The 123,304-nt window shown below is 42.5% G+C and overlaps 1 protein-coding gene and 2 long non-coding RNA genes across 3 annotated transcripts; 1 reads left to right on the top strand and 2 right to left on the bottom strand.

The window, feature by feature from the left end:
• The first annotated feature begins 1,628 nt into the window (after positions 1 to 1,628).
• Positions 1,629 to 86,109, top strand: CMYA5 (cardiomyopathy associated 5). Its single transcript, XM_070571540.1, has 13 exons — positions 1,629 to 1,904; positions 33,663 to 44,874; positions 48,283 to 48,378; positions 49,743 to 49,976; positions 51,583 to 51,605; positions 56,210 to 56,328; positions 61,393 to 61,542; positions 63,917 to 64,063; positions 65,189 to 65,336; positions 77,436 to 77,569; positions 78,435 to 78,534; positions 80,620 to 80,793; positions 85,241 to 86,109. Exons 1-13 carry the CDS (start codon positions 1,744 to 1,746, stop codon positions 85,485 to 85,487), a joined length of 12,945 nt encoding a protein of 4,314 aa, XP_070427641.1. The 5' UTR covers positions 1,629 to 1,743; the 3' UTR covers positions 85,488 to 86,109.
• LOC139075356 (uncharacterized) lies at positions 84,612 to 119,327 on the bottom strand. The gene is made up of 5 exons (XR_011525705.1): positions 118,940 to 119,327; positions 110,505 to 110,610; positions 93,770 to 93,930; positions 91,854 to 91,936; positions 84,612 to 88,606 (listed from the first exon to the last, which is right to left on the bottom strand). It is a non-coding gene; the product is annotated as an uncharacterized lncRNA (long non-coding RNA).
• Positions 119,328 to 121,788: 2,461 nt separating this feature from the next.
• LOC139075357 (uncharacterized) lies at positions 121,789 to 123,262 on the bottom strand. The gene is made up of 2 exons (XR_011525706.1): positions 123,079 to 123,262; positions 121,789 to 122,282 (listed from the first exon to the last, which is right to left on the bottom strand). It is a non-coding gene; the product is annotated as an uncharacterized lncRNA (long non-coding RNA).
• Positions 123,263 to 123,304: the final 42 nt, after the last annotated feature.

Genomic DNA, 123,304 nt, shown 5'->3' with positions numbered 1-123,304 from the left:
ATTAAAAAAAGAAAAAATGTGGGGGCCGGCCCTGTGGCCGAGTGGTTAAGTTGTCTCGCTCTGCTTCGGCGGCCCAGGATTTCCCAGTTCGAATCCTGGCTGCGGACATGACACCGCTCATCAGGCTACGCTGAGGCTGCATCCCACATGCCACAACTAGAAGGACCCACAACTAAAAATACACAACTATGTACTGGGGTGCTTTGGGAGAAAAAGGAAAAATAAAATCTTAAAAAAAAAAATGTGGCTGTTCTAGCCATAAAATCATATTCATGAAAAGAATGTCTTTATGTATTGTAAAGATTCCTCTACCTGTTTGCATACTCAGCAGGTTTGGTCCCGTTCTCTTCAGGGAACATTCATTAAGCACCTACTATGTGCTAAGTATTTCGCTAGTTTCTGGGTTGTAAGAGATGGGGATGGTGGGACAAGGATGAGTAACAACCTTACAAAGTGTAATGAGGGAAGGAGACACAGAAATAATTTGAATATAGGATAATGTGGGAACCTGGAAGAGCGGTATTGCACTTAACCTGGAGATTTCAGAGAAAGGTGTGGTCTTGAATGATGAGTAACCAGGTAAATAAAGGGGGAAAAACCTTTCAGGCAGAGGGAACTGCGTGAATAAATGCACAGTGGTGTGACTTGATGGATGTTGGGTACTCCTGATGTCTAAAGGAGAGCCCAGGTGTACATTATTAAATATCAGTCTACTGACCGCATCATGTACACCTGAAATGTCCACAATGTTATAAGCCAATATGATCAATAAAATAATTTAAAAATAAAGAAGAGACTAGACAGGTAAGACGTGGGCTGTTGTGCAGGGTTTATCTTCCCAAGGAGCTTGGGCTCTAGTGTTCGAGCAGGGGGAAGCCATTGAGGGGTTTTAAGCATAGGCAATGATGTGACCCAACCAAAAGTCTAGGGCCTTTGAGTTGAATTTCAGACAAAACAGCCTTTGGCCAATGCGGGGGAAATGATTCCTCTTCAAGGTTTAAGATTAGTGGAGATAAAAATTTCCTGGCTGAACAATACAGGGGTCACTGAGGAAGAGGAATACACAGTTTATCGATTGGCACACATAAAGGGAGCCAGTACTGAACAATGGTTCACAAGTGGGCTTTTGAAACGGGTAGATCTAGCTTTGTTTCCAGCGGGGTCACTTTGCTATCCGGACACCTTGAGCAAGCTAGCTACCCAAGCTCTTCTGAGCCTCAGGTTTCTCATCTCTGAAGCCAGCTTTGCACTTAAGCCCACCACAGCAGAGTTGTGGGGGTGATGAAAGCGAGCCCCGTTGCCGAGTGCCTGACCTAGCAGGCGCTCTGCTCATTGAGGAGTAGGTACTACTAGGCTGGGATAAAGGGCCCAACAGGTAACTCGGCTGGAATCATCAACCTACCAGACCCACTCTGGAGGGAAGAGAGGCGGGCCGGCGCCTGCCCCGGCTCGCCTCGGCTGCGGCCAGCCTGCGCCCCTGGGAGGGTGCTCCGGGGCCCGCGGGCCTGGGCCGGGGAGGGCTCGGCAAGTTGGCAGACGCGCGGGGAGGAGGAGAAGCTGAGCCCGGGCCCCAGAGGCGCGGTGGCGAAACTTTTGACGCCTTCTATTTAAAGTCGCGGGCTCGCCCGCCCCCGGGCCGGGAACCCGAGCCGCCCTCCGGGGCCGCGCGGGCCGGCGGCGCAGTCCGAGGGAGAACAGCAGGCGCGGCGGCGGCTCCGGCTCCGGCTCCGGCCCCGAGGCGCGATGGCGAGCAGCGACAGCACCCACGCCGGGGAGAGCGCCTTCGGCTCCGACGCCGACGAGGAGGCCCCCCGAGCGCTGGAGACCGAGGAGGAGTCGGAGGGCGAGGAGGGCGAGGAGGGCGAGGACACGGCCGCGGAGTCGGAGGAGGAGCCGGACGCCAGGTAGGTGGTCTCCCGCGGGCGCGGCGAGCGCAGGCGGCCGGGGGGCCGCGCCCGGCCCGGGCCCGTCTTTTTCAGCTGGAGTTCGTTTCCCTGCATCTCAGCGCTTTCTCTCTGGGGGCGCCGTCTTGGTAAAGAACTGGAAGGTGAAGGTGCTGGCTGTCAGCTGGAGTGACAGGCCCGCCTGCCGCGGCGAACTTCCCCCCCCTCCTCCCCCGGCCCGCCCCCCAGCCCGGCTCCTTGTGACCGGCGCTGTTGCTCATTCCTGCGGATTTGCTTAGGGTCCCGCCGAACTGCAGGAATGTGCAGAAACGCTTGCATTTGGCCCAAGGCACAGGCACAATCTTGAAAGACGGAGCTAGAGAGAAGGGGGTATGAGGTAGGCGTGGAGGCAGACAGAGGCAGGGAAGGCTGCTCTGGAACCTTCAAATGCCTGGAGGTCTCTTGGATGCCTAGCACGGGGCCAGGCTGCTATAAGGGGACTTTATTTTGGTGCAAAGGCCCGTAAATTATTTGAAGAAAAGAAGCATGAGTTTCAATAACCCCTGTTCTTAAAATCCTGCTTCTTTTTCTCATGGTCCCAAATATCAACGTCTCAATAAATGTGAACCTGGTTGGGTAATACGAGATGAACACATAGGTCTCCCTCCACTTGCAGCTCCTTCCCTCCCAACCTTCGTGAAGGCCCTGAAATGAGAGCAGTGGGACTCATCTCCTCTCTGTACGGATTTGTTTCTACTTTCACTTATTCTCTTTGAGTATGGGTTGTGTTTTTGTTTTGTCAGTCAGCGATGGCCCTTCCTGAATCTAAAACTATCAGTAGAAAGGCTCTCTGGGTGACAGATGGATGTGCAGCGTTTCAGAATGCCCATCTTACCCAAAGTGAAAAGTGTTGCCCGACCAAAGCCAGCAGAGCTGATGTTGAAATGCTCAGAAAGTGTCATTGATTAGGGTGAATAGTCAGTCAGATAAGAAGTCTGAAATACCGGCCACATATTTACCAAGCAACTACCAAGGGGGGAGTGGGCACAGTGCCTGCCCTCAAGGACTTTACGGAAGAAGTTAGAGAGCAATACGGGGAGCATGAGACTATGTGCTGAAAAAATGAGAGGGATGGGGAGGACCAACCTCGGGTTCTGTGGAAGGTCAGAAGAGAGTGTAATGGCCTTGAGAAGAAGGGGCACGACCTGGGCCTTAGAGAACGGGCAGGAGACGCAGAAGAGAAGGCACCTGTGGGAAATGGAACGGGGAGTAGGGACCTGTGAGTCTTGGGCAGTGTTGAAAAGGGGAAATCTGTCAATCCCAGCCTTTATAATCTTTCCCTTAGTGGTGTCCGGGATCCTCATATCCTTGTCCAACCAACATTTACCCACAGGGAATCTAAAAACTCATTTACCCTAAAATGTGAGCAGCTGACAATGATGCAAAGCTCCACTCTGAGATTGCATTGTGCTCTGACCAAGGTCAAGATCTTCAGGTAAAGATTCATCTGCAGTAAAGTTCAGCTTGCTCTGACTACAGATGTAAGGTGGACACCAGGGCAGGGGGCAGAATGAGCAGAGTGGAGGGAAACATAAGGGAAGAGGTGTGGGGAGGGGGACCCTTGAAAACCATCACATTTTTTTGTTTTGGATTTGATGATGCGGGTAACAAGAAATCAGTAAACTTCCGAACAGGATTTAGGAGAACAGATTGGTGTTATTGAAAAATTAGCCTGATGGGCAGATTAGAAAGTTGGGTTTGGGGAGGGCTCAGCTCAGACGGGCAGCGGCAGAGGGAAAGCAAGGAGACGTCTAGGGACTGAACCACAGTGGGGGCGAGGGCAAAGGAGGTGGTAGCTGTAAGTAGAGGTAGAGAGGTGTCAGTGGGGAGCACCTCCTAAGGGAGCTGGGAATCCCTGAGTTTCTCCTACTTCAAAGCTTTGTCAGAAATCAAACTGTCTTGTTGTGTGTGTTTGCAAACATAGCCTAAGCTCTTTTTCCTTCTGACACTAGAGGTGAGAACTAGGAATGTTCTCTAAAGGCTGGGAGGTAAGAATGATGTTCCCTCATTCTTCACCCCGTCCTTCGTGTCTTCCACCAAAGTTTTACAATTAAGGGAGGGCCCAGCCCACTCTCTCTGTGCCGGTCTCGGTGCTAAGTGTTAACATGTGTTTTTCATTTTAAACCCCCCCAGCAACACTGTGAGGTGACTGTCCTGCTGCAGATGAGGAAAGTGAGGCTCTTTATCATTTGCTGGGTTTAAGGCAGGTAGACGTAAGAACTGAGATGTGAGTTTGGGTCTGTTTACTCCAAGCCACCGCCAGGCTTTCGCCACCTCCCTGCCTTTGCAAGAGGGAGCCTTCCTTACTGTTGGTGAAACTCGAATGGCTCCAACTAGCTTCCACGACGAAAGGGCAGAAGAGCAAAAGGAAAGACCTCATCCCTTTGAATAATAGTGGGAGTTTTCCCCCTTCTTGAATGGAAAAGTTGCCTCTGCATTTTCTCAGAGGTTCATAAATGTTGTGGAAACCTTAAGGATGAAAAAGGTTGATAGTGGTTGTCTCCGAGTGATGGGGTAATGGCTAAAATGTTTTCTTTATATTTATCTGTATTTTTCAGTTTTTCTATAATGAACATATAGTGCATTTTATCATCAGAAAAAATAAACTTTACTTTCAAAAGTTCAAAAGGCACAAAGTGTAATCTACTTGTAAATCTTTTCTTTATCCTTTCAGGGACCATATATAGAATTATCTACATCCACCTTTCTGAATCAAGGGAAAAAACCCCTTTAATTATAAAAATGCTTTTCCAGTGCAGGAAAGCTCACCATTCCACATGCTAATACTTATATTGGATCAAAGAACTACCCTTCCAATGTATCACTCAGTGATATGAATATGCCATATGGCATGAAGAGGCCCGCGTGTGGATCCTATTAGCCATTCTATCATGGGAAAATTCCGTATGCTCCCTGAGCCCCAGTTTTCTCATCTATAAAATGGGAGTAATAATTCCTAATTCATAAGGTTGTCATAGGATTAAATAAACTATGGGAATGTGTGTAGGAGTGCTCAGCCTTTAGGAGGTTCCAGTAAGTTTAGTTTCTTACACCCCTTCAGATGAATCGGTATTGGCAGCAAAGCTTTCCCTTCTGCCCACCATTCCTCAAAGAGGGGAGAGCGATGGTCTCAGTTTTCAATGTGAGTAATGATCCTGTTTCACTTTGGCTTCCCTGTGTTCATTCATTCACGAAATCTTCATGGAATGCCAGCTGACGTGGACCATGCAAGGTGCTGGGGATACAAAAATTCCTAGAATCCATTTCTGTCCTCAAGGTGTTCACATTCTAGGTGGAGAAAATAGAAGAGATTTCAGGAAGAAAAGGTCTGTATGAAGCTCCTCAGTGGGGAGAAAGTCCTGGGCCATCCAGCCTAGAAGGACTGGGGAAGGCTTCACCTGGGGCCTTTTGATCAGGGTCCTCGCTTGTCTTGAAGTGCCCAGAGGGCCTGTCGTTTGTGGATGGCAAAAAGAGATTTTCGGGTTGCTTAAATGTCATACAAAAGTTGTATGTGAAAAGCAGATAAACCACAGGATGTAGAGCTGCGAGAGGCTTAGAAACATCTTTCCCCAACCAATCCTGTTATGGATGCAGAAACGGTGTCAGGAGACATGGGTTCAAAGTCCACAACTTTTTTATAGTACAAGTGGGATTAGATCCAGGTGTCTGGACTCCAACTGAATGTTAGTTTATTCCTCCAACAGATGTGTATTGAACTGCTACTATGTGCCAGGCACTTTCTAGGCACACAGGGTACAGACTGAACGAGATGAACAGAGTTCCTGCCCTCCCAGGAGTGACTTTCCAGTTTGGGGAGACAAATAAACAAATGCATAATGTGTCGGGTAGCAGTAAGTGACCTGAGCACAAATACAGCAGGATCAGGGTTATACCGTTTTGGATGAGTTGGTGAAGAAAGCCTCTCTGATGAGTTGACATTTGAGCAGAGATTGAAGGAATGAATGTTCTCAAGAAAGGGAAGAGCTGGTGCAAGGGCACTGAGGCAGGAATGTGTGGCTTGTTGGAGGAACACTAGGAGGTCAGGTCGCTGCAGCAGACTAAGGAAGGGGGAGAGTGGTGGGAGATGAGTGTGAGAGGTAGTTGGGTTACAGATCATGTAGGGCTTTGTAGGCCGTAGTAGGGCCTTCAAACTGTATCCTGAGTAAAATAGGAAGCTGTGTACTGTCTAGCATATCACTCAAGGTGAAAAAAACCCAAGATAAACGTGGCAATTGCAGTATTCCATTAAATAGTAACCCCCCAAATGTTCATATATTCATTCAACTGATATTTCTCGAACACCTACTATAAGCCAAGCACTGTGCTGAATGTTTCAAATCCTGGTCTCCCTTATGGAGGGAGATATGTAAACAGACACTCATTATTTTTATGTTTTTCTCACTGTAGACCCATGAAGCCCGACTCTTTTAGTCTTTCTCACAGATCACTTAGAAATTTTTCAGTATTTTTGTTTTGGATCATTTTCTGTTGGTCAATTTTAAATTCTCCATTTAAATACAGAGGATTTTTTGCCACAGCAGTATCAAAAACTTAAAAATCACCTTTAATTGCAGCTTTGCCCATGCAGGTATAAAATAGATCTCTCTAAGCTGGTAGAATTAAAACTGTTAGTGACATTTCCATTTAACTAATCATTGTAGGAAGCAAACCTCTTGGAAGGTGAAGGGGTTTGTAAATGGTTTTTGTTATCGGTACGGAGCGCTCTGTTTCCATGTATCTATTTATATGGTGTCTCCCACTGCTGTGCTTACCTAGGTGTTTTGACAAGTGTGTTATCTGAGCTGGCCCTCTTTTGAGGTCAGTGGAAGGAGCTGAGATAGGAGGGGTGACTGCTCAGGATGCCAGAGACTGAGGGCGGAGAGAGGATAAAACCCAGGCGCTTGGAGCCATAAACTGAAGAGCTATTTAAGTGTTGGCTGCATGGGTATCACATGCCCTTGGTAAGACTTTGACTCAATGTAGGAGAATACAGCAAGAGTTGGAATTGCTTTTTCTTTAAAACAGCAAACCTACTAAAGTGTAAGAAATATTGACTGATAGAATTTTGCAAAAAAAAAAAAAAAAAAAGAAGTGTCTCCTTTTTCCTGGATATTCTGAACCTAGGCATAATGAAAGCCTTGACAGAATTCAGACAATATAACCAAATTCCCCTTCCTACCCAGAAAACTTAGAGAATCATGTGCAAGAGGTTAGCACCTAAAATAGTAATCTTTGGTTTAGCCCGCCATTATCCAAGAGAAATATAACGTGAGCCACATATGTAGTTTTAAATTTTCTAATAGCCGCATTACACAAAAAATTAAAAAGAAATGGGTGAAATTAATTTTAATAATATATTTTACTTAACCCAATATCCAAAGTAGTATCATTTCAATGTGTAATCAATATAAAAATTATTAATGGCGTATTTTACATTTTTTTGGTGCTAAGTCTTTGAAATTTGAAGCGTGTTTTACATTTACAGCATGTCTCCATTCCCCCCACCTAGCTACATTTCAAGCGCTCAGTAGCCACATGTGGCGGTGGCTACCATATTGGACAATGCAGAAATCCATCAGCTTCCCTGGAATCCATAGAACTGCTCCACGGATAATGAGCTCTCCATGCTCGGCCCTGGGCTAGGCACCAGGGACATAAAGGTGATTGATAGCACACTTGCTTCTCTCAAGGAGCTCTCAGTCTGGTGAGGGGAAGCCCTTAATTCCAACATGATGTCATAGGTACTACGCTAAAGATATTAACAAAGGACTAGAGAAGAGACATATATTCTTCTTAAAATCAGATTTAGAAAGGTTTTGCAGAGGAGATACTGCAGCTGGGCAGAAAGATATTCCAGGCACAATATGGTTGGATAGTCCTCTAGTTCCTGGTCCTAGCTGTTGTGCTGCTAATTGCTGGTCTGTCTGAGCTTTCTTTTTCTCATCCAGAACCACTCAGGATTTCCAGGACTGAGAATATTTATTGAATGAATAAGTGAGTGACATGAATAACTGAACAAATGCATGAGCAAGTGAATGTCGGGTCATCCAGACTCCTGCAAGAAGCAGATATAGCTGGGATATTGAATCTGTTAGATTAGGTAGAATTTCGTTGGTTGTTGACCATTCATTTACCAGGGATTGACAATGCCCAGTGACTGTGGAAACACAGTAGCTTGGAGGGGACAGTGATAAGCACTGAGGGATTGTTCAATTAGGATGTCTGGGTCATCATTCCCACCTTCTGTGACTTGTCAGAAACCTCCCCTAGACTGACCCTTGAGCCAAATCATGGATGGAAGGGTAAGAATAGGCTTTGTTTTTTGTCCAGAGGAAAGTCCTCTGTGAAGGCAACTGGAGTGCATCCAGTTCCAGAATTCCACATCCTAATCCGATCAAGTCCGAGATATGTGGGAGGATGAATTGATGCTACTGTTCGGTCTACCAAACTCTAAATGCTCAAAGCCCTCTCATGGAGCCGTTACTATGTTTGCTTGGTTGAGTATACTTCTCTTTAAAAAAAGTCCACATGCTAAATGGAAATTTACGTTCACCACAAATTTCCTCTTAGTGGCTGATTTAACTAAGGCACTTAAAATTGGTGATCTGTAAATACAATTAATTTCCTCCTGTTATGACTTGTTAAATTAACATTTATTGAGTGGAGCATAGGGTGAGGATAGTGTGCTGAAGTTCCATAAAAGCCCACAAGAGAAAGTGAAGTAGAGACGTTTATCACTCACAGGTCTTGGAGGAAGTACGTGGCGTATCTCAAGGGGATACATGGGGAGGCCAAGGCAGAGTGCAGGCAGAGAGGCAGGACCTGGGACACACACCTTTATTAGGGTGCCTGGGTGGAGTGCTTTGAGGTTCCCAGGCTGTCTGCATCCGTCAATTCCAACCAAAATGAGTGGGGTTTTGGTAAGCTCCAAGGAGGCCTTACCTGAGGGAGACACAAGGGGAAGGTGCTGGAACGTGGGGGAGAGTGTTGATCCCCAGGACTGTTGGGGAAGTCACATCAGGTTCTTCCATCTGCTTGTGACTCTGTGGGCTGTTATCTAGAGCGTGTGCTGGCAGGAGGGGCTAGTATCAGTTTAAGCCCCCTGGGGGCCACTTGGTTAAAAAAAATGGATGCCAGGGCAGCAATAGCATGGAGTAGCTTAGCTAAACTCATGACACCTCCGATCTCAGAAATGTGTCTACTATGAGAAAGGAGGCTCATTCATTCAACGAATATTTATTGAGGACGGACTGTGTGTGAAGCAACGCAAACATGGAGTGAGGCAACCAAACAGCTTCTAATCTTTAGAGTTTAGTCTCTGGAGAGGGCAGACGTGACACAAATCATCTCACAAGTAACTAGTTGAAGACAATGCCTTGGTAAAATGAGTCGGCCTCGGGAAGCTGAGGTAGGGGTCCACTAGGACCCTGGTCCTTCAAGTCCCAGTTTTTGAAGCCTCCTTGCTCATTCCCCTGGGAGATTTCTGTCAGTCTCCGGTCTGTCTTGCTAGCACTTCTCTATCAGCCTACAGCAAAAGGTCTCACGGTCCTGTAGTTCAAGTCTGGCAGGAAAGCCTGGCTGCTGCTGACCCTTATTCTAGAAGACACCTTAGCATCATTTCCCTGACCCGCTGATGTTTCTGATGAGTGAATAGAGACCCAGAGAAGGGAAGAGAAACCAGCACTGACTCAAGGAATAGCTGGACCGTTCCAAGCAGTGTCACTTGTGATTTTGAGTTATTTTCACAGTAGCTCTATGATACAGGCATTGTTTTCATTTCCACTTTATGGAAGAAAATGTATGCTTAGCAGCACTGAGTAATTTAACCCGTATAGGACAGCTGGTAAGTGTGCCAGGGATTCCAGCCCTGGTCTAATGGCAGAGCCAGAGCTAGAAAACTCATGGGTTCAGTGCTTATCTCAAGATTTTATATATATACACAATATGCACATGTCTGGTCTTTATTAACAAATTTCTTTCTCTTTTTTTTGAGTGTAAATTTAGTTTTTAAAAATAATTACTTCAGTTTACTTCTAATTTTAAAAGCAAAGCATAGAAGACTCAGAAAATCTACATAGAAGACCCAAGAAAATCTACATAGTAGCTAATCCTGACGAGCACCTTAGCTATATTAAGTTTCCTAATGTGTACTAGGGAGAGTAGATCTTATGTTTAAAAATAGACATTAGGCAATCCAGTGAGACTGAATCCTCATAAGGTCAAACAGAGCAACACCAAAATAACTTCTGTGCACGCTCTATGGGATCATATGGTAAGTGCTCAATAGGTATTTACCATAATACCAATAAAAGTGACATCCTCTGCTTAAAAAACAGAATTTTATTGGATTTACCATGATGCACTTTGAATTTTCATATCTAGTATTTTTTTTTTTCAAGAGAGAATGTGCAGAAAAGAGTGAGACAACAGTGTTTGTTTCTTCTTAGGGTTTTGGGATCTCCAGGAAGGACTTCAGTAAATCCCCTCTTTGTCCGGCACCTTTCTGGCATAAAGCAGGTTACAGCGCAGAAACACCTGGTAGGATTGACAAGACCTGGGTTATCATCCTGGCTCTGCCACTTACTAGCTGTGTGCTTTGGAGCAGGATGCTTGACGTCTCTGCGTCTTTACCAAGCCTGCAAGGCCCTACCTGAGCTGCTTACCTCTCTCAGCTCGTCTCATCCCTTTCTGCTATGTTCGCTGCGTTTCAGCCACGCGGTCTTCTTTCTGAAACTCCAACATATTAACCCTGTTCCTGCACCCAGGTCTTGACACTGCTGTTTTCTCTCCCTAGTACACTTATTCCCCAGATCCACTCTGCAGGTTTCAGTGCAAACGTCACTTTCTTAGAGAGGGTTTCTCAACTGCCCTGCCTCACGGCTCTCTTCCAGGCTTTCACTATCACATTATCACCATTTCACATTGCCCCTCATAGCACCTATCCCTATCTGAGATGCTATCTTTTTGTTTATTTATTGTTTCTTGCCACCACTAGAGTGGAAGCTCCATGAGGGCAGGGGCCCTGCTTCTCTGCTGCATCTCCAGCAGCTAGAACACAGTGTCCTGCACACAGTAGGTGCCTAAGAAATGGTTGTTGAATGAATAAGTGGTTGGATCTTACGACAAAACATTTTGTCCCAGGATCTCAGGTTTCCTTCTCTGAGATCAACACTGCTCATATCATCACACTCCTAACAAGTCATCTTGTTCTTAGGAGCCAAAACGGGGTCCGGAGAATGAGAACGGAGTGGTAGTCTTTGAATTTGGCAAAATGCAAGTCAATAGAGAGAGATTAATGACATAGAAATGCAAGCCCCTTGGAGAGGGTTAATAGTGTAAACCTGTCAGCATCTGCCTTAGATTGGATTCCCTTTTGAACAAATCCCTTCAAATACAGGATGTAAGATACTGTCCTGGGACAAGAGGGCACCCACTTGGGTGCTTAGGAGAGAAGGGAGAGGGTACCACAGGCAGACAGTGCGATAGATGTACCTCAGTCTCTCCTGCTTAGAGGAGGAGCTAAGGATGTTACCCAGGAAACTGCAGAAAATGACTCTCTCCCAACCCTCGGCTCAGATTGCTCTGGGAGAGAGGATATTCTCATTTTCCTGACTCCTTAGAGAATCCAGGATACACAAGGCGGGCTGGGGGTGGGAGAAAGCACACACAGTTAGCAGTGTTGATAGAGGAGCTAAAATTGCCTGATAACCAAATGTGTAGTTAAATCGGCTGATAGAATTAGGACGCCTACTTTATTCGCAGACTTGACCCTTTGAAGGAAAATCCCAGCGGAGTCCCTGGATCCCAGCCTAGGTTGGCAGGGAGCTGCAGGGTGACCCAGCTTCTATGGCTGCAGGGCCAAGGCAGAGAGAGGGCTGCTGGCCTCAGAACATCAGCACCTTATCATCTGAATAACTCACAAGAATCGGTGGCCTACTTTATCTTGGAGAAAAATGACAAGAAACGGCAACCATTTCTTAGAGTTTTCTTTCTATTTCTCTCTGCTCCAGTTCCTACTTGCTGCTCAGCCTGCCGCAGTTTCCACTTGTCAATCCCATAAGTTCCCTTAGATGAGTCTGCATAGTTTAAGAGTTTAGAATCATGAATTCAGAAACTCAGGGTTTAGTAACAACACCGCCACTGAACACGTTTCCATTTGCCGGTAAAGCCTGTGTAAGTGATTTTCTCTAGATGAGGGGTGCTGCGTGTTCCCAGGGTCTATGTCAGTTAGAGTTTTGAGCTGCAACAGAAGCTAACTGTGCCTGATTAAGCAGAAAATTGCTTTATTCAAAGGATATTGGTAGCTCATAGAATCCTGAGAAGTGTGGAAAAGTAGACTTAGGTAGCCAAGAACAACCCTTAAAACCATGCCTCAAAACTGATCTGATGAACTATACAGCTCAATTACAAAAAGACAAATAACCCAGTTTAAAAGTGGGCAAAGGATCTGAATAGACATTTCTGCAAAGAAGATATACAAATGTCCGATGAGCACATGAAAAGATGCTCAACATAATTAGCCGTCAGGGAAATGCAAATCAAAACCACAGTGAGATACCACTTCACACTTACTAGGGTGATTATAATCAAAAAGACAAAAATAACAAGTGTTGGTGAGGATGTGGAGAAATTAGAATCCTCATACACTGCTGGTGGGAATGTAAAATGGTGCAGCTCCGTTGGAAAACAGTCTGTCAGTTCCTCAAACAGATAAGCCTGGAGTTATCACATGACCCAGCAATTCCACTCCTATGCATATACGCAAGAGAAATGGGCATGTATGTCCACATAAAAACTTGTATACGTGTTCCTAGCAACATAATAGCCAAAAAGTGGAAACAACTGAAATGTCCATCAACTAATGAATGGATAAGGAAAATATGGCATATTCACACAATGAAATATCATTTGGCCATAAAAAAGAATGAAGTACTGATTCATGCTACAATACGGGTAAACCTTGAAAACAACACACTAAGTAAAAGCAGACAGACACAAAGGCCCACATAGTGTATATTTCCATTTATGTGAAATGTCCAGGATAGGCAAATCTAGAGAGACAGAAAGTAGATTAGTGGTTGCTTAGATCAGGGCAAGACTAGGGGGATGATGCTTAAGGAGTGTAGGGTTTGTTTTTGGGAAGATGAAAATGTTCTAAAATTAGTTGTGGTGATGGCCTCACAACTCTGAATATACTAAAAGCCAATGAATTGTACACTTTAAGTGGGCGAACTGTATGTGAATTATATCTCAATGAAGCTGTTTTTGAAAAGACGTTCTCTGGTGAGGAAATGGTTGCCATTATTACTGGGCACAAGATGTCACGATTTGTACTGTTGCCACTTCCATACCAGCAGCTCAATATTGCAACAGCTGTAACCTCTGCTACCACTGGAGAGAATGAAGAGCTCCACCATCTATTTCTTTCATCAGTAGCTCTTGAGTCAGTCTGGAATGGGTGTGAAGGTCAGCACTGGGAGAGCAGCTGGCATTGTCAGCACTACCTCCTCCAGGACCGCCAAGTGGGGAATTTACCAAATGGGAAGAGAGGTCAGATGTCCACTAGAAGAGCATGGGCCCTGGGCTAGGCTTTCTTCAGTTTGTTACCTGATCCTCAGAACATTTAATACATGATGCAGTAGATTTTGCCTTTTGTATGGATGTAAAAACACATTATTTAAACAGTGGAACAAATCAACTGGTTAATATTTCCATAAGGAATTTAATTGAAAATATAACACAGAGCAATGACCAAATAGAGCCATCTGAGGTTGAAGTACTTTTTCTCATTAAATATCAGCTAAATCTGACTATCACTGTTTGTTCTAGATTTGACTTTTCATTTTATGGTAAAAACAAACAAGTCTTTAATTTAGGTCTCAACATGACCTATCTTATACACTTGGGTATCTCTGCTTTAGGGTTTCAAAGCTCTATTGAAATTTCTTCACTATCTGTAATTAGAGAGTTCATTCCCTTCTAATCCTCCCCCCCCTTTTTTTTTTCGAGGAAGATTAACCGTGAGCTATTATCTGCTGCCAATCCTCCTATTTTTGCTGAGGAAGATTGGCCCTGAGCTAACATCTGTGGCCATCTTCCTCTATTTTTCAGGTGAGATGCCTGCCACAGCACGGCTTGATAAGCAGCAAGCCCCAGGCCACTGAAGCAGAGTGTGGGAACTTAACAGCTGTGTCTCTGGCCGGCCCTGCCTTCTAATCCTTTTATCTGTATACCTAGGTCAGTCCTCCTGTGAAGAATTGTGCTCCAACTCACAAGATGGCTACTATGTCCGTGGTCAAGGGGAGAAATGAGACTCAAGTAGTGTCAGATTCTCTTTTCTGAGATGTACAGTTGGACCAGCTCTCTCAGCATAACTTTGGGGATGGTTTTTCCCTGAATTCAGATTTAACATGATCACAGAAGTGGTGTTCTGGCACTAGAAAGATTTCATTTTACATTCCTATTCGTTTGGGGACTGTGTGTAATTTGTCTTTGGGACACATAGTACACACTCATAGATGTTTGAGTGACTGACAGAATAAGTAACGATTGGGTGACGCAGGGAAGAAGACTTAGAAAACTCATCAATTTTGCTTAGTTATGCTTTCCAGAGGTAATCATTGTTAAGGAGATGACTTCTGTCTTAATTAATTATGTCTTATTAGTAAATCAAAGTGGATTTATAGATCCACAAAGTTTGGACTTCACAAGGTTAATTCAACATTGGAAAGGAAAAGAAAGAGAACAAACATATGGAGCGTTTGTTATTTGCCAAGTATTGTATGAGGTATTTTACACATATCATTTCAACACAGCTGCCATATGAAGTACGTATTAGTCTCCTGTTAACTGATGTTGACCTTCAAGCTCAGGAAAGGAAGGGGAAGTAATTTACCCAAGTGCACACTGATAGTGAAGTCAGGATTTAAACCCAGGTCTCTCTGAAGTGAACATGTTATTTCCACCATTACCCCATGCTATCTCTATCCCATGGGCTCAGGTATGTGGTATATACTTAGATAATGAGCCTTGGTTTCTGTCTCAAGAATCTTACTGTCAAGTAGAGACACATGGACAACACCAATTGTGATAGTGTGAAGTAGCGTAAAAAAGCACTGTGGGAGAGTTATCAGAGGAGTACTCCGTGAGCAGAGAAGTCCCGTAAATCTCAAGTATTGTATTTCATATCAGAGAGTGAGCCAGCTCAGTCACACTCTGATGATCTAAAAACAACTCTCCAGACAGGGCTCGCAGGGCCCGCAGTGTTGATAAGAGGTGGGTAAGAATGGAAGGCTCTTGTACAGGCCCCTGATAGGAAGGCAAATTAATAAACCTTCTGGGGGGAAGATTGGCAAAGTGTAAAAAGCCTTAAAAAATAAATTTGTTTTTGACTTTTATAAAATTCTACTTCCTAAGGTGTAATTCTAAGAAAACAAATGTGCAGAAAGAGGTGACTATAAAGATGTTTGTCATAACTTTTTCTTAAGAAAGATTGGCCCTAAACTAACATCTGTTGCCAATTTCTTCTTTTTGCTTGAGGAAGATTGCCCCTGAGCTCACATCTGTGCCAGTCTTCCTCTATTTTGTATGTGGGATGCCACCACAGCATGGCTTGATGAGTGGTGTGCAGGTCTGTGCCCAGGATCCGAACCCATGAACCCTCGGCTGCTGAAACAGTGAGTGAACTGAACCACTGTGCCGTCAGGCCAGCCAACCCCCACCTTTTTTTTTAGATTCTTCATTGCAGCTAATCTTTAAAACACTACCACTTGTCAAGTTTTGGTGTGGTATAAAGAAAAATAGCTCCTCTCTTTTCCAACCACACATCTGTGGGAGGCTAGATTTTCTTCATGTACTTGTCCAAACAGAGCATATGTACACTTTAAAGGCAGAAGCGGAAATGAGAATTCAGCTGTCTTTTGTTAAGCTAAACATTAAAAGTATTTGCAAAAATCTAAAGTATTCCTACTTTTCTCACTAAATGTTTTTGTTTGTTTATTTTGGAAAATGGAATTAGTTTTTATAAAATATGTTATTGATGTTGACATGTAATAAGTTACTTTATTTTTATTTTATTTTATTGTTTTAAAGATTGGCACCTGAGCTAACAACTGTTGCCAATCTTCTTTTTTTTTTTTCCTGCTTTTTCTCCCCAAATCCCCCCCAGTACATAGTCGTATATTTTAGTTATGGGTCCTTCTAGTTGTGGCATATGGGATGCCACCTCAGCAAGGCCTGATGAGCAGTGCTGTGTCCGTGCCCAGGATCTGAACCGGTGAAACCCTGGGCCACTGAAGAAAAGCGCGTGAAATTAACCACTCAGCCATGGGGCTGGACCCCCTATTTTTAAATGAATTAATAAAAACTTTTAAAACTTCTGTTTTAATTGGTAGTACTATAAAAATCAATAGATACAACCCACATAGACAAAAGCTTTTTGAGGTCCTCAATCATTTTTAAGAGCACGATGTGGTTCTGAGACCAAAAAAATTGAGAATAGCTGCTGGAAAAGAATATTTAATAGCGTGGAAAAATGTTCAGAATATACTTTTAAATTAAAAACAGGTTATAAAACATACCATTTGTGTTTTTAAAAAAAAGGAGAAGAAAAGAGCACCTCTTCGGATAGAACAATGAAAGAAATACACCAGTATATTAAAAGTAGTCATTTTTGAGTGTTGGGATTGCTGATTATTTTAATGTTCTTTTTCTGTATGTGCTTTTCTACATATTCTACAGTGAAATTTACATTTGACAATTAGGAAAAAATCTTTATCTTTAAAGACAGTACCTAAAAATCTTGAATTTTCACCTAAATTCAACTGAGGAATGGGGAAAAAAGTATTAGCAAGGGTTGCTTATAATATGCTTTTTGAAACACTTTACTAGATCACATACATATGTGTATATGTATATATATATATATATTTTTTTTTTTTTTTACTGGGTTTTTCTGTCTTTTTTGTGGGGGACGAATAAGAGAATATTATGGGAAATTCACCTTATCTTTTAGAACTGCTTTAAAGTCTTGTAAAAATGATTTGGGGGATGCAGAGTTTTACATTAAGCCTATTTATCCCAACATAGTCTCCCATAAAGTGAATTAAACTATTGAGTCTATTTTACTGACTTCAAATTTCGAGATTTTATAGGCAGAAACAAAAAGACTAGAACAAGCTACTGGCAAGTTATTTCTTAGTGTATCAACAGGAATTTTGTTTAATCTCTGTTTCTTTTTCCTTCCAGAATTTGAGACTTCCTTTTATGACGTTGGTTTCACTGTCTGCATTATGTTGTGGGTAAAAGGTTTCTTGTTTTTTTCTAGCAGTGGGGACTGAGCCTGATGAGGGGACCATCAGCTGGGTCTTCTGGATGTTTCTCTCCTGGTAACTCTGGCTCTAGCCCAGAGCTGCTGCTGCTGTGCTTTCAACTTGGTGGGAACCAGGCACCCCTGCCACCAACCCAACATGACAGAATTTGACTAAAATGTCTTTAATTTTGTGTTTTTTTGAGGAAGATTAGCCCTGAGCTAACTACTGCCAGTCCTCCTCTTTTTTGCTGAGGAAGCCTGGCCCTGAGCTAACATCCATGCCCATCTTCCTCTACTTTATATGTGGGACGCCTGCCACAGCATGGCGTGCCAAGCAGTGCCATGTCTGCACCCGGGATTTGAGCCGGCGAACCCCGGGCCGCCAAGAAGCGGCATGTGCACACTTAACCACTGAGCCACCAGGCCAGCCCAGACTAAAATGTCTTAGCCACTAAAGGTGATGGAAAGGGTATAAGAATGCAAAATACCCAGACAATTGCTTGAAGAGTTAAAGAGGAGAGACGCAAAGTTTACTTATCAATGTTGTTTTTATTACCAGACTTTGAAAATTGTGTTCTTGAGAGATGAATCTTTCAGGTTGCAATTCTCCTCCAGTTTTAAGGCCACATTGGAGAGAGAAATAAACTGCATTCAGAAAAAGTTTCTGCACACAGCCTTTATAGATCATTGGTTTGAGAATAAAGAAAAAATGAAGATTGGGAAATTTTATAAACATTTTGTGTATGCACAAAAGAACACACTTTCTAATACTGCACCTGCAGAAACCACATAATTAACGGTGTTAATGAGTAATCATCGAGAGCTATCTAGCAGAAAATGTCTGAGGATTTGTCGGTAACTGTAACATCATGATTAATTTTCCTTGATGGATTATTGGCAGCATTAGTTTGGAGACTAGCTCAAAAGTCCAGGGAGAAGCATTTGGAAATTAAAGAGAAGGCGTGTGGTTGTTGCTTAATCAGAATTTCCCAGTCTGACTCCTCTCCCGCTTCCTTCCGTCTAGCGCTCCTTCCCAAAACGCAGCACAGAAGATTCCCCAGGATGTTCTCTCTCTGTAGCTGGAGGGCACCCGCAGTGTGCTCCAGTGGTATCTCTGTGGCGTTGCCCCAAACAGGCCCAGGAGAGCTAACCATTGTCCCCCAAGCCTCTCTCCTGGGACAGGCAGAAGGTCCTCCCTCTGGAAGCTCCAGGGCTGGGCGGTTTTCATCTGTCCCTGCTCATCTCAGCAGCATCTGCTGGAGAGAGGTCTTGGGGTGTTTTATTATTATCATTTCCTTTAAATAATGACAGAAAAAAGAAAAATGTCTCCATATACTAGGCATATGGTCAAACCCTCATTCCACCAAATAGAGGAGCTGGATTTTATTTTTAAATGTATTATTGTTATTTTTATGGCCACAGTTTAAGGGCTGTTTCTCTGGTGCAAACTTAAGAAAAATTGCTGGAGGGTCACTAAGGAAATGAAGAAACCTGATCAGGTTTCTCCTACTTTTTGGACTAATTAGCCCTCATCCTCCACGCTTTTATAGAATGATAATTGTAGTAAAAAAAAAAAAAGTCAGTGGAACAGCAGGGGAGAAGTCTACCCTGACTCACTGATTTATTTTAAGAAGATCCCAGCCTGACACATTCTATTAAGACGAAGTGTTCTGTCTCTTAGCAACCACCACTCAACCTTCACAGAAATTTGACAGCAGTGGCCGGTGGGGTATGGTTTCTGTTCTGCACTAATACTCAGTAGCTGTTGAAGAACTCCAGTGCTAAAGAGCTAAGCGTGTGTTTAACTCCTCAGCTGGGAATCCCAGAACACCAGTGTTCCTATCCTCCATAGTTTTCCACTTATATCCTCAGCCAGGATTAGTGTTGCCTGTGGTTGGTTGACTGTCTGGTTTTCTTCTCACTCTTGGGTCTACCTATACCAGTGGTTCTCAACTGTATAATTCTAAAGAGATTTTTGCTTGTGACAACTGAGGGTGGGGGGTGTGGGGGTACAATTGGCATCCAGTGGATAGAGGCCAGGGGTGATACTAAACATCCTCGGCTCACAGGACAGCCCCTCACAACAAAGAATTTATGGAACCCAAAATGTCAATAGTGCCATGGAGGAACTCTCACCATTGAGGAGCTCCCAAGACCACAAATAATTGACCCGCTCACGTTTTGGTCTGAAGTAGGCGCTAAGTTATGAACCAACCCTGTGACACTGTAGTTCATTTATTTTGGTTCTCTAGATCTGTCATCTTTTTTGCCCATAGTTTTCCATAATAGTGGAGAATTTAGTGCTTGAGTTTTTGTACTTCTTTGGGTGGATTCAGACATCTGTCTGCAGTTTATTTAATTGAGTCATAGCCCCCAGGTCATGGTCAGGCCCTAAATGGATAGATATTCCCTAAGGATTTATAGATTGATTGCCCATTTAAAAACCCAAATTATTCTTTTTAAATCTGAGCAGATAAACAGTTCCTGTAATTCCAGAGTTCTGATGGGTTGTGTGACACCTTTACCAGCTATTAGGCAGACGTTCTCTACTTGAAGTAAATGGAGAAGTTTGTGCACGTGGCCCACATGGAATACTTTGGTTGGGGAGGGATGAGAGTAGGAGAGAAGGAATCTAGTCACTATTTTGCACTGATTTTGTACTTTCAAATGGATCACTTCTTTGTCTAGTCCTGGTTGTATGGTCATGCATGTCTTAGTCACTCAATGACTCAAGCTATGTCAGCGGTTAATAACAAATATATGTGTAGCCCATCATTAACTAATTATCAGGACTGTTGAAAGCCCTGGGGTTTTCCAATCTGCTTGGAGGTTACAGTAGCATTTGGAAGCATCTGCATAATACTGACACATATGCCACTGGGTCTTTCGATCTTCAAGAAGATTAAAAACTTTTTCGAAGGTGCCCCAAAGCACACCCAGACATACCATATGGTTTCACACCTCACTCCTTTTGGACACGTTGCTCCTTTTACCTGAATTGCTGCCAACCACCCCCCAACCTGGCCCTCCTGAAAAATTCATTTTTATCTTGCAAAACCTTACCTCGGCCTTTTATTCTCTGTGATTATATTCCAGATTCTTCCTCTCACACGTGCATTTACACAGCCTGCACAAATCCACTCCACAGTTAAAAAATTTCCTTCTCTGTACATGCACGTCTGATGCCTTTTGCACATCCTGTTATCACATGGGTCACACTGTATTATAATGATCTGTTTGCAGCTATAGCTCTGTGCTGGCCTCTAAGTTCCTGGGAGGCAGGCACTGTGCTATTCCTCTTAGTGTTACCATTACTTTGCACATTATGAGTCCTTGTTGGAATTTAAGAACAGAATTTCTATTATTTATTGTGCCAGGCTCAGTTTTTGTCTTATTTTTTAATTTGCAAAATGTTATTGATTAACTGAGTTTTCTCTGGTTATGGGACTGGAATAGGGGTTGTGGTAGTTAAGGGAGATTTTGCTTATCAATGTTAGATTAATTTTTTACAACAAGAATGCTTTCATTTACTTGTGTAATCAAAATTAAAATTCTATGGCATATGTGTTAGTACTTTTTAGATGCTTCCAAAAGTGTGTATATATATATATATATATATATATATATATATATATATATATGTATGTATGTATATAACAACTATGTATAACAAAAAAAGTGTTTTCTCTGCCCAGGAGCACAGGTGTGTAATGTTGGATGAGACGTTTAATGATGACTGAGACGTGAGTTAGGGTTTGTATTAGGTGAGAAAACATGAGGCTGCTGCAACAAACCAAATCTCAGGGACTTAGGATAATCCAAGTTTCTCTCGAGCTCTCTTAAAAGTCCAATGCAGGCATTCCTGGTTGGGCAGCAATCCTCCAAGCAGTGACTCGGGGACAGAGGCACCTTACCTGTTGTGGCTCCACCCTCTTCAGTATGTGGCATTTACAGTTGCCGTGCTTCAAGCTGTGCATGGGAAAAAGTACAGAGAGGACCACGTTGGGGAGCTTGTAATGATCTACGCCTAGAGATGGACTACATTACTAGTGCTCACTTCCGTCTGCTAGAATGCCATCACTTGGCTGCCATCTGGCCACGCCTAACTCAAGGGAGGCTGGGAAAAGTGGATGACCTGTAAGCCCAGAAAGAAGAGAAATAAGCATGGTGTTAAGCTTGCCATCTCTAATAGCAAGCAAAGGAACGACTCTCTCTATACCAAAGAGAAAGTGGAATCTCTTAGAAGAACTTTAAAGAGCTCACACTCACAGAATGAACGGTAGATGGGAGAAGCAGGCAGGAACTGGGGGAGTGCTGTGTGGGGCCCAGGGACCGAGAAGGACTGATTATCTGGCCTGGAGGCCATGGGTTTTCAGCCTTCCAGTCACTCTGCTTAAGATCCAAATCCCTGATTGGGGTAGGGCAGAAGGGTACATGGGCTCCAACCAGCTTAGCCTGAGTAGCTGCCCATCTCTGAGCTACTAGAATATGGCAGGGAGGACAGTTTCGTGGATAACCATCTCTTTCAGGGTAAAATCCAAAGCCTTCCTCTGGCCTATAAGCCAAAGTGCACTGGCTCCCAGTGGCCCTTCTCACCTCATCTCCTATCTCTCTCTCTCCCTCGCTCTGCTCCGGTACATTCCCATATTTCTGTTTGTGTTTGCTAAGCAGTCTCATCGCAGCAACTTTAATACTGTTGTTTACTCTGCTCTTTCTCCTAATATTTGCAAGCTCACTCTCTCACTCCCTCAATGCCCAAATGTCTATTTAATTGAGAGGTCTTCCTGGGCCACCCTGTATAAGATAGCCTCCCAACTCATAACCATAGCCCTCCATCCCATATACCCTATTTGGTTTTCGTCATAGCACTTATCGCCACCTAATGTTTCTTCGTTTGCTTTGTTTCTTCTCTGTCTTTCCCTTACTACAATTTAAGCAACGTGAGCACAGGGACTTTGTTCTGTTTGCATACTGAAAACCAGACCGTGGGTCAGAGCAAGTGTCAGAGCAAGCGCTGGAATTCAGGTTTCCTCCCATCTGCTCGCAGAGGGTAGCAGAATCAGCCTTGGAGCTGGCATGGCCCTAGGCTAACATAACCTGAGGCCTTTAAGAATGCCAACTTTTATCTTTTTGCATAATCTGACTCAAATTGTCAACCCTTATTCTTTCCAGATCATGGACATTTTTTGCCATGGATATAATATTATTTATCACTAACCATGGGTAATGCACTTTTAAAATTGGTCTATGTTGCTTAGAAATCATCATGTCAACCATTGCAGTTCTGTATTCTGAAAGCTCGTGCAGACAAAGACGTGCTCACGCCTGTGTGCTTGTGAAGGAGACCCATGTGTGATCAGGGCATTGCTGAGTTCTGCCTGGTGAATTTCTCTTGGTCTGACTGGTCCACATACCAGTTTATGGTGGATACTCACAAGTGCGTGGGTTAGCTATTGTATCTGTTCTTGCTGTCAATTGATGTCCTTTAGGCTTTACCAACTGAGATGCATGTGGTCATTTACTTATATTGGGCTTTGGCAAGTAGAATTATTACATAACACCCTCTTTCCCCTCCCTAAGTTCTGGAACAAACAAATAGATAGATAAGCAAATGGATAGATAAATCAAAGGAATGGCAGATAGAGATCAAAACGTCAACTTTATTACTGATAAAGCTGATGATATCAGAGAATGTGGCTTGGGTATAGGACAACAATGTACTTCCTACTACCAAATCTCAGAAATAGACAGATTTATATACCCAGTCACAGGCTCTCTGAAGACCTACAAGCCTTTCCACATGAGGACCTGTTCTGTATACTTAGCACAAGGAACAGAGTAAAATGGGGAGGAATCATAGAGGGAAGCCAGCCCAGGAAGGAGTGTTACACTAATAGATGCCCCTCCACGTGGAAAGAAACACCTGGAATGAGAAATTGGTGTTCCAACTAATAATCTTAAATAAATTGCTATCATATATTTTAAGAGATTTTGCAGATAAAAAACTCCTTTAAAAAAGCTAAAAAGATATGAGTCTTTATATTGCATAATTTATTCATACACCCTTATATAGATAAAGCAGGAAAATATTCACACACAGCTGAGTGTTCTCAAGCCAGGCTGGGAGAATGTTGATTGTGTTGTGTCTAGTGATGATCTCGTACAAGCGAAGGTTTAGGCAAGCACCTAATTTGCTTCACTGTGATGCTGCCTCCAGTAGCAACATCCAATACATCCTAGATTTCAGAAGAATAAAATAAGGGGAAATTATATTTCTACCATGAATCGAGAACTCAGATCAAATTGCCTAACTTGAAGTGAACTGTAAATATCTTTTAGAAAGTTTGCACCAAATGATTATCTTGCTGTAAAAAAATCATGCCCAACATAGTGCCTACTACATAACTGGAGCTCAGGAAATACTTGTTGAAATGAATCTTGCCTTTTGCCTTCAATTTGAAATAAGTTGAAAGTTAATGATGATCAAAGTCTTATGGTTTCTAAATTCATCTGAAACAGAAATTTCATGGGTGTAAACGCTAATGAATGGAAACTAGAAATGTACAGGAAGAGTAATATAAATTCTTTTAACTACTTTCCACAAAACTTAATTGGCTAGAGTAATCAAAGCTCCCATTTTCTTTGTAAAACAGACCAATGCCCAAAGCAAGCTAGCCACTCCTTGTAGCAGGCTACTGTCGAATGATGCTCATCATTTTGAGTTGCATTTTTACTAAGGGTCTGCTGTGACTATTCCCAAACTTTTTTATACTACTTGCACTTGTTATTGTTATTATGTGATTTAATTAAATATTACTGAAGCTGAGGAAATATGAGCGTAAAAGTAAAAGAGTTGTTCCTCTGAAAACGAAGGTGAATGTTTTAGAAAGACTTCGTAAGAGCAGAGCCCTTAAAAGAACCACTAAAAGACATGATCCTGCTCACAGGGTAGTTTACAGCCTTGTAGAATAGCTATGATATATGTAAAAATAACCAATGTAGGGTGGCAAATGCCACAGGAAAAAATTACATTAAGATTCCAGAAGTTCAGAGGAAAAAAATTCCTTTTGGTTTACAGAATCAGTGATGGCTGCGTGGCGAAGTTGAGATAGGCGCTGGTCTCTGAAGGGTGTAAAGTTAGGATGTAAAGAGATGATTCACTCCAAGTGAGGAGAAGGATGCAAGCACAGGCATGAGAAGTAAGGCCAGTGTTTGGCTGGAGCACAGGGCTCATGGAGGGGAAGGATGGAAGGTAAAGCTAGAAGATAACTGGGTTTCAAATAGTAGAGTGCCCTAGTCTCCAGGCTTATAAAATGTCTGGTCGTTGTGAAAATAAGATGCTTGTTCTTCTCCTCCACAATGAACTTGAGTGGTCTTTAGATTCCTACAAAACGAACACTTTATATTAGGGCATGATAACGTTGTATAATCATTTTTTCATTCATGGTTTCATGGGTTTTTTTCTTAATTTCCTAGTAGCTTATAAGCTCCTTTTAACCTTAAGCTGTTTTATATTACTTTTGTTCAGCAATGCATATGATTACTTTTCTGCTAAGAATGTGAGTATGCAATTAATTCCTGGTGAAATATTAATTGTAGAATTAGTGATTATGTTTTTAAGAAATATTGGTTCATTTTTTTAAGGCCCACATAAAATACTAACAATTTGTATTAAAAGATCACAAGCTTGCTTGGCATTTTATGCTTTAAAAACGTGTTTTTCAAAGTTTGCCATATAATCAAGATCATATGTGACTTCATTGCTCTTTAACATCAGTTGATACTTAATGCACTTGAACAGATTTAGCTGGAAAAAATCCTACCCATTACCTTCTTTTGTTTGATACACTTCCTGTTAGTGCACTGTGATTGCTTGAGAGGAGATTAAGGCATCATGAAAATCTAAGGTATTTTCATAGTTATAGACTTATAACGAACTTTAATGTCACTTCAACTGCTGGTCAGAGGAAAGGACTACCAGTTCCTAGAATACAAATTTTGAACCCAATAGAAACAAAATAAGTAGTTACAGATCTTAGCCTTCAGATAAGAATAGTTTGAGGACCTGTTTCACTTCTTCAGAAGTGTAGTTTTTTTCTTTAAGTAAAAAATGAGAGTATCAGTTCCAAACAAAGATGATGCTTAAATAAGGGAAATTGTTGTTTTGGTAGCTTCACTTTGATGGCTAGCCATTTTCCTCTTTAAAAATTTTGATTTGGGTATATACGTATTTCCTTTCTTTTGTTTCCTCACTTATAAAATGAGGAATATTATAAAACCTCAAGTCTCTTTCCGTTCATGATTAGTAATTTAATTTAAAGTAAGTTACTAGTCTTTGTTTCAGCTAAAGTAAAATGAAGAGAGAGAGAGTGTATCTAGGGAGGTTGATCGCTGCTTAAACAAGAAAAACAGGGATTTTTTGACATGTTCATATTCCAGGACCTTAGCCTTTATTTTGGAACTTCAGAAGTTAAATTTTTTTCAGCACCTTTAATGAAATTCATCTCTTCAGAACTGATTTATACTAATACAACTCACACAAAAATGAATTTAGGGGCCGGCCCCGTGGCATAGTGGTTAAGTTCACACGCTCCGCTCTGGTGACCCAGGGTTCACAGGTTCAGATCCTGGATGCAGACCTACACACTGCTCATCAAGCCATGCTGTGGCGGCATCCCACATACAAAATAGAGGAAGATGGGCATAGATGTTAGCTCAGGGCCAATCTTCCTCAAGCAAAAAGAGGAAGATTGGTGACAGATGTTAGCTTAGGGGCAATCTTCCTCAGCAAATAAACAAATAATTAATTAATTAAAATTAGAAAATATAATGTGAATTCAACAGTGGAGCATAAGAATATTACCAGCAAGCATACCAGAACATCATTCAGGGGTTAATGCATTCCTGCCTCACTATACAAAGGTCCATGGACATACACATTACTATGTCACACAACGCAAATATAAATTAGGGTTTATTGGTGGAAATTTAGAAATGGAGAAGTAGCAGAGCACACAAATCCTTCACGCTCCCACAAAAAGTCATACTTCTTCAAGGCATAGATGGACTTCTATAAGGGAAGGGCTCCTGGAGGGGGGCAGTGCTTATGTAATGCTTAACTTATTTATGGGGAGAGGAGGACATGGAAACAAAAGACAGGATTGAGTACCTTGTTAGAGAACTGGAATCAATTATAAGAAAGGGAATTCTAGAACTGGAAAATACAATACCAAAAGATAACACATTTGATGATTTTAGTAGCAGATTAGACACAGTTGGAGATAGAATTAGTGCACTGATAATAGATTGGAAGGAACATCCAAATGAAGCACAGAGGAAACCGTGAGAAGTTCTAACTTCTGAAAATTGGAATCTCAGAAGAAGAGAAGAGCAACAAGGGACAGAAGCAATATTTGAACAAAGTGTGGTTGAGAATTTTTCAAAAATGATGAAAGAAATCAATGTACAGATTCAAGAAGCTGTACAAACTCTAAGCAGGATAAGATTCCTAAGCACATGATAGTAAAACTTTTGAATACTAAAGATAAAAACAAGATCCTAAAAACAGCTGGGCAGTGTTGGGAGGAAAATCCAGATTACCTTCAGAAAAACAACCTCACATTAACAGGTGATTTATCGGTGAAAGAACGAAGATAGAAGACATTGGAGTGATATTTTAAAAGTGTTGAGAGAAAATACCTGCCAATCTAGAATTTTTTACCCTGAAAAAATGTTCTTCAAGAGTGGAGATGTAAAAAGACTTTTTAATTAAAAAGTAGGGAGAATTTGTCATGGGCAGACTTATAGTAAAGGAAATCCTAAAGGGAATTAATTCTTCAGGGAGGAGGAAAGTGGTTCTGGGGAATGTTGGAGATGCGGGAAGGAATGAAACACAATAGAAAGATTCAGTACCCAGGTAAATCTAAATGAATACTGACAGTTTAAGACAATAATAAAATTATGTCTATGAGATTTTAAAAACATTTATAGAATTAAAATATACAGTTACCATAGCATGTAAGTTGAAATTAAAGTGACTTTTGTTTCTTATGTTGTCTCAGAAGAAATAAAAATACCAATTTTTGCCAGACATTAATGAATCAAGGATGCATGTTGTAATCAGGGTAATCACTAAAAGAATAGTAAGGGGGCCAGCCCCATGGCCAAGTGGTTAAAGTTCTACCTACTCTGCTTTGGTGGCCCAGGGTTCACGGGTTTGGATCCCAGGTGCAGACCTGCTCCACTCATCAGCCATGCTGTGGAGGCATCCCACATACAGAGGAAGATTGGCATAGATGTTAGCTCAGGGTGAATCTTCCTCACCAAAAAAAAAAAAAAAAAAAAAAAGAATAGTAAAATACAACTATCAAGCTCTAGAGAGGGAAAGTGGAATAATAATAAATATTCAATCCAGAATAGGGCAAGAAAGGAGAGAAAAAGTAGCATAGAATAGGTAGTACAAATAGAAAGCAAATAATAAGAGAGAAGATTTAACCCCAAATATATGATAATTATTTTATATATATTTATATAAGTTATATATAAATTATATTATATAATATATAAGTTTTTATATATCATATATTAAATTTATTATTAATAAGCTTGATAAGTTATATTGTTTATTATTGTTTTAAACTTATATGTTTTTATATAATATATATTAAATTTAAATGGACTAATTGCTCCATTTAAATAGTCAGAATTGATTTAAAAAATCTTTGTGCTGCTTATAAGAGACAGAGCTAAAATATGAGGATACAGAAAGGCTAAAAGTAAAAATGCAAAAAGATATATCAAGCAAACAACCAAAAACAAGCTGGTATAGTTTTATTAATATCAAAGCAAAGCTTTATTAGTATCAAAGTGTACTTAGGCAAAAATAATTTTGTATAGATAAAAGGCTCATTTAATTATGGTTAAAAGTTAAGGGGCTGGCCTGGCGGTGCAGTGGTTGTTCACATGTTCTGCTTCTTGGTGGCCCGGGGTTCGCAAGTTCGGATCCTGGGTGCAGACATGGCACTGCTTGGCAAAAGCCATGCTGTGGTAGGTGTCCCACATATAAAGTAGAGGAAGATGGGCACAGATGTTAGCTCAGGGCCAGTCTTCCTCAGCAAAAAGAGGATTGGCAGTAGTTAGCTCAGGGCTAATCTTCCTCAAAAAAAAAAAAAAAAAAAAAGTTAAATTTTCCAGAAAGATATAACTATTCTAAATTTACTTGGACCTAATAACATAGATTCCAAATATATAAATCAAATATAATAGAACTACAAAGAGAGACATATTCATAATTATAACATGAAATTTTAACAGATCTCTCTCAGTATCTGATGGAACAAGCAGTTAAAAAAATATCACTAAAGATAAAGAAGATTTGAATAATACAACTAATAGTCTGACTTACTTGACACACACAGAACACTGCTGAAAAACTGCAGGACACATGTTCTTTTCAAAAACACATAAATTTTCAAAAAAGAAAACTTAGCCATATAGCCATAAAACAAGTCTCAACAAATTTCAAAATATAACATAAAATAAATTCTCTGGTCTCAATGCAATTAAAGTAGAAAGCACTAACAAAAAGATGACTAGGAAATTGCCATGTATTTTGAAATTGAGAAATACATTTTAAAATAATCTCTGGGTCAGATAAGAAATCACAATGGAAGTTCAAAAATATTTTGAGATTAATAATAATGAAAATACTGTATACGAACTTCTGTGTGATACATCTAAATCTCTGCTTAAAGAGAAATGCATAGCCTTAAACTCAAGTATTAGGAGAGGAGAAAGGTGGAAATTAATGATGTAAGAATGTATCTCAAGAAGGTAGAAAAATAATTGCAAATTAAACTCAAAGTTGAAGAAAGGAAATAATAAAAAGCAGATATTTATGAGATAGGAAACATCAATAAAGCCAAACTTCATTTGAAACGAATAGCAAATGATAACCTCTGGAAATACTTATAAAGAAAAAAAGGAGAAGACACAAATAATATCAGGAATGAAAAAATGGATAAAATTTTAGATCTTACAAAAATGTAAAAGATCCTGAAAGGATATTATGAACAAATTTAATTCAATGATTTTTTAAAAATTTAGGTTAAATAGGTCAATTCTTAGAAAAACACAACATACCAAAACTGACACAAAAAGAAATTGAGATTCCAAGTAGTTGCATAACTATGAAATAAATTAAATTGCTGATTAAAAACCTGAGCACAAAGAAGACTCCAGATCCAGATGACTTCACCGATGAAGTCTATTAAACATTCAAGGCAGAAATGATAGTCTTCCACAAATTCTTCCAGAGATAGGGAGGGAGAGAACGCTTCCCAATTTGTTCTTGGAGGCAGCACAATCTTGATACGAAAACCTGACAAGCACATTTTCAGAAAGGAGATTACAGGCCAATTATTCATGAATATAAGAGCAAAATTCCTAAACAAAGTATTAGTTAACAAAATCCATTATATTAAAAGCATAATTTATCAGAACCACATGGAAGTCATATCAGGAGTTCAAAGTTGGTTTGACATCTGGAAGTCATTGTAATTGACCACATTAGCAGAATAAAGGGTATGACCATCTCCATGGTTGTGTAAAAATTGATAAATGAAATTTTAACATTCATTCATTATTAAAAAACCTCTTAGCAAATAGAAATAGAAGAAAACTTCCTTAATCAGATAAAGATTATCCTCAAAAGGAAGCAGAAGTGTTTGGCACTCAGCTCTGATATCAGTCTATTCTTTCTTTGATCTAACTCAGACCTGCTGAACCTTCTCCTTGCCCAACTCTGAAAGTGGAAAGAAGTGAACTATCCGGGTCATCAAGCTGTGTTTCTCCTCACTCCCATAGATATATCTACATGGAAAGCACAGTAATAATCAGAAGGTTACTCTGTGAGAATCAAAGGAGAATGAATGAGATGATGTTCATAGCCAATATCCATTAACTATGAAAAGCTGATGTATACATCTTTGCGTAGATGAGAATACTTGTGTTCCTGGGTAAGAAATACATTTCTGAACTGTCTGGGGACCATTTCTCTTCTCAAAAGGGATTATTTCTTTAGACTGTTTCTGTTTAGAGGGATCGTTTCTGTTTAGGGCTTGTTTCTTTAGACTGTTTCTTTAGACTTTTTCTTTAGGGTGTAATGTGAATACTTAGGCTATGGTTTTACACATGCTAATATAGTCATCTCTGATTCCTTTTGGCTATGTCACTCTTCTGTTCCTTTGCTTCTCTCTGATAATCCAGACATCCCAAAATACTTTGGGTTTCTCAGTGAGCCAGGCTGATTTATTCATATATACATTTTGCATATCCTGTGGCATTTTCCTGGAATGACCTCCCCATCCTCACACCACCTCCGCTCCTCATCCATTTGTCAAACTTGTATTTCTTCCTCAAAATCCAACTCAAGGATCTTCCCTCTGTGAAGTTTTCCCTTCTTTATGTTCTTGCTGTATCTTTCCCATCTTCTGTAATTGTACTTATCACACTATTAAAATGTTTGGTTCTGTCTGCCTATTAGAATTTGAATTTCTTGAGAGAAGATTCTTGGTCTTTATATTTGTATTCCTAGTATTTAAACTCAGTGAAAGTTTATTAAATGGAGAAATAAATGAGCGAAGCAGTAAGCAAACGATGGAGTGACCCACCTCAGCAGGGCTCTATCTTTTTAGGGTCACCCTTTGGGCATTCTGCTAAGCTCTCGTGAACTCATCCTAGCTAGTAACGAAGACTTCTCTGGTTGAGTACATTGAATTTACAATCAATAATTAACTCTAAATTGAATTTATAATTGCTTTTGTAATATTACTATAATCGTGGGCATTCAAAATGCTGACTTCCAAAATGCAGGTCATAACCTTAATTTTTAATTTCATCCTGCTTCTGTTAAGTTAAACAGAAGGGAGAAGTGGTAGAAGAAATTGAAAATTCTGAGGAATAACTTTAATTAGGTATGTAAAAGAACCTGAAAAGACATTTTAAAATAAGATTCAGTCCAGAAGCAGGATAGGGTATTAATTCCTAATTAAGATCAGTAGTTTAATACCAAAGCAAATAGGTGAGAGCAGAGTTGCCGGGGAAATGGAGAAACTAGTTCTTCCCACTGCTTTCCAGCCCTTTTCCCTCATGGCATGTGTAGGAAGTGATATTATTTATGGCACTCTGGGGTGAATGGATGAGGCTGCTTGCTATTGAAGGCCAGTGGCCCATGGGTCCTCGCTGCCCCAGGCTCCACCTGGCTGAGGGAAGAGCTAAGATCAGATCTCAGCAATCCAGAAGCCCTCTGCAACGGACTGCTGGGGAAACTCTGAAGTTTAAGAAAGATGAGTAGGATGTACCTGCAAGGATTTTATGGTTTTGGCTCTCAGCTTAACCTAACAAACTAAGTTCAGAGTAAGCAAGAAAAGCAGGTACCATTTCAGTTTCCTAGCTGGATTTGTTTAGGCAATGATTTCCCACTCTGGCTGCATATTGGAGTCACCTGGAAGCTTTTAAAACGTAAAAACAGCAAAGCTCAGACCCTACCCTAGTACAATTAAATCAGAGTCTCTGTGGGGAGGGGTATGGGATGGCATCAGTATTTTTAAAAGGTCCCTACTGGTGATTCTAAAATGAGTCCAGAATTAAGAACCACTGATATAAGCATTAACTGATGATAAAAAAAATTATTAGTAAGGGACCTAAATTCTAACTATGTGTGTTTTTAAAAAGTGCCTTAATTTAATACTTACGCTTAGTGGCTTTCTGGCATAGACAGTTTTTTGGTTTTGTTTTTGTTGTTGGAGGAAAGGTATAAGGCAGTCAGTTGTTTGTATTTATTTCAATGTAGCCATGTTCTCAGAAGGGCTTAGCCCGTGGAGTTTTCATCTTAAACTCAATGTTTATGAAGTAATGGCAAGTAGCACTGCGAATTGGTCAGGAATGGTAGCTGCGGAGGCTTTAAACTAAGCCTTGAAGAGTAGACAGAGTTTAGATTCAGAAAAGGTGGAGTAAGGTGGGGGCTATGAATTTTAAATGGGGGAACAGTGTGGGCACAGGGGAGGAGGAGGGATAAGAAAATTCCAGAGAAGAGTGCTGCAGAGTCTGAGACAAGGGCCCCGCTGCAACTGAAGGGGCAGCCAAAGCCAGCCGTCTCTGCAGGGGATATGAGAGCAGTCCAAGGAGACCACTTTTCAAACACCACTAGCAGTTGAGAATTACCACGCGCAGGCTCCCTTGATCTTAGTCCAAGGAGTGCATGGAAGGCCTGATTACAGATAGTGTTTATTGAGCGCTAACTAGACGCCAGGCACTTTTCCTAAGAATTTCATGTGTATTAACTAATTTAATCCTCACAGCAACTCTGTGGGGTAGCTTCTATTATGATCCCTGGTTTACGGATGAGGAAAGTGCAGCACATAGGCTGATGGTTTTAGTGATGTCTCTATATTCAGGGGCCTGTTTTCCCTTCATGGCCCTGACTCAGAGTCCCCATGGTATATTTACTGGACAATGAATTATATAAAGTAGCAATGTGCCACGTCGGGGTAGGGTAGAAGTGGGTACTTTGAAATAAGGTCAGCTAGGGAGCAGAGAGCTAAGTATTCTGAACCTTTTTTTCTACAGGTATGAGGAATTTACCGAGATTTTTGAGCATGGAGAGGCATGATGAAAATTTTTGGTAAAGCTGGTCTGGAAAGATGGCAGGATGAGTTGAGGGTAGGGGAGGGTAGGAGGTAAATGTGATACCAGATGACCAGTTAGGAAGCTAATGAAATAATCCAGGGGTGATGTGATAAAAAAAACTAGGTCAGGAGGGTGGTAGTAGTAACAGGGCACAGATGCAAGAGCCATTATGAAGGTCCTGGGACTAGAGAGGCAGCCTAGTGACTGGGTGAGCCTCGGGTGGTCAGGGGGCAATTCTAATAAGGGAAGGTGGTGAATTTATTTATTTATTTATTTTTTTGCTGAGGAAGATTTCCCCCGAGCTAACATCTGTGCCAGTCTTCCTCTATTTTGTATGTGGGTCTCTGCCATAGCATGGCTGACAAGTGGTATAGGTCCATGCCTGGGATTCAAACCTGTGAACCTGGGCTGCCAAAGTGGAGCGTGCCAAACTTAACCAATATGCCACGGGGCTAGCCTCAAGTTGGTGAATTTAACCTGAGCTTTTCTGTGAGTTTGCAGGATATTGATTCATTCCAGCCTAAGATGTGTTATTGTATTTGGTATCCTGACTTCAATTTTTAAAGTTTATTTTGGATACTTCCCTATTGTTGATGTGGATGGCAATATTTATCTGTATATTGTAACTTCACATTAATTCTTTACCTAGTAAAAATATGATATTTACTTATTATAATATGTAATTAATAAAATGTTATTTTTAATGTTATTATTTACTCTAGGTTATCAGACCAAGATGAAGAGGGCAAGACCAAGCAGACGTGTATCATATCAGACCCTTCCTTTTCCATGGTGACAGTTCAACGGGAAGATAGTGGAATAACCTGGGAGACCAATTCAAGCAGGTCTTCCACTCCTTGGGCCTCAGAAGAAAGTCAGACTTCTGGTGTGTGTAGTCGGGAAGGGTCAACTGTGAATTCTCCTCCAGGGAATGTTTCCTTTATTGTGGATGAAGTTAAAAAAGTTCGGAGAAGAACATCTAAGTCAAAGCATGGCTCACCATCATTGCGTCAGAAAGGCAACAAAAAAAGAAATTCTTTGGAATCCCAAGATGTTCCAGCAAACAAAAAAGATAATCCTTTAATTTCAGAAAGCCAGATACTAAACAGCCAGAAAGAGAAGTCATCTACTGGCATTTATGATAAAACGAGAAAAAAGAAGACCGCCTCCAGTACCCCTCCTATTACTGGGGCGATATACAAAGAGCACAAGCCATTGGTGTTGAGGCCAGTCTACATAGGAACGGTGCAGTACAAGATTAAGATGTTTAATTCAGTTAAAGAAGAATTAATTCCTCTACAATTTTATGGAACATTGCCAAAGGGTTACGTAATTAAAGAAATACATTATAGGAAGGGAAAAGATGCATCCATTACTCTAGAGCCAGATTTGGGCAATCGTGATTCTAACATAGTTTTCAAAACAGGCAAATTAGTAGCCCAAAGCATAGAAGATGATAGAGAAAAAGAGCTTTCTTCACCTTGGAGAGGTGCCCTCTCCAAAGGATCAAAGTCCCTGACCTCTTTATTGCGTCAGGAAGATCATAAGAAGATTGACGTTGATTCTCCCCTCAAGGCTGCATCTGCCACCATGCACACAGCCTCCTCTTATACAAGTAATGACACAGCAGAACAAGAAACAGAGCTCGGCCCTCCACAGTCAGTGCTGCAACAGCCAGGCCCTGAAGCAATACCCCGGGAAAGGAAGGCTTCCTTTCTTCCACCTGATGCATCTGCCACTGCCTTCCTGGGAGCAGCGAAGGGAGAATTTGAGCCTGATTCACAGGAAACGGTAACTCCAACGCATGACTCTTCAGTCTCCCCACCTTTGATGGATGAGGAAAAGAAGGAAGATGCGGATTCCGTTGACCATTCCATTTCACTGAAGACAGAGAGGGATTCTCTGGAAAGAGCTTCACGAAGTCTGGCAGCATCTATCCAGGAAGGTTTTGGCCCAGAGAGAAAAGAGCTGGACCTGACTTCACTAGAAAGAGCAGGACCGGTTTCAGAACAACTGACCCCTCCTCATCTCGACCTGACGTCGCTAGAAAGAGCAGAACAGGTTTCGGAAAAACTGACCCCTCCTCATCTCGACCTGACGTCGCTAGAAAGGGCAGGACCGGTTTCGGAACAACTGATCCCTCCTCATCTCGACCTGACGTCGCTAGAAAGAGCAGAACAGGTTTCGGAAAAACTGACCCCTCCTCATCTCGACCTGACATCGCTAGAAAGGGCAGGACTGGTTTCGGAACAACTGACCCCTCCTCATCTCGACCTGACTTCGCTAGAAAGGGCAGAACCGGTTTCGGAACAACTGTCCCCTCCTCATCTCAATGTCAAAGGAGAGAAGGAAGAAAACGTGCCTGAGCCATCCATTTCTCTTTCTGAACCGCTAGTGTCAGAGAAACTGGAGAAAGCAGAAATAGAAACTTCTCTACCAGTAGCTGCTACCCATGAACCTGAAGATGCTAATGTAGTGGAAGAGGAAATCATAGAACTTGATTACCCAGAAAGTCCATCAGTTTCTGAGAAGCCCCTTTCACCATGTTTGGCCCCTGAAGTGGAGCAGAACAAAGAGGAGACCATTCTACCATTATTGACACCAACACCTGAACGTGTCGCTTTGTCTGAGGAAGAAGGAGAAGAAAATGAATCTGTTTCTACTGATTCTGCTTTTGTATCAGAGTATTCAGTCCTACAGGATTTGAACCATGAACTAGAGAAGCAAGAAACTGAGCCAGTTTCTCCATCCAATGTAAAAGCTGCATCTGAACCTGCAGTTTTGTCAGAAGAGGAGAATGAGGAATTTGAACCTTATTCCCCAGCTTCGGCCTCTGCATCTGAACACTCTCTCTCACTATCCACCACTGAGAAGACTTCTGAATGCCAGTCCCCACTGTTTTCAGCGGGTGCATCGGAACACATGGTCCTCTCCAGTGAAGAGGCCTCAGAAAGTGGACATTACACACCAGATTCCACATCTCCTTCTGAATATTCAATTCCATCGCAGGCAGCAAAAGAGTCACTGAGGACATCAATTGACCACACGTCCCCATTAAAATCGGAAGCTGTTTCTGATCACGTGATTCTGTCAGAAGAAGAGAAGAAAGGCACTGGATTGTATTCCCCAGATGTGGCCTCTGATTCTGAACACTCTTTTCTATCATACACAACTGAGATGACTTCTGAATGCCAGTCACCACTGCTTTCAGCCACCCCATCCGAGCATGCAGTTCTATCAGAGGGAGAAGACTTAGGAAGTGAGCATTTGACACCAGATGCAACGCTGACTTCCCAACATGCAGTTCCACCAAATGTAACACACGAATCGCCAAAGAAAGTAATCGATGATGTGTTCCCATTAAAATCAAAAGGTGTTTCTGAGCACATGATTTTCTCAGAAGGAGAGAAGGAAGACACTGGATTGTATTCCCCAGATGTGGCCTCTGTATCTGAACTCACTCTCCTGCCATTCACAACAGAGACGACTTCTGAATGCCAGTCACCACCGCCTTCAGCTGCTACATCGGAACACGCTGTCCTACCAGAAGAGGACCTAGGAAGTGAGCATTTGACACCAGATGCAACGCTGACTTCCCAACATGCAGTTCCACCAAATGTAACACACGAATTGCCAAAGAAAATAATTGATGATGTATTCCCATTAAAATCAAAAGGTGCTTCTGAGCACATGATTTTCTCAGAAGGAAAGAAGGAAAACACTGGATTGTATTCCCCAGATGTGGCCTCTGTATCTGAACTCACTCTTCCACCATTCACAACAGAGACGACTTCCGAATGCCAGTCACCGCTGCTTTCAGCTGCTACATTGGAACACGCTGTCCTATCAGAAGAGGACCTAGGAAGTGAGCATTTGACACCAGATTCAACACTGACTTCCCAACATACAGTTCCACCAAATGTAACACACGAATCCCTGAAGAAAATAGCTGATGGCGTGTCCCCATTGAAATCAAAAGGTGTTTCTGAGCACATGGTTCTGTCAGAAGAAGAGAGGGGAGACATTGGATTGTATTCCCCAGATGTGGCCTCTGTATCTGAACTCACTCTCCTGCCATTCACAACTGAGATGACTTCTGAATGCCAGTCACCACTGCTCTCAGCCACCCCATCCGAACATGCGGTTCTATCAGAGGAAGAGACAGTAGAATTGGAGCGGTACACACCCTCTTCCACCTCTGCTTCTGAATTCTCAGTGCCACCATATGCAACACCAGAATCACAGGAGGAGGAAATGGTCCACAGAGCTCCTTTAAATCTAAAAGGTGCCTCCTCACCCATGAATTTCTCAGAAGAAGAGCAAGAAGACATTGGACCTTTTTCTCCAGACTCCGCATTTGCATCAGAATTCTCATTTCCACCTTATGCAACTCAGGAAACAGAGAAAAGAGAATTTGAGTGTGATTCTCCAATATGTTTAACATCACCATCTGAACACACTATTTTGTCTGATGAAGACACTGAAGAAGCTGAACTTTTTTCTCCAGACTCAGCATCACAAGTTTCAGTCCCACCATATAGACCAGAAACAAAGAAAAATGAAATTGAGCCTGATTCACTGTTAACTGCAATATCTGCTTCAGGATATTCTGGCTTTTCAGAAGCAGATGAGGAAGAAATTGCATCAACAGCTGCTACACCTGTACCTGAGCATCTCAGTTCATCAGAGAAGCAACAATCTGAAACCTCCCCTTCGGTGTCTGTACCTGAAGACTTGAGTCTGCCACCTTCAACAAATAAAGCAGAGGAAGCAGAAATTAAGCCAGATGTTCAGACAACTTCAGCATCTGTATCGAAATATATCATTTCAGCACAGAAGCAGATAAGGCAAGCATCATTAGAAGCTGAGTCTGAAGACTTGATTCCGTCATATTTAACCAATGAATTGGAGAAGGGAGAAATTAAGACTAGTTTATCAGTGGCTGCAACACCTTCTTCTTTCCCTGCACAACCATCCATGGCAAAGGACGAAACCAAACCTGTTTTGCCTGCAACTCAGTATTCAGTTGCACCTGATTCAGTTCATGTGATTAAGAAAGAACAAGAACCCAAAGCATCACTCACTGCACAAGCTGCAAATGAACAGATGGCTTTGTTAAAAGTTAAGAGTAAGGAAGAAATTGTGCCCGATTCTCAAGAAGCTGCAGTGCGTGTATCGCAGGATCAAGAAATGGAGCCTCAGCCTCCAAATGTTCCAGGGTCTGGGATGAAATATTCAGTTGTGCCTGACTTGGTAGATGAGCCAAAGAAGGATGTCAAACCCAATTTAGCTCCAACTGTGACATCTGAACTAGAACAGAGAATGTTGTCAGAGAATGAGCCTGAAGTAATAAAACCATATTCACCTCTAAAGGAAACATCTTTATCTGCACCTGAGATTTTATCAGCAGTGAAAACGGAAGTGAAACATGATTCTGAAATAATTGGGACACCTAAGGGTCTGCACTCAGCTTCTCCAGGAGTGGAAAAGCATATTGAACATGGACCACCTGCCCCAGAATTTTCAGCTTTGTCAACAGAAATAAAGAAAGAAGTTGAACCCAGTTCTTCAATAACCACAACGTCTCTAACTAAGCATGATTCAAGCTTAACCAAATTAGCAAAAGAAGAAATCCTAACAGGTTTATCTCTTAGCACCCCTATAGAACATCTAATCTTAACAGAAGTAGGAAAGAATGAATTAGAAAGTGGTTTGCCACCAGTGGTAACATCTATAGATGAGCATTCACTTCTTAAAGAAGAAGAAAAGGCAGCAATTAAAGCTGGTTCTTCTCCCACTGAAATGGCTGCACCCAAACGTCCAGCTGGGTTGGAAGCAGAGAAGGAAAGTAAATTTGAATCATCTCCAAGCATATCCTCTAGATCAGAGCATTTTATTTTCTCAAAGGCAGAAAGTGAAGAAGTTAAACCCGGGTTGCCAATAACCAAAACATTGTCTTCTCAACATTCAGATATATCTAAGGAAGCAAGGGTGGAACACGAACAAGGTCTTTCATTTCCTACAGCCCTCGACTCTGAACATTTGGTTTTATCACAGAAGAAGAATTCTGTGTCTGCCTCAGAGGTGTCAGAGCCTGAACATGGGCTTTTGCTCAACCTAGGTGGTGAGATAAAGAAAAAAGAAACTGAACTTCTTTCCTCACAAAACATGTCACCCATACCCAAACATATAGTTCCACGAGGCAAAAATGAGGAAATGGCAAGTTCTTCTCCCGAGTCAGAAAATTTATTGTCAGACGATTTAGCTCCGATGTTACCACCCCTCAGTGATGACAGGAACAAACAGGCAATGGAGATGTCTCCTGCAGCACAGGGGGGTTTCCTGTCAGAAAAACAAGATCGTGCTCTGGCAGAGCTCTCTTTGGAACCTGAAAAGAAAGACAAACCACACCAAGTATCAGAATTACCAACTGCTGAGGCAGAATTCACTAGTGGTGTAGGGAGGCAAAGTGGATCCATAGATACAAAACAAATAAAATCTCCCATAACTGAAACAGGGGACTCTGTCTTAGAAAAGGGCTTAGCTGAACTTAGGAGCAGAGAAGAAGGAAAAGAAGAAAACAGGGAACTTCATGCGTCAACTACAGTGCCTGAAATTTCAGAGGTTTCATCGTACCTTAGGGAGGAACCTCAGAGTCAAGAAATTAAGCCTTTCTCCGCTAAGGTAGTCAGCTTAGGGTCAAAAGAAGCATTTACCTCTCTAGTTGAAGGAGACAACCCAGAAGAACGTCAGCCACATACTTTTTCTTTAGAAGAATTATCAGAGGAGTTGAACCATTCAGCTGACTTTAAAAAAGGGGAAAAACAAAAAATAAGCCTGTTACTGCCAACAGGAAATTTGAAGGCGCAAATGGCGGGAGATATTGTAACTAAACTAAATGAAGAAACAAACCAACCACATTCAATTCATGTACCCCAGAGTATAACAGAACCATCAAAGATCGCTTCTACTGACCTCCTTGTGGAAGAAGAGAAGCCTGAAAAAGCACTTCATTCAGATCAAACTGTGAAATTACCTGATGTAAGCAGGTCTTTTGCAGATAAACAAGATCTTGGTATTAAACAATTTTTGTTTATGGAACAGAATTTAACTCTGGAAGAATCAAAATCATTTATGACAACTGAGCCTGCAGATGTGGAAGAAACACAAATGAAAGAGGCCCTCATTTCTTCAAAGGATGAAAACTGGATGCTAGAAAAGCCAGAAAGCACTTTGGCAAGTCATGATGACGAAAGAGCAGTGGGATCTGTGCAGCTGGGTTCCTCTGGCAGCAGTGATCTGATGACAGGACAGCCCAAGGCTGCTCTGTTGGATAAAGACCAGGCATGTGAAGTCAAAAAACAGGTTCTGGCAGATTCTGCTGAGGAATCTCATTTATCATTACAAGAACCAGTATCTACTCTTGATACCTCCAGTGGTAACGTAGAGACCCTATCAACTAAAACGTATCCTTCTGAAGAAATAAAGCTGGCCCCCGAACCAAAATCTTTGGTTCTGGCTGGAAATGTAGAGAGAAAAGAGGCAGAGGTGAGGCACATCCTTTCTTTCGTGGGGAGTGAAAGGTTGGTATCAGAGAAGGCAAACACAGAATTTTCTAGGCCTTGCAAAGAAGAGAGCCAGGAAGAAATCAAACTACCTTCTGAAATAATCCTCCAGGAACCAGGGTCTGGATCATCAGTGGAACATGTCAAATCAGAAACTATTCTCTCTCCTGCCAAAGCAGCCCATTTCCTGGCAGAAGATGCAGAACACGCAGCTGCACTGGGCAAGGAAAAAGCAGCACACAGGAGCATATCTCCTTTACCTGGAGAGAAGCCACTAGAAGAATCAAAAATGGGTCAGTCAAAGGTTGTAGATGATGATAGTAAGAGAGGGAAACCAGCATCTGAAGTGAAAACACCCACACAAATAAAACCCCTCTCCTCAATCCAAGAAAATGAAGAACATCAACCCCCAGAGTCACCTGAGGTGTCACCAAAGCCACCTAAGCAGCCCAAGGACACTGAGCCAGCCCTTGCTGAGGAAAAGGGAAAGAAAAGAATTTCGTCTTTCACGTCATGGATGTCCCGCTGGTTTTTTGGATCAAGCACTTCAGATAACCAAGTTACTGAAAAAGAAGATTTAGAAACTCAGCCAAGTCCATCTGTAGAGGAATCAGGGGCAGTGACAGAGCCTAAAGGTGTAGCTCCAGCTGACTTGAATGCAACGGAGAAACCAGCTGATCGTCTCTTACCAGAGGCAAAACTGGAAACTGCTGAAAAATCCAGAGATGCTTTAGTTAAATCTGGTGAAGGTCAAGACTTTAAAGAGAAACCCACATTTTTATCAAATGTAGAAGTTTTACAACAGCCAAAATCCACCTTTGAGGTGTCTAATGAAGATTATGGGAAGAAAGAAATCCTAGACTATTCAGAGGAGGGGGACCTGAACTCAGGAGTTACTTCCGCTGGTAGTAAGGAGCATCTTGGAATTCAGTCTTATTCTCCCATGGGTGAGAAATCCATTATGGAAGAAGCCAAAAGTGCTGTTCCTCTTCATGTCACTGATAGTAAAAGAGCCCAGAAGCCAGAAATCTCTCCTCCATCTAAATGGAATATTTCTATATTTAAGGAAGAGCCAAGAAGTGATCGAAAAGAAAAATTGCTTTCTTCATTTGATGCAGCGGATAAGGTGCCACAACAGCCAAAACCAGCTTCATCTAGTTTTGCAAGTGAAAATATCACAAAGGAATCAGAGAAGCCAGAGTCAATAATTTTGCCGGTAGAAGAATCTAAAGGTAGTTTAATTGATCTTGATGAAAACAGACTAAAGAAAGAAATGCAAAAACCTACTACCTTGAAAATTTCTGAAGAGGAAATAAAATTCAGGTCTGTTAGCCCAACTGAAGAGAAAGAAAACTTGGAAACCAGATCATATTCCTTGGCAGAAAAGAAGGTGCTGGCAGAAAAGCAAGAAACTGTGGGGACCCCATTAGAGCTTAGAGATAATAATGAAATAGGGAAGCCACAAATTACACAAGAATCTAGCCCTATTAAATTGGAAGAATGGAAAGCTGCTGCTGTGCTGCAGGAAGTCCATCAAAATGAAGACCACAAAAAAAGACACCAAATTATTGAGGAGGAGAAAGGAGAAGAAGACGAGAAGCAGTCACATGTATTTTCTGAAGGAAAGAAGCAGCAGGAAATTCAGCCGTATTCTGTGAGTGTAGTTAGGTCTCTGCCTGAAGAATCAGATATCTCTTTAAGTCATTCTTTGGGTGAAACTCAACCATTTTCATTAATTAAAACTACGTCAATTACTGAAAAATCGGAAACCAGGATCTCAGAGGCTCACCCAGAAATCAGGGAAACAAAGGCAGCAGAAAGCCCACCACATCCATTAGAAGAAAGTGAAGTTTTGGTGGAGAAAAGCAAGACTTTCCTTCCAGTGGATCTTCCATATCGTGGTGAAAGAGACGGCCATTCTTTACCTAAGGAAGGAAATCTGGTATTGGAAAAGTCGAGCAGGGATAGGGTGAGTCACAGTGAAGAAAAGGGACAAGTCACAGTGTCAGAGCTGTCAAAAGCCGGTTCAATAGACATCACAAAAGAAAGTATGAAACAAGGATCTCCATCTAAAGAATCTGAAAGGATTTTAGATCGTCCTTTTGATGAAACAAAGAGCTTAGAAACACCACCATATTTGTCATCATCTGGGAGACCACAAACACTTGTTTCAGGAGCTTCTCCAGAAATCAGTACAGTGAAGAAACAGGAAATGCCATGGTCAGAATTGACTCCAGATAGGCCTACAGTCCATACTATTCAAACATCTAAAGATCAAACATCTGAAATTTCTAAACAATCTGTTCTTATTTCAAAGCACTGCTTGGAAGCTGTGGAAGATGCTCATGTAAAGGAACCACGCTCTTCAGCAAGCAGCAACTATGCTCAATTTATAACTAGTGCATCAGCAATCAGTGCCGATAAAGTGGTTTCTGCTAGGGAAATATCCAAGGAGCCCGAAGACACGTATGTAAAAGATGAAGAATTTACAGTGACCAGTAAGCCAGCTGGACTTTCAGAAGATCAAAAGAGCGCCTTCAGTATCATTTCTGAAGGCTGTGAAATATTGAATATTCATGCTCCTGCATTTATTTCTTCAGTTGATCAGGAGGAAAGTGAACAAATGCAAGATAAGTTAGAATATTTGGAAGAGAAGGCCTCATTTAAAACTATATCCCTTCCTGATGATAGTGAGGTGGTTGCTTCCCCTAAAACATTACAGAGTAAATTAGAAGATTCTGATGAAAAAGTTACATCATTGAAAGAAAGTAAACAAAAGGAAACTCATAACACAAAAGAGGAGATATCCACAGATTCAGAAACTGATGATTTAGGCTTTAATCAGCCCACAACTCCCAGTGAAGAGGATTATTTTGAAAAATATACTTTGATTGATTATAACATCTCCCCAGACCCAGAAAAACAGAAAGCTCCGTGGAAATTAACTGTTGAAGCAGAACTCTCAAAGGAAGTTACAGAAGAAACTGTCTCTTTCCCAGAAAGTTCAGAGGAAAGTGCCCTAGAACATGAATACGACTTGGTGAAATTAGACGAAAGTTTTTATGGAATGGAAAAGGACTACAGCAAATTGTCTCACCCAGAGACCCAAAAGTCTTTGGATATCCAAAAATCAGCTGACAGAGATGCTCCAAAGAGCATCAATAGAGATGCAGACTTGAAGTCACCCGGGATGCCTTTATTTGATGCAGAGGAAGAAGTTTTGTCACAAACCCAGCTATTTCCTACCACTGCTAAAGCCATTAATCCTGAACTTCTGGAGGAGCCACCTGCACTTGCATTTTTATACAAGGATCTGTATGAAGAAGCAGTTGGAGAGAAAAAGAAGGAAGGAGAGACAGCTTCTGAAGGTGACAGCGTGAATTCTGAGGCATCGTTTCCAAGCAGAAGTTCTGACACTGATGATGGAACAGGAATATATTTTGAGAAGTATATACTCAAAGATGACATTCTCCATGACACATCTGTAACTCAAAAGGACCAAGGCCAAGGTCTGGAAGAAAAACCAGTTGGTGAGGATGATTCATACCAACCAATAGCTGCAGAAGGGGAAATTTGGGGGAGGTTTGGAACTATTTTGGAGGAGACGAGTCTGGAAAAGGAACAGAAAGCAGCTTACAGGGAAGGAGAATCAGAAGGCCCTGTGGAGACCCTTGACAAGGTAGCTGTGCAGAAGAAAGCTCCCGTCACTGAGGAAGTCAGAGTGGTTACCCAGAAGATAAGCTATGCAGTTCCATTTGAAGACACCCATCATGTCCTGGAGAGAGTAGAGGAAATGAGCGGTCAGAGTAATGAAGCAGCAGACGCAAGTCCAGAGGTCAATCTGAATGTCCCAGTACAAGTGTCCTTCCCAGAGGAAGAATTTATATCTGGTGCAACTTATGTTCAAGAAACACTGCAAGAAGAACCTAAAATAATGGTTCCACCTGAGCCAAGTGAAGATAGGCTTCGCAATAGCCCTGTTCAGGATGAGTATGACTTTGCTGCATCCCTGAATTATGAAGTGGTTACTCAAGACACTTTATCAGAAGAACTGTATTCAGAATCCACACCTGAAGATGTGTTCTCTCAAGGAAAGGAATCCTTTGAACACATCAGTGAAAATGAATTTGTGGGTGAGGTGGAACAAAGTATGTCTGCTGAAGAGGAAGAGCTGGGCAGAGAGAAGACAGAACAAGACCAATTATCATCAGAGTTAGAAACTGAGAAGGAACAAAAGGAATTGAAAAAGCCCCAGATTGACACATATTGCTATACTTGCAAAAGTCCAATTTCTGCTGTTGACAAGATACTTGGCATCCATGACGACCATGAGGTTTCATCCCTTGATACAGCTATAAGTGCTGTAAAGGTAAATAGATTTAAAGCATATAAGTGTGTAATCATACATATAAATTTAACTTGTTTTCGCATTTTCTCAATTTAAATAATGACCGATATTTGATACATTTATCTTTAGGCATAATAGTCAGTCTAAAAGAAAACTAAGCATATTTCCCTAAGCATTTAGTTAAGATCAGTTTGGCCACCATTTATGGGGTATACACTACATGCCAGGTATTTTTCTAGAGTCTTGGATACCAGGATAAATAACACAGGGTCTCTGCCTTTGAGGGGTCTTATCTTATGGCAGTAGCCCATAACATTATCCAAAAGAGCCAAACAATTTTAAATTAAAAAAATATACTTTTGAGCATAAAACACAATTTGCTTTCTATTATCTACAATATCATTCTTTAAAAATACACATTTATTTTAGATTGAGCAATTTAATTGCAAGTTTTATAAAATACTCAAGACAGTAAGACATTTAAAATTTTGGGTTTCTCCATATTTCCTCTTTATTTATAAAATTGATGTTAGAAATGGAAAACCTTTGCATTCTTTCTGGCTATGTCTATAGACTCCCAGTGTTAAAAGGTTAGTCACAAGACATATCTTTATAGTCCACATAAATACTCCATATCCCCAGAGATGCTATTGGAAATCAAGGGCTTACTCTTTGTGATTTCCATCTTCCTTTCAATAGTCTTCTACCTGGAATCCACACTCTTGTCTCTTCAATCCATCTGCCATACAGTAGCCAGACTGATCTAAAAATGCAAATAATAAGAATTGAGCACTTCCTGTATGCCAGGGTCTCTGTTAAGTTCTTTATTTACAAGATATCTTTTAATCCTCACAACAACCCTGCCATTGTCATCAATTTGCAGATAACCAAATGGGCTGAGATAGTTTAAATGATTTGCCCAAGTCATGGAAGACAGAACTGGGGATGGTACCCAGGTCTGTCTGAGCTCCTGCTCTTGACTGTGTATCTATGTTATTCAGCTCAGTGCCTTGTTAATGGTAGTGATTTTCAATATGATTATTTAATGAGGCCACTGTTCGATAACTGCCAGACTCATTTTGATTCAATAGGATAACATATTAGAATCTTGGCATTTTTTCCCCAGAAAATTAATGCTTCTCAACTTGTCTGATATTGATTCTATTTCTCCAGGGTGAAATTTTATTGAAATTTTACCTAGTAAAGTTTGGGGGGAGTAAATGGAACAATGTCTTTTATGAAATCTCAGCATCGGGATGCATTAACACCCATGAAAGGTGCCCCATTCTTTGAGGATGCTTGGTTTTGTTAACTAACGACTGCTGGGCACTATCAGCAGAAAGAAGACTAGATTTCTTCAGTCTTCTTAATTATGTTTTGTTTGTCACTATGATTTTTAGAAATTAAAAACTAATTCTGTCTAAATATTGTCAATTTAAAAGAAATTTCTTTTTTTTTTCGGAGGAAGATTAGCCCTGAGCTAACATCTGCCGCCAATCCTCCTCTTTTTGCTGAGGAAGACTGGCCCTGAGCTCACCTCCGTGCCCATCTTCCTCTACTTTATATGTGGGACGCCTACCACAGCATGGCGTGCCAAGCGGTGCCACGTCCACGCTGGGGGTCAGAACTGGTGAACCCCGGGCCGCTGAAGAGGAATGTGTGCACTTAATTGCTGCGCCACCGAGCCAGCCCCTAAAAGAAATTTCTAAAGCAGGGTGATATTATGTCTCCTTCTTTAAAACCATTTTAAAGATTTTTTTATTCCTGATCTCTGAACAGTATGAGAAAGTAGAAAACTAGTTGATTAAAGCCAAAGAGGTTTGCTTCGTTTCATTAAATCACTGTGAGGATTAAGATTGGTTGGCAACTTTTTAAAAGTTAAAGTCATTTAAAAAAATTGTGACTTGAGAATTCTCTAGCATCTTGTGAGTAGGCCATCTGTGGTTACTCAGGAACTGAGGCTGCGTTTACAGATTATCCAGATCCTCGCTTCTCCCCGCACTCTATCCCCATGGTTGGGGCCTTAGCTTTTGTCTGTCACTTATTGTCTTCCTTCACTCTCTCCCTTCCTTCTTTCTCGATATTTATTGACCTCCCGTTCCATGTCAGGAACAGTGCCAGTCATTGGGAATGAAAACAAAAATAAAGGAAGATGGACTTGTGGCTCCCCAAATCAGCATTGTTGGAGCACAGAATTCTGAGAAATGAAAATTTGGGAGTGAGTGAAATGGTGGAGTGGGGCTGGGAGGGTTAGATGTGTCAAAAAGGTGAAGCTTGGTGGCTGCCCTGGTGGCATCATGGCTAAGTTTATGTGCTCCATTTCAGCGGCCCAGGGTTTGTGGGTTCAGACCCTGGGCGTGCACCTACACACCACTCATCAAGCCATGCTGTGGCGGCATCCCACATACAAAATGGAGGAAGATTGGCACAGATGTTAGCTCAGGGCCAGTCTTCCTCACACACAAAAAAAGGTGAAGTTTGGGTGAGATTTAAATAAGGTAGAGTTCTTCGAGCAAACAAGGGCAGGGTGACATTCTAGAGATAGAGAATACCATTTGAAAAGGCGCATAAGTGAGAAAGAGTCCAAGGAAAGGTGGGGCTTGTGTGATTGGAGCCTGGGGGCTTGTGGAGAAGAGGCAGGGGCTATAGAGGGAATCACAGGCCAGATCCTGAGCCGCTGCTATCAATGTAATTTCTCCATCATTCTGTGGATAGTGAATCAGGCAACTGAAGCTCTATTATTCTGTGTTGTTACTTTTTAAATTTAGCAGGGTAGATTACAGCTAGGTTTATAACTATGGCTAAAGGAGGTGCCATCTTCCCCCGTCACCCATACATTTTCTAGCTGGCTGTCACTCCTTGAGTACTTTAACCCTTTGAGGGTCATGAGAACCTTTAGGTCTCTTTAGTAGATAGTTTCCATCATTTGGTATGAGGGACTTCTGGCCTGGTGACACCCTGATCACCTTCTTGGGTCAGGTGCTCCAGGCACACCTGAGGCCATGGGCACAAATGTGAGGAGACTACTCAGATATGTTGTACCAGTTCAGCAAAAAGTCTGCTATCTTAGAAGAAAGACGATATATAAAAATTGAAACCTTGCTAAGGAGAAAGAATTCAAATCCGTAGTTCTCTAAAACAAGTATGCTCTGAACTCACCAACTTGCCAAGAAGTCCTTCCTCTTGCATGAGAAAATAAGCTGCATTTCTATTACTCTCATGCACAAACCTCCTAACTCTTTATCATACAGAATCATATATAGTCAGTTTAGATGAAGCAGCAAAGAAAGCTTAAAGACTGATTTGTTAGCGAACGTGATATAGTAAATCTCTACCAAACAAACTAAATTTGTAGGGTAATTGGAGCTCTCTGTTGAAGTTCTTTTCTCAAATGTCATATACTAAGGATATCTTACTTCTTTTCTTCAGGTTCAATTGGCAGAATTTCTAGAAAACTTACAGGAAAAGTCCTTGAGGATTGAAGCCTTCGTTAGTGAGATAGAATCCTTTTTTAACACCATTGAAGTAAGTTACCATATTCCTTTTTCTTTAACCTGGTTTGTTCACAGCATCACAAGTGAATGACTCTGAGCTAAAAGGATCTGCACTGGGCTTTGTGTGTGCATGTGTGGTTTGCCATTGTTGGTTTTGTTCCATTAAAAGTGAAGGTCCTTGGAGTCTTCCCTCTGTGTAATCAGTGAGACTGCTTTCTGTCTGAGGATAGATGACGTGCCCTTGAAAACACATATGCGTTTATTGGACGCTTACTATGATAGAGCAAATGCTTTACGTGCTTTATCCAATTTAATCCTCGCAATAACCATAAAGATAGGTGTTATTATTATTGTTCCCATTTTATAGATAAGAAACTGAGACTTAGAGTTAAGTATGTTACCCAAGGTCATAGTAAGTTGAGAGCCAAGATTTGAATTCAGGTCTGAGTTTCTACTTGCTCCACCATCTTGCCTTTCACCGGATTAGCTCTGCAGAGATGCCCTAAGTCTCTGCCCAGTGTCCCATGCCCAGGACAAATGAATGTCTCTCATGGTATCAGTGTCTTTGATGAGTTCGTACTGTCCTAGCTGCTGGCCCCTGCTCCCTTCGCAGTGAAGGGAGTGGGTAGCCATGCTCCAGCCATGTGCAGAGATGGCCCAGGCCTCCTCACCTGTCAGTCAGGAGTGGCAGAGGGGCCATGCAGAAGGCTGGGGCCCAGTTTCCCTATCACTAGGGTGGCTCCACATCTTAGTTTGCTTGGGAGAGGTCTGCTTAACTCCTGTTGTAGATCAGTTGACACCTGCTAATTATTTTTGTGCCCCTCCCACAAAGCGTCCCTTTTAGAAAGTAAATTCTGTGATCATTTGATCACTAGCCCTCTCATGAGGACAGCCACGCATCTGGGATTGTTCAGATGGGCAATAAAGTTTTTCCCACTGTAGTGGGACGGCCGCCTCCCTGGAGAGCGTTCATGAATGTAGCACCCTGTCCAATATCCTGGCTGCTCCCTCCCTAACACTATGATTTAGTGGAGCAACAGAAATGACACTGAACCCTCTCCACTGCCTGGAGGGCACAGACCTCCATTCACTGGGATGCCATTTTCAAGTTTTATCACGTGGGAACGCAGGTGGGCAAGATTTCCATACAAATATCTTTTTTATGTGTCTCATTAACTAAATCCTTCATGATAATCCTCTTACAGTGAATTCTATTGCAAAGCTAACTATGGCAAAGGGGATTGGTGGGTTGGAAATTCAGACTGTGCACATAATCTGTGATTCTCTTATCAGGATGCCAGGGATCAATTCTTTAAAAGGATGGTGTTTCTCTTTGGAAAAAAAAAAGACATACACTTCTTGTTCCATTAAGAAGTGTTTTGTTTTGTTTTTTAGGAAAATTGTAGTAAAAAGGAGAAAAGGCTAGAAGAGCAGAATGAGGAAATGATGAAGAAGGTTTTAGCACAGTATGATGAGAAAGCCCAGAGCTTTGAGGAAGTGAAGAAAAAGAAGATGGAGTTCCTGCATGACCAGATGGTCCACTTTCTGCAGAGCATGGACACTGCCAAGGACACCCTCGAGACCATCGTGAGAGAAGCAGAGGAGCTTGACGAGACCGTTTTCCTGGCTGTAAGCACCAATTCGAACAGTCCACATACCTTACACCCACTCTGGCCCAAGTCTACTTTTAAAAATTCATCTTTCAGTATTCCCTAAGATCATTTATGTCTCTGTGGGGAGTTTATATAATTCTGACATTTGAAAATTATTAGGGCATGCTCAATGCCTACAGAAAAGGCCCAGCAAATCCTTAAAGATTTAACACCCAGATCCAGCTGAAGGATACTTGGAAGTGAAGCCACAGCATCATCTGTCCGTTCTGTCACAATGGATTGATCCCCTTCTAAGAGAGAGGGAAAGCAGTCTGAAAACCTTACTCATGCTTTCCCCTTGGGCGCCAGCCTGATCTTCCAGTGCCTGGCATCCTCATGCTGGCCCCTGGGCCTGTCCTCTCCACTCCCACTCCCTAATCTGAAGTAGCCTCTCACAGGGACCATTCCCTCAGAGCCTCGTCAAGGGGCTGAGAGTAACATTTTGGCACACTTTCAGCATGCAAAATGATGACATAATGTGATACCTCTCAAGTAGCGTGTTGATGTTTTTACAAGGGTCTTCCTGGGGACCAGATTCCTTAATTCAAACAAGTACCTTGTAGACTAAGGTTCCCTGGGGGTGCACCTCAAGTTGCAGCACAGAGGCAGCCCTTTGCTTTCTTAATTCCCTTGAATGTTCAGTAAGATATTGGTTCTCCATGGAGCCAGGATTGACCAGGGGTAGTAGAGATGTTTTCCCTGGGGGCAGTCCCAAGCCTAAATGTCAAACTGGAGGAAAGCACCATCTTATGATGAGTGCGGACTTCCCTTTCAAAGCTCCCCAGTCTCGCAGCCCTCTGGTAAAGTTTGGAGATAGAGCAAGGCAAAATGGGGCAATATTAGGCTTTTGGTGTGCCTTTGGGGACACCTCCAGCCAGGACGAAATTGGGTGAGATGCACATGGCATCCTCAAAGGAGAATGAAAATCATCCGGTTGCTTTATGTTTAATTAAGGCAAAGCTCTAATATTTTAAAATTAGAAACCTCTTGTGAAGTATAACATTAGTAAAGTGCTTTGTGTTCCTGAAGAACTTTACCTTTGTTTGATGAGAATATTTCCTTCTCTTCAGAAGAACAAATTGTGAAAAAGAAAGCATGCTTTTTCTGCTTATAGAAGTAATATGTATCCATTTTAGAAAATTTGGAAAATACAGAAAAGCACAGAGAAGGTATACCCAGAGATAACTACTGATTACATTTTGGTATATATCCCACATTGAACAAATTTAAATCATTTTTCTTGCTTTGGAGCGTTCTATTCTGGAAGCTGAGCCATTTGTTGATGAATAGAGAGAAGCACAAGCAACTTGTTGCCAGCCTTGCTGACTATAGGGAGTAGAGCAGACCTAGAAACGAAAGCCCCTGCCACCCTGCCCAGACGCCCACCCCCACCCCTTCTGAGGGCTAATTTCCTTCCTGCCCAGGCTGAAGGCACCCAAGAGAAACAGCCTCAGGGGAAGCTGAGCAGTCAGGATTGTGTAACAGGCATATCTTAACGCTCTAGGTTGGTTTTTCTGTTTGTTGTTAATTAGTTCTCTCTCTCTTTCTCTCTCTCTCTTTGTTTTTTTCCGTTCCCCCATAAGTCGTTTGAGGAAATCAATGAAAGGTATATAAAACATGGCACAATGTAGTGGCAACTGAGAATAGCATGACTGTATGCCTTCTTTTTAATATTTTGATGCTTTATAGAAAATGAGCTGCCATTTAAAAAATACATACATTGATTTAGTGAGCTACTGGATTTTCACTTTTAGACACCGTGCTTTTAAAAGCTAAATGACAGCTTTGAAAAAAATTGCATGTGCTTTAGTTAAATAACGATTATCATAATGTAGATTTTTAACTGCTTCCTTGAGATGTTTTCTGTATTTTCATCCTAATCTAGAACACCTTTCCTGTCACTGCATACAGAACATCTTGTAGATACTTAGACTTATTGGTTAAATATGAATATCTGAAAGAATCATTCATATCTGCCTTGAGTAATTTTATGACTTACATAATCTTAATGGAATGTTCTCTCATTTTCTTTTCAAAGATAGGCATGCATTTATGTTCTCTTTCTGCTCAGCTAACTTAGATGAAACTTCCTCTTTTGATTTTGTTTTGTTGTTGTTTTTAACACTCAATCTAAGAGAAATTCTTCATTTGTTTAAGAGGCAAAACACTCAACAAGAAATTAGGAAATGTTGTCTATAAAAACACATAAGTCAGATCTATGTTTATCTTTTGGAGCATCTGATGTTGAAATGCTCACGCTAATCTGACACATTTTCGCATAGCAAGCCCTGAGGTCTTTCCTACTGGTTGAGCCTAATGTTTTTATTATTTTTAACTCTTTAATGTAAATTTCTAAAATTGTAAATATTAGCTACAGATTACTTCAATGCCAAATTGTGAAATAGCATAAAGTAAAATAAAAAAATTTGTATTTGTGATACATTAAAATATAGAAAAATGGGTTTGGATTAGAAACTTGATTTTTTTTAAATAATGAAAACCGCACAGATGAATCCTGTTTATCTTAAAAAAATCTATTCAACAGAATACTGCCAATAAGTTTTAAGAAAATAATTTGTATATTAATCTTGGCTGAATCACTAAGAGTTTTATTACAGTGGCTCTGCTATAAATAGAATTACCCAGGGAGCTTTAAAAAATGCTGATGCCTGCATCTCACCTCCTGAGATTCTGGTTTAACTGGTCTGGGGTGTGACCTGGGCATTTTTGAAGCTTCCTAGGTGATTTTAATGCACAGCCAGGGTTGAGGACTTCTGGTTTATAACAATCTGTCCTCTGGCCCAGTGGTTCCCAAAAGTGGCTGTGCCTGAATTACCTGTGTGGTTTGTTAAACCAAAGCACCAGGAGCCCCACCCTGGACCCACTGCATGGGAATCCAGGGTGGGACGAGGCATCTGCTTGTGCACCAATTCTCACACAGGAGTCCGAGGTGCACAGGGGGGTCTGGAAACTGATACCCAGGCCTTGCTCCCAGTTTCCTTTATTTTTGAAAAATTATACATTCTTCTGAATATTGTTGATATTTATTTTTATCCAAAAGTGTATGGATTTATTGTGCCATTCCATATTCACTGGACAGGGTAGATGTGTGTTTATTTATTTATATTTCATCCACTCATGGAAGGTACTGATTGGCAGGGAAATTTGGTGAATGAAAATTTGCAAATGCTTTTACCTTAAAAAATGCTGTAGTACCTTTTTACTTTTCTAAATGTTAGAATATTATCTTGATAATTTGAAGTGACATCTATTTAATTCTAAATACCATTTCTTTGGTTTCCTGCTTTAACTTGCTCATCTGTGTGTCATTTTAGTTAATTTTGATTTCTTTGTCCAATTGACAATGAATTAATCTTTGTTAAAGCTGCATGTCACCAAAAGGAGCATACACTTGGGATAAGCATTATGTTTCTGTAAAGAAAAAGGACAACAAAATTCAGGATTCAGTGAAGAAATGTGAGCAATTAAGAAAGCCCTGTTAAACATGCACGCACGCACACACACACACACACACACACACACACACACACACACACACACACGATGAAGCTTGATAGTTTCACTAAGAAGCTGCCTTTCATGTCCTCAGGACAACTTCTGCCTCACAACCTCCATGTTCTTGGTGTTCCTTTCTATGAGAAGTGCTAATTAGCTGGCTTTTTACCCTGCTTCTGCTTTGCCCTCCCTTCATATTATATCTCTAAAGGCAACGCTTGTATATTAAATGATTTTTCTCGACACTGAAAATGCTTCAATTAAGGAATGCTGTCAAGCATATTTAGACTCAAAATTTGCATATTTTGAAAAACACGTTTGCTTAGAAATTGCTGCTCTGTTAAGAAGATGCATTTTTTCCTCTGTTTGGCTCTTTTGTGTTATAATAATGAAAAAGAAAGAGAGTCACCACCATTGTAGGACTTGCTCATGAAAAGATGTCCACTTGCCCTTTCACATACTGACATTAAAATTGGACAGGTCAGTGCATGAGGGAAAAAAACCTTTTACTTGTGGTGTCTACGACCAGAGCTTTTGTGTGACGAAATGTACTCTGTTTAGTCAGCAACGTGTATGGAGAGGGCTTAGCGTAAGTACTGGGCACCATTGTTCGTTCATCCCGAGTCTGTCATTGCAGCCCCAAAGCTGTAATTTAAGTTCAGGTTGTCTTCCCTCACCCAGAGTGTTGTGAGGTCCCCCAACTGACCTTACCACCTCTATCTACTTGCCCTGGTCCTTCCTCAGACTCCTGCCAGGGTATTCTTCTAAGCTTCCCTTGTGTAAACACTTCTGTGGCTCTCCCTGCCTTAAAAGATAAAATGGAAACTCTTGGTGGATGTGAAAGGCTCGTCACAGTCAAGGCATAAACACCCTTTCAGTTTCATCTGTGTCTCTGTTTCCTGGTTCTCCAGGTAGCCCACAGGGCCCTCTGGCCCTTGAATGTGCCATTATCTTCCCCAACTTCCATGCCTTTGTTCATGCTGTCCTTCTGTCTACAGCACCCTTACTCCCTTGTTCTGTCTGGGAAACTCCTGCTCCTTTAAGATTCAGCCCAAATGTCACCTCCTCTTTGAAGCCGCTATTGGAACCATCCCCCCAAATCAGATGATAGTGAATTTTATTATTTCTAACAATAGTCAGCGTAGTGGGCACTCTTTAAATGTTTCAGTTGTATTTTATAACCCTTTTCCTTTACACTGATAAAAAATTTACTAGACCTCAGATCCTGATAATCTCACCCAAATGAAACTTTGTCCTCTATTCGTTCAAAATATATTTATTAAATGCCTCCTTTGTGCCAAGGAACACATTACAGCCCAGTAGTGAACAAAACAAAGTCCTTTCCTGCATGTAGATTATATCCTGGTGAAGTAGAAGGACAAAACAAATAGGTCGGGATATGTTTGAGGAAGTTAAACGCAGCAGAGTGAGGGTAGAGATGGCGGGCGATGCTGTGGGAGTAGAGCACTTGGGCCTGGCCTCTCGAAGGAGTGGACGTTTGGACAGAGGTCTAATTTAAGTGAGGAAGGAGCCATGCAAGTATCTAGAAGAAAGTTCCAACAGCAAGCACAAAGGCTTGGATATGCGTCTCTTCTGCTCAAACCCAAAAGTCCATGATAACGAAGCCGATGGAGTTCTTCAAAGCTGGCTTAGGGGCTGGCCCCGTGGTGTTGTGGCTAAGTTTGTGTGCTCTGCTTCGGGGGCTGGGGGTTTGCTGGTTTGCATCCTGGGTGTGGACCTAGCACTGCTCGTCAAGCCATGCTGCGGCGTCATCCCACATAAAATAGAGGAAGATTGGCACTGATGTTATCTCAGCAACAATCTTCCTCAAGCAAAAAGAAGAAGATTGGCGACACGTGTTGGTTCAGGGCCAATCTTCCTCACCAAAAAAAAGAGGGAAAAAAAAGCTGGCTTAATTGCTGGAAGATAATTCCAGCCCTTGTGAGTGAGGTGCACAGAGGGGAGCTCCTAACCAAATTTCAGGCCCCTCATGCTAAAGATACATGCTTTTGCAATCTCTCCTTCCCCTTTGCCCTCTTCTGAATCAAACACTTTTTTTTTAAACCCAGATTTCACCTGGATACAAATGCTAAGAGTTAGTATTTGTTGGCATGCCTCCTCAGAGGGTCTTGAGTATATAAAAGCTATTAATTTATAACCTGTGGCTGGTATAGTCTCTTAAGAATGGATAGGCTTTATCCTCCTTCCCTGTTGTACCCCCAGTACCCTCAAGAGTGCCTGGTACATAGCAGGTGAACATATTATTTGAAAGACAATGACTAGAAATGTAATAGTGGGGGTTGAGAGCAGCAAGGACATCATAGAGTGTGTGAATTTCTAGGCAGGCTCTAAACTTTTATATCTATAGGAAATAAATAAGAATAATCTTTAAAATGTAGGAATTTTTAAGATTAACTTTATAGATGCAAAATTAAGACATATAATTTGATGGGATCTAGTCAGATTTGAGGAAATAGGAATGGAATTCCTAATGTTTTCAGTTGCACCAAAGAATCCTAAGAATAAATAGATTTTAGACATATATTTCTAGACTTTGAAGCAGTTTCAATCCCTTTTGGATACAATACCTCCCAAAAAACACCACCACCAACTTCATTTTGAACAATTGTTTTTTGTTTTGATTCTGTATGTTAATAATTTCTTGACTCATTTAGGAATATTTTCCTCCAATAGGTTGCTTTCTGCAATGGAGAGCACCGCTTCCTTAGAGAAAATGCCTGCTGCGTTCTCACTTTTTGAACATTATGATGACAGCTCGGCAAGAAGTGACCAGATGTTAAAACAAGTGGCCGGTAGGAATTTTAATGTATTAATCACCTTGATGAGACTGGACAGTTTTTCCTTGTTTGTTTCGTAAAGTTTTTGAATGTAAGGAAATATAACTGGAAAAAGAAAAAAAAAAGAAAAATTTTAGTTGTAAAAGTTTAAAGCTACATTCTGAAGTAGAGCATGAGGCTAGCGTGCCGTTTCAGGTGCAAACTGCGTTTCCATTTCAAGCTCTGTGACGGTGCTGGGATGGTGAGGAGATGGGAGGAGGTAGCAATGGAACCAAAGGGTCTCCTCTTTTTTTCCTTTTAAAATAGAATTTCTCTCCCTCTCTTCTAGAGGTCGTTTGCTTCATGCCAGCAGCCAGGTATAGAGGAAAAAATAAATAAAATATTTTCCTGTGTGTTGAGCAGATTTTTCCTTGAGAATGGTTTCCCCCTCTTCAACTGAGTCCTTTTTCCTTTTTTCAAACTAAACAGATTAGCTTTGAGAAATAACAGCTCAGCAGCATGCTCTGTAGCCAGGAGCCTCCCACTCAGCTGTCAGAGCATCCTGCCGGCTCTTCAAAATATTTTTTAATGTGCTATTTTAACAAACAAGACAATGAAACTCATTTAGATATCTCAAAGCTGCTGGGTCTCAGTGAAGTTACCAGGTTTTACTTACTGTAAAATGTACTCAGACGTCCTCCTTAAAAGATGCTGTGTTCTTTCAAAGCCGTCTTAAAAATGACTGCTGTTTTTAAATTGACAATTAACTTTCATTTCTGTAGGAAGAGTTTTAGTTTAGTAACTAGTAAAAGGCTACCCACCATGTCTTTAAAAAGACCAAAAAAGCCCCACCAACCCTATATAATGTGAAAAATTCAGTCATTTATCCCAATGGATTTTCTCTGGAAATGTCTCAAAACAAAAGGATGTTTTCCTGTAAAGTCTCAAAGAGGCATTTTAACAGAGCAGTGATTGCAACCTAAGATATTTCATTAACAGAGTAGATCTTTTGCTTTTAAGGGATTGGTTATATGCTGTTGTTCATTAGAAGGATATTCTTTTGAATATCTGAGGGGCAGTGAGAGGACATTTTCTATATTTTAGAGGTCACAGTGTTAAATTGTCACAAAGTGTTAATGATTCACTGAGAAATAGTGCATGTGGCATCCCAGTCGTTCCAAGCTGTTTATGGAGACCGATCTCTGAGATAGAAATGCTGTGCGTCGTGCATCTGCTTCACAGAATCAGAGCCCAGGGTGTTGACTTGATGTTAAAGAGTTTCGGTTCATTTTGTGACCAATGACGCCTCTCAGATTTAAAGTCCTCACCTGGTACCTGAAAAGTTAATCTGATCACTCCCTAAACTAAACAGACATAATGAGGAAAGTATGTGACTTTTCCATGGAGAAGCAGAGCAGCCCCCACCATTTCTCCGATGCCTGGCACTGTTAAGCATATCCTATCATCTAATCTCGCAACAACCCTGGGAGGCTGGTTTTATTGTCATTCCCACTTGACAGGTGAGGAAATAGAGGGAACAGAAAAATGTCTGTCACGTTGCCATAGATACAGGAATTTGGGAGGAGGAGGTGGTGGAGGAGTTTGGTTTCAGAGTCTTTGCACTTGAACCTGCTCTACACCAAAGAGGCAAGTGCATTGCTGTGAAAGGAGGGATCACCATAGATTAGCAACATCCCAGGTCTCCTTGACTGGCTCCTGGGGACTTTGTTTTTTGGTTGTGGTAAAATATACATAACATAAAGATTCCATCATGACCACTTTGAAGTTCACGGTTCAGTGGTATTAAGTACGTTCGTGTTGTTGTACAACCATCACCACTATGCCTCTCCAGAATTCTTTTCATTTCCCTGTTTCCCCTTACCCTCAGCCACTGGCAACCACTATTCTACTTTCTGTCTCTGAATTTGACTACTCTATGTACCTCATATAAGTGGAATCATGCACTGTTTGTCTTTTTGTGACTGGTGTATCTCACTTAGCATAATGTCCTCAAGGCTCATCCACATTGTAGCATGTGTCAGAATGTCCTTCCTTTTTAAGGCTGAATAACATTCCATTGTATGTCTGTACTGCATTTTGCTTATCCATTCGCCCTTCAAGGTATACTTGGGTTGCTCCCACCTTTTGGCTATTGTGAATAATGTTGCTCTTCTGGGTGCTTTTTGAAAGCTAGGCTGAGTGGGAATCTGTATCTGGACCACCCAGGTCCTGAAGTCCAAGTTGATCTAACACTCAGCTCCCTTCATGGGACAGCTCTTTATGGGCACACTCCATCAGGCAGAGGGGATCCGTGGGGTGATTCATCTGCCCAATTCCTTAGCCTCTGGCAAGGAAACCTTAAAATCTCATTTTGTATTTTTTGGCATTGCTCCTATTCAAGTTCATTACTACAGAGTGGAAACCAAGTTGCTAACATATAAAATCTGGGTCTCTGATGTTCTCCCTTCACGCAGGAATTGTGAATCCAGCCATCATTATTAGACTACATCTATGGAATATTCTTACTCCTTCTTAATTTCAGAATACTTCAAAAGTAAAAACGTTTCCTCCTTTTGAAAAAAGATGTTTTAACTTTAATGTTTTTCGGGGAAGGAGCACATTAGGTACAAAATTATTCCTAGCCTACATGCTTTGCTTAATTCCCTACAATTGCTTCTTCCTTAGAATGTGTTGATTTTGAGGGGTCAATTATCGACTTTTAAGTTTGGTAAGCTATCTGAGAGAGAGAGTTTTGAAAAGATGTTACCACTTTTAAAAAGCAGATATAGCTAAATGTATATTTCATAGAAAAATGGGGAGTATTTTCACTGTTCATGCCTCAAGGAATTCTCCAACGCTGCTTCAAAGACGACTGACAATAGTTGAAGCATCCTATTTGGCTCTTCCATAAATGTGGGCAACATGAAAATTTACTGAACTGCACTTGTCTGGATGGACTCCACTAGAATGTGACACTGGTTTCCTGCTGGGAAGACAAACAGAAACGTCAAAGATAGTAGAAGGGACTCTGAACCCTTGTCAGTCCTTGGGGAGGTGCTCTGACACGCAGGCTTCCTGCCTTCCCATGCAGCCGGCTCCCCTCTGTAGCCCCTCTGTGATTCCCCAGGTGGTAGGTCCCTAATTCGACTCCCATCTTCAGGGGCTTCCTGCCTTCTCCCCTCTGTTTTCCATGCTTCTGCTAAGGCTGTTTTGCCTTCTGAACGTTAACACTGGTTATGTGTCAGGCACTTCACTAAGCATTTAATATAGATTATCTTGCTTCTAACAACAGCCCTGGGAGGGAATAATGTTATTAATTGTTGTTTCCCATTTTAAAAATGGGGAAAGTGAGGCTCAGGAATGCAGCTAGTAAGCGGGGGATCTGGTATTTGACCCTCCGCCAGCCTCTCTGCTCTGAAGCCGGTGAACTTCACCATTCCCTTATCCTGCTTCTCATTTTCATCCCTGTGTGTATCCTCACCTCTTCACCTCTTTATTGAATCTTTTCAGTGTGTCCCTTTTTGTTCCCTTCTTTGGACCCGTTTATAGTTTTCTCCTTTTTACCTTCTTCCTAACTTTTGTTTTCTTTTCCTTCATTGTTAAATTTTAATAAGGTAATCTCACAAAATTTGACCCGTATTGTTTCAGTAAGCTTATCTCTCAGGAAATTGTTGATTGGAAAAAACCCCACAAAAATAAATTTAAAAGGATGACATCTTTTCAACGGTGGGAATAACCTCTTCCTCTAATTTGTAAAACACGTTCAGTGCTTTTGTATCTCAAAAATTTTGGAGGAGAATTGCATAGGAGTTTGATTTATGGTGTTGTATATACCATTAACGTTCAATATGCATAATTACAAACTTTTAAAATCTCTAGTTAAACACTTGAGCATATTGTCTTTAACATTTAGAAAAAAAGAGTTATACTAGATATCTAAATCTTATATTTGAATCAGTTAACAGGGTACTTTCTCCCCTATGTAATTTCTACATTTTGTTTAATTTTTGAAAAACTTATAGATATGGGCATGTTGGAAAGAGAAAATAGGATAGTAGTTTCAGAAAGTGTATTTTGATATTTTATTCATGCAAGTCTTTTTCAGCCTTGGTGATATAACAACCATAGCTAAAAAGGGCTTCCATTGTCTCTTTTGTGAATATAGACTCTATGTGTTAGCACCTACAAACATAGGTTCCCTACCTGCCACACAAGAGGGGCCAAATAAAAACTGGAACGCCAGGCTTATGGCAAGGAGAGGGGTTTTTATTTCGGGTGGTATCAGCTAGGAGATGAGAGTGAGCCCTCAAATTTGTCGTGTTTCGTCTTGTCTCCCCGAAAGGGAGGCCAGGGGTTTTAAACATTTGTGAGGAATGTGGCTGCTTGTTGGTGTGGGGGTGGCGGGGGGAGGGGGGGGGAGGGAGGAGGGGGGAGGACGGGAGTCAGTGGGCTTGCTCGTTGGAGCTTTCCCAGTAGCCTGACTTTGGCCTTGGGACGCTGCTTCCAGGGGAGGAGGATGATAAGGGAATTTGCAGGTAGGTGACCTTGGCTCTTTGTCTCCATGGTGGATAGTGGATTCTGCAGCCAGGGAGTCAGGGAGTAAGCAGGGAATGAGTGCTTTGGTTTTAACCCCGCATATACTGAGTTTAATGTAGGGGAACTGATACCAGGGACAGCATCATATGTAGAACGATATAGTGCTGGTTATCTAGAAAAGCATACTCAAGTTTTTGTTTTGAAGACAAACCAAATCATTTGATGCATCCTCTAACCTGTATACGTTTGTTGCTCTAAATACAGGACTACAGAAGAATATTACCTGGGGATTCATTTTTGTTTACGTCTGTGTGTGTTATCTGTGCACATGCACAAATGTACAGAGAACATTTTGGAGGGATACACTTAACTGCAACAGTGCTTGCCTCCAAGGAATATCCTTTGGGTTGGAGGCGTTGGGAACAAGGGAGCCTTCCCACTTTTACTCCATGTATTTCTGTGTTGTTTGAATTCTTTTTAATAAGCATAGGTGACTTTTGCAAAAATAAAAAGATCAATCAATAAAAACAGCATTAGTTATAGTAAATCTGTCTTATATTCCAGTTCCACAGCCTCCAAGACTAGAACCTCAGGAACCAAATTCTGCCACTAGCACGACGATTGCAGTTTATTGGAGCATGAATAAGGAAGACGTTGTTGACTCATTCCAGGTTTACTGCGTGGAGGAGCCACAGGATGACCAAGAAGTAGACGGTAGGATTGCTAACACAAACACAGGAGCCTGTGTACATTCCTGCATCTTAATGTGAAGTCTTTAAACGTTCACCTATTATAACTTTTTCCACAAAGCACTGATGGCCACTTACAAAAACAACAACAACAAACCAACCGCCATATAATGAAATAACACAGAAGCAAAATTTGCATATCAGGATCACAAAACACAAAAATGCATAAATATCATCATAGTGGTCGACATGAATATTGTAATCGAGATTCAAATTTAATAGCTTTGAGCTCTCAGGATAACAGGAGCAATTAAGTGATTCTCATTTTCCAGAAGGAGGTAACATACCAGAGTTTCAGGGACAGCAAAGTTTCAGTTAGTACTGAAATCTAAAAGACAAGTGTAGTGTGTGCTTCTTTGTAGAGAAGAAATGAGCTGTATGTAGGACAGTGTCTTCTACCACAATTTTAGTGCAAATGCAGTATTGGGTGTCATTGTTGGCATTTTCTCAATCCACCTTTGATAAAAGCTACAAACAAGCTATAAAGGTTAATTCAGAGTTCACACTTCTCAAGGCGTGGGCCTAGGTACGGTGTAGACTTCTGGTGTCCCAAACTAATGTGCAGATAGAGGTGAAAGTGCAGAGTGGAGTGACTGGATGGCACGTCTTAGAGTTGAGCCTCTGTAAATATCTCTCTGTTGAGTAGGACTTCTTTTAGGACCCAGGAGCCAGGCACGCTGAGGTCGTGATCCCTGATGCTTCAGGGTTGGGAGTGCTGGCATTCCGTGTTGCTTGCTGAAGACAGAACCATCTATTTTGGAAACTAGCTCAGCACGCAGCAGGATAGACATGCCACAGGAGCCCAATTTGTAATAAGAAATACTGTATTTCACTGTTAGTGATATTTAAATCTTTCGAGATGTCATGTGATACTTATTTGAATTTTTAAGAAGTAAAAAAAGCAACCATGGGCATAGTGTAAAGTTAGCCAGGTTTGTCCATAGGAAATCCTGTTTTACTGGGGACCTATTACCGTATACCTGTCACAACACTTCACGCCACACTGCATCTCCCTGTATGTCCAGTTATATCAGGGAGCTTCCTGGCTCTCAAGACGCCTCTTAACAACTATTTGTTGCCTGGAATACTTTTTTTAAGTGCTTTACCTTCCCCACTACCCCCCAAACACTTACTTGTCCTGTGTCTCATTCTCCAACGCCTCTGCTGATGCCAGTTAGCTAATCCGATGATCTATACTGTGCCACCATGCTACATGTAATGGGTCTCCAGTCACGTATGTTACGAGTGTTGTTAGAAGGAGTACCGGGGTATCAGGACGTAGCCTCAAAGGCTGATTCCATTGAAAACTGCAGTCACACTTTCTAGGCTATGGGGGAACGTTTTTCAGTGTATAAGTCCTTATGACGTTATTTAAACCAAACTATCTGTCCAGCAAGTATAGCTCACTGGGAAAGAGAGATGCAGTTGAAGGAAGCTGCTGAGTTGAAGAGCTCCTAAATTTTCTTTAAAAGGAAACAATCTGGGTTTCTTAACTGGAGGGGTTTTGAAGATGTGTCATTCAAGACCAATGAGGGAGGAGAACTGAAATGACCAGAGGTTAATTTAAAAAACAAAATCATTCTTTTCAAAGGATGGAAAATTTCAGTAAGAGTAATCAGATTAGCCCAAAGGGGCAGGTGATCAGAATGGTATTGAGTACTATTTACTACTAAAATGCTGAAAGTAAGATAACTGAAGAACTTTAAAGAAATGTTTTGACTGAACAAAGTTACTTCTTAGAATAGTTTATGACCTATCGAAGTTATTTAAGTATTTCTATAACTTGAAGAAAGCTCTAGTTGAAAGAATTCTGGAATTCATGAGAAGGAACCAGGACTTGAAACTTCGAATCTGAAAACCATACTGAATACTAAAATGGTTTACCAATCTGTAAAGATGCTTTATAACATCATAAGCTTAGAAAACATAGAGTTGCCCTTATTTTATTACATACTTTCCTGAAATATTGGCATTGCTTCTTAAGAATTTTCTTGAGAGTGTATTACTGAGATTTAAGTTAACATAAACTCTGTGCAATTTTAGTATTTGCTATGGAAATAAGTTACTTTACCTGTGGTGCAGGAAGCTCAGAATCTTACTAATATGCTGTTGTTTTCTGATAAGTGTTCACAAGTAGTACCATGTCACTCCAAATATCTCTTTTCAGATGTTATTGCTTTGTTATGTATTCTAAAGTGCTAGCACTCACATAATGATATCTATACGTTTATCAGTTTGGGTTTTCCACTGAAAAAAGTCATAGACCAATTTTTCCAATAACTGTAACTTTCATTTAACTTTGGAAGACACCCTAGAGTTTGTGACTGTGTTTATTCTAGAGTTGGTCGAAGAATACAGAGTGACAGTGAAAGAAAGCTACTGTGTTTTTGAAGATCTGGAACCCGACCGGTGCTACCAAGTGTGGGTAATGGCTGTGAACTTTACCGGATGTAGCCTGCCCAGTGAAAGGGCAATTTTTAGAACAGGTAAGGAGATGTCACAGGGGTGTTACAAGGCAATACTCAATTCTTCACAGACTACAAGGTCAACCAGTAAGCATTTATTAAACACCTGTTGCATGCTGGGTGTTGTACAGTGCTGTGTATACAAGGATGAATAAGACTAGGTTCCTATTCTCAAGATGCTCATAGTCAAGTAGGGAAGATAGACAACAAAAGATCATACACAATTTGTGGTAAGGGCCATGATCCAGTTATGCACAGGTTATTATGAGAACACTCCAGAGGGTACCCGAAACAGTCTGGGGAAGGGGCAGGACCAGGATCAGCTTCCTAGAACTGATGCCTGAGCTACATCCTTGAGAGGATCAGTAGGAAGTCATGTGTTAAAGGAGTGTATTCCTTTTGAAGAAGACATATGAGCAGAGGCATCAAGGTGAGAAACAATATGGAGTGTGCAGAACAAGAGAAGAAGTTTGGTATTATTTCTTTGACTTAAAAACAAGGAGAGTAAAGACATGAGGTGAGAAAGGCTAGTGCGTAGACTCACATTTGCTGGGGTCAGAAGCCCAGTCTTCATCATCTGGGTGCTGGGAGCCCCCGCGTTTTCAGCAGCAGTAGTCAGCTGGGAGTGCATCCGTGATGGGATCTTTCCACAGGGCGCTGACGCAGGGGTAGCACAAGCTGAGTTTGCGTTGCCTTTTAGATCATTGCAACTACCTCAGGGGAAGCAATGACTTACTCCTGCCTTTTTATCCTTTCTTCTTGCCTTTTAAAGCGAATATTCACTAAGCACCTACTGGAGGCAAGATCATGGCTAACTTTTATGTAAAGGGAGGGGCACAAGAATCTTTATTTTTGTTTGCTTGTTTTTGTTATATGTATACATATAAAGAAACTCTGGTAGGATTTACAGGAAGCTAATATGAGAAGCTATCTGACTGGGGATGGATGAAAACTGGGCAATTTGGAAGGCAGGGTGGGAGTGAGACTTTTTACAATATAAATTTTTATACCTTTTGGGTTTTCAACCCAGAATGTATTTTTAAATCAAAAATTATATAAAATCATGCCCAGGCATTCTTCCCAGGGTACCAGGGAAGCAGAGCTGGTGTCGATTGTTCCACAGTTGACGTGGTTCTCTCTCTGCAGCACCCTCCACCCCTGTGATCTGTGCTGAGGACTGTACCGTGTGTTGGAACACGGCCACCATCCGATGGCGGCCTGCCAACCCGGAGGCCACAGAGACCTACACTCTGGAGTACTGCAGACAGCATTCCCCAGAGGGCGAGGGCCTCAGGTAAAGATCACCCTCCACGAGGAGACCCCTTTTCTCCATGGGGAGACCCAGGGGTGCCAGGAAGCTGGCTCAGGGCCATAAGCTAACCTCTGAGCTTCTGCTCAGAGGGAGAAGGGCTTCCCAAAAACCTGCTGAGCTAATTAAGCTGTTGTCTCTATTTGTAACTCCATCACTATTCGTCAATGAACTCCAAGTTTGTAATAAAACACATGCTACAAGGCAGAATAATAACTCCCTTGTAAGAAAAATGTATGTGAATTTTAATAACGTAGAACATTCTTTGAGTATATTTAACTTGAGTGATTAGACAGGATTTATGCATATTTTATGAACTTTTTAGTAGTTATATCAGAATAGGTACCACCTAACTCAGGAAACTAATACTGCGTTTGTATATAGTGTAAATCTGAGTGTTTCCATGGTATATCAGTAATATAAAGGAGCTAATTACATATGTATCATCGCAGAGACATACTCACCTCACCAAGAGCATGAAGAATCTAAAGAGGTTTTTCCAGGAAAAAAAGAAATATGAAGCTCTCCCACTAAAATTATTAAGCTAAAATTTATCAATAAAGGGGTATTTGGTAAACGTTAATTCATTTACTGAGGTGCTGTTATCTTAACCTCTAAGCCATGGCAATAAGGCAACTTCATGTTTCATGATGAATACTAGGATCGCTATTGTTAATATTTACATTTTGATAGAGACATTTTTACCTTTTTTTAACCAAGTTCACTGAGATAAACTATTTTGGTAGGATAAGGAACTTAGAAATAACGGTATGAAATTAGAAAGCTTTTTAATAAACTGTATTGTTTAAGCTCTTGATTATCTTCATGATCAATCAATAACTGTTTATTTAGTTATGATGGGAGGTTTCATATGACTGAGCAATAATTATAGTTTCTTTCAAGTATGTGAAGACAGACTTCACAAAATAATGATCAAAGGATGCATTAAAGTGAAGTGGGCTGTGTATGGGTGGGATGTAGGCATTTCAGCAGAAGTGAGAACACAGTAACTCTACAAGACACAACATCTCCATTAATGTGCTGACTGCTAAAAGGCAGCCTTCAATAATCAGCAAATAGTGGAGAGGTGAACTCTGGCCAGGGTTGGGGGAAGGGAGGGAGGAAAGGAGGGAGAGAGACAGAGAGATTATAACTGATTTTTTTGGTCATTTACTGTGTGCTGGTGACTGTCCTGAGTGCTTTATACACATTGCCTTATTTAATGCTAACAAGAACTCGAAGAAAACAGACGCTTTGAGAGGCTACTTGGCTAGTGAGTAGCAATCAGGGTTCAAATCCTATTTTGTTAGATTTCAAAGTCCAAGCTGCTAACCCCTATTTAATGTCACTTAAGGGAGTCCTGGACCTTCTCTACAAACACCTATATCAGGAGTGCCCAAGTCCCTAGGCAGTCTCTCCCACCATTCTCCACCATCAGTGAAGAAAACCTAGCTCTTTCTGAGGCAATATCAGGCTGTTAAGGAGCACTCTGAAATGACTCATCCTTGTTACGGCATCGCTTCCCAGCTGGCATTTGCATAAATAATATCAGCACAGTTGGATTCTTAAATCAGCAGAAATCTGGAAACCCTGAGACCTAGTAGCCATCTCACTGAGGGAACTGTGATATCATCTCATAAATGTGGCTGCAGGGAGAAAGGAAAGGGGTGATGGGAGGGGAACTGGTGTTTACCGAGGACATTCAACATGCCAGGACCTGTGCTAACTCTCATTTAACCCTCTCAACAACCTAGGAGGGAGGTAATGATCTCCATTAAATGAGACTCAGAGAGGTTAAATAATTTGACCAAGATATTAACGGAGTGAACCAAGATATGACGGAGTGAAAGTTTGGAGTCAGGACTCAAATATCGATCTGCCTTATTCTTTCCACTAATTCTAGAACTTGTGTCATTACACGGACTGAGTCAGCATACCTCAACAGCCTGACAACTGGGAGTTACTGTGTATCTTTCATTTCCTTTGTCACATGAAAAACATAGATATATAAAGAGAATGCAGTACCATTCAGAACCCTTTGGTTAATGCTTTTCCTTTCCCTGATCATCCTGGGCCCTCAAAACTGAAAAAAAAAAAAAAAAGAAAGTCTATTTGATATAAAAAATGAACAATGCATTCCAAACAAATCCTCTATCAAAACCAAATAAAGCAATGACAGTTCCATTTGTAGCAGAAAAAATGGCCATCCACTAATTTCATTAAGACAAACGTCTAGCTTATTAAAACATAAGACTTGTCATTAGTTTATTCTATTTGAGACTTTGCTAGTGGGTTCATTTTTATTTTTCTTGTTAAAGGAGAGCATCTGGGAGGCTGGATAAGCAGAAGTTTATAGGAGTTATGGCATAATAAAAGGCTCCTTTGTTATGGAATGGACAGAGTCCAGCAAGTTTAGAAATGAAGGGAAATTCCACATGCAGAGCCTTGTTGATAGTTTGGTGCTGTGTTGGAGATGGAGCTTTTCCCAATTAGGTGCTAAAAGACCCCTCAGTGCCAGAAGGTAGAATGGTATGTCCAATCCACAGCCCAGGGAAGACTCTCCAGTCTCTGGATCCCTGCTGAGTCTGACAACAGATAATTTTTTGAAGCAAGCAAAATTCTGTTGGCCACAAATCACTACCCTGTCCGTTTGCTCAGTCTGTTGCTGATGAACCACGTCAGAGTCATCCTTCATCGGCGCAAGAAGCCTCAAGGCCTTTACCCCAGGTTGGCATGAACAGACTGTGAAATAATTCATCCTTAATCGCAGAGGCCCAGGGCTGCAGAACTCATTTGTATCTCTTTTGGTTCTCCAATTTAAGAGTTCAGGAGGGAAGGAAATTTCTGCTCTTCTGGAGTGGCCATGTGTCCTAGGGCTTTTGACCATCTGGTTCTTACGACCAGCTTTAAAACGTTCCTTACAGTGCCTGATGGTTCACAACTCTATAAAACATTAACTATTTAACTGTAATCTATATTGCTCAAGCTCCAAGATGTCAGCTGTAGACAGATAGTAGAATTGATAAACAAAGAACCTCAAAACTTGATCACCTCTACCCAACAAATGCAAACAATCCCACTTTTCCATTTTATTAGAACCACATTCTTCACTTTGGTTCTTTGCACAGGAGTGCATAATTAGGGTTATTTTGTGTGTTGGAAAGAAGAGCAAGGCAAGGCCTGTCTGATCCCACTCACTTCTCGGCTCCATGAGGGGATCATTATGTGAAGCAGCAGCCTGAGTGCCTGGGACAGTGTCTGGCAAATTGTAGCTACTCAATAAATATGTGTTACCTGAACGTGTAAATATCAACTAGCATTGAACACAGAATACTGACACCAACAAGAAAAGTTAGGCCAGCTTTGAGGATAATCACTTATTCAAAATTGGAAAAGAAATAAACTGGGCCAACAAAGTAAAGAAGAATGGTGAATGAGTTAATTTCAGTGCTTGGATACTTAACTAGGAGAAAGGACTAGTGTAATCTGTGGGCTGGAAACATTTTCATGGGTCACTCATAGGGAAGGACACTTATAATCGTCTTTATCCATTGGTTACATAACACTTACATAGGTTCTAGGTTCTATACAAAAACCCTATGCTAAACCAGATCCAAAAATTGATCCAGAGGCCACTGCAGGGGAGTAAGGGGGATCAAAGATTGCTTCTGTTTGATGTGGCTCCATTTGACTGGGTGAGGATGGGAACCTTATCTGTAAAGCGCTGTTTAATGAATGAATGAGTGGATGAATGGCAGGATTAGCCAATCTCCTTTAGCCCTTGCCAATTCCAAGTCATCTAACTGGCTGGAATCTCTGGCAAAGGAGAGAGGGAGAACTAAAAAGAACTAAGAACTAAATGAGTTCACATCCCTTTCTCACCCCCGATCCCTGAAAAGACAGACAGCCTTAAAAGCTCTGGTCTGAAGTAGGAGGAGAAGTTGAAAGGAAGTGAAATAAAGGGAGAAAGGGATGAGTAATATGAGCACACGCACACACACAGGGAGGGCATTGATTACCCTTTAGACTGGGGAGCCTAATTTTGGTTGCCAGAACAGAAACACATCCATCTTCAGACCTGCATTCATTCTCCCAGTATGATGGCCTCTAGATAGTCCAATGTAAGACCAGAGGTGTGGGTTGAACTCTTACAGTGGGTCTTTGAGTGGAATGAGCCTACTGTGACCCCAAATTCCATGACGCAGTGTCTGAAATACATAGCTGAGAAATTGCCTCCATTCCATAATCCTCATAGAAATCACATTTGCATATTTTGGTGTGTGGGCACCGTGGCTGAGTCCCAGAAGTCGGCCCCTATTGGGTTTGGGGGTGGGCGGGAGTGACAATCCCCGGCTTGTGTGCGGGGGCTGAGGGAGCTCCTACTCACCCTTTCCTGTTTTTCTTTGAATGCTCTCCTCAGGTTGGGTGGGCTCAAAACACTTTCAAAAATTTTCCACCGCTCTGCTGTTTCCTCAGCTGTTCTGTCTCTCCTGTGTGGAGAAAAGTCAGTAGAACTGTGGGTGGAGGAGGGAAAACTGAGAGAAATATAGTACAGGGATTAGCTGTGTGGGCTGTGCAGAGAGAAGCTGTGTACTGAATGACAAATCTGTGAGACTCAATACACCATGAAAGTCGTTGGTAGTGGACTTCCTGCTCCCCAGCCCTGGCCAAGGCTGTGAGCCGGGAGACCCTTCCTCAGGACCCCAGCCACCCTCCCCAGGAGCATCCCCAGGCTAGGATGGGGCCTGGACCTGTGAGCCCACGTTCCTCCTGCTTCCAGCTTTTGGAGCTACACATGGTGGGCAGGAACAGAACTGTCTGTCACAGTTGGATATTCCAGCTGTGGACACCTGCCCTTCCGTCTGTATAATAAGGACAGATGAGGGTGAGTTTCCTGAGGAACTTAGAGCTCGAGCAGGAGATGAAGAATGCCTGCATTTCTTTCTTTTTAAAAACTTTTTACTAAGCTTTCGGCTGTGTCGGTGATGACTGACCAATGATCGATGGAAGTGATTTGACCTTCTCCACAACCTCTGGGTAAAACAGCAGTCATTCCTGCCACATGCTTGCTTCACAGGGTGACAGGATGGCCACAGACACGACTGGGCCAAAATTCATTGAGTAAGAGCTAATAGCCAGTCTTTATATGGCATTGTTTTCCTGACCCAGGTTGTAGTGTCCCTCTGCAGAAAACCCTTGGGAGAGTGAATTATAAGATGATTTTTCCCCCTCAGAATTCTCAGCTTTTCCTAAATGAAATCTTTCTTCTCAAATGAGTCTGATTTAACTTTGATCATTTAAAATCGTATACACCTCCTGGTTGTATAGTAAAACTTCAGTCAATGGAAACCCAATCTGTTCCTTCACTTCTAGCTTATGTTCTGTCAATTTCCAGAAGTATTCAAGTTGCTCACAATAAAAGACTAGACATAACAGAACCGTTAAAAGCAGCCCTGTGAGAAGAAAAGCCAGGTAACGCAGGGGTGAGGAGATGGTGTCAGAAAGCACAGGTTACAACAGTGCCTGAATGGAACAGAAATTTAAATCTGAACTTCCTGGCATCTGAGGTGAAAACAGGAGAGAGGGGGAGATAGCAAGAGGGAGAAGGAAAGAGATTATGTAACTCATCTTTTTTTCAAAAAGGAAGCACAACATTTCCCTAAGAAAGACAATTATATTTCTTGACATTCAGCTCTAAGATGAGTCTTTCATGTAGATCTTTATATAAGGGCTATTGAACAAGATAATAGTGATTGTCTCTAAGAGCAGTTTTACAAAAGATGCAAAAACATTCCCTATGTAACCTTTTTTTAAACTAGATCAGGAAGCATAATGTGAAGTCACTGTCTGTGCAGGCAATTCTGTGGGGACCTCAACTAATTGTGCACAGGTGTGCCCCGGGAGTGATAAAGGGGAGCTCAGAGAATCCAGAAGCATGATGTTACTGGGTTCCTGAGATTCTTTGTCTGAAATATATAATGGTATCACTCAGCCTTTGGGGGGTGACTATAGAAGAAACAAAAACCCAGGACCTTTCTGCCAGAATCCTTTGGCTCACTTTGATTTTGTGAGGGATTCTAATTACGGGGAAGCCTGAGACCCATGGTCGGCAGCATTCAGCACCTCCTGTTCTGTTTCTATGCTATTACAAACTAATAGCGATGTTTAGTTAACACTGAATCTCAATATGCTCATTTAGCAAAAAAAAAAAAAAAAAATCCTGTTTTAAATTTTTTATTTACCAAGTTTTTTAAAAAATGAAAATCAACATGTAAAGAATTTTCTTCTTTATCCTGATTTAACCAAAATTTTTCATCCTAAACAAAAAGTTCCATATTTACACTTAGTTAAGGTGTTATAACTGGCTTCCAAAAGCTAGAGCTATTTAGTTAATTGTTCTTGTATCTAATGTTGCTTATGTTCTCAAGGATTTTTCTTCTTTTTCCTGTTTCTCCCTCCCACCCCTTCTCACCCCACACTATCTTATGATTACGTTTCCCAAACCTAACAGATCTTAAAAAGCAACTGGGATGCTCTTTCAGTTTAAATTCACAGGCCCCTCTTAGATTCCAGGTCAGAAGATCTAACGTGCCCAGGCAGGTTTGGGAAACGTGACTTCATTAGCTGCTTTCCCGAGGGCCCAGCAGTGTGCTCTGTTCATAGTTCACATTAAGTGGTGTTGGCTGACGGGCTGAATGTTGGTGCTGCCAAGAGGAATGCCAGTAAGGCCCACTGTGTTTTTAAAAAGCAGTTCATACTTAGCCATCTGTTGTGCATGGCACTGACACACCAGCCGTAGGCTGCTTCCAGGAGTCATGGCACTGGATCCCTCCATATTGTTTGTACACATGCCGCCCCCTCCTCCGAGGAGAAAACATGCCTCGATCCGGTACTAGGCATGGCAGAGCAGAGTGCAGCTGCTCCTCCCGGTTACCAGCCCCTCGGTTTACTTCAAGCACGTGTACACTCCTACCTTCCATCCCACACGAATGGTTGAATTATCAAGTTCCTAAAGAAGCTCCTTTATAGAGTACAAGCGAATGTGCATTCTGTAAACACATTCAACCAACTCCTGAGCCTGTAATATAGCTCTAAAAGGAAATTATTTATTGACTGGGAATAGATAATATGGACATATGGTACAAATTCAAAAGATATAAAAGAGAATACAGTAAAAATTGTCTCCTTTCTACCTATACTTCACCTACTCAATTCTGCTTCCAGAGGCAATTCCTGTTACCTGACTCATATTTATCCTTTCGGATAACCTGGGCATATACAGGCATCCATATTTTTTCAACAGATGGTAGCATATTCTCTATATTTCTACCGCCTTGCTTTTCTTGTTTAAAAATATTTTTGGTGAGTATCCCATATCAATACATATGGAATGGCCTCAATTTTAAAAACAATACTATTGTATTCTGTTTTAAGAATAGAATTAAACTTATTTGACCAGTTGAGAGGCATTTAAGTTGTTTCCATTCCCTTGCCATCACAAACAATACTGCAGAAAAAACCTTGTGCGTGTATCATTTCACACACATGCAAGTATATCTGTAGGATAAAGTCCTAGAAGCAGAATGGCTGGCTAAAAGATATGTACATTTTGAATTTTGATAGATATTACCAAACCATCTCCATAAAGGCTGTAGCTGTTTCCACCCCGGCCTGCAGCATATAAGAGTGCTTGGTTCCTCATACCTTTGCCCATACACGGTGTGATAAAACTTTTGATCTTTGACAATTTTATAGGTAGAAAATGGGATCTTATTATGCTTTAATTATGCATCTCTCTCACTAGTTTGAGTATCTTTTCATATATTTTGGAGCCATGTACCTTTCTATGAAGTGTTCATTTCCTTTACCCATTTTTTCCTGTTGGATTGTAGTATTTTTTTCTTATTGACTTGTAAAAGCTCTTTGTTTTTTAGAAAACATTAACCCTCATCTATGGTATGAGTTGCAAATATTTTTTGATATTTTTGTCATGTATAATTTTTAATGTTAATGTTAATTTAACACTACTTTCAGTAGAAAGTGCAAGGTAGGGAATCCAACTTTATTTTTTTAGTGTGGCTATCCAGCCTTCCCAACAAGAAAAACCCATCATTTTCTGTTCTGATTTGAAATGGTTCCATTGTTACATACTTATGAACCTATGTGTTTAGTTTTATTCCTGACCTTTATAATCTGTTCCATTGATCCATCTATTTATGACCCAGTACCATGCTGTTTTTATTATTATAGCTTTATAATTTAAAGTTCACGGTAGACTAGGTTGCTCTTGATGCTTTCTTTTTTGCTATTTGCTCATTTATTTTTTATATGCTTTTTAGAAGCAGATTGTGTAGTCTCCTCCACTCCCCTGCCCCTGATTATTTAGTATTTTTAGAGATTGTGTTAAATTGGTGGATTAACTTAGGAAGAACTGAGGTTTTTATTATGTTGCATTTTTCTATCCAAGAACTGATATGCCTTTCCTTTACTCAAGTCTTCTGTGTTTTCCCTCAGTACTATCTTTAAAAATGTTCTTCATATAAACCTTACACATTTTCATTATGTTTGCTACTATTCCAGATAAGATCTTTCTTTCACTTTATCTTCTGTCTGGTTGTTGTGTGTCTATGAAGACTTTGGAATCTTATGTTAGGTCTTCATCCAGCCGTCTTACTGAATTCTCTTATTACATAAGAGATTCTCAGCTGACTCTCTTGGGTTTTCTAGATAAGCAGTCCTATCATCTGCAAATGCTCATAATTTTACCTCCCACCTCCCAATTTTTTTTTAACCTCATGTCTGTCTCTCTGACTTAATGGGAATGCTTGTAGTATGGTCTCATTAAGCATTAGGCCTCCAGTGGTTTTTACTTTCTAAAGATCCTTTTCAATTCCCATGTAAAATGATTCTTGCCCCATTGTCCACGGTTACGTGTGGCAATCTTTTCAATCATTTCCCGTAAAAAGTAAAGAATGAAAGGGCTCAAGCTAGAATAGCTTTTGTTTTATTGGGCAGACATCAGCCTCCTGGTGGCTTCCGCTCGTTTGTCCTCTGAAACGACAGAAGAGGAGACCAATCTGCTGCACATGGCAGCCCTTCAGCCTTCTGAGGAGACAGTGGGTCTCCTTTACCTCGTTTCCCTCTGCTTTACAGCACTGGAGTTTAACAAACGCCCTTTGTCCTACCAATGGAGAGGTGCGTAGGTTGAGAGTCCTTTGAAGACCAGCTGCGAGCAGAGCTCTGTGAGCAGACTCCACGGTGTGCTTATTCCCCATCAGCAATCAGCTAATTTGCTGATGCATCAGGGTTTCCAGACACTTCCTTGCCCTCACATTCCTGGAAACTATACATATAAAGCCATCCCTTTCCACTGTCCTATGGCACTTGTAGGGAGAATCCCACACTTATGATCCAAAGTGAGACCATTTGAGTCATATTTCTTACTGTCTTTTGAATTTTCTGGTTGGCTCTAGACTTCTCACATAGTCAGATCAGTCATATTATTGATAAAGCTAAAATCCCTTCTTACCTAAGCACCAGCAACATGCTACGGTTCCATTTGCTGTCTAATCACTTACTTCAGTTTGGAAGTTCTGTGAATTTGAATTCTCCCGCAAACTCTTCAAAACTCATAAGTCATGTGGATTCAGTTGCAATTATGACAAGTTTTTTATTTTGAAATAAAAAAATAATCTATGGAAGGGTGGCAACTCTTCGGGTTTCAAATTCCAAAATTTTTGAAGTTTTCCTTTGGCTAGAAAGCAGGGACAGCTGACATGAAGACTTTTGTGACATTTAAGTGAGGTCAGACAGGATAAATAGACATGGAAATGAACCGTTTGTATCTGAGCTTTTTTGCTTTGTTCTTGGTGCTTGAGCATAAGCCAGAAACTTACAAACAATAAAACACAACCACATTTTGTATTCCTTTCGCTTTCTTGTCTGGTGCCCTATTTCACAGATGCAGTGAGGGCCTGGTGCACATTCCTCAAGTCTGTGTGTCCTATTTGTGCACTAAAAGCAGGATCTGCTCCCATATTTTGGCTTCGGTACCATGTAAACCTTTATTCTTTAAATGAGTGATGAGACACAACAAGCAGTTGACTATATATATGGAATTTCCTCCTTGACAGACTTCATAAAACTTAAGAGCAAACACTTCCCCCCCAAACCAGCATCATTGGCATTTAACAACCACATTGTGACAAAACGAAGCCAGTATGTTCTTCCAGTTTCTAGAGATGAAGTTTCCTCACCTACCCTTGTTGCTTCCCCTTCAGCAGAGACGGCACCTGGGCACATGATAAGTGATTGGTAAATATTTAATGAGTGAATAAAGTCTGAAATTCAGTTCAGACCTCAGTGTGCTTATTGAGGCAATAATTTTATTGCTTGTTATGATTAATGTACATTTAAAACATCTCTTCAGCCATCAATTCAAATAAGATAAGCAATACATGTACCCCAGAACAATATTCTAGATATCAGTAGGGAATTACATTCTCACTCGTAGGACATGGTTTTTCATTAATTGACTGAGGCATAATTAGTTGTCAGTGGACGTGTGGCTCAATGCCATCGATCCACTCAGTGCATCTAAAGATAGTACTCTCCGAGGGCCTGGTCAGGGGGTAGGTTCTGAAATAACAACCAGTAACGTTTGGGCAGTTTGCGATGACCTTTTCCAGACACAGGCACTAAATAGCAGGTCCACAAATAGACCCAGGTTCTCCCCTCCCCTGCCCCCTTCCTTCAGAGGAACACATTGTGAGTTTTTGTGTTTTTAGACATGCGAGGGGGGATTGTTGCTCTTTTCAGATTTTCTGCTTTAGAAAACTTCTAAATTAGTTTGTTTTCTGAGTCAATGATACTTTTCCTTTTCCTGTTCTCCGTGGTATTCTCTAAGGTTGGTACTGAGAAGTGAAGTAGTCAACAGAAGTAGACATAACCTGAAAAAAATCTATCCGTGGATGAACGGTGGCCACTCCTGATTCTAACGCTTTTGTGGACAATCATTAATACCAAAACAAACATAAAGAAAAACAAAAACAAACAAGTAGATGAAACCCCTACCCTTCTGAGAACGAACATGGAGGCTATCATACTGTTGAGTTCGTTAACCAGCATCCAATGCACATCTCCCAGGAACAGGAGCCTGCTCTTCAGCACTCAGGTTAGGAATTCCTTCATCAGTAAGGAGCCTCACCTGTAACTCTCTCCAGAGCCTCTCCAAATCGTGGCTAAAGGAAAGAGTACTGAGTACTTTAGCTGTATAATTGCTCTAGGCGATGATGTCAAGCAGACTAAAGAGAATGGAAAAGAGGCTCAAAACTATTCCAGCTCATTGGCAGGTTCAGAGAGCTCGGCCTTCGAATCCAGCAAATCCATTTGTGTTTAAATGGTTGGGCTGTTAGAATATACCAAACCCGCTGCCAATTAGCTACCACGACAGCACTTTTCTTTTAATGGAAATGGGAGATTTAGGAATAGCAACTTTGGAGATTTTATTTGGCAGTTAGAATTCTTTTTGCTTGCCAGGATTAAGCTTGCCTTGAAAGGTATTATCTTCTTTAGAGATCTTCAGTTTCTGTAACTTCAGTGGCTTCGGCATGATGGCCATGTACAAAGTCATCCCTCACGTTAAGTTTTCCACAATTCTGGATCTGTTAATGAGATAATTAGGGTCGTTGGTATTATAGATTGGTTTAACATCATCTCAATCAAAAAGTGCCCTCCCAGCCAAAAATTGATACAGAAAATAATGTAATCTTGGAGATTCATTAACCAAAAAATTAGTCTGTTTTCTGAATTAGAAAAAACATTTGTCTGATTCTATTCCAAAGAGATTCTGGAAACCACATATTTGACAAAAGTTGACAACGGTAGAAATTATTTGATAAAGTAATCTTAGTGGACAATGACCATTTTGTAGAATCTTGCGTTCTAACTCTGGTGGAAATAAAAAAGGAAAGATTAATTTATTTGTTGTTAATAAAAGATCTTCACTTACTACAGGAATAAAATATGCTGAGTTGTTTAGCAGCGGCATGCTATTTAAAATTATTATTCTCGCTTTGTGTTTAGATCTTTCTCTGGAATCAAAGGACTTCAGCTGAAAGTTAACCTTCAGCCCAGTGATAATTACTTTTTCTACGTGAGAGCCATCAATGCATTTGGGACAAGTGAACAGAGTGAAGCTGCCCTCATTTCCACCAGAGGTACTTTCTCCTTTGCACGCAGTGGATGTCTCCCAGGCATTCCCATTCCTTCCTTTCTGCTACCCAGAGAGCAGCTTCTTAAAGGCCCCAGTCTGCTGGCTGTGCTTGGTTTTTGGCATGAGGACCCAAGATTGGTCAAAGGTTAAGACGTTGCTTTTATTTTTCTGGCTTAGAAGTTCTCAGTCTTGGCTACCCATTAGCAATCTGCTTGGGTGCTTAAAAAAGACCGAAAAGAAGTGAGGAATGAAAAAAATGGTCATTTTGTTGTCTGAGCCTAGACTCAAAGTTGGCACACGATTGAGGGTGCTACTTTAAATGATTTGCTTAGCCAGCAAAACCTTGTGCAGGTGCCTTGTTTGTGGTGTAGTCAGGGCCAGCCTGATGTTTATAAAGACAGGAGAGCTGCCTGCCCAGAAATGTTTTCCCCCAGCCCCAGTGTGGTGCCTGCACCTTCCACTGTTAGAGCCACTCCTGCAGGTTGCCCCAGTGCATCTTCAGACTTCACATGCATGTGAATCTCCCGGGGGCCTTGTTCAAGTATGGATTCTGATTCAGTAGGTCTGGGGTGGGGCCTGAGAGTCTTCTTTCTAACTAGTTTCCAGGTGATGTAGGTGCTGCTGTTGCAAGGAGCACACCTTGCATAGCAGAGTGAGCTCTAGCATAGGAGGCGCACCAGGTAGTACCCAGCCGCTGGCATCCACTACTGCCTTATCAGGGATGGCATTTTCAGCTGCGGATCTGCAAACCCTGGGTGGGGGATTTTGATGTCAGAGGAAAGGGAGACTAAGGTCTGACATACGGGGCTTGGCCCAGGGACAGCGCTTGACGTGGCCATATTAGAGTCCTCTTTTCTTCACTGCAACAGGAACCAGATTCCTCTTGTTGAGAGAAACGGCCCATCCTGCTCTGCAGATTTCCTCAGACGGGACAGTGATCAGCTTCGCTGAGCGGAGACGGCTGACAGAGTAAGTAGAGGAAGAACGCACGAGATGCCTCTGCAGGAGAGTCTTCTGAGGGCTGTCGCCTCAGTGTGGCCTCCCCTGAACACATTCTTGGTTTAATGACCCCGCCCGGGTGTGTGGTATTGAATATAAATGTGTGCACTCCCAGACAGTTCCGTTCCGGTTCATTACTAGTGGAAAGTGACAGAGATAGTTCATAACTTGGAGCAAGTGTCCATATTGTTACCAGAACTATAAACACAGAGGGTTTTGTTTAAAACATAGGCTCTATTAAGGCATCATCTTTGGTTTAATGAAAAAAGAGTCCAGGTTTGTTCTTCTATTATTTTCAACAGCAAACCTGATTTTGTATCCATCCATTTGAAAAGGAGTGGAGGAGAATGACACTCAGTTGAGTTTCTAGTTTGGGCCACATGCAGGGTTCTCAGACTTTCTTGCCCCTCCCCAGTAGCTCCCACAAAAAGAAGGATCCAAGTAAAGGAGGAAAAAGCTGAAGGCACAGAGGGGAGCCTGCTCTGCAGTTTACCTGCAGTCTCTCATGGTTATTTTGAGGGTCAAAATGGTCGAGTGGGAGAAAGTATGTGAAAGGCTTTTGAAAACCATACCCAACGTGAACCCCACACTGCTGGCGCTGATGCGCTGGTGTGGGCTGCCCCCTGCTCAAGATAAAGCACTGAGCTGACCAGCGGACACTTGCCCTGCTTTCCTGTCAGCTTGCTCTTCCCCTGTCTGTGGCCCAGCTCAGGTGTCACCTGCTCCTGGAGATGGCCCAGCCTTCTCTAGGGCCTGGAGCCCTTTGATCATTTCTGTGAAAAGGTCTGAGCACATGTGTGGTTTGTCAGCCACTCGATCCTGAATCATCCTCAAGCAGCATCCCTATCTTCTGAATCTTTGAATCTAGGATGGAGCCCGGAACACTGCAGATGCTAAACATATACAAATGAGTGAATTCAGGAAAAAAAAGATTTAAGAAATAGACTGAGCTTTTCTGTCTTTTTTGGATTTCTCAAAAAATTAAAAAAGAAAAGAAATAGCCTCGAGGTTGGTAAGAGTTCATAGATAATAACTGATGATAACTGTAATGCATTTTATAGAATTTTATTTATTTATTATTAAGTTGAAGATCAGCTCATAAATATCAGGCAGCCGGGCTTTGCTCCAGAGAGCAAGGGCCTGTCAGTAACTGCCTCTCTGAAATGAGGTTGTTGGGTAAAGACATGAGAAGGTGAAATACAGTCCCTTGCATGAATCATTTTCTCATCTGTTAAGGGGAGAGGGAGAGTGTGCTGACTGAATATTAACGCCGCTCAAGTTAAAAATGCCTCCTTGCTGTCTCAGCCATTTCAAAGCAAAACTGAGCAATTCATGCAAACAAGGTCACCTGCCAGCAGTTGAAAGTGCTTTGGTTCATTTCACTGTGCCTGTTTCAAAAATAGCTAAGGTGAGACAAAAAGAGATCTTTCAACAACCTCAAACGCAGCTACTACAACGCAGAGAGGCCAGAGTCCCAAAGGCTGTTGACCACAGCCCCCTCAAAGCAGGCTCATCGCACCTGGTAATTCCACGCTCCGCTCTGCGCGGGCCTCACCAGCACCTTGTTAGTAAAGAGCAGCACCTCATTTGGTCTTGGTGCCCAGTAAGGTCAGCAGACTATGGAACGCGTTGTTAAAGAAGGTTTTGGAGACTCCTTTTTTTGCAAATTTTGGAAAACTTTGCAAGTCACATTCTCTTGGAACTCCCTACCTGCCTCCCTTGTTTTTAATCAGTCTCTTTAAAAGCAGAGATTATGCCATTTCTTTTTGTCCTGCCGTTATTCTAGTTATTTCCTGGTTCCCAGATCCTTCAAGAGATACAATGTGCAGTGTATGCCTGTTGTGTGTGGTAGTGGAGATATGTCAAAGACATATGGAGTTTTTGGGGAATTCTGTGGTGATCAAGTCAAGGTTAGGGGCACAATGAACAACGAATCTCTTTAGTCAAATTCCAGAAGTTTCCAAGGCTAGAATCCTGCTTAAACTGTGCATGAGTTTGTAAATGTTGATGTTTATGAGATAAAGGCCGGCGACTCCTGATCAACTTTGCCTACAGAATCCCATCAGTGCTGGGCGAGGAGCTGCCTGCCTGTGGCCAGCATTACTGGGAAACCACAGTCACAGACTGTCCAGCTTATCGACTTGGCATCTGCTCCAGCTCGGCTGTGCAAGCTGGTGCCCTGGGACAAGGGGAGACCACGTGGTACATGCACTGCTCTGAACCACAGAGGTAAGCTGGAGCCCTGCCCCTCCCTTCTGAATCAAAGTGTCATGAGTTGATGTCTAGGCAGAGGTCTCTGAGGGCCCTGATAAATAGCATCCCACCTCTCTGCCCAAGTTCTGAGCCAACTAAGAGGGAAAACCAAGAGTCAAGTGTATGGAGACTACACTATTTCTCTAATGACTGAGGAAGCTAATTTTAGAAATTGTGGTTCATACCTGAGGGCGAGAAGATTTCTTATATTGAATCTTATTAATAGACAGACTTATCCCCACTCAGAACCTTGGCCAGGCCAGCTGCCCCACCTTGCATGTCAGAGTTGGTCCCTGGAGAAGCAGAGAAGGATGTGTGTCTCCTTGCGAAGCTTATAACCAAGAGACAGAGACGAGGAAGGGGCTTCAGGGCCATGCATGGCCAGTTTTTCTTGGTAAACTCACCCCAGAGTTGGGAGAGACCACAAGGGTAATGCTCAAAGGGCTCCATCCACAAAGAAGTCAAGAGGAGCGAGGAAGCCGTAGATCCGCAATACCCTCCCTGCACTGGTCTATATCAGGGGTTGGCACACTACAGCCCACAGGCCAAATAGGACCCTCTGCTTGTTTTCTAAACAAACTTTTATTGGAACACAGTCCTGCTCATTTGTTTACATATTGCCTGTGGCTGCTTTTGTACTGCAGTGGCAGAGTTGGCTGGTTGCAACAGAGACTAAATGGCCCCCAAACCCTGAGATATTTGCTGTCTGGTCCTTTACAGAAAAAGTTTGCTAACCTCTGGTCTATATTGTTAGTATTGTTTAGTTGGTTGATGTGAAAAAGCCATTAACCGGTATTAGTCTCAGAGAGCTAGGGCAAGCATGTTATAATCTGAATATGCTCACAGGATGGTCGAATAAAAGAGCACTGGACTGGGAGCCAGAAACCTGATTTTAGTCCTGGCTCCACCCTTGACTGGCTTCCTATTGGCGGCTCCTATTCCTATTGGAGCTGGTTAACCCTGAGCATACCTGATATGCCTCATCGATCTTGTGAGGGGACGATGATGCCTGGTCTGCTTCCTTCTGGGGTTGTGAGGATCACATGAAGTCAGGTACAGGGAAGAGCTTTGAAATTGTAAAGTATCGGACAAACGCGAGGCATTATTCAAATGTAATGCTTAAAAAGGAAGCCTTCAGTGCTCGCGAGTTCCCAGAAAAAGGCCCACAGATTGGGATTTGCATATCTCCCGCTGCACATTTCTCCCTGCATCCTACTTGACAGAGTTTGATTTTCTGACATGGTTCATAAGGACACCATCTCCAAGAGTTATTTAAAGTCGCATTTCATCAAGTGAGAGCAATTGTGATTCATTGATGTTCAGTGCCATGCAATGCTTAAGGCCCCAGCCCCTGCCCGGAGTTAAAATCACTCAGACCCAGAGTTTATCATCAGGAGATTTAGAGCTGGAGCTAATGATTGGTTTCATGAAAATTTCCTTCGACACTCGGACTCTTAAGAACCCAAACCAACGTCTAGCCTCCAGTAATAAATTTCAAGCCTCTAGAAAACAGAATTGTATCTTTTGTTCAACAGGCTTGACAACTTGGGTCCTTGGCTCTCTCAGACCCAGGGCAGGTTCCGTAGATTCTGGGAGGGAGAGTGCGCTGACCTGTGCGGCCCCAGCACAGAGCAGTCAGGTCTCAAGTGCCTTCATTTCATGTTTCAAATAGCGCACTCCTGGCCTCTGGGACGCCGAGAGAACTGCTGTGGCAGACCCTCCTGTGTTTTCACTTTTTCTGGATCCATGATTTTAAACAAACTGTGTGACTCTTGATTTTACTTGTGTGGAATCCAAGCTTTAAGACGTCACAGTTGGAAAGGAGAGATGAAGAGAGTCTGAGGAGGGAGAATCAACTGGATTTCTTCCTGTCCATTCCTGACCTTTCCACCTAGCCCAAGGCTCCTCACCTCCCTTCCCAGTTTCACCCACTGCCACCTGCCTTGCTCTTCTTCTGGTCTCCACCTGCTCCAAACTATCCTCTCTGTCACAATTGGCAAATAGTTCTAAAATATCATTTTCATCATGTCCCTTACTTTTCTGTTCAAAAATCTACAAATATCTTCAGCAGTCAGTTGGGACCACAGTGAAGAGGGGAGGCCAGGAAGAATGCAACCAGGCTGGGGGACGAGGAGCCCTGAGGGGAGTAGCCACCAGGGTTGAAAGGGGTCTTGGCTCAGTCTGGGCCAGCTGTGCCATCCATGGGGGTGGGTCGGCTGGAGTAGGGGCCCTGGCATGGCAGTTCAAGTTGTCAAGAATCAGGCTTCTAGATGATGCTTGTTTGACTAGGGCCAGCAGTCCCAAGGAAGGGCAGGCAAAAGCCGGGAGGGGAGTCTGGCCCCCAGCAGACAGGCTTGGCTTCAGGCCAGAGTGCAGGTTGGAGAAGGAACTGATGTGCTCGGCAAGAAATGGAGGCAGAAGCTGGGCAGGGTGGATTTCAGGCCATGCGGACCTGGTCGAGCCAAGGCTCCAAGGAATGTCTTTCCCTCCTTGGCCTCCATGCTGGGGACTGGCTCTGACCAGGGCTGGGCGTGTGGACCCCAGGCACCTTCCAAGTAGAGGTAGGGAAATGGCTCATTTGGGCATTCAGAGCCCTTTAGACCAGTGCTGGGCAATCCGACCTTCTGAGAAAATAGAAAAATGGTATCATATGTGGCTAATGAACACTTGAAATGTGGTTGGTAGGACTGAGGAACTGGATTTTGAATTTAATTTTACTTAATTTTAGTTTAAGTGAGCACACGTGGCTTGTGGTTACTGTATTGGACAGGGCAGGTCTAGATCCCTGCCTGTGACTTACGTCTCCATGAATATCCTCAGAGTCACTCACATGTGCCCTCCAAACCTGCTGGGCGAATGGTGGTGTTCTCTAAGACGTATGGGCTTGTTCTGCCACCTCATCATTGCTCCTGCTGCCCCGCTGCTTGGTCTCCTCGCCCTCTGTTTCACTTACCCGGTCCTGACGGTTCTTTTTGGGTACGAGCCTTCTGCTCCCACAGCCTTCTGTAAGAACCTACACTGCTGCTCCTTATCATTGCCGCCTGCAGCCCTTGTCTGCTCTACAGCTTCTAGAACTACATAATCTTCTGTCGTTCCTCTCTTTACCAAGGCTTTGAAAAGGTCCTTTGTCATTGTGTGAGTCTTGCTTGTTTTCCCATCCCCATGAACCTCTGTCCTATCAAATGAGCTTCATTCTGTAATGAAGTTGCCAACTTGTCATTCTCTAAATACACCTGCAGTCAAGCTTGTGGGCCTTCAAGACAGACGTCACAGTTATTAAAGGTCCTTGGCCTTCTCCGCCATACCAGAGTCACGTACCCAGAGTCTGAGGCCCCAGTCTGCCCAGTGTTCAGGGCTTCCACCCCTCAGACCCACCATATCCACAGACCTTTCCCTCGTCTCTTTTCTTCTCTGCCAGTTCTCATTTCTTCCCTTCCTCTGCTTTCAGGGCCCCACCCTCCGTCTCTAAGACTCCCAGGAGAAAACTCCAAACTTGTGTTACTTTTTGCACAGAGCAATTTAGCTTCTTCTGCTGAGCAATTTCTCCTTCCCAGCCTGTCCTTGAACTTGTCCTTTCACAACCAAACAGGTCCACCACATGTGTTTAGTGAACGCTCTACCAGTCTGTGCCCTGACACGGACCCTCAGCCCTAGCCCACGTTTAAGTCATCAACAAGTTTATGCTTCCTGCTCAGTAGAGTATGGGTTCTGGAGGACAAGGACAGTGCTCGACGGTCCTTCATGTCCCCCGGAGCGGCTAGTAAAGTGCTGGGCACACAGATACACCCAATGAATACTTGTTGAGTTGAATTTATTTGAATTGAAGAGAGAAATCATAGGCAACATCCTTGGCTGCCAGGCTGTTGGAAACATTGAGAAGATGAAAAGGAAAGTTGGTTTGGGGAAGGGAGAGCATATACAAAGGATGAAATTGGGCAAAAATAATGAAATATTTCTCAAAGCTCATAAAGGCCCTTATGTAAGGTACTTATAAATTTTTTAAACTGTAAAATTAATACATTTTATGGAAGGCAAGCCTGTGGTTCTTTTTAAAATACATGGCAGCCTCAAAGGAGTTTTATTCAAAAGAATGACACACCATGAATGCGGTAGTTAAAACATGTGGGCAGCTGGGAAAGAATTAGAATGTTGAGAAAAATCACAAGGGAGGCATATTTTGGTTATTCTGGGACTGCCTCCTAATGTAGGAGCAAAATTATTAAGAATGCTTGTCTGTTGGGATGAGGTATGCATTTCAGCATCTAGGAGGGATCTGGTTAAGGTATTTAGGACAACATTATTGCAGCTAGTTATTGTGAATTGAAGTTATTAACTGAAAAATTGGGTATTTCCAAGTGATTTTCTTTATCACGTTCCTTCAAGATTTCCAAAATTTTTAATTTCCCATTCTGTGTCGTTGCAGATACACATTTTTCTACAGTGGCATCGTGAGCGACGTTCATGTGACTGAGCGTCCTGCCAGAGTGGGCATTCTGCTGGACTACACCAACCAGAGGCTTCTATTCATCAATGCGGAAAGTGAACAGTTGCTCTTCATCATCAGGCACAGGTTTAACGAGGGCGTCCACCCTGCCTTCGCCCTGGAGAAACCTGGAAAATGTACCCTGCACCTGGGGATCGAGCCCCCGGATTCTGCAAGGCACAAGTGATCACTGGCTTTCACAGTTTGAAGAGCAATAATTCACATCTGGGGGGGTCTCTTGTTCTTTCCCTCGGGTGCTATATAGCATTCAAAACGTCTCCCACACATTCACGCTAATGATAGTTACGTGCACTGTGATTAGCACGTGAGCAAAAGCACCAAGAAAATCTTGACTTTGTAGAGCAGCATGTGAGTAGAGAGGATGGAAAACAACCTCCACCCTTGGGTTTATATACATTTCAGTTCTTCCCTAAATTAAAAGGATTTATACCTGACTTGGGAACCGAAATAGAGAAATGGACTTCCACCTGTTTTGTTGGTAAAAGAAATCCTTGGATGGACAGGTCTGAGTGAGGGGAAGGTTGTACCGTTAATATCTCCTCTGACAAGAAACACAGACTTTTTCCACAAGAAGAATGTCACCTCACTCCACTAAAGGATGATAAATCCTAATCATTAGAGACAGTGTCGATAATGAACTAACCATTCTAAGTTGATAATGAACTCTTTTGTAAAAATCTATACTGTAGAACACGAGTCTCTTTCCCCTGAAATTTTAAATGTAGAAAAGTGCTAGATATTAGGAATATCCATTTTGTTAAATAAATGGTTAGAGTCTATAAAACAAAGCATGTGTGTGAACTTATTCTTTGTAACTTATGGTCTGGCATCTCTGAATGAGGACAAACTGCGGAGTAAATCACCATCACACTTCAGCGGGTGCATTACTACTAATTTCCATGTCAGAATTTTACATTTATATGTTTTAAAATCTAAACATGTTCAGCCCATAGTTACAGTCAACTACTGGAAGCTGGGAATCTCTTTTTGCTAAAATAAAATGGTTGGCCATTTTTAAAGATTATATCGAAATCTCAAAATATTCCTTAAATATGTGTACAAAGTTGATAAATCTAGAATGCATGTTAAGGTGATTGCTCTTGTTTTCTATAATATAGCTACTTTGTTTGTATTTACAGATTTTTTAAATTTAAAAAATTTTTTTTTTGGTGAGGAAGATTGACCCTGAGCTAGCATCTGTTCTCAATCTTCCTCTTTTTGTTTGAGGAAGATTGCTGCTAAGCTAACATCTGTGCCAGTCTTCCTCTATTTTGTATGTGGGCCCCCTCTACTGTATGGCTTGATGAGCAGTGTGTAGGTCCATGCCTGGGATCTAAACCAGTGAACTCCAGGCCACTGAAATGAAGTGTGTGAGCTTAACCACATGCCACTGAGCCAGCGCCCCAATTTTTTTAACATTATGAATTCAGTTATTTGTTTTCTTGAATCAAGTGATAATATCCTACTTGTGGGATATATTCTAAAATTATTGTTTATTAGCTAGAAAATCCAAACTGGATCTGTAGCTGGATTAATAGGAACCCTTCAAAGCCAACACCACCCTGCTTGAAAGTTATAGCAGCTGCTGGTAAGATGGATCCTGGGGCCAGCCCCGTGGCTGAGTGGTTAAGTTTGTGTGCCTTGCTTAGGTGGCACAGGGTTTCTCCGGTTTGGATCGTGGGCATGGACGTGGCACCGCTCATCAGGCCATGCTGAGGTGGCATCCCACATGCCACAGCTAGAAGGACCCACAACTAAAAAATACGATTATGTACTGGGAGGATTTGGGGAGAAAAAGCAGAAAAAGAAAAAAAAAGAAGATTGGCAACAGTTGTTGGCTCAGGTGCTGATCTTTAAAAAAAAAAAAGATGGCTCCTTAGCAAAATAGGAGGAATAACTTGTGCTTAGTCCAGAACGTTATCTTCAGCTTTTTTCAGGTCTTAGAAGAATCATCATCAGGTTCTGACTGATCAGCATGGTCATTATTACTTTTTTTGGCAGGAACGTGGTATAATTAAAAACAATAACAACAGTAGCAGCAGCCACATGATTTTAGAATTTGCCTCAGTTTGAGTTCCTCCAAAAGTGGACCTTGAGATAAAGATTTCGTGCTGGTTGTTTACACAGGAAGTGATTCCAGAAAGCACACATGAGGAAGTGCGGAAAGTGACAGGAGGTGGACAGAGCCAATATAGGACATGTGGTATGAGTGGGTTACTACCACTGCGAGCAACAGGGGCTCATGGGAGCTGGGGGCACCCCTGGAAACCCATGGAACATGCCGGAGGCTGGCATCTAACCACTTCTGTACAACCCCATCGGTTGAGGTTGCCCCAAGAGGCATTAAATTCTCATCCCCACCTTTCCAGGTTCCATTCCTTGCTAAGCTCTCATGATCCCAAGAAAGCCTTCCGACAGAGGAAAGAGAAACAGAGCCGCCTGACGCAGAGTTGTCAGCGTGCTGACCACCAACGAGTGAGCTCGGGGTAGATGGGGCAGGGCACCAGCCTGTCTGCGATCAAGTTGGAAGCAGCTCTATTATGAAGCCATGATAGTGGGAAGAACTAGGTTTGAATCTTGAGTCAGGCCTTTCTAGGTGATGACTTTCAGTGATTCTTCAGTTACACCTTTTTCTCAGGATAATTGTAAACATCAGATTAAATAAGCATGTGAAATGACACAGTGTTTTGTAGTTTGTAAAACATCCTGACAAGGGACTCCAGAGATCCTCTAAGGCCGACCCTCCACCATCCCCGTTGAGTGGCCTTCCTGCCTCTGACTCCGTGGCAGGTGGATGGGGGACGTTCCAGCTCTGGGGTCAGCAGGTCCCTGGTTTAGCTGCCTCTGTCTGCTGAGCCACAGGAGATTTCCTGGTTGGTTCCGAGGGGATTAGTCCAGTGCAGACAGGCTGAGTGAAGTTAATGCTATTTCACCATGTCTTCCAGCAATTCTTTCCACCTTGGTCCTTCTTGATCCTTCTTTGAGTCCATTTTTCCTTCTTCTTGCCCTTCCTCTTTATACCACACAGATCCTCAGAGAGAGGAAAGGAAATCGGCAAATTTTGGTCAAAATTGCTCCTCTGGAAATCTGTCAGTGGTATTTTTTAGTTTAATAACACGTGTAGCACATGCATCATCTCTTTTAATCCTCATCAGAAACTTGCACAGTAAAAATCGTTGCCATTTTATAGATGAAGAAACCAGTCTCAGAGCAGTTAAATAACTTGTTCACGGTCACAGCCGGTGGGTGGCAGAGCGTGGATTTCGATACAGCTCAAATCCTGAGCTAAGAGAATAAAATGATTATATTTTGTTTCATATTTTTGTCACAGATCATTTTTTCCACATGTATGTGGTGTGTGACAACTACATGTCTGTGTACATGCACACTCTCATACACACATACACATATGGGTGCATACACTGATACATATACATTCTCTTCCCTCTTGAACCGACTTCCTTCCCAAACCTCTGATTTGTTGTGGATGCTGTCATGGGATAATCTTTGATTCCTTCCTCCATATCGATGACCTGAATTAGGATTCAAAAGAGTCTATAACATTCTATTTGTGGAGAAAAGACTTTCATGCATGAAACTACAATGCCTCTTCTAAGAGATACAGGGCCAAAATAAAGGAGTTTGTGGGAAAAAGAAAGAGAAATGAGGATTAACACCATGGTCCTTCTCTGTTTGCATACACACCTGGCACCTCTGCACGAATGTATTCTTTGTCAAAGGTAGAAATATTTTTGTATTGGAACAAACCAGAACATGTTCTTGTTGTTTTTCTGGGGGTGCTTCCCTGATGTCCGACAGAACTGAAGTATCATCTTCCATCACACCCACTTACAAAATTGTATGCTATAAGCACCAAACACTAACACTCTCCCATCAGAAGCATCCTTCAGGCTTCAGAGTGGCCTGTGTCTGAAGTCCCTTCTCATCCTCACTGTGTCAATTACCCATTAATCATCTCAAGTGTTCAGTTGCTGAAAGAACTCACAGGACTCACAGTTTATACTCGCGGAAGAGTTTCATCGCGGGCAAACCATACTGTATGGCCACATGCAGAAAGGCTAGGCATTGAGAGGGGTCCTGATATCAAAGCGCAGCCTTGTTTGTCCTCCCACTGTTGGGTTGCACAGTATGCACATGTCTCCAGGCCTCAAGCCACCACCAGTGTGTGTGTGTGAAGCATGTTGGTACCAGGAAGAACGGGGCGAGGCGAGGTGAGGGGGACCTCTCATAATGTGCTGGTCACATGCGCACTTTCTAGCTGTGCAACTATCCTTAACCTTGGAAACTGGCCTCCCTGCTCCCCACAGGCTCCACCAAAACCAGTGCATATCATAAACCCAATGATTATTACTAAGCGATGCTCACAGACTGGTATATCCGGCTCTGAAACAATGGATGGATCCCGTGGTTACAGAATGTCATTTATTGTTAGTTAATAGAGTCCATGGCACTGGGCAAGAGTCAGTAGCTCTGTGGATACGCATGTGGTCAGCAAAGACGAGCAGAAATGAACCCATGCTCGGTGCGGGCTGTCCTGCTTTCCTGAGCTCAGCTGCTCGAGTGTGTTTCAAGAAGAATAATAGTAAAAGCTGAATGCCTCTGCCACTGATCGCCGTCCCCTCATGTCCTGATTTAGTGAGAGCCACAGAGTGATCCTGGCCACATCTCAGAGGTGAATAAGCTTGGACCTGATTTCCAGCCCCCTTCACAGCGCTCAGGAGGGAACATGTTTTCTGGACTGTTTTCAGATAGGAGATCAACACTCTCACTTTCCTTTACTACCCTCAAAGTGTATGTGGTTGTGCACCACTTTACATGGCCCTGTTTCAGTCTTAACTCCCTTTCTGTGCTGAGTTTGTTTTTTCCAGTTGATATCAGTAATTTCAGATCCCCAAATAGTGTACGAACTGTGAGAAAGCTTGAGAATAGTTGGAGGACTGAGAATGTTTAACCTGGAACAAAGACATCTCAGGGAAGGACGTAAGAGGTCTTCAAAGATTTGAAGAGCTGTCATGCAGAAGGAATTAGGCTTATTTTGATTTTTCACTAGGATCAGTAGGTAGAAGTCCCAAGACTGAGGAATTCGGTTTAAGAGAAGGAAGAGCATCACATCAGTGACAGTTGGCTCAGGGAATGCTGCTCAGCAGGAAATGAGCTCTCAGAGTCAGGCTGAATGATCAACTGTCTAGAATATTAAAGAGCATATTCTTGCTTTGAGTTCCAGATCCCTGGTTTTTAAACTGTGTTCCTGGAGCACTAGGTTTCCACAGAGGTGCCTGAGGGCCAACATGGGACCCAATGGGAAAACCAAGTCGGCATAAATTCAAACTCCTATCCCGTTTTATCACGGCAGCTCAATTTTGATTGGTTTTACACGTTGGGTTCCATATAATAACTCATTTGATGAACAGATTTCTATGGTTAAGTAAAGTTTGAAAGGTAGATAACCAAAAGGATCCAAAAGTCTTAAATCTTCCATTCTTTCAGGGTCCTTTTTCCTTTACTATCCAAATACTGATATCATATTGAATTCAAGAAATACTGTTTCCTATCCCAAATTTCCAAGAATTTCTGTAGATGATTACATTCTCCTGGTTGACATCTCTGACCTCTTCCTTCTGAGTTCTCCTCCATCACCTCTAGCCACGTCACCACCACCTCTTCATGCTTCCCTAGTCCCATTTGGTTTTCACCACCCCAAAACATTGACACAGTGCTCCATTTATTCCTTAAGGCAGTGCTGACACAAGACTGACCCTGGAAGTGTTGAACATAGCTTTTGTTGAAGACTTGGGGTTAATGAGGGAAATTTCTTCACAGGTCATGAAACAAAACAAAACTGAATGTGAAGCCTCCAGTATTGCTAGGAGCCCCTTCTGATCTCTTCTTCAGCCTGGTCTTCCAGCTATACTGAACAGGCTGGCCTCTCCAGTCTACTTTGTTCTTTACATTTCTAGCTTTTGCTCAAACTCTGTTTTTCAGATCAGAAACACGAAAGAAAACACCAAAAGACAAAGACCTCTCTTACCTATATAGACATCTTTTGTAATAAAATGAGAGCAAAATTTTGCCCTTCTGTCTCAGCCTCTTATATCCTGCCCAGGCTCCAGGCCTCTCTTTGCATAACTGAAAGACCTAGTAAAGCAGTTCCCTAAAGAACACTCCTCTCCCACAGATGAATTTGGCCATCACCTCCTGGAATGGTTTTAGAATCCCCTTAGTACCTTCCGTTCAGTGGTTTTCTGTAGAACTAGCTAGTGATTGAAAATCCTTTCTCAAGCTAACCAGAGCTCCCAGACTTCGTGTAGGGCTGCCCTGACACCACGGAGGACTTCACTGCATGCTAGGCATTCCAGGGAGAATGACACCCTTCCAGAGTATAAAATTAGGATTTTATAATGCATAAGGACATCCTCAAAATATCAGGAGGCAATGGGTAAAATAATAAGAAACGAAATGGGGAAGGAGAAGCACAAGTCATTCATTCCACACACACTGACTGAGGACTCACCGTGACCTGGTCCCTGTTCTAGGTCCTGGGGAGATGGCAGTCATCAAGTCAGACAAAATCTCTGCTTTCAAGGAACTTATATTCTAGTGGAGGAAGACAGACAATAAGCACATTTATAGTATGTCGGTGGCGAATGAAAACTAGGAAGAAAAATAAATCGAGGTAAGAGAATAAAGAGCAATAGGAGGTAGGGCTGCAGCGTGTTTTAGGTATGATGGGAAAGTATCTCTGATAAGGCGATATTTGAATAAAGACCTAAACGAAGTGAGAGGCACACCATGTGGATATCTGTGGGGGGAGAGCATTCCACAGAAGGAACAGCAAGTGTGGCGGTCCTGAGGCAGCAGCATGGGGATGCACTATCAGACCAGTGAGGAGGCCAGCGGGGCTGGAGTGGAATAAACATGGGGAGGGCATGCTGTAGATACAGTCAAAGAGTAGCTGGGAACCAGTTCCTAATGGCCTTCAAGGCCAAGTAAGGACTTTAGGTTACATTCTGGGGGAGTTAACAAGAAGTAACAGGTATGAGGAGCAGACGCAATGGCAGTCTCAAAGAATGGGCCTTTCACGTGTTTGGGTGTGATGGTTTTCAACATTAAACAGAATGTTTCCTAAAGGCCCCCTGGGCTGGCCTCTGTCAGCTCTCAGCTCTTGCAGAGAAAGGGCCTGGTGTAGGTGGGAGAGAAGAAAAGGCGCTCTTTGTCTCCTTCTCGGCTCTGTTCAGGAGCCCGGTGGCCCTGCTCACTTCCTGCTTCAAGGGGAGCAGCCCCTGCCAACTGGTTGCCGTTAGAACCACCTAGTGCTGAACTGTGGGGGACAGCTGCTACTGTACCCAGGACGGCTTTGTGCTGAAACGAATCTGCTTGCCCTTGATGACAAGTTGGCAACCACCAAAGATGGACAAATATAAGCACATTTGAAGGAAAATTTTCATATCTTTTCAACTGTGTGATTTTGCAGTTATAGGAAAGATGAGCTAATGATGTCATCCAGGGAGGTTGCCTGGCCAAACAGGGCCTCATGGGTATGTATATATGCGTATACATGAGTGTTTGTGTGTGTATCTATATGTTGTGCATATTTCATATATGTGACTGTGTGTATATGTATGTGTGTGTATTGAGAGGGGTAGAATTGTCATTACAATTCAGGGCTAGTTTTCCCATTAAGGATCTAGAAACTGGATTTGTAAGAGATCCCAAAGTTTGTCAGGTCCAAAGGGACTCACTCACGTTAATCAAGCTCACAAAAGACTCATTAATAATTTAGAATGCCTATTGCTTAATTTATAGTGAGAAACAAATTGCCAAAGGGGCGGAGAACAGTATCTGATGGTCAGAGGATTCTCTCTCCGGCTCCTGAGCTCCAAGACCTGCAGGAACCCACTGCGGTCCGTGTCGGGCTGCAGACACTACCTGCAGCTTTTTACCTCTCCAGTCCCACATACGCAGGAGAATTGATGTATTTTCACACGGGATGCCCCCTGACAGTTAAAAGACTGTTTGGCAATCAAGGCAAGTTATGCGGCTGATCCTAAGGACCAGCATTGTTGAACTGCTGTGGCCAGCCATGGGCCAAATATTTGGGTTTGCTGCTCCCAGTACCTTCTTCCTGCGTCAACGCTGGACTTCCCTGAGAAATCCTTCCCTTTGGGTGTTCTTACCTATTTGGTCCAACTTCTTACATTCACTTTTTTTTTTTTAAGATGCCTTAAGATTATTTCCCAGCATACAGTTTTCTTCTTCATTTAGAAGATTAGATTTCTAGGCTCTGTTCCTCCTGTTTTTGATCTGAAAAATATCATGCCTGTTGTGATGACTGTTATGGATGATCGACCATCATCGATTGTGTGAAGAGCTTACTAATTTAATACTCAGAAGGAAACCATACTTGCAAGTGCTTGTGTGACTACTCACCGTGCTCCCGTGGATTGTCATTCAAGGATTTGTTGTAATTGATGAGAGAGAGTGGTTCAGAACACAGCTCCTAGAATCGTGTAGATCCAGGTTGAGATAGGCTCTGCTCCTTCAGAGCTGTGTGACTTAAGCAAATTGTTTCGCCTCTCTTAGAGTCCTCACTGTAAGACAGGAATTGTACTAATTACTATGTCATAAGGTTGTTCATTCATCCATTCATTTGGATACTAACTAAGGGGCAAGGCACTGCTGTAGGTACCAGAGATTCAGCAGTGGTCAAAACAAACAAATATCACTGTCCCCAGGAAGTTTACACTTTAGTGAGAGGAATGACATACAACACAGGCGATAAATAAGTAAACAGTTGAGTATCAGAAAGTGATAAGTGCTAGACAGAAAAATAAAGCAGGAAGGGTTGTTGTACATGTAAATGAAAGAATTAATGTATGTGAAGTTCTTAGCAGAGTTCCTGGCATATAACAATAGCAAAAAAAAATTTAGCTGTTATTAATTCAGTTATAATACAGGGACTTCTTAAATTAAATAGCTTAGTGTACCCCTCGGAATAGCATGATGTCCTCACACACACCTGGGCATGTAGCTATGCCACCCATGACCACTGTATCTCCAATGAAAGTTTAATGTTTCCCTGCTTTTACTCACTGCAAGCATTCAGGAAAAGAATTTAGAACAAGAGATAAATTATCCTTAATTTCACTACTCAGCGAGAAGCAGTGCTAACATGTGGTGTGTATTCTCCCAGGCTCTTCTTTTTTTCTTTAGACACACACACACACGCATTTTTTAAAATGCAAATAAAATCACCATTATGTAATCTGCTTTTGACATTGAAAGCTATGTCATAAGCATCTTGTCACATCAACAAGCATAGATTCACGTCACTATTTTAACGCCCAGTTGTATTTCTCCGAAAAGATGGATCTTAAACTACTCAACCAGTCTGTTATTGATAGATATTCAATTGACTTCCAAGTTTTCGTTTCTATAAAAATGCTTTGGTTTTAAAAGCACCACCTTCGCTATGTGGCCTAGAGTTTTTCTTGGATTTGTCTTAGGCGAGTGTGTATTGTTTCCGTATCTGCTGTAAACTTGAATCAGTTTTTATAAGCCTGGGGGGAAGACTGAATAGAAACTCCTTCGTGGGGAAAGTCTGATGCCCATTTTATTTACAGTCAATTCAATGTAATTATATTTAACTATACTCAGTGTAAATATATTTTTATAACATCTACTATGTCAGGACACCATACTGATTCCAGCTGGGAACCAAGATGAGTAAGATGCAATCCCTACCTCCAAGGAGGCCAAGACGGGAACAAGGTACTATCTGTAATCAGAATACGGGCCAGAAGAATCGTGAGGTTACAAAGTGGGGAGAGAACATGTCTGTTTGTTGTGACAAAATGATAATAAACATTAGTTTTATGTCACTAGCATGTTGGACAAGTAAGACTCCTGAAATATAGTCATACAAGACGTTTTATTTTTGTCTCCTTGTGCCATTTTAAGTTCATTCAGTGAAAGGAAGTTCTAAATGGGAGGGCTTCTGTGGGCTTTCTTAAAGAAATGTCTGAGCTAAGCCCTGATAGCTGAGTAGAAGGTGACCAAGTTGAGGGGAGTGGGCTGTGGGGCAGAAGGAGGGAAGAAGACAGTGTCCTGATGTAGAGTAGAGGTGAGGAGGTGAGAAACAGCCCAATGCCCTAGAGAGATTCAAAGATCAGCATCACTGTGTGTATATTGGGGGGCGGCTATCAGGATGGCTCTAGGGCATGGTATGGAGGGCTCCTATGGAGGGAGAAATGTTCTCTGAATACCCCAGGTTTTAGCTTAGGGTCTCACACAAAGAGGGCAGTAAATAAATATTTCATTGAAAATTAAATCTAAAAATCATATAGGTTTTTGGCTCTTTAACACAATTTCGCTTCTTACAATTCAGAACCTCTAGGTATCAACTTCCACTTCTCTTCTCTGGAAAATTTGAGGGCTGTCTCCAAACGGTGCTTCGATTGCGAGTCAGAGGGAGAAGAATGTTCAGGTCCCGTAAGCAGAAGCCCCCACAGAGTGTGTTTGCTGGTAACCAGCTTTTCTCAGGTTGTAATGACTGAAGGTGAATGAAGGATTGAAGGCTTCGGGTGGAGAATTATCAATCAGATAGGGTGAATAAACTCAATTCCTCCAAAACACGAGCTATTTCAAAGGTCACTGTCTTAAGAAAAAATGTTGATCAATGGTCTCTTTCAGGAAATCAACTCCGTTGAAATATAATTTATACTGCTTTTTACTTTTGTCTTCTTTCAGTGAATTAAACTATAGCCACCCTTATTTCTTGATTTGCATTTCTCCTTAATTATTCTGAGCTAAGTTCTACCCTGCAGAGCTCCAGAAAATGGATAAATTATGCATTTGAGTGTTGAACAGCAGCGGCAGACACCTACACACCAAACCCTGGCTGTGTGGGATGCTGCCATTTTCCCCAAGTCATTTCAGGTCAGAAACACCTCTGCTCCCAAAGAATAGCATTTAGGGCCCCCACACAAGGTCTTTGTACGTACCGTATAATGTGAGAATCAAGGGGCAGTATATTGTTCTGTACCCTTCCAAGAATAAGTTCAAGGCTGTTTTCCTGACCCTACAGAGGCATAGAGGGAATTCTGCAATTATTCAGCCCACTGGGAAACCCTGGAAATTACCTCTGTAGGGCTTAAAGTTCAAAATCAGAACACGAATTTGCTTTATTCCCCTCCCATCAGCAGAGCTTTCTTTTAAAAATAACGTTAACACACATGATTGTGGAACTTTTGGAAACTATAGAAAATCATGATGACTAACATAAAAGGCATCCAGAATTCTGCAGACTTAGACTCAGTTGGTATGTTCTTTGGCTGTGCGCCTGTTGCGTTCTGCCTTCCCTAATGCAGATGCAATGCCTAGAGGTCTCACAGGCATCTTGCAATGGTGAAGATGAAACTCACATGCTGGGCATGAAGGAGCGTGAAGATAGAAGCCTGGATTCTCAGCGACGTTGTTGAGACACCAGACTGGTTCTCTATTGGCTACCTCTCAACTTTTTGTTGCTTGAGTCAAACATACCTCTATCCTTTTAAGCTACTAAAACATCTCTTTCAAAGTACAACATTCATTCAGAAAAGTGCATCACAAGTTTACGGCATGATGAATTTTTTTCAAAGCTGATATGTATATGTAAACATGTTTGATATTAATACACGTGTAGACACATAATATATGTATATCAAGAAGAAGAATATTACAATAAGTGACTCCTAGTCACTCCCACTTCCTTGAATAACCATATCTGAAAGTAACCATAGATTAGTTTTACCTGTTTTTGAGCCTTATATGAATGGAATCACGCAGCATTTTTTTTTTCTTTGTTTCTGGCTGCTTTTGCTCAACATTATATTCGTGAGATTTATCCACACTGTCGTTGGTAGCGTTATTTGTTCATTCTCTTTGCTGTATTGTAATATAATTTATGAACAGACTGCAATTTGTTTATTCATTCTGCTGTTGGTGGACATTTGAGTTGTTTCCAGTTTGGGTCTATTACCAATAGTCCTGCCATGAGCATTCTTGTACGTATCTTTTAGTGAACATGTATGCGCTTTCTGCTAGGTGAATACTTAGGAACAGAATTTCTGGGTCATGGCATGCATGTGTTCAGCTTCAGGAGATGCTGCCAAAGTAAGTTTGAATTTACACTCCAACCAGTGCCACGTGAGAGTTTCAGTTGCTTCTTATTCTTGCTATCACTTGGTATTATTTGTCTATTTCATTTTAACCATTCTGTTGGGTACATGGTGCTTCCACATTGTGGTTTAAATTTACATTTCCACCATGGTTATAAAAGCTGAACACCTTTGTATATATTTATTGGCCGTTTGGATGTCTTTTTTTTTTAATGTTTCTGTTCAAATATTTTTCCCATTTTTCTATTGTGTCATCTGTCTGTGTACCTCTCTTTCTTTTGGTAGGATTTCTGTGTGTATTCTGAATATGAGTCTTTGCTGCATATGCATTTTGCAAGCATCTTCCCCTCATTCTGTAGCTTAATTTTTCACTCTCTTAATGATACTTTTTGATAAACAGAAGATTTTTATTTTACTAAAATTCAGCCTAGCTTTTTTTCCTTATGGTTAATTTTTCTGTTCAATTTAAGATAGCTTTGCCTACCCTGTGGTTATGGAAATATTGTCATATGTGTCTTTTTAAAAGTGTTGTTGTTTTATTTTAGCTTTCACATTTAGGTTTTATATACATACGTAGATAGATACACACACATATATAAAACTGATATATATAAAATATATATAACTGATTTTTTGTGTATGGTGTGAGGTAGAGTCCAAAATGCAGTTTTTCTCTCATGGAAAAAAAATTGATCCAGCCCCATTTATGAAAGATCACGGGGCCAGTCCCATGGCCCAGTGGTTAACTTTATACACTCCGCTTTGGTGGCCCAGGGTTCCACTGGTTTGGATCCCAGGTGTGGACCTAGCACTGATCATTAAGCCATGCTGAGGCGGTGTCCCACACAGCAGAACTAGAAGCACCTACAGCTAGAATATACGACTATGTACTTGGGGCTTTGAGGAGAAGAAGAAAAAAAAAAAAAGATTGGCAATAGATATTAGCTCAGGACCAATCTTTTTTAAAAAAAGAAAGATCACCCCTTCCCCTTGCACTGCAATGTCACCTTTGTCACAAATGGTTAGGCCATTTCAAATTGTTTTCTGTTGTTACTAGCAGCCAGAGAATCACATCTGGTGTATGCGTATGCCTATGAGTGTGTATAGACATAGTTTCCTTCACATCCTTAAATATTCATTAAGAATATAGTTGTTACTGGTGCTAAATATTCCATTATAATGATGTGCCATCATCTGTTTAACCAATGCTCTGATACTGGATGTTTGTTTCCAACTTGTGGTTATCCTAAATGATTCTAAAATGACTATCTTTGTCTAGAAATATTTTTACATACATCGCATTATTTTCTTTAAATAAGTTCCCAGAAATTGAATTATGGGTTAAAATGTACAACTTTTTAAAGGCTTGTGATAGAACTGCCAAATCAGCATACAGTTAAACACAACCTGAAAAAAACATATGGAGAATGTGCCTTTAAGTTACCATAACTCTGCAGTTGAGAAGCCAATAATACCACTTTTAAAATACAAACATATTTATCTAACTTTCTTCTGATGGGCTTCATTGATTTTTTTCTGCTATTAACCTTCCTAATGACAACAGGGCTCAGCAAAATGGAAATTACTTGACCTAAATGTGAGATTGGCTGTCTGGGGAAACTAAAAAATTTCATCGTAAAAGCCTGCCTGTTTCATTCCTGTGCTTGCAGTGAGGGATGCAAGCGATGGGCCAGGCTGTTCCTACACCCAGCATATTATTCATGCCCTCTCTTTTAGTTCCTAGATTCTTTTTTTCCTTTATTTTGCTATTGCCATTTCTTCCCTTCATAGATTGTAGAGGCTTCAGGGATGAGATGGAAATAACGTGGTGTTCTGGAGGATGTAGAACTTGATTGGCGATGGGGTGGGAGATGGTGGTAGGTAGCTGCTCCTAAACACTCCACAAAATTCTTCATGTTTTGATTTCACAACCAACGAAGGAAAGGAGAGATGGAGAAAAGATGAAGCAGAGTCTGGGGGAGGTGGAATTCCCACTCTAAAGGGGTCGTGAAAGACTCAACTCAGAAAGACCGCAGAGCACTCGTGGTCATCTCTCCTAAGCCAAAGGTGCCACTGGTGCTGGTCTGAAGAGTTACAGAAAACAGACCCTTCTGAGTTAGAGACGGGGGCCCTCTCAGCTGTTGTGGTGATGCACGGTTTAGTCGGGGGGCTCTGCGTCACCTTCACAAAGGCGGGGATTTATTCTTCAGAGCAAAGGCAAAACCATGTCCCATAAGCTTCAGGGAAAGGGTCTCTGTAAGTAGATCTGCAGTGTTGAACCGGCTGGCTGCAGCCTCAGCCACAGGACAGTACCGCAGCTCTAACGCTCGCAGGTCTGCAGCGGCCTTCTGGGCCGGCCCAGAGACATCTGTCTGGCCCCAGAGGAAGGCCCCTGCATGGTTTGTGCAGGATCGGAAACAGTGGTACCTGGGCACTAATTATAAGCATGTGGAGAAAACTATTCTGTTACCTTTCTGACTCAGGCAGGTGAGAGGGCAGCCAGGAGCTCCTAGAGAAGCCTGGGGACCTGCATTCCTGGCAGGAGTGACTCACCCGCCTCCGCGGACCACCTAGGAAGGCGCCTGGGCCTTTAAGGCTTGCAGCCCCGGAAGGAGGGGACGAAAATGGATGCTTTGGGGAGGGGTCCCCCTGGGAACCTCATGAGCTCCGGCAGTCACATCAAACTATGGCCAGACTTCAGCAATCTTTGAATAAACATCTCCAGTTTCTTGCTTTAGTATATCTATTGTGTTGTTATTGTTGCTGTTGTTTGTTTGTTTCCCTTTGAAAATCTCTGATTTTTGTCTTTCCTGAAGAAAGTTGGGGGGAAAAGAAGTTCCAGACTGTTGTGGTTTGAATTGTGACTCACAAGGAGCTGTGTTGAAGCCCTGACCCTGGTACCTATGAATGTGACCTCCTTTGGGAACAGGGTCTCTGCAGATGTTATCAGCTGGAATAGGGTAGACCCTAAAGCCAATGACTGGTGTCCTTATATGGAGAGAGAAATTGGAGACAGAGAGACTCTCACAGGGAAGAAGCTCTTGTGGAGACGCAGGCAGAGGTTAGAGTGGCACATCTGTAAGCCAAGGAATGCCAAGGATCGCGGGCAACCAGCGACCACCAGCAGCTTGGGAGAGGCAAGGAGGAGCTCTCCCCTAGAGCCTTCGGAGGGAGCACGGCCCTCCGGGCACGTAGGGAGTAAACTTTTGTTGTTTCAAGTCACCCAGTGCGTGGGAATTTGTTACTGCTGCCGAGACACGTGGATGGAGCAGAGATTGAACTGTGCTTGGCTACAGCGCCCGTCCAGCCTGGCGCATCCCCTTACAGCCTGACTTACCCAAGTCGCATAGGGAGATTCAGAGGCACTGAGAACTGACAAGGCACGTTACACAGGTCTAGCTGGACCTGCATTTTTTAAATTTTGGTAAGAAACACATAACATAAATTTTGCCATCTTAACCATTTTTAAGTGTACGGTTCAGTATATTCACGTTGTTGTGGGACCGGAATATTTTCTCAGGGTCAGAAGATAGTATACTTTTTAAAAGTGATTGTCATACAATTATTCTCACTCTTCACTCCCTGAAGGCTGAGGACAAGCCTGATTCTCTCAGGCTTGTTGTGCTGATTTTCTCTCTTAAGGGTACAAAGTTTACATTGAGTCAAGCAGGTTAATATGAGGTCTTGGATTTTGAAATTGTAATGAGGTAATCTCTTAGCAACTAAGCTTAAAGCTAATGTCAGGCTTCACTTGAAATTGCCTGTTAAGATGGCTTTGGTCAATCATTGCTAGGTTTCAAAAAAAGAGCGTGTGGGCCGTTCTTGCTCCATTGTGATAAATGTGACGACTCAAGGATTTAGCGGTGGACAATGGGATGTAGAATTCAATTGATCTGGCACGGTGCCCGCCGCTTTCTAGAATGAGGAGAAAGTTGACAGTTGGATGAAGAAAAGCTTTATGGAGCAAGTGTCATTAAAGCTGACCTTCAGGAACAGGTCCGATGTTGTTGCAGGCAGTCCTGGGTGAGTTATTACAGAAAGTGCAGAGATCACTGGATCAGAGGTAAAAAGCACACGAGAGCTCGCCTGAGGAAGCAAGCAAATGAACTGCCCCAAAGCCAGGAGTCTTCCAGCATATTCTGAGCTTGATCCCAATGTGTGGCTAGAGCCTCATAAACCACAACAGGCCTGTGTGGGATGAGGGTGAGGTTCCTCTCAGTCTCCTGGCCTTCCTCTTGCTCAGCATTCTGAGCCTGAGCTTCCTGGGGTTTCCTGGCTCAGGCTGAAGAATCGGCACATACCAACTGCTTCCCAGCTGCCTGAGCCCCCTGAGCCAATTGCACTGAATTCTTGACAGTGAGGTTCCTCAAGCACAATCCTGTTGGAAGTAAGGGGCACAACAAGTGCTCCCCTCTTCCACCCTCCCCTCTGGGAGGATGTTTCCATAGATGGTGCTCATCTCCTAGATGTGGCACTCGTGGGTGGGGTAGTGTTATCTGTCCAGATTGTGCCTGGTTAGACTGAGGTCCTATCTAGTCATTTGCCCCAAGCAGGGGCCAAGATTTAGGTCAAGCATCTTCTCATTACACAGGACACACTCACCTACTGGCCCAGTCCTGCTGCTTTTGCTGTCGGAGATGCAGACTAGGGCTAATTGTCTCCATTTAAAGTAGATTGAAAAAAAAAAATCCCTTTTTCTTTAGTCAGGATAGTGTAGGCTGCGCTTCAACAACAAAACCCTAGAAAGCTCCATAGCTTACAAACCGGAGGTTTATTTCTTCCTTTGCTGTATGTCCATTGTGGGTTGGCTGTGGCTCTGTCTCATGTCGTCTTTACTCTGGGCCCCAGGCTGGTGCCACAGGCCCTAGCTGGGGATGAGGGGCGGGGAGGAAGGGGTGGGGGAGCATCATGAACCATCCCTTGGCCCTTAAAATTTCTGCTTGGAAGTGACACAAGGCTCTTCTACTCCAATTCCATTGGCCAAAGTCAATCATATGGCTAAGTCTGCTGGCAGTGGGAGAGGGAAGGGACAATCCTTCGCCAGGGAGCAGCATGGACTATTTGTGAAAAATAGGACACACGTGGTCACCAAGAGAGGCATCCCTCAATTTCATTGTAAAATCACCTGCCTTAACTTACACATATTAACAGAGTCTTTATTTGCTGTCTTAAGAAACAGAGGTAAAGTCAGGTCAGGTGAGGGGTTGAGCAATAACAGATTCAAAGTGCAGCAGGTGATTGAGGTTAGAGGAATGGAATGGGCAGCAAGATCAGGGAAGAAGGAGGAGCCTGAGTGTGGGGGCCCTTGGGCACTAGGGGGTCTGGAATTCTTCTTTAGGCAGTGAGGTTTCTCGGAAGATTTTAGAGTGTTGGGAGGCATGCTCTTCCTGGGGAGATCCTCAAAGGCATTATAAAGGAGGAATTGAAGGCTGGGTACCCCTTGGAAACCTTGACCAGGAAAGTAACGATGAAGATCTGATTTTAGAGCTCCTTTGGGAAAAAGGAGATAGAGGTGGTTAAAGTCCAAAATTTGACGTCAGTTTCAGACAGATTTAAGTGCAAGATCTGCCTTTGAAATAGCATAGCTAGGTGATTCGTGGAAAGTTCCTCTGCCTCTCTAAACCTATTTCCTTCCATGGTTTGTCATGGGGACCAAATAGGGGAACATATGTAAAGTCTCAGCAAAAAGCGTTATACCTAGAAAGACTGTCCACGCGGAAAAGCAGAGACACCGGAGATCCAGAATCATAGGCTTTGGTGACTGCCTGTGAAGAGCGCGGATGAGGGAGGATTTGAAGAGAGTGCCGCAGTGGCTAGGGTGGGCATGGTAACGCCATTCATCTATACAGGAGCTGGTCATGTTTGGAGGAGGACAGACACTGAGTCTGAGATCCCAGGGAGACGTCCATGGAGAAGGTTCCCAGCTGGGGCTTACAAATGCGAGGTAGGCTCAGGAGCGGGGACTCCTGTGGTGAGTCATTTGCTGGTTGTGTGGACAGATGGTTCCTGAGGCTCTGCTGCAGAACATACTTAATTTTGTACATTTGAGCACACCTGCATACCCCCAAGAGCTGGGGAAGAGACTATTCTCCAGGCTGAGGCTCCCTTAGGCCAGTGGCTCTCAAACTAGAGTGCACCAGCATTACCTGGAGGGCTTTCTCAGTCTATGGTTTCTGATTAGGTGGGTCAGGGGTGTGCCCTGAGAGGCGGCATTTCTAACGAGTTCCCAGGGGCTGCTGCTGCTGCTGTTGTCAGGAGACCACACTTCCAGAAGCACTCTCTTTGGCGGTTAGAGAACTTGGAATGGAAGCACCTCCTCTCTGCACTGGGGCACGACAGCCCCCACGCGAAAGAGGACTTCCTAACCTGTTTTCCTTGCTCACATGCTTCCCGCATCGGTAAGCACTACTTTAACTAAGGGTTACTTCTCTCCAAAGGGCTATTTCTTTCCAAAGATACTGAGAAAAGAAATCTCTGGTGTTTTATTTCCAAGCACAGTGTCCTGGAGAGAGTCAGAACGAAGCAATGGGGGTCACAGTCAGGAAGGCTGCAGGCAGGAGCCCAGTCTCCTGCTGACAGACAGTGTGGAGAAGACAAAGGGGCACAGGGCTGCTCCTCCAGAAATGGCATCCAGGTTCCCAGGCTTGGGGTACGTGAGAGAAACAGAAAGCAAGCAGTCTCTTGGTGGTCGGCTTGCGGGGTGAGGGGGCTAGGCAAGCAATTCTGAGCCTGGTGGCTCCATTATGATACGAATTGGTTGTAAGTGGCTTTTAATTTTTCTTATGCCAAAATGTTCTTCAGGAAAAACGAACATGATTCTATGGCTCGGGGACAGACAGAAAGGCCAATGGAATGGAATCAAGTGCCTAGATGTTGACCCAATATACCTGGAAACTTGAGATCGTATAGAAGTAGCATTGATGTGAGTGTGGAAAGGATGGCCTATTCAATAAATGGTACCAGGACATTTATCTAGCTGAAAAAAAAAGATCCTACAAAGTTCTTGTTTATGCTTTCTACAAGCAAGAACATTCTCCTATATAATCTCAACACAACCACCAAAATCAGGAAATTAATGCTGACACATTACTATCATCTAATTCTCAGACCTCCATTCAAGTTTCAAAATTGTCCCAATAATGACCTTTACGGAAAAGATATACGGTTCTAAATCACATGTTGCCTCAGTTATGTCTTTTTAGTCTGTATCAATCTGGAACAATTCCTCAGTCTTTTCTTGACTTTCCTAATCTTGACCCTTTTGAAAATTACAGGCAAGTTATTTTGTAGAATTATCCCTCAATCTGGGTTTCCTTAATGTCTCCTTGTGATTAGATCCAGGTTACTTTTCTTTTTTTGGCAGGAATATTGCAGAAGTGATGCTGTATTCTTCCTGATACGTAAGATGTGAGGCAAAAAAAAGTCGTACTAAATGATTATTCCATTTACATAATATTAAAAAAATACAAACTAAATAATGTATTTTTAAGATACACACATACTAGTAATACTATAAAGAAAAGCAAGGAAATGATAAACACAAATCGAGGATAATGATAAAATCTAGGGAAGAGGGAGGAAAATGTGATTGGGAAAGCGTGTGGGAGCTTCAAGTGTTATTTTATTTTTCATATTTTATACATAAGTTGTAAATCTTTTGTTTGCATGACATATTTCCTAGTATTTTAGAAAATAAAACTCATTTCAGATGCTCATTTTTCTGATTTTGCAGTGGGCTAATGGAAGGTTTTCTGGTCTTTGAGCTAGCGTCTGGAAACCATGCCCTAGCTCACAATGATGATGCAGAATGACAGTGTTTGTGTATACCTGTTGCCCCAGCCTAATTATTAATAGTGCTCTCAGAAGTGTTCCAGATTGGAGGATAAATTATGCCAAGTTCTACCTATGTGCATATGGCACCTTCATTCTCAAGAGTTCAGAAGAGCGCTTAATGAACTGCGTCCTCCTCTCAGACCTCATCCATCTTGCTAGATGACAGGGAAGCATCCCTGAGAGAACCAGCCACTGGACCCGGGCCTGCAGTTGGCCAGTCTCGAAGCTGGGGCTGGAACCGGGGTCTCCTCACTTCCTCCAAGTGTCTGTTCTTGTGCAGCCTCTGCCTTGTCTGAGTCTTAGAGTAGGCCTGGAAAATGCTGACCCCGCAAACAGGAGCGATTGCATTAACACCATTGATCCTCGTGTCTAGAACAAGATTTAGGGAAATGGCCTTTGCAGAGTACGCAGCAGATTGCTGGGAGGTTGGCAGCAATTCAATATGACAAGTGCAGCGTATTTTTTGATTTGTAATATCTGTGGGTCATAATTCACAGAATGATAAGTCTTTGGTCTAAGAACCTTAAGCAAGAGATATCATCTGCCACGATGAGCTAAAAAGTCCAAAAACCACAATAAATGACTCCTGTGTGCAGACCTTTATCTCTTTCACTCAATATTCTGCCTCTGGCAGTAGCCACTGTCACAGAGGGTGTCTTTTCCTTCATGGCATCAGTGGGCATGGGGAGTAGGGACGGAAGGAGTGGCAGTCCCAAGCTCCCCCTTAATTATGAAAAACGCACTAATTCACATCCCTGCAGTACTTACAGGTTTAGCCTGGATGTAAAGAATTCCTGGTTTACTATCGACTATATGAAATACAGTAGTTCTCTCATTTGTCCAAAGGACCACCTAGCAGAAACTTCTAAAGGTTCCCATTACTTTTTTTGCAGTGTTATTGAAGTATAGTTGACATACGATAAGTTGCACAAACTCCAAGTGTACAGCGTGATGAGTTTTTACATATATTTTCACCCAAAGAACTATCACCACAATTAAGATAGTGAACATATTCATTACCCTAAAAGTTTCCTTGGGCTCTTTTTTAATTCACCCCTACTCTCTATATGACCCTGTCTCCTACTGATCTGCCTTCTATCGCTACAGGTTAGTCTGCATTTTCTAGAATTTTATATAAAGGGAATTATATAATATATACTCCTTTTTTGGTTTCTTTTGAGGAAGACTAGCCCTGAGCTAAATCTGCCAATCCTCCTCTCTTTGCTGAGGAAGACTGGCCCTGAGCTAACATCCGTGCCCATCGTCCTCTATTTTATGTGTGGGACGCCTACTACAACATGGCTTGCCAAGTGGTGCCATGCCCGCACCAGGGATTCATGCTGGTGAACCTGGGGCTGCCAAAGCAGAACGTGCACACTTAACCACTGCGCCACCCGGCTGGCCCCCTATACTCCTTTTTTTCTGTCTTGCACTCAACCTAAGTATTTTGAGATTCATCCAGGTTGTTGTAAGTATCAGTAGTTCATTCCTGTTTCTTGCTGAGTAGTATTCCATTGTAGGATAGACTGCTTTGTTTTTTTGTGGGTTTTATTTATTTTTTTTGCTAAGGAAGATTCTCCCTGAGCTAACACCTGTTGTCAATCCTCCTCTTTTTTTTTTTTTTTTTGTATGTGAGCTGCCACCACAGCATGGCCACTGACAGGTGAGTGGTGTAAGTCCACACCACGGAACTGAACCTGGGCCACTGAAGTAGAGTGCACCAAACTAACCATTAGGCAACCAGGACTGACCCTAGACTACTTTGTTTATTCACCTGTTGGTGGGCATTTAGATTGTTTCTAGATTTCAGCTATTCAAATAAAGCTGCTATGATCATTCACGTACAAATCTATGTCTAGGCAGATGCTCTCATCCTCTTGGGCAAATACCCAGGAGTGGAATGTCTGGATCATGTGATAGATATGTGCTTAAAGTTTTAAAGTAACTGCCAAAATTTTCAAAGTTGAACTATTTCAGATTTCCACCAGCAGTGTATGAGAGTTCCAGTTTTTCCACATCCTAGCCCACATTTAGCTTCGCCAGTCATTTTCATTATAGCTTTTCTAATGGATGTATAGAGGTATCTCATTGTTTTAATTTGCATTTCCCTGATGATTAATGATGATCATTTTTTATGTGCTGTTTGCTATTCAGATAGACATATATATATATATATATATATATATATATATATATATATAGTGGTGAAGTGACCATTTTTAAGTCAAATTGCTTGACTTTTTATTATTGAGTTGTTCTAAGAGTTTTTAAAATATATTCTAGATACAAATCCTTCGTCCAATATGTATTTTTTGAATATTGCTTTCCCAATCTGTGTCTTGCCCTTTTCATTTTCAACACAGTGTCTTTGGAAGAGAAAACAATTTTATTTTGATGAAATCCAGTTTATTGATTTTTAAGTTGTTCCTATTTAGTAATCCAAAGTTAGTAAGATTTTCTCCTGGAAATTTTATAGAATTAGTTCTTATATTTAAGTCTATGATCCATTCTGAGTTAATTTTTGTCTGTGAGTGAGGTAAAGATCAAGATTCACTTTTTATTTTTATTTCTTACATAGAGCTAACCAACTGTTTCAGCACCATTTGTTGAAAAATTATCCTTTCCTCATTGAAATGCCTTGGCACCTCTGTTGAAAGTCAATGGGCCATATATGTGTGAATTCTCTATTCTGTTCTATGGACCTATATGTCTGCCTGTATGTCAATACCACACTATCAGAATTACTTTTTTACTTTATATATATTTTTATTTTACCTATACCCTTAATAATGTTTTAAAATCAGTTCCTCTAATTATTTTTTGTTTGCTATAAAGCCTACCAAAATCATTTAGAGTTAATGGAAACTTCATATAGTATTTGTCTCTCTAAACTGAGAACTTTTCTTAACTGAGATTTTTCTTTTTTTTTTCCCCTGTCCAAAAACTTGACAATAATTATTTTAGTGGTTTTTGATCCCATTGCTTCCATTCCTAATGTGCTTTTTATACACTTGGCACATGAGTAGGCTCAATAAAGAGTAGATTCTCATCCCCCATTGTCATTATCACTATTGCACACACTTTGGTTTCCAACATCCTTCTTAAATATACAAAACCATTCGCACTAGTTTTGGCCCCACCCAACCAGGTTAATTTCTTTACTAAACCTACAATGAGTCCTAGGTTCCATACTGACTGTTCTAGTGGATGTTCAGAGATATCTCATTGGGGTTTTAATTTGCATTTCCCTATGGTTAATGATGTTGATTGTAATAATGTTATACACTTCCTGGGACATAATAGAAAATGCAAATATTATTATTTTATAACTATAACTTAAATTCTTTCTCCCTAAATATACGACTGAACACTTTTTCAGACTGATCCTTTTTCAAGGATCTTGTCCATTCACCTATCTTTAAGAGACCATTCTGTAGTTTGCCCTAATCAGGTTATCATTTAATGACCTGAAAAAACTTCTGAAAACTAGAGGTTTCATGAGTATTTCTTACTCTATATTTAATTTTTAAAAGTTAAATAAGAGTTGTCTTGCTGTGATCCCTAGAAATCCAACTGTGATTTCTTCTCCATTGAGAGATGAATTTACTTGTCCCTATCCTTTGTTTTCTGGCTCAAACCAGACATGTCATGTCCTATTCATGTCAACATTTTCTAATCCCCAACCACAATCCTTAAAAATATAGTTTTTTTTTTTTAAAGATTTTATTTTTTCCTTTTTCTCCCCAAAGCCCCCTGGTACGGAGTTGTATATTCTTCATTGTGGATCCTTCTAGTTGTGGTATATGGGACACCGCCTCAGCGTGGTTTGATGAGCAGTGCCATGTCTGCGCCCAGGATTCGAACCAACAAAACACTGGGTCGCCTGCTGCGGAGCTCAGGAACTTAACCACTCGGCCACGGGGCCAGCCCCCAAAATATAGTTTTTAAGAGTGGGGTGTGTGTGTGTGTGTGTATGTGTGATTATGTCAAAGGTTTGGGAAAGTACAGATTATAAATTCACTTGGAACATCAGGCTTATGTCTCTGCCTTCCTTGCTTGATGAAACCAGTCAAATTTTTGTTCAAGTTTCAGCAAGATTCCACTCCTAGTGTTGATATGACTTTAAGCGGGGGAAACTCCTCTCAGCTCTCTACAGCATTTTGGAGGAAAAGGAAGGGAGGCTGACAGGCAAAGTTGTTAAATGTTAAATCAAAAGCTGAAAAGTCCTTGGATGCAAAATCATTTAAACTCCAAATGAGAGAGTTCAGGAGGGACTTCTCAGAATGAAGGGAAAAAAAATGCCAAACCAGCAGTAACTGAGGGAAAAGTCAAATGGAGGATGGAAGTCTCTCTTCTCAGAAGAAAGGGCGACTCCATCTTTCTTGCCTCCCCCACTCTTCCTCTTTTAAATTAGGGGTGAGGAAGGTGACAAACCCTAGAGAAGATGGATGGAGGGAGAGAAGCAGAAACTGCTGGCTGAGCAAGAACCGCAGGGGCGGAGGGTGAGAGGCCCCACCTTGTGCTTTAAAGGATCAGAGCTGGGTGAAAAGCTGCCAACAGCAGGAATATGAATTAAGGAAGGTGACCTTTCAGAAATAGAAAAAATGACCTCTCTCTAAAATCTAGGGGGAAAAGATGAGGATATTAACTAGTTAGGAAAAAAATCATTGCATATTGCAGTATGAAAAGACCTTAAAGGTCATGGAAACCAACCTCTGCATTTTACAGCTAGGCCAACAGCTGAGAAGAATGAGCCATCAGAGTCCAAAGTGGTCCTCCACAGTATAAGACGTTTGCATTTGAACTAATGAAAAATAATGCCCCTCAATCTTCAAAGCCTTCGTAAACTCCTAGAAGATACACTCTTTAATCTCGTGGCTTTTTGTAACACAGCACCATCACACCACTGTTGGAGAAGCACCAGGTTAATTGACTTGCCTAAGAGCCACCGCTCGTTTCATGAGATTATTCTAAATTTTGTTTTTAAGTATTTTGAAAGAAGTATCATCTCCATATTTGGTGCTTAATCAACGTTTCTGTACATTTTGATTATTTTAATAAATAGATATGATATTTAAGCAGTGTGGTGACATCAAGTTCAGCACCGTACACCTGGTGGCCAAGTGGAGCAGAGCCAAGGACGATAAGGGTCTTCATTCCCGCCACCCTCATACCTCGTCTGGGTCTGTCCTGGGCTGCCAGGTCGGCCTCCAGTCAGTCTTCCTGCCTCCTGTCTTGCTCTCTTCCAGTCCTTCTGCACCACCCATCAGAGAGATGTTTCTGAAATACAAATCTGATCATATCCCTCTCTTGCTAAATACCCTTGATACAACTCCCTGACTACAGGATAGATTCTAATCTTCTTCACCTCCAGGTCCTCCCTTCCCTTGTCCCCTCATTTGTACTTCCCCTCCTAACACTGCACACTCAAGCTTCAGTGATCTTTTATTGTTCTTAGCAGCTCAGGCTGGCTTCAGATGGCTGTATCCTTGCTAGCAGTTTTCATGCCCAGGATGTCCTTAGCCCTTTCCCCCTCCACCTAGAGAACATCTACTCCTTGCTCAAGGCTCAAAGCAACACTTGCCTTGCACTCCCAGTTAGAATTGACCATCCCTCTAATAGTGTCTCCCTCCTTCCTGGACATACATTTATCATAACACCTATAATATCTTCTGGCACTTATTCGCACACATATCTATGTTAGAGAACTCAGTGGTTTTCAGACTTTAAAGCCCATAGTGCACATGAGAATCATCCAAGGCATTTCTTCAAAACGCAGAAATGTCTTGGCCTCACCCCCAGAGAGTCTGATTCTGATTCAGTAGGCCTATCGTAAGAGGGGTTCACGGATGTCTTGGAGCCTAAGGAGAGCCTGCTTTAAATCAGGTAAGTGTTCACCTGCCTGAGGCACCATTGCTCCAAGAGCAGCGGACACTGCTGCTTTCTCTGCCTGCTTCTCCCCAGTCATTGACTCTCAAGAGTATCAGCTTGAGAGATCCCGACACCTCCTCCCTCCACTCCCACTCTCTTGGGGGTAAAATATGCAAAACTCATTTATATTCCTGCAAGTAGGTGAGAATAACATTCTGGGCCATCACCATTCAATAATGGAAGCTTTGTGCAAAGTAGTGACAGGTGAGAGGAATGATTTCATTTTTCACTTTGACAATTGGGTGAAGCAGATTCCTGGCAGTTCTGCTAAGGTTTTATGCCCACATAGTTACCCAAGGGATCTGCTTAGCAACCAAGAGATGCTGCAAGAAGAGGAAAAGCAGATTCTGAAGATGCTGAGATGCTGAAGCACGAAGAGGAGAGAGAGGGCAGCTCTGACCTAGGGTTCTCGTTTGTTCTCTGGTCTCCAGAGAGGGCTGTCTGGGATGCCCTTCTTCCCCTCCCCTCCCCAGAGCCCATATGGGGCTTACCGTGTGAGAACCATCATTCCCCAGGAGGCTTGGCTATGCTTGACTAGATTTCTTTGTGCCACGATTTTTTCCTGACTACAAACTTCAGCCTATTTGTTGGAGGTTTTGAGGGGGTCTGATAACACCCCTCTTCGATGCCTGGGTGTTGAACTGAGAAAGAAGACAAAAGAGTAGGCACTGGATGAACCAAATGTGACCTGTTGAGTGACAAAGTGATATTGGAGAATGGGGCTTCTATCTGCAGGTAATGGGCTTCATCATATTGAATCCCAGGACTGAACTGAACCCCTCAACTTCAGCCCCTCCAGTGCACCTCCCATGAGCTGGGGCCTTCGAGAGGCTGTGCCCTCGGCTGGCAGGTGGGTGCTCTGGAGGAAGAGGGAGTGGCAGGGGCTGGCAAGTCCAGTGTCTCTTCTAAACCCACCAATCTGGTGACCCCTTCAGCCTCCCTGGGCAGAGGGAGTCGGGGGTAGGGAGAAACGGCAGTGGTACCCGCCTTCACGTGGAGGAAACCTCAGACACGGGGCCAGGCATTCCCTCAACCCAGATATGTTTACTGAAAGATTTGGAAAATACGAAAAGGTATAAAAATCAGTAGCAATCCCAGAGACATACTGTAATTCTCCTAGTCTAAGGCACCTTGTAGTGTTTCTTAAATTGGATGTATTTTACAATTATTGTATGTTTAACGTGTTATTATTATTTCTTCCTAAAAGACTTTTACTAAGCTTCTGTTGTCTCTTTCCCTTGTTAGTATCTTAGAAATGAGGAAATATGTTAAATTTCAATTGTTTTTCAGAGATAACGATTATATTAGAGCATTTCCCATGTCAACAGGTATTGAAAACCCCATAAATAACCACTGCAAAAATATTCCATCCTCTGAAGGCACTAGAATGGATTTAGCTAATCTCTGCCCCTTGGTGTTTAAGCTGGGGGGGCAGGAGAGGGGTTGTTTATTGTTTTTAGTATTATAGCTAATACTGTGACAAAATTCCTTGTACCTAAGTCTTTGCTCCAGAGGTGACTTTTTCCCACTTAAGAATTGGTCCTTGAATTCAGGATATTAACTTTTAAAAAGCATTGGCTTCACAAGACCATATTGTCCTCAGAAAAGTTATCCCAGGGAACCTCCTGGTAGAGTTGTCGGAGCGCGCTCCTCTCTCAGCAGACTCAGCAGCTCTGAACATCGTAGGACACCACCGTACAGTGGGTGGTCTTCTTCTCGATTTGAAGACTATTGATCCTTAACGCCCGTCCTGCCACTCCTTGTCAACCCTCCTGCCCTCCCTCCCAGTCCAGTCAGGAGTCTCCTGGGAGGGCGAGGCCAAGCACATGTAGGTTCATTGTTGCCACAAACCTTCGCTGCCAAACCCAACATAGTGCCCTGATGTGTTGGGCTCACTGATGGAGGAGAGAGGCACCCCTGGAGAGCCTGGAGCCAAAGCAGGCAGAGGGGCATCCACAGCTGCCTTCACCTCTGTCCACACTCAACGGCCCCAGTGACAAGGTGGCACTATGGCAAGGCACAGCACAGGGGGCCAGCAGGCAGAGCATTTGTCCTGATGCCTAGGGCGCACTGGATGAGGTCCCTCCCTCCACCTCCTTCTCTCCTCTCTACCCCAGTGCTCAGGTGTGGAGGAACCTTGAGCATCCTCTGGAGGCCAGGACACTTCACTGATGTGAATGCCATGCTGCGTCTTGGTCTCCGTCTGGCCATCCTAGAGGAAGCCAGGGAAGGCTTCGGCTGGGGTTCGAGGCCATGCAACACAGTTTAACAAGCACCTGCCGTGTGAAGGGCAGTGTTAAGTGCTGTGGGAAAGACAAGGCTTTTTATGGCCTCAGTTCCATGGATCCCCACCCGGACCCATCTGTTCCCTACTTGGGTAGAGGCAGGAGACTTCTCCGAGGAGGAGCAGCATTTGCTCGCCCCTCAGAACCACAGGCAGAAGCAGATTGGACTGTGGCAAATGTGAACCTGGCACGGCTACTGGAAAAAAATCTTCTTCAGCTCTTGGTTCCACAGAAAATAATGTACAAAAACAAAGGAGATCCCATGGACATTCCTCAGCAGGATGATTTCTACCCAGGTTAAGTACAGCACTCCAGGTCCTGAATATGCCCAAATTGCACTGTATTCCTTACCTGCCTTTCCACTTTTCCACAGGTTCTCTTATTGATACTCAGAGATAATGGGGCCTTAAGGGCAAGCTTTTTAGAGTGGAATTTGGTTGGGCTTTTCCTGGTAAGATGGCTCACCAGATCTGGCTGGCCAAGCTCCACCAAACTACGACAGTTTATGTTTAAACGGTTTCTAGAATTAAGGGGGCTTGTAAAATTTCCAAACGAGGTAACCTGCACTAGAGTGGAGCTTGCTGGTAACAGAGCCAAAGGAGCATTCTCAAGGGGCACTACCAGGCACGGTGGATGTGGACGAGAGAAGGCAGTCTCTCGTGTGAATTGTAGTCTCTCCCTCAGGAAGAGCGTAAGGAAGCCTCCCTTTCCCAGCACAGGCGTGAATGCAGAGCGCTGGGTGACCCCATGGTGGGGCAGATCCCATCTTGGGGGACACAGCTGCCCTTGGGGGTTCCTCCAAAGGGACTCAGGGAAGGTTTGGAGACAAATTGCGTGGTGTCGGAGGCCCATCAGTCCAATAGGCTCAGAGTTGACCCAGAAATCCTGGGCACTCTACTCTCCTCAGAATGGCGTCCTGTTCCCCTCTGGCAGAGCAGAGAAGAGGGAGGAAGCTTAGAGCCAGACACAGATCTTAGCCAGGCCCCGAAGAGCCTCAGAGCACAGGGGACGCAGAATTGGAGGCCCACTGGATTATTTCTCCTAAAGTGCCACCTGCACAATGAGATTTACTGCTGAGCACAGCGTTGGGCTTAACCCTCGGATCTCTCCAGCCAATTGGAGAGAGGGTCCTTGTCCAACAGCCTTGACTGGGTTGGTGTCTCTGTTTACAGAATAGGGAGGAGACTGTAGGAACCGTGGAGGGGAGGCGGACCTCCAACCCAGCCATGGGGCTTCCCACTAATAACCCTCCTGGGGCTGCATTGTCTGCTGACCGTTTGAAAAACAAATCACGGAAAATATACATACACACATACATGAAAAGAACCGAAAGTTAACAAAGAAAATTTAATTTCACTAATAAAAAAAGGCTAAAAGATTAAGATGGGCTTAAAACCAAACATTTTAAACATGAAAAGACAGTTCAAAATAAGCTTAGAAATAAACAACTTTGTTTGAAATTTCAACGTAAATAAAGGAAGAAAAAAACAACTAAAATAAATTAGGTTTAAAAATGAGAGCAATCAAAGGCCTCAAGTTCAAAAAATAAAATTTAAGAAATTTTGTATCTAGGAAGCTGGAATAAAAGCTGCAATTCCAAAAAAAAGAATATTAAGAGTGTTTTTTAAAAAGGAAAGCTACAACTAGATGAGATTTAAAATAAGCGGCTGAACTCCAAAAAGAGATTAAAAACATAAAAAGTGAAGCTATACGTGATTAAAATGAAACCCAAAAACCATGAGGTAAGAAGTTAAAAACATGTTAGAAGGTGAAGCTAACAATAACATAGGATTTGTAAACATTATAAAATAAAAGGAAAAATATGTAGAATAAGGTAAAAATGAGGAGGTTTGAAATGTGGAGGTGGGTGAAGGACAGAGGGGGTGAGGAAGAGACAGAGCAATAAATTCCCGTGGACACAGCTTCCAGGGGGGTGCTCCTGCTTCCCCCGGGCAGTGGCCTCCACTCCATGGGGCACCATTTATTCTGGGGAGTGCAGAGCCAGGTAGCAGAAAGTCAAGAGCTCCTCCCCCTCTCCCAGTCCCAGACATCACCCCCTAGGCTCTCAGCTTGGTCTGACCCTGACACTATTTCTTCTTGTTCCTTAATTCACTGTAGCGAAGGCAAGGAATTTTCCAGAGCCACTGCAGCCATAGGTCAGGAGAAACAGCCATAGATCCTGCTGTGCCTCCCTCACCCCAACTCTCACAGGAAAAGGAGAAGACATAGAAATGGGCAAAAAGAAAATCAAATACGGACTGAGAGTGAAATGTCTAGAACAGGGAGTCGTTCCCCAGCACCTCCTTTTGATGACTTCTGCATCAGAACATAAAGCCCAGTGACAGGAAGTTCATCTTCTATAAAGTTGCTAAAGCTACCCCACATGTAATTATATATTCTTGCTGTATCGGCTCAAAATTGTGCAGAATAAAGTAACCTAAAGAGAAACCAAAAATAGTCACTTGGTTTCCTTTGCCAAATTTCCTTGAAAAATGTAAATGCGTGAGAATTTAAAATTAGGTGATCAGCTAACGAGAGTTTGTCGAGTATCCTGTGATTAGAGGCCAGCCTTCCTGGAAACAGTGAGGGCTCGCTGGGCACCAGAAGGGCACAAGGCCCAGGTCCGGCTCATTCTCTGGCTGTGACCTCCTTCCCATCAGGCTGAGAGCCAAAAAAATGTATTTTGGGCGTGCTTGGTCCTCCAGGGTCTCTTCTTGGTCCACTACTGAGACATCTAGGAGTTTTCTTTTTTTTTTTTTTCTTCTCTTTCAGAAGATACGTTGCCTGTAAGCAAGCGGGCATTTTACAAAAGAGCTGTGCTTTGCTTTCCTTCCTAATTGGCTTTCTTCCGCCTCAGACTGTGCTGCAGGTCTGACCACACAGCCTACGCAGCCTCACATAGGAGCCTCTGGTAAGAGCTTGGAGCATGTTTCAAAATGAATTTCAGATTTTCATGTTTCTGTTTATTAGTGTGTGCCCTGGTTAATCCAAGCCTCGCCAGCCTGTTGGTAACGGAGAGGTCCTATGAACTATAATAATCCAATAATAACCTAACAACTACACCTCCAAGTGGTCCAAATTTCTGGGAGTGCCTGTGGCAGCTCGCACCATCCCACTGAAGTCCTTCTGTTCTCCTCCAGCCCCATCTTTGCTGTCTGCTTGTGAGGCCACCGGGACCTGTGTGTCACCAAGGCAGCTGGGTCCCATGTCAGTGGCAAGTGGGAATCAGGGAGCAGCCTTCATCCCCATCCTGAGCCCTTTACCAGACTTCCGGAGAAGGTGGGCAAAGGCGTGGCCCCTTTTTGTGCTCATGTCCTGATGGTAGACCCTGACTGTGCTTCTCGCCTCGAGCTCACAGCTGCTGGTGCCGAGCGGCAAAGCCTGGAGCTGTACTTGGTCCCCGGGGGCCGTACCTGCCGAAGCCCTGGAGTGTTCCACACGGAGCTGTGGAGAACACCCACTTCCTGTGCTCTGGATCACACCTCACGACCTGCACTCAGAAACAGCCTGCTGGAAGACCTGGACACAGACCCGTGGGGTTGGCTCCAGGGTAAAATGTGACATAGATCCCATGTTCTCCTGCCAGAGGGATGAGTGCCCTCTCCCCATTCTGGTCAACAAAAATGACCCTCATGCGGGTCATCTCCAAGCAGGCCTTTCCACCACTCAAGCAGACGCGCTCCTGAGTGCTGGACCTCACCTTCGCCTCCGTCTGAGATCCCTGCTCCAAGCAGAGAACTAACCCCGTGACCCCAGGACCTTCAGCAAGGCATTTGTCCCCCCGGGCCTCTGTTTCTTCATCTATAAAATGTGACCTGTCCTTTTCGTGTCAGTTCTGAGCATCAAATGACATCGTCGATGACTGAGAACTTCAAAAAACTGTGAAGCCCTGTACAATACTGAGTTGGAGAAAAACAGAAGTCAGTCAATTGCTTTGTTTTCTTTCAGCCCAGAAAGGCAGACTTGTGGGAGGGGGTGGATTCTTCTCCCTAATTCAATAAGGCTGGCCCAGTTTCGTCTTTTTAAGCTACAGATCAAGTTATATGAATTATTTATGTAATTGAGTAGTATCTTGCCAAGAGACTTTAAAAGGTCACAGCTATTGTGGTTGGGGGTACGATGGTGGACTGGAGAGGCAGACAGCATTAGGAGGAAAAGGGAGAGAAAGTCAACAAGGGGCTGCCTGTTGTAGAATCAATCAAACGACGTGGGCCCAACAGTACCTGTGTAGAATGTACTGGATCAGTGCAAGTTAGTTCCCTAGAGGGTGAAGCGAAGCTCCAGTGAAGATTGACTGGGAGGTTGGTGAACACGAGCACCCCCAGTGCCACCACTTATCCCGCGCCTGCAGCCCTGGCAGACATTTCTAGGGACTGTGGCATTCTTTCCATCTGGGCTGAAACTTGACCTCACATTCCTGCTCAAAGAAACGCTTAATGGTTTGGACTGGAGTTAGCATCCTCAGTGAAGCTAACTTTTTATGCTAGAAATCTTGAAGAGTATAGTTAGACCAGGATAGCCCACATAAGGACAGCAGTAGCTGGAAGCTACAATCATTTTTTTAAAATGTGGCCATATGCTGGAGGCAACTGCTTCATGAGATGTTCGGGCAATCGGTGGTGGTGTGTGGGAGGACCAGGGACCGAGAGGAGGGAGCGGGTCAAAGCTGAAGCTGAAGGATCCTAGCATTGTTCACCTCCCCTGAAGCCACCCCCAGCATGCGCGCGCACACACACACACACACACACATGCACACAGACACACACACACACACTAATCCCCTCAACTGTGTCACATATTTAAATATTTAACTTTATATTTAGATTTAAATTAATTAAAATGGAATAAATTTAAACATTCAGTTCCTTGGTTGCACTAGCCACATTTCAAGAGCTCCCTAGCCATCTGCGGCTAGTGGCTGCTCTGTTGGGCAGCGCAGAACATTTCCTTCATTGCACGAAGGTCGACGGGCACCGAAAGCAAATCCCACTGTGTGTCTTACTCATAATCCTGCTTAATAGCCTGGCACCCTGGCTCGTCCTCTCCTGTGGGAGTTAGTCACACAGTATTATTAGACACTCACTTCTGACTGCCCTCTTACCTTCCCCTATGCAGACAGAGGGAATCAGGCTGGGAGAAAGAAAGAGAGAAAACGCACAATTTAGAGAATTGAAGTTATTTTTCTCCAGTGCAAAAGTTACAGAAAGAACAGATGGCACTTTTTAAAAAATGAAAATCTGGGATGAAAGAGAAGGAAAGAGCTGAGCATGAGTTTGGGGGCTGCTGTTGGTTTTTCCTGACCACCCCAGCCAACTCAACATGGTCGTTGTTCTATCTGTGAAATACACAAATGTTCGTAGTTTCAAGACTGGGGTTGCAGAGAGAACTCTTACCTTTACATTCAACTGAAAGAAGATGCTTCCTTTTACCCAAATTTCTTATGATTCTGTGATTTCCCATCCTGCCGGTCTCCTGGTGCTGGCTGTTTTGTGCATGAGGCAAAACAGATAAGCTTTGACCTTGGAGCTGCTCCGTGGGATTTTCTGCAGATGGTTCTCAATAATAAGGTGTTTGCTCATTTGTTTCTAGGTTCTTTGATTTCAAAATAAAAGTGCAGCCAAATTGACCCATGGGGAGAAAACAGATTAGGCAGAAAACAGCATCTCTTTAGATTTCTTACTCTAACGCACTCTGATTCCACCCATGAAATTGTCCCACCAGGATGCTGGCAATAACAGAACAGGACAGGCCAGGGAGAGGTTGAGCGGAGACCTCAGTTCTAGGCGGGCGAATGTCAGGGCCAGGAAAGTCAGCTGAAGCTGAGAGGACAGACAAAGGCCACAGGTTTAGAGCCAGAGGCCAGGATCCAGAGCCCAGGAGGTCAGTGAGAGGGCAAGCCCAGCTGTTCCCGCAGGCACCTCAGAGCCGGGCGCAGGTGCGGGTGGTCTCGAGCCCACAGGGTCTATCTGGGTGTGGGTCCTGGCGCTGACTGAGGCAGAGAAAGACAGGGAATCCTGATGCACTAGAGCCCAAGGGACTTTCAGGACCCTCTTCTGGCATCCCCCTAAAGAGCTGGAAGATAAGGAGCACCTTGTTAAGCACAGAACCCTGGGACCTGAACCACACCTCCTGAAGCTTGGTCACCAAGGTGTCTGATGAGCACTTCAGGTGACCCTGCTCTTCGAAAGTCTGGGCAACACTCTTTAAGCCAGTGGTTTTCAGGCTGGGCCCCACAGAGCCCTGAGGTCTCTCAACGCTTCCTTAGAGCTACAGAAGGATGCAGTAAGAAGGAGGGGGAAGGACTGAGTGTGTGAAAGTCGAGGCCCCCCACCCTGCTACAATCTGATAATGGTGACTAATAGGAGCAAATGCTTATCGCACCCTTCTAGACTAAGTGCTACACGTCCATCAGCTCTTTAATCCCTACCCTCACTCTCTGAAGCAGGCATTATTATAATCCCCATTTTATAGATGAGAAAATTAAGGCTTAGTGGATAAGTCGCTTGTCCAAGGCCACACACTCAGTAAGTGGCAGAGCTGGAATTCAAACGATAAAAACCCTTCCCATCGTGTTATCCTACCCTTGAAGAAGCCCCCCCTGTATGTGTTCTACGTGTTGTTGGGCATCTCGTAGTATTTAGTCTATAAAATGGGTTCTACTGCTAACAAAGGTGTGAAAACACGTATTTAGTCTGACCCCTACCTCTTATACAAGAAAAATCAAGGGCCCAGAGAAGTGACCTTGTGGTCACAAGATCACAAAATGGGAACATAAAGTTTGGAGATCTGGCCTGAACGAGGCTGGTGGCTTCCCTAGAGGCCGGCTCTGAACTGGGCTCTGCCCAGAGCCAGCATGTGCCCTGGGCCAACACCGCCTGCGACCTTTCCACCTGCAGACTGGAGGGCTGCCGCCTCATTTCCTAAGCTGGCGGACGCCATCTGCTGAGAAAGAGTTATGGCCCCTCTGAGGCCTGGACCGGGTACCAGGGACACTCAGCCAAAGAGGAAAGGAAAGGTCAAGGCTTATTGTGAGTAAATTTCTCATCTTGTTACGTGAGACCATGACTCCTTTGTCAGCCCGCCTCGAGTCCCTACCACTGCAACGGAATCTGATCCTCTTTTATTCCTGTCCTAATTACTGTGCATGTGGCCTGGAGCTTCTGAAAGGGAGAAATGTTTTCTTCTAGGTGGCTGCATTTCAGGTGCTGGTGACTTACTGCTGCTTCTCTGGGACTGGCTCATCCATCATTCGGAGATGTTTTGCAACTGAAGGGCAAATGCGTTTCTCAGAGCAGCAGCCTCCACTCTCATCCCCAAGCCAAAGCCAGGCAATCAGGAAAGGGCTAGGGGAGCAGCCATCCCCTGCGTTCCCAAACCCACCATCTGGGAAGTGAGTGTGCTGCCTTCTGCTCCCACCAGGGAACGGACACAAGGCAAGATGCCTGGGAGGGCTGCCCCTGGGACAGGGGGTGTCTGTCCGCCTGCCATCCCTCTAGGGGGAGAAGAAAGGGTTTAGAAGCTGCATATTCTTTGCTTGAGGAATCCAGCTGAGCCTCCGAGTTGATTTATTTGATGGAGCATCCAAGACCCGATGTTTTTTCCAGCGCTGCTGTCAAAACTATCTTTCCGTGTTGAGAAATCAATTTTCCTCATTTGGCTGAAATGGCTTTACAAAATGTACATTTGAGAGAGGCCTTCCTTCTGTAGGATACTTCTTGAATGGTGTGCCTCTTGACACATGCTCTCTCTTGGAGGCACTTAGATTAGACCGGGTCTTGACTCCCTTTATGGCCTCCTTGCCCTCTCAGGTTTCTGAAGAAGGCGGTTCCACCAGGTAGCTTGTAAGCATCCATTCCCATTACCTAGCAGACGGATTGCAGACAACTTCTGCTTGCATCTTTCAAAGTAGTCATACCCCTGATGCGTCTTAGGAGAAAGTCCCATGCTAAGCAAATTTGACCAAGGAAATCTGACAGGTACAGCAAGAGACAGCCCTGCAATGCCGCATCCCCATGTGGGAAGACAGCTGAGCGGGTAAAATGAGGGAGGAGCACAGGTGCATTTAGGAGGGAGCAGGTGCAGGGGAGGCTGGCTCTACCCTTACGCTCTCGGGGGTCTTTTTGGCTGGGCCTGAGAATTAGATGGACAGAAGACAGATCAACAGGAGAAAAACATACAAATTTATTTAATATAAGTTTTAGGTGACACGGGAGAACCCGTAAGGAATGAAGACCCAAAGAAAGAGCAAAACCTACTTGCTTTTATGGTATATTGAACAAAGAGAGGCAATGGTAGAAAAGCCACCACTCTGCGGGGAGGCCGAAGGAAGATAAGAATGATTTTAACAAGGTCTGTTTGTATAGAATTCTCTTGATCTCAACTTATCCTGGATGATAAGAACGTTACTTTCCTTCTGGTGTAGAGAAGACATCTTTCATATGGGAATTTATCTCCTGCTTTTAAGAAAAAGAAGAATCGTCAGAGTGTTTTTCACATATTTGCTATTTTTTAAAGTGCCTTTATCTCAAAATAGTCACTATGCCAGAGTGGCGTATTTTGGGTCGGCATGTTGTGAACTCCTTCACGATGCAGGATGAGAGAGGCAGCAGAGTGGGGTAGCTAAGAGTGTTAGTCTTCTGACCAAGCTGGGTTTGAATCCCGGCTCTGCCACTTACAGCTGTGTCTCTGTGAGCACATTCTTCACTCTCTTCTTGGTGGCTTCTTCTGAAAATAGAACTTCACAGAGTTGTCAGAATTAAATGAGGTAAATGACATAGAACGTTTAGCCCTGTGTCTGGTACATGGTATGTGCTCAATAAGCATTAGCTGTTATTATTTACCCCTTTCTGGGAAATCATACGGATCCCCTGGCCTAGATGGGGACCTGGCCAGTGAGGTTTGGATTCATCCCTGACTGTGGTTTCTCACCCCCTTGGGCTGCCATGTTTTCCAGCAAAGTTGGCAAGTGGAGGGGACCACTCCAACCTGCCATGAGACGTCGGGTTCAGCTTCCTGAAGCAAGCAGGCTGGATGGCAGGTGATTCACTCAGAGGTGAAGTCCTCTTCAGTCTCCTGTCCCCTCCATTCTGCTATGTCAGAGGGACTTTTCAGTTAATTAACAGAGGAAAGAGCACTTACATTCAGCTCTGCCTTATAAAAAGACCTGCTGGTGTCTTTGCAAGCCCTGCCCCATCCCAGGCCCCAAGGCAGAACATGTGTGTCTTGTTTTCAGTCTTCTCAAAAGAAGGGTGAATGACTCTCAGATAAATACACAAGCCGCAAGAATAATTAAATGTGGCAGTGTTTAAAGTCAGGCCCTGGCTTATTACTGTCCTCCCACCCCCACGAGTCTGTGCAGAGCCCTTGAGCAGAAAGAAATAAACACTCCTGGCGCTGCGTGGCGAGATGCAGTCAACCATGTTTATGAACTGCATGCAAGCTCCCCAGCCGCAGCCTCAAGGGCTGTCCCATGGGTCAATGCAGCTGTCTAATAAAAGACCATTTTCGTAATCAGTGTTCAGTGAAAACGTACCATTTTCATTTATGGAAACAGCGAAGCCACCTGCTATTTAAAGGCCCCCTCCTCCTCTTCTTCCTCACCCTGGGGCTGAATCTTCCAGCTCACTCCCTCAACCAGCTGCGTCTTGTCAAAGTTCCAGGCTCCTCCCTCAGAAACATAAATCTCTCTGACCATCCACCCTGTGTGCATTGCTTTCTATACTCGATCTGGAGTCTGGGATTATGGCCTCACGCACCAA

This window comes from Equus przewalskii, chromosome 13 (assembly GCF_037783145.1).
Source record: "Equus przewalskii isolate Varuska chromosome 13, EquPr2, whole genome shotgun sequence".
Lineage (NCBI taxonomy): Eukaryota > Metazoa > Chordata > Mammalia > Perissodactyla > Equidae > Equus > Equus przewalskii.
This window is presented reverse-complemented; position numbering and strand designations above follow the sequence as displayed.

Excerpts from the sequence above, each read along its gene's own strand:
- CMYA5 (XM_070571540.1), top strand. The coding sequence starts at position 1,744 with ATGGCGAGCAGCGACAGCACCCACGCCGGGGAGAGCGCCTTCGGCTCC. Across the intron at positions 56,329-61,392 it reads GATGTTAAAACAAGTGGCCG|TTCCACAGCCTCCAAGACTA; the intron begins GTAGGAATTTTA and ends CTTATATTCCAG. Across the intron at positions 65,337-77,435 it reads CCAGAGGGCGAGGGCCTCAG|ATCTTTCTCTGGAATCAAAG; the intron begins GTAAAGATCACC and ends CTTTGTGTTTAG.